This window comes from Pseudoliparis swirei, chromosome 20 (genome assembly GCF_029220125.1).
Source record: "Pseudoliparis swirei isolate HS2019 ecotype Mariana Trench chromosome 20, NWPU_hadal_v1, whole genome shotgun sequence".
Classification (NCBI taxonomy): Eukaryota; Metazoa; Chordata; class Actinopteri; order Perciformes; family Liparidae; genus Pseudoliparis; species Pseudoliparis swirei.
Genome location: NC_079407.1, coordinates 24,550,009 through 24,684,696, shown reverse-complemented (window position 1 = coordinate 24,684,696; position 134,688 = coordinate 24,550,009). Strand labels below are relative to the sequence as shown.

The window sequence follows — 134,688 nt, the reverse complement described above, 5'->3', positions numbered from 1 at the left end:
TGAAAAATAGCAAATGTCTTGTGATGTATTTTTAATGTAACACGTATTTTTATAATTATAGTTGCTGGATGCACAGATGGATCTCGACTGAATGTGATAGATGTTTAGAGAGATTATTCAAATTCTAGCATTGAGATGTTTTTTTTCTTTCTCAAGCAGTTTCTCCCTCAGTTTCCAACATGTTTCATCCGTGATGTCCAAAGTAATAGTGTTATAATCTTGAAATCCTTCCAAATCCCTAGAAATCTGATCCACAAGCGGCCCTGCACACGCACACACATGTAGAGACAGGTCACACACATGTAGAGACAGGACACACACACGGTTCGGAAATCCTCTCCGGCTCCGTGGTTGTCGGACTCGGTGCGCGCCGAGAGAGCCACCCTGCGAGCGGCGGAAAGAAAATGGCGCAAATCGAATCAAGCGGAAGACTTGCTCTTCTATCAATCTCTCCTCTCCTCCTTCTCTTCCTCTATCTCTGCAGCCAAAAGCTCGTTCTACCTGACCAAAATTCAGTCTTCCTTCTCTAACCCCAAAAAACTCTTCTCTATCTTTTCCAACCTCCTTGATCCCCCCTGTCCCCCTCCTCCTTCCACCCTTTTGCCGAGCCACTTTGTCGACTACTTTACAAACAAGATAGACGACATACGCTCCTCCTTTACAAATCCATCTTCTATCACCTCACCAACACTAACTTCTTCATCCCCCTCTCTTTCCTCTTTCACCCCCTGTCTCCCAATCAAGTTCTTAGCTTGGTGACCTCCGCCCGACCGACCACCTGCGCCCTTGACCCCGTCCCGTCTCCCATTCTCCAGACTATTGCTCCTGACCTTCTGACCTTCCTCACCCATCTTATTAACAGCTCCCTCTCAACTGGCTGTTTCCCTAACTCTCTGAAGGAGGCGAGTCAACCCTCTCCTGAAGAAACCCACGCTCGACCCGTCTGAAGTCAGCAACTACAGACCGGTCTCTCTTCTACCTTTTCTCTCCAAAACTCTGGAGCGAGCTATCTTGAGCCAAGTGTCCTCCTGTCTCCACAGTAACAGCCTTCTTGACCCTCACCAGTCTGGATTCAAGGCCGGCCACTCGACAGAGACGGCCCTCCTTGCTGTCTCTGAGCAGCTTCACACTGCTAGAGCAGCCTCTCTCTCCTCTGTCCTTATCCTTCTCGACCTTTCTGCAGCATTTGACACCGTGAACCACCAGATCCTGATCTCTTCTCTTCAGGACCTGGGGATCTCAGGCACTGCACTCGCTCTTTCTCTTCCTACCTTAAAGACCGCACCTACCGGGTAACTTGGAGAGGATCTGTGTCTGATCCTTGTCCTCTCACTACTGGGGTTCCTCAAGGCTCCGTCCTGGGTCCCCTCCTCTTCTCTCTGTACACAAATTCTCTCGGCTCTGTCATTCGTTCGCACGGCTTCTCCTACCATAGCTATGCTGATGACACCCAACTGATCTTCTCGTTTCCACCGTCCGAAACACGGGTGGCGGCACGAATCTCTGCCTGTCTGACTGACATCTCTCAGTGGATGTCTGCTCACCACCTGAAGATCAACCCTGACAAGACCGAGCTACTATTCCTTCCAGGGAAAGGCTCCCCCACCCACGACCTGACTATCACCTTCAACAGCTCTGTGTTGGCCCCTACCCTGACTGCCAGGAACCTCGGGGTGACACTCGACAGTCAACTCTCCCTGACGGCCAACATCGCTGCGACAGCGCGTTCCTGTAGGTACATGCTGCACAACATCAGGAGAATACGTCCTCTTCTTACTCAGAAGGCGGCGCAGGTTCTGATCCAGGCTCTGGTCATTTCACGCCTTGACTACTGCAACTCCCTCCTGGCTGGTCTACCTGCTAAGGCCATCCGACCCCTGCAGCTCATCCAGAATGCAGCAGCTCGACTGGTCTTCAGCCTCCCGAAATTCACCCACACCACTCCGCTCCTCCGCTCTCTCCACTGGTTACCGGTGGCTGCTCGCATCCGCTTCAAAACACTGGTCCTGGCGCACCGTGCTCTAGACGGATCGGGCCCCGTCTACATCCGGGATATGGTCACACCGTACACCCCGGCACGTTCGCTCCGCTCGGCAACAGCCAACCGACTTGTGACTCCTGCACCTCGAGCTAATCACTCTACATCCAGACTGTTTGCTGTCCTGGCTCCTGATTGGTGGAACGAGCTCCCCACTGACATCAGGACAGCAGAAAGTCTCTACATCTTCCGTCGGAGACTGAAAACACACCTTTTCCGACTATATCTGGATTAAAACACAGATTAGCACTTCAGTGGCACTTAGATAGCACTTACTTATGGTACTTTTGTAGTTCGACTATGTTGAGGAAATGTTACTTCCTGTATTCTTGTTGTTCTTAGTTTGTACTCTAGGTTGAAATGCACTTATTGTAAGTCGCTTTGGATAAAAGCGTCTGCTAAATGACATGTAATGTAATGTAGAGACAGGACACACACACGCTCACACATGTAGAGGCAGGTCACACACATGTAGAGACAGGACACACACATGTAACACAGATTGTCCTCAAACTAATTTTATTTATTTTATTTGTAGATTTCTAACACAGTAGAACAGTCCCTGACTGTTATAATCATAGTTCTAAAAATTATTGTACACATACATTTAATGAATATATATAATACATTTACAGAAGATCATACTGATCTTGATGTTTTCAGATTGATACAAATATATATATACTGTATTGATATATGTATGTGTATATATACTGTATGTATATATATGTATGCACATATATGTGTATATATATATTTGTATATGTATATATATCAGATAATGCTGACGTTCTCAAATCCTTTATTCCTATATTCTAAGTAATCCTTTCATTGCTCCAGATACATTGGCAGTGAGATTAAATACTGCAATGCTATAGAGAGATTATTGTTTCTTTCAGGTCGTCTGGGAAAAAATCTGACAGATTAATATGTTATCGTCGTAATACGTATGTAAAAAATAAAATTCGGTAATAGACCAAAAGAGATTTTCCACAGGAAATAGTTGGAAAATCAATATAATTACTTATATTTATATTGGATTTAGACCGGAAAAAAGAGCAAGATGTACCCTGTTAGGCAATTTTATTGCATCCTCATCGAATCATTCACATTTCACAAGAAACTCAAATCCCTTTAGTTTTTAGTGAGAGACATATTTTATATAATTACTTCAATCCTCTTCTGGTGCAGGTTCTGCATCAACAAGAGTTTAATGTGCTTTCACCTGAGTCAGTGATTCATTGTAACATCATTTATTACAATTAGTATTATTCACCCTTTTCTATTAAGCTTTGTTTATCCCTTTGATTGTTAAAGAACAGGAAAAGGCAACTGGTGCTTGACTGGAGGTCATGAGTCTGTACTTAAATATAGACGCGGTATCAGAGGAAAGGGCAAACCCCTTGAAGGCTCAACTCCAGAGGACAGAACATCATTTGATTGGTGGATCGGGTCGTGCACCGTATGTTATCATCTTCGTGGCAGCAGTGACTCACAGATCAACATCAGTCTCTTGATGTCTGGTCATATGATTTTCTAAACACTAAATCAGATTATGAAGCATTGCACATATAGAATGATGTTATGCCTTCATGTTTGGATACAGCACATTGTGCACTTTTTAAACCTTAAGCCACGTTGTAGACCGGAGGGTACAGTATTATATAACACCTTCAATTGACTCACTGTATCCTCTGAACACTGGTCATATTGTCGTTTTATGACATCATTGAGATGCAGTCATACAAATAAAGTTACTGAAGTCTATGAAGGGTCTCGAATGAAATGAAAGCAGCTGATGAACAACAACAGGCGTTTTACTGATGATAAAGACATGTTCTGTCTTGTTGTTTTCCTTTATCTTTAATCAGTGGCGGCTGGTGGATTTTTTTGGGGATCATCTTCAGCAAACATCCCAGTATGATTCTTTTTTTAAAGTATCAAACAGGCATTTCTACTAAATATTTAACATTTATTCCAACACTGACATTATAAGGAAATCGTATTCATACAATTCAGTATACAAAAATAAATAATAATATAGTTATATATATATAATAATATTCAGTATGATATATAAATACCATATAATATACAATGTATATATATTGTATAATATGAATCACAAAAGTAAATCAGTTATATAATATATATTTATAATAAGAATCACGAAAGCAAATCATATCTATATGTACATATTTTTATAAATATATTTTAAAGATATAATACAATATATATCCTATAATATATATATTATAGAGCTGATTTGTTTTCGGTTTCATATAATAATGTGCTGTGTTTGGTTTCTTCAGTCAAAAACATGCGTGCCTGATGAGCTCGTCAGGCCGACGCAAACAGCAGCGATATGGACGCGCACGTCGTCGTGTCGGAGGGAGCGACTCGCGCATGCGCATCGAAGCCAAATCTGCTTCGCCAAGTGACTGCTGCAAAAAAACAAAGGCAGTGAGTCGCGCGCTGGGAAATGTTCCCCGTCATCCTCATGGAGGGAAACACACTTCAAACAACCACCGGAGTTATTCTTTGAGGAGTGAAACCAAGAGACCCGCTGCCATTCATTTGTGTTGTTTTGTCTACTAAATCGGCTTTTTTTTGGGGGGGGGTGGAGGTGGAATCCACAGGTTCTTCCTCGTTTTCTTTTTTTGTGCTTCTTCTTCTTCTTTTTCTGTCTGGATCCGGACCGAGTGAAAGCAGCAGCGGGAGGACCGCGGCGTCGCTCGCTCTTCGTGGGCGTGTTTAATGTCACCGGAGTGGAGCGAATGATGAAGTTAGTGCGTTTCGGAGACAAGCGGGGGTGTCGTCGTCAATGAGCACGTAGAGATGTCACAGCCTCGTTCGTGAAACTCTTCTTCGTCGTTTTGAAATCGGTCGTGGGATTTTATTTGCTGGGAAGTTTACCTGCGCGCGCTCATCTGCCGAGGAAGAGGAGGAGCTGTCCGTGGTCCTGAAGTCATTCCAACAACTCCTGCTATCTGCTTCCTCCTGGCCTTGAACACAACTTCAGGGTTTCTGTTGGAAGCAGCAGCTGGAGGGGGACACTGTCTGCCAGCAGCTCCCAACAACAAAACAACAGAAGAGCCTAATATGGTCACTCATACCAGAGTTCATCTGCAAACGTTGGTACTTTTAATTTGTATTGGTAAGTATAATTGTACAACATGTATTTTTTTTTTACATTTGTTATTGTGAATGCTGCATGTCAAAATCTAATGTACAGCACTGGGCCATCAAAGTCTGATTTAGAATAAAATATATACAACTAGAACGGGCACTCGGTAGAGCGCATACCTTCGCATATCACAAGATTGGGCATTGAATTATGAACATTTTGGCATTAGTTGCATGCCAATTGGATAGAAATTGGATGGAAATTGGATGGTAAAAAGAAGATGTTGACCTTTTCATGACCTTGAGCTTGACCTTTGACCCGATCGATCCCAAAATCGAATCAAATGGTCCCCGGATAATAACCAATCATCCCACCAAATTTCATGCGATTCGGTTTAATACTTTTTGAGTTATGCGAGTAACACGCATACAAATAAATAAATACATACACGGCGATCAAAACATAACTTTCCGCATTTTCAATGCGAAGGTAATTAAGTTTATGAATTTAATGAATATTTATTAAATAACTATTTTTAAAGGATTTATTTAATGGATACTAATTTTAAATATATTTGTATAAACCTCACGCATCCACCGAGAGGTACCCCCCTATTTGAGAATCGGTGTCTTATTGCAACCAACTGTCGGTAACATAGATGCACAGATGAGTGACCAGGTGTTTTATGATCCTTTTCTTGTGTTTATTGACGTCTTATAAAACTCAACTGCCTGTGAACTCAAAAAACACTTTCACAGCGGCTTCATTGACGCCCTGTGGAGCGCTAACACCACTCAGGACGCATTTAGGCACAAATCAATCAATCCATTCAACAGAGGACACCCAGCTTTGAAGTTATTTCCCCATTTTTCTATCAGTCCTTCCAGCTTTTTATTTTCCTATTTCAATGCATTTGTATGAGCCCTGAGCAAAAAAGAAAAATTGGAAACGAGACTGGATGAAAATTGATGTTGTCACTGTCAGTCCTGGGAGGAACTCAAGGTTATATAAGACCCAGCACAGACATCCATGTGGCGAGCTCACTGAGAGAACACTGCCTCACTGTATTCCACAAGACATGTAGATATTCCTCTTCATTTCTTTCCCATCCACTTCCTGCCTTTGTATAATTATTCCCATTCGATGCATTTATTCATCAATCATTTTTTTTTGTCTCTTCTTCCTGGGTGCCCACAATAATATGCTGTCCTCCTACACTAATCACAGCCCCTGCATCCAACATCCAACACTCCCTCTATTTATTCCTCCTTCTGCCAGCTGGCACTAATGGGCAGACGCCGCCATTAGTGTTTACTGGCCTGGATGATCTGGGATTTTTTCTCTCTATCAGTATTGTGACTCGAGTCTCCTCCGGTGCTCACAGAGCTGTATCATTGAATTTGTGTCCTTTTTTTCTTCTTTTTGAACGCTTGTTTAGTTTTGGGAGTGCCGGAGCTGATGACCTCGATAAGAAACACATCGGCCATGAGTTTTGCATTTTTTAAAAATTTATATTATCTATTTTTTAAATCAAATGTATCGCAGTCGTTTTGCACGGTTGGATTCCCACGGTCATTAAAGGACGCCGATAACAATGTCCGCAGGCCATATCATTTATTTTTATTTTTATATTACATAGAATTTGTAGAAGACGACTTATAGCGCCACCTTGAAGCACATTTACTTTGAAAAGCCAAATCTATATAAACATATCCAACTCCGCTGGTTTGTGGAGGCAAACAACCGCAAAGTGGTAATTCTAGTCATTAAAAAAATAGTTTTTAGTACAAGATGTCTCCTACTTTAATGAAAAGTATACTCTCAGTCTTTGTTTCTACATCATATTTGCATACTGGACCAGGACACGGCTTCTAAACTAGTCGTGATCACCTTTGTACCTTTTACATCTTAAAATGTCACATTTAAGAGAAACACAAATACACTCCAGTGTTGACCTCTGCACAGAGGTCATTCTCCAATGTGAAGGTCAAACACAAAGTAACAATAATAAGCACAACTATGGATTGGATTTAAATGTAATTATTTTTACATTCTATTAAATGCATACTGGACCAGGACTCTCTTCCAAACTAGTCGTGATCACCTTTGTACCTTTTTACATCTTCAACTCACATTTAAGAAAAACACAAATACACTTTTCAGCAGATGCAAGTGAAAAGAGCCGCAGAGGTCATTCTCCAACGTGAAGGTGAAACACAAAAGTAACAATAATACTGTGGATTGGATTTTAAATTTTTTTGTTCAAGCTTTCATTCGCCTCTTCTCTCCTGACGTGTCCGTGCTCTCCTGCAGTCCACCCGAGCCGGCCGGTGTGCGTCGATGTCCCGTCGGAGACCGACGCCGTCCTGGGGAACTCCATGAAGTTGACCTGCATTTACTGCATGAAGAGGGATGAGATCAAAGCAAAGACGCGCGTGAATTGGTACTTCAAGCCAAACGAAGAAGAAGGCTTCAAGTCGAACAAAACTCACGTAGGTCCCCAGCCACACCGGCGTGTATCATGTGACATGTTGGATGCAGCGGCGGAAATACACAAACTGCTCCTAAGAAATATAATTGTGCCCCTGATGTCACGAGGAGAGGCAACAAAGGCCTCCATGATTCTGATAATTTAATAGCGTTTTGTTTTTGTTCTTTGTTTTGTCTGTATTGCCTGTACTAGGTAGGTACACACACACAAAATAATATAAATAAATATACATATGATTTTGAACTATAAAAAAAAGAAGTTATAATTGTTAATAGTTGTTTAAAAGAATTTAATAACCACAAAGAAATAAGAATACAATGTAACATGATTGTCTGATTCATGTTTGTTTTTTGTCCAAATCTATAGACTACTGCCTAATAGTCTTATTATTGCCATTTTTATGACAATTGCTCATATAGTTTAAGCCTAAATAAGTATATTTATTATTAAATGTTATTTCACAAGTATCAAAACGTGCCCCCAATTTCATTTTAAATGCCCCTGGATTTCAGTCAGTGGGGGGAAAAACTGCCCCCTAAAACATATGTAAATGTCCTACCCTGCTTGTATGTGTTCATATATATAAATATAAATAAATATATATATATATATGTTCATATATAAAAATATGTTCATATATATATGTTCATATATATATATTTATACACACCTGCTTTCTTTTTCCTCTCTCCTAGATATACAAGTATGAAATCAACAGAACGGTGGAGCTGGACGGACCGTTTAAGGGCCGTCTGGCCTGGAACGGGAGCCAGGACCTGCAAGAGGTCTCCATTCGCATCATCAACGTCACCTTCAACGACAGCGGCGTGTACGAGTGCAACGTCTCCCGCGAGTTTGAGTTCGACTTCTACAAACCGTCGGCCTTCATCGTCAAGACCATCCAGCTGAAGGTGGAAGCGAAAGGTGCGGCTAACGGTTACACGCTTTGTTCCATCTGTTCTCGTCCTGTGCTCGGCTTCGGCAGAATGCTTCGGTTGCTGTTGAAGCTGCGTTCACAACAAAAGCGTTGCGAATTGTTCGCGAGAGTAGATCCCATAAGCAAAGTCATCGTACAGATGCGAGTGGTTGCGATAGACAGCGGTTTTCCGCCGGGCGCCGCGTTTGACGCAAATTGGGCGTTGCGAATATTCGCCTCATGTTGAAATATTTCAACTTTGGCGAATATTTGCAACTCGCGGAGTTGCGAAAGCCAATCAGCGATGAGCTGCTCCGCCGTTGGTGAATCTAACTGCTGCTGCTCTCGTAGCGCTGGAAGCGACAGTCATTCAGACGTAGTCGGTAAAAGTAACAGCTGTCTGAGTCTACGGGTGATGTTATGTATAAATATATATATATATTTGTTTATATATTTATAGATATATATTTATATTTGTATATATATTTATATATATAGATATTTATATATATATATTCATATTTTTATATATAAATGATATTAATGTTATGAACCCAAAAACGAGGGCGTTAGATGTTCCTACATGTGTGGGATGTCCTCAACGAGTATGAAGCAGAACTAGTGATAAGCTCTTCCGTGGTGGATGGTGGAAAACGATAACTGTTTCCACGGAGACGAGCCACTGAGATAAGCCCCGCCCCTCGTGCGTGTGATGCAAAAAGCCACAAATGGTCAAAAGCGTGTAAACTCACCCGAGTAAAGCGCTGCGAATATTTGCAACGCTGTTGGTGTGAACGCAGCTTAAGTCCAGCTACGAAATTTTTTTTTTTTGTGGTAATATTTTCACAAATAGTTTCATAATGCAAAGAGAGCATACAGAGCACACTACGTTACAATATTATAGAACATTACACAATAAGTGTAGGAAAAAGAAGAAAATATAAAATACACCATTAGATGGATCCGGCTACACTTCTGTGTGGAGACGAATCAGTGGAGCAGAATCAATCCAGAGCGGCTCGTGTTCTCCAGCCTCGTGTGAGGCCAGAAATAGACATTGATCCCGAGAGATCAACAAAACTCAGATATGACGCTTGGAATGACTGCTAATAACTTTTAAATGGTTATAAACCATCCGTCTCCATCTGTTGTCTCTGTATGACCTTCGTAAGTAAACAAAGGTCATACAGAGACAACAGATGGAGACCAGAAGGTCGGATGTTTCTATGGAGGTATTGGTCATCTTGGTTATCGGTGCCGTTGGGTCAGATCCTCCTCTGTTGCTCTCCTGAAGGGTTCTACCTCATTTTTTCCTGTGAATTTTTTTCTCTTCTATTTTGGGGACTTTTTCCTAATCCGATGTGAGGTCAAAGGTCAGGGATGTCGTATGTGAACAGGTTGTAAACCCCGCTGAGGCAAATTCGTAATTTGTGATATTGGGCGATACAAAATAAACATAATTGAATTGCCATATGTAGCCTTAAAAAACAACAACTATGTATTACCCATATGTAGCCTTAAAAAAACCAATGTATTACCCATATGTAGCCTTAAAAAAAACTATGTATTACCCATATGTAGCCTTAAAAAAAACTATGTATTACCCATATGTAGCCTTAAAAAAACCCGATGTATTACCCATATGTACCCTTAAAAAAAACGATGTATTACCCATATGTAGCCTTAAAAAAAGCTATGTATTACCCATATGTAGCCTTTAAAAAAGCTATCTACTACCCATATGTAACCTTAAAAAAAGCTATGTATTACCCATATGTAGCCTTAAAAATAACTATCTATTACCCATATGTAGCCTTAAAAAAATTTATGTATTACCCATATGTAGCCTTAAAAAAAACTATGTATTACCCATATGTAACCTTAAAAAAAAAGATGTATTACCCATATGTAGCCTTAAAAAAAACTATGTATTACCCATATGTAGCCTTAAAAAACACTATGTATTACCCATATGTAGCCTTAAAAATAGCACACAAAAAAGCTTATATAATATGGGTAATACATATGGATAATACATCTATTTCTATTTTGGTCAAAATATCTTAAATCTCATTAATCTGGGTACAATATTTTTGTTCTGCAAGGTTTTTTTTAAATATGTGAAGAACGGATTCATGTTAACCAATGTTCTCTCAGAACTGAGAGACATTTAATCAAAAGAGTTTTTAGATGCAGGACAATCAATCAATTCTCTGGAGGAGGAGGAGGAGACAGCTGCACACAGAAAATGTTGTTGTTGTTGTTCAGCATAATTAATAATCCATCCTGGTACAAATACCAGTGGAGGACATGTTGACTCCAGAGCACTGAGTGTTCTCTTTGTGCCGCGTGCTTCTCTTCCGATGTCGTACAAAGTATTCATCCCGACTGCTCGAAGTGTTGTTGTTTTTTGCACGTTATTATTATATTCCCAACATTATCTCTCAATGTTTTCACATCAGCGTGAAGCGCACTAACAACAACACTTTCCTTCTCTCCCTCTTTTCGCTCCCACTGTACCGAGGAGGAATAATTGTGCGTCTTTGTTTTGTTTGCCTTTTTTTATTATTGTTCATCAACGCTTTCTTCTGTGGTCATTGAAGGGGTTAATTCAAAGCCACTCCCACTTTGCTCTCTATGATAAAGGGGTAATGTATTCTGCTTCCCGAATGCTTGGCTTGCTGAACGTGTCATTTTTTCCCCCACCTCGATTAAATATACAACATGTATATTTATGATTTATTTTTTATTTTCATGAATACATTTTTATTATAATAAACTGCTTGCACGTGGCGTGTATAGTTCACGGTCAGAGGCGTTTAAAGACGGTCGGTTTTTTTCTTCTGGAAAAAAATGAGAGTAGAAATCAGATTTTCAACGACCTAAAAATCACATTTTGATATTTTATTCATATTCAAACGCCTCTCCTTTTTACATCTTCATACATGTGAGACCAAATTTCATAGAAGCCACCAGCCAAGTGTACCCTGTACATACCGCTGGGAGTCATGTTACGGTCATGCTGACCACAGATTAGTATCCTGCCGTGCGTATCTATACGCTCTCATGTGAGGGATTATGTTTCTCTAATAAAGGCCTCTATTTATGGAGACTGCAGAATGAAATCAGGGAAAGCTGTTAGATATCTGGTCAGCAGGTTTTCTGGGAATTTGGTCCACACTCACGGGCACAGTGGTTCACAGTGGCTCACGGAGGACATTAAATGATACATTAAAGATTTTCACAAGTCAAGTGTACATTTTAATAATTTTTTTCGCTTGCTGGAATCACTTCTTCTTTTCATTCCAGCCATTAAAAAAAACTCCTAATGCATTTTTATTGTAAGTGATGGGGAAAATCCAGTCATTAAAACAAAAATCAATATTTACCCTAATTGAACCCTCTTCTTTTTAGTTTAAAATTCAATTTTCTGGCTCTGTGGAAACAAAAAGAGGGAAAATTAACATCATAAACTCAGACATGCTGATGCCTCATATTAAGCTTCAGATTTTCACCATCACTTACGCTGAAAGCCCAGTTTCAATGTTCATAAGAGCATCTGACAGATTTAAAAGAATGCAAACTCATCTCCTTAAAGTAAATCAAATGTACAGATATTACTAAATGAGTCATAATTGAATACGTCCTACCTTTGTATGACCGATACTAATGCCCTGAGAACCACTCTGACTTTGCACATATGTCATATTTCATATTTAAAGGTACCCTGTGGAGTCGGCAGTGTTTTAGGCCCCTTTGTGTTCCTGCCATGGAATTACATAACGTTATATACAAAATACATGCCACTTATTTCACATTACCAACAGACAGTTATGTGCTGAGCGTCATCAGAAGTTGCAACAAAAGCAGCAAATAAGAACAAAAGTTGGATGTAAACAATGCACAATTATTAATATTATCTTTATTTAAATGCGACCATGTACAGTAAAAACATAAATGTCACCATTGGAAGCTCTTTACGAGATTATAGCTATACAGCTAATCTGTAGTCCCGTGACTAAAACAATAACAAAGGACAGGATAAGACACACTAACACACTATATATGGTGACAGAAGTTACATTAAAAAAAATGGGTCTGGGAAGAAACACTGAATGTAAACTAAACTTTTAATTTGTTAAAAAAGAAAACTCCACAAGGCACCTTTAACTCCCTGCAGGCCCTCTGACCATCGTACTACAGGTGTGGCCATAATGTTCTGCATAATGTTCCTGATGCAACATCGTGTGCGTCTCAGTTTTCACGTCGTCTAACAGGACGCCTAAAGTTCAGATGCATTGTAATACAGATTATTGAGTCGGGTCTGTTACCATGGAAACATCTCTATATGGACTGAGAGTTGAATGGCAGCATAAACAAGTTGAACACGATGAAGAAAGTCTCCGCTGCTTTATATACAAGACAGAAACGATGCATAGGCAGGATGCATGATATGAATAATTCACGTTTGTCACTATTGTTTTTGTTTGTTGTTGCTCCGTAGCCACGGGGAGCGCCGCGGCGCTCTACTCTGAGGTCATGATGTATGTGCTGCTGGTGTGCCTGACCTTCTGGCTGCTGGTGGAGATGGTCTACTGCTACCGGAAGATCTCCCAGTCGGACGAGGAGACGCAGGACGCAGCGTGAGTCTCGAAGCACGGGAGACGCCCGCGTTATGCAACGCAGAGCACGGAGAAGTGGGAGGAGTCTGGGCCCGCGAAGGAAAAGAGGCAGGAAGTTGGAGAGCAGGGGCATTTCTTTAGAGACGCCGACGGCAACGGAGTGGGTTTAGTTTAGTTCACACGCAGAAGAATGAAGGTAGCATCTGGAACCGTATATGGTTCTTCGGAGTGATGCCATAGAAGAACCATTTCTGATTCCACGAAGAACCTTTCAAACCAGGGTTCTTTAAAGAACCATTTCCTTAAAGAGTTCTTCAAAGAACCTATAAAGGTGTCTCAAAGAACCTTAAAATGGTTCTTTAAGGCACCGTTTCTGGTTCCACAAAGAACCTTTCAAACTATTGTTTAAAAAAACAAACATTTCCTAAAAGAGTTCTACCCATAAAGGTGTTTTAAATAACCTTCAAAAATGGTTCTTTAACTCACCATTTCTTGTTCCAGAAAGAACCTTTCAAACCAGGGTTCTTGAAAGAACTATTTCCTTAAAGAGTTCTTCAAATAACCTATTAAGGTATTTCTAAGAACCTTAAAAAATGGTTCTTTAAGGCACAATTTCTGGTTCCACAAAGAACCTTTCAAACTATTGTTTGGGGGGGGGGCATTGGGCACGCGAGTAATAGTGAAGTTTGATTTCCACTGATATAAATGAAGAATCACCAAGACAGCGTCTGCCAAATACGGTCGTATGCCCGGTGTTTGCTTATTACATGATAATAAGCAATGATTCAGAAACGAGTCAATAGAGGCTCCACTGCATCAATCTGTCCTCTTACTGCCTGTATCGTTCGGAGCGCTGCTGACTGCTCTTTTTTTTCTTCCTGAACAGCTTTTTTTACATCAGTGGTGGAACCTATTCCGCGGTTGTCAACTTTAAAAAAAATCAATTTATGTCCCGAACAGAAGGACCTCGGAGCACAATGTGCTTATTCAATTATTGCAGGTTGGCGGGGCGATTAATCCTGATTCACAAACACAACACGACTTAATAAAGAAACATTATAAAGTTATACTATAGTGTTACTTTCTAAAGTTTCTAAATAATAAATGTGTATTTTTACAAAAAAATTTAAGGACAGGAATTTCCTTGAAAGCAAAATAATTTATTACTTTTTTTTAATTTAAACTTAATTAATTTTGAATTTAATACTAGATTTGTTACCCTAGGCTAGAGAAGTTAATTAATTGAAATTATTTAACTGGAGAAAATAAAGACTTCTACTGTAAAGTCTTTGGAAATAATTAAGGAAACTTTAAGTTGCAAACGTGTGAAGTAAAGAAACATCAACAAAATTGACAAAATTACAATGTACAAATACAATTCCATTAACAATTTCAAGGTATTAATGGTTGATCAGCCCAAATAAGATGTGATGTATGTGTATATGTATATACTTGCTCTTGGAAGTTGGGGTCAGCATTTATCAGTATTTATCTTCCATTTCATAGACAGAACAATCAATCAAAGAAAATGTAAACGTCAATTAAAACTTTTTAAAGTAGGAATCAGCATTTAAAGATTTAAGTCCATTGATCAATGATCAAATCAAACATTAATTTAAAGCATCAGGCGATCGATATGTGCGTAACTCTGTGAACCTAATCAGCTGCTGCAGTGGGAAGAGTGAATGACTTGTGGCCGTTATTGACCCGCATGACACCACAGCTCCCAGTAAGAAAATATACGCCCTCTGAGAGGCTGTTGGGGGCTCGATGGAGACGCAGGAGACGGGAATATGGTACGGTTACATTGTGATGCACGGTGGCTCAGATCATCATTACATCACATGACATGTCATATTACATGACATCACATGTCATTCAGCAGATGCTTTTATCCACAGCGACTCACAGTAAGTGAATTCAACCACGAGGACAAAGAAGAACAAGAATACAGAAAGTAACATTTCTTCAAGAAAGTCAAACTAAAAAAATACCATAAGTAATACTATGAGTAATACCATGAGTAATACTATAAGTACTACTATAAGTAATACTGTAGGTAATACTATGAGTAATAACATAAGTAATACTATAAGTAATATCATAAGTAATACTATAAGTAATATCATAAGTACTACCATAAGTAATAACATAAGTAATAACATAAGTAATACTATAAGTACTACCATAAGTAATACTATAAGTAATATCATAAGTACTACTATGAGTAATACCAAAAGTACTACCATAAGTACTACCATAAGTAATACTATAAGTAATACCATAAGTAATACTATAAGTAATACCAAAAGTACTACCAAGAGTACTACCATAACTAAGTGCCACTGAAGTGCTAATTGGCTTAAAGAGGGCTTTAACACCTGTACACACAGACATCCCTGACCTTTGACCTCACATCGGATCAGGGAGAAACCTTCAGGAGAGCAAACATGTCGACGGGGTCACACCAGTGTTCACGTGTTACCGTCCCGCTGTGTGTTCTTTCCCAGTGTGTAGACGTTCTCTTACACTCGGTCCGAGGGCGGGGCTTCTCCCCGATGACGCGGCTCATCGGCTCCCCAACGCCCACAACGGAATCGTGTCGTGTTCAAACCCTCAACCGCCACTACTTTATGGTTCATGGTAATAGAAAGTGTGTTTTTTGTTTTATACCAATCTGCCTGCAGGACAGACTACCTAGCCATTCCCTCTGAGCAGAAAGACCACGCGGCCGCTCCCGTTACCGAATAAAAGCTGGTATTTTATGTGTGACCGTCTCAACCCGATACCGATCGGTGACATCACCCCTCTCGTGTGTCCTCACTCTCTGACTCATAACTCATCAGTCCTGTCGCTGTGTGTGTGTGTGTGTGTGTTTCTCCTCTTGCTCGTTCCTTTTCGACACTTTTTTGGAAGTGTCACCTGATCACTAGTCCCCCTGTTCGTTCTCTTCTCCATTCAATGTACTAGGAGTATCATATAAAACACAATTTTGTGTACATGCAATTCAAAACAGTCCCCTCGAGGCACTGAAATGCATTTAAAATTAATACATTATAGCGATCTAATTTGTATGACTTTTGAATGTATATGAAGTTAGGTTCCCGAGCTATAATAATCCTAAAGGACACAGTTGTTTATGTGAGTTAGATTTATGTTGAGGTCGTATATTATGGAGGACTTAAAATGTCTTAAGTATAAATAAATAAATGCATGAATAAATACAGGAATAAATAAATAAATGTATAAGTAAATAAATAAATACAAGAATAAATAAATGAATGCTGAAATAAATGTATAAATAAATAAATACAGGAATAAATGTATAAATAAATACAAGAATATATAAATGTATAAATACAGAAATAAATAAATGCTTAAATAAATGTACAAATAAATAAAAGGTTATACCTAAACAGGACATCATTAAATAAATCTATTTCTACATTTCTGTATATCTTCATTTATTTCTGTCTCTTTTATGTGTCCACACATATTTCTTCATTTATTTATGCGTGACATTTATGTGTAATGTATGCAAATGTGCGGTAGGAACTTCATTGTTAAACAGGACATTTATTTATTCCTGTATTTATTCGTGCATATATTTATTTATTTATACTTAAGACATTTTAAGTTCTCCACAGCATATTGTGTGTATACACTGGTTATTTATAAAATTAATAATTCCATGTCAAGTATGATTGAACATGCTCTCTGCTCTTTTTTTAGACACTAACCAATCACGATGGACCTTCGATTGGCAGTTAAAGGCATAAAGTCCACGAGCTCGTCTTCGCTGCTATAAAGGCGTCGTCGCTTCCAGGCGGCCGCGGGAATCCAACTGACCTGGAGTGCTAATTTTTACTCCTCCTTTCCTCACATTCTTTGTTTTTTTTCTTCCTTTGTGTCATCTTTTCTTCCTTCAGGCATCTGAAATGAAGTGTTTTCTCAAATACGGCAGGTTAAAGAACAAACACCTGCACTTATTATCAGATAAATACCAGCCATGCTTCACTTGGACCTGCCAGAGTAAACATATATTTATGTGTATGTATATATATATAGATATATATATATACTGAATATTTACTTCGTTAGTGGTGTCTCTTATAACCTATAAATGAGATAAAAGATGAAATAAACTGTCCTCCTGGCTGTTGTACACAACTTAAATATCAAATATGTTGTTCTGGTTAATTTAGTTTCATTACAATTTTATAGACCATGCTTGGATTTTCAGGTCAGTCATATTTGTTCTGGCCTATGTCTTTTTAATTAGTTTTTATACTGTATGGATGTGTATTTATTCCCATTTTTTGCAGTGTGCGTCTCTGAAAACCACAATGTTATGGAACATATAGAGACCTCTATGTTGTATTAGGTCTCTCGATATGAGTCGATATATATATTCATCTCGAGGTCATTAGGTATAAATCTATAATCTGATCTAAAATATATTCTGCTGGTGTTGTGTGCGCCGCTATGTAGAAATATGTATATTATTTCTGATCCAATCATAACACGCTGCTTTTTTTCCAATTACGGATATGTATGAGTGAGCTCCTTTCTGAACTATTAAATGCAATGCATTCCATATTCTATGTTCAAAAGTTATTACTTCTGTTTGAGTGTTAAGTGTTATTGAAGTTGCACAAGGATAAAGAAAAAATAAAGAAAAAAGAATGCTTATTTCGATTTGTTTCTACGATATATTTTTCATAAGTAAGTAAAGTGTATTTATATTTTACACTTATCACAGACAAAGTATCAAAGTGCAGTACAGTAGTCAATTAAAAACAATTTTTCAATAACTGACCAGGCAAAAGAGCAAAAAGTAAAATAGACTTTAAAAGATGGTTCAATAGAATAAATATACAGAGAAGATAAAAAGCAGGCCAGAGAATATTTAAATCAACCAAATGCCAGTGTAAACACTGTTTTGAGATGGAGTTTAAATGGTACTAATGAATCATTTTCACCGTCATCATCATGGTCGCCCTCAAAGGGTTGTAACTGAAATATATAAACTCTATAAACTACTTCCAAACATTGTTAAATAACTCTTTGCATTTGATTATTGTTTATTCCAGTGTAAAAATATGGTACACGAGAAGATTTCTCTAATATTATAACATCAATCTATTTAATTTGAAACCTTCACAATAAAAGCACAATATATTTTTCTTGAAATAAGAAAAATATCATGTGCTCTTATTTTGAAGGTTGCTTCAAAATAGATACTATTTGATATTTTTCTTGAAGAAATGTAAGAAAAATATCCTGTGCTTTTACTTTGAAGGTTCCTGGAAAGGTTTCAAATGTCTTTCAAGCCGTTAGGGGCTGCACATAAAAATGACGTGGCGGGCCTTGTGTTTGACACCTGTGGTCCAACAGATGCTGAGGACATAGTTTTATATTAAATATGAGCAGAGACAACAAGGTGGATGACAGAGAAAGGGGGGGACGGGGAAGAGGGAGAAAAGAGGATAAGACTGTCACGGTCAGAGAGATGTGATGAACATTCTGCACTTTTAACTAGCCGTGACCGGCAGCGACAGATATAGCCACGGCTGTTGTTATAGCAACGGACATTGCCTGTAGCAAGGTAGATTGCCCTGACAAAGACATTACCATGCCGGTCGACACACGCACTCATTTATGCACAGTCGTACAAACAAAATGCAGAGTTGTTTATTAGCTACTATCCATCAAATAAATATAGATGCCACCCGGTTACCCAGCATGCTTTGCTAATAGAGGCTTGATGGACAGAAGGAATGCATACAAACAAACCTCAGATGTTACAGTCAGAAGTGTAAAGATGAAGGTGCCATCTGGAACCGAAAATGGTTCTTCGGAGTGATGCCATAGAAGAACCATTTCTGGTTCCACAAAGAACCTTTCAAACCAGGGTTCTCTCAAGAAGGATTTCTTAAAAGAGTTCTTCAAATAACCTATAAAGGTATCTCAAAGGTGATGCCTTTTAAAGAACCCATGAAGAACCATTTCTCTCTCTCTCTCTCTCTCTCTCTCTCTCTCTCTCTCTCTCTCTCTCTCTCTCTCTCTCTCTCTCTCTCTCTCTCTCTCTCTCTCTCTCTCTCTCTCTCTCTCTCTCTCTCTCTCTCTCTCTCTCTCTCTCTCTCTCTCTCTCTCTCTCTGCAATGGGTCCTCCCGAAGGATACAACCCAGTAATGTGGCCTATATACTATTAATATACGTTAAATTTAAAACATCTTGCCTCCCCCGTGTGCTCCGGTAACATGTCACACCAAACGTGTGTAATAGTGGTATAATAACACTTTGTTTTCTTTTGCTCACAAATGAAAATAAAGCTAATCACATAATATGCCTCGAGCGACAGTCGGATCAATATCCCACTGACAAAGCAGTCTGCACACACAGAACAACACCTTTTTATTTATTATATATATATATCTCAACCCTAACCCATATGAAACATATGTATATGGAAGACGTATATATATACATACATATATATGTATGTATGTATATAATTGTTTTCTTTTCTTTATTATTTCTCTTTATTTTATATACATTTTCTGATTTATTTGATTATAATAATTTATGATAGGAATATATAAGCATTTTTTGCTTCTACATTGATCTTTTCAGTCTTTCTGTTTTGTATATTATATAGAATATTTGTTTCTTGTATTGCAATGATTGACTGAATAAAATACACAACAACAATATGTGAACCGATGTATATAAAATCATAACCACCATTTGTGTTGCTATTTTTCTTCTCACTCTTCCATCACACATCCTGACCTTAAAGCATCAGTTATGTAACGTGCGGCGCACAGCGTGCATCGTCTCTGGAGGGTCTCTGTCTCCCCTTGGTGTAAACACATGATGTCATCACACGTTGACGCGACATCAAAAAGAAGATTCATAAATGCGAAGCGCGTCTCCGAGCGCACTCATAAAAACGTGGCAAAAACTGTGTGATGAGGAAATGCTCTTCCTCTCTGACGGCGGCTAACGACGCTCGTATCTCACACACATTCTGCTTGTTATCGAGTTATCGATCGGGTTGGTCGGAGATTATTCAGCATACCGCCATAAATCAATCAGATTGCAGTCTTCCAGAAACTCCTCATCGATTGCTGGTGATCAATAATCACATCGGAGTTCTGTTTGAAGCATGAAAGAGTTTTAGATCGATGGAATACCGAGTCACGGAGGCCGGGTCCTTCCTTCACCGAATCACGGCCTGTTTACCGAGACACCTGCAATTCTCCCTCATTGCTGCCCTCCTCCATCATCCCCCACTCTCCTCCACCCTCCTCCACCATCCTCCACTCTCCCCCATCCTACTCTTCTCTCCCCATCCTTCTCCACTCTCGTCCACCTTCCTCCACTCTCCTCCACCCTCCTCCTGAGGGGCGTTCACTTTCAGTCGAGATCTTCAGAGCGTTGGTATCCCATCAAGCTGAGAAGCTGTTTCCACAGTGATTATTCCGTCTGCTGATTTCCATTTATTTCGGTTTCTGAGACCAACCCACACGTTTCCAGTAGAGGCTCAGGAACCGAATCGTTCTGTCAGGGGAGCTTTTTCTGAGATGAGCACGAGCTGCCCACTCGTGCATTTAAATCTTCACACGTTTCATATTTCCAGACTTCTAAAGGCGGTAACTAGAACCAATTTGGTTCTTTGGCTTGTCTTCATCCAACCCATTTTGTTCTGGGTGGAACCCTTTGTAATAATTCCACCTGGAACCCATTCAGAGTGTTCCATCTAGAACCATATGTGAAAGGTTCCACTCACGAGGTTCTACAGAGAATCCTTCTATGGTTTTCCATCAATAATCTTCTCTGGAAGCTTCTAGACAGAACTTTTCCGTCTTCCAAGAGTGCCAACAAGAACCAATCCGGTTCTTTAGCTTGTTTTCATTGAACCCGTTATTGAACCCTTTGTAAAGGTTCCACCTAGAACCCATCCAGAGGGTTCTATCTAGAACCATGTGTGAAAGGTTACACTCACGAACGCCGAGAGGTTCTATGCCTTTCCATCAATACTCTTCTCTGGAGGTTCTAGACAGAACTTTTCCCTCTTCCAAGAGTGCCAACAAGAACCAATCCGGTTCTTTAGCTTGTTTTCATTGAACCGTTATTGAACCCTTTGTAAAGGTTCCACCTAGAACCCATCCAGAGGGTTCTATCTAGAACCATGTGTGAAAGGTTACACTCACGAACGCCGAGAGGTTCTATGCCGTTCCATCAATACTCTTCTCTGGAGGTTCTAGACAGAACTTTTCCCTCTTCCAAGGTTGCTAACAAGAACCCTCAGGGGGTTCTATCTATTCCTCTGCAGTCTTTATGCTAAGCTACACTAACCTGGCTGAGGTCTGAATAAACAAGCATAAGAGTGGAATTGATCTTTAGTTATTGTCAAGTCTGTGTATTTCCCCAAAATATCAAACTCTTTCTTTTAACTTACATAAACACTTTTTATAAAAAGAAGAAAATCTGAAAAATATATTAAAAAACACAACAAAAAAATATATTTAAAACTACCGGCCATGCTGGGACAATCATCTCCAGACAGCTCTCTAAGAATAATTAATTATTTTTAGTTTGGTTTTTTGAATAGAAATAAGTGGTTCTGCCCGGCGTTGATTTTCATTTCGCAACAGCCCATATTAATTTGTCTATATTTAATTAGAGATTAACCTTTCCCCTCTATACGTTCTCCAAAGTCAAAGCTTATTATGGGAAAGAGAAACCTGCTGGCACAACACATCACTCAAAGTATTTATAGGGTCGTTGTCGGCTGTTAAATTGCACCTGAACAACTTTGAAGTATCTCTGGAGAACCTTTCTAGTTCAATTTAGCATAATCTGACATAGGACGATGTGAATTATTCCTCAGTGTCTGTATAAGTATATCAACCTTGCTGTTACGGAGGTGTTGTCATCCCCCCCGAGGTGTCATTGGCATAAAAGAGAGCAAAGAGGTAGAGATGTGTTGACAAATAGAGTGCATCTCCTGGCTCCGGCGGTCTCAGGAATGTTTATTTACTGTCATGTAATCTGTCAACGCTGCTTTTTAACACAATTGTTCTGTGAGGTATTTCGGTTTCGCAGCTCCGCTTTCTGACATTTAATTTTTCATTGTGCACATATCTCACTTATTAAGTCTTCTTGCCGGTTCCACACAAGACGGGTGAAATATGCAGAGAAGATTTCTCAAACGTTTCATCTCTTTTCTAATCTGGTATTTATTGTTATCCCTGAAAGCCTCGAAGCTTCATTTTGTTAGAAGTAGGACAATTTGTACATTTTATTTTTCAGAGGGTTCTGTCTCAAAGGTTCCACTCACGAACCCTTATAGGAGAGGTTCTATAGAGGATCCTTCTATGGCGTTCCATCAATAATCTTCTCTGGAAGGTTCGAGACAGAATGTTTCCATGTTCAAAGAGTAAAAAGAACCAATCGAGTTCTTTGGTTTGTCTTCATAGAACCCGTTGTTTAACCCTTTGTAAAGGTTCCACCTGGAACCCATTCAGAGGTTTCGATTTAGATGAGGTTCTACAGAGATTCCTTCTATGGCATTCCATCAATAATCTTCTCTGGAGGTTCTAGCCAGACCTTTTCCATCTTCCAAGAGTGCTAACAAGAACCGACTCAGTTCTTTGACTTGGCTCAGAAGAACCCGTTGAACCTTTCAGAAAGGTTCCACCTGAAATTCAGATGATTCTGGCTAACTCCATGTGAAAGGTTCCCACCACTAGGTTCACTTCAGAGAACTCTTCTTCATGCCATCCCAAATCAATCTTCTGGAGGTTCTAGCCAGACATTTTCCGTCTTCCAAGAGTTCTACCAAGAACTGGATTATTGGTGTTTTCTTTGAACAGCCAGTTAGAAGTCAAAGTCAGAAGCAATTGGTTACCTCAGCCCTTCAGGAAGAACCCGTTTGGAAACCTTGTTTTTAAAGAAATAAAAGCCCAGGGCTGTTGGCTCAACATATCCTGGACCTTCTTAATGAATTGATTATAGACTTCCAGTCATTCCTGAGTGAAGAGAGATGATATGGATCGTAAACAATCTCAGGAATGTTTATTTACTGTCATGTAATCTGTCAACGCTGCTTTTCAACAGAATAGTTCTTTCTGGTATTTCAGTTTCCTCAGCTCTTGTATCTGACATTTCATTTTTATTGTGCACATACTGTATCTCACTTGAGTCTTCTTGCCGCTTCCTCACAGATGGGTGATATCTGGTGTTTCTTTTTCATCCCTAGTAGCCTCGAAGCTTGACTTGTACATTTGATTTTTCTTCAAATCCAATGCAAACAGATGCAAGCGGACCTGTGAGTGTAGAATCAACAACATCCACTGTGTGCAATATGAGAACGCAGGTGTGTGTTTATTATTCTCTATAGCTTTGGTCAAATGTTGCAGCACATATGAGAGGTTTCCTTTATCCCCGTGTGTGTGTGTTCCCAAGTACATCACTCACCAAGCCTTTGCAGTGTTTGTGTTACTGGGTTGATACCAACAACACCAAAAAAAAAGACATCCACATCCCCAGCTGTGTGAAAAAGAAAAAAACGTGGGATACATGAATTAAACAGGAACCCTTTCTCTGTATACCTTCACCTATTCTCTCTCCCATCCATATTTTGTCCCAACCATCATCCCTCCCTCCCTCCCCCTGCATTTCAAAACAAGAGGCATCTTTGATTAGCGGAGACAAAAGAGGAGTCCTTAAATAAAAAGACCATTTACAAGTCAGGCCTCGAAAGCGAGCCGGTGACTGAGGGAGCTGTGATTTTTTCTTCTTCTCTCTCTCCAATTTGCGATGAGAGGATGGAGCTGCGATGACGTCGCCGCTCCATTGTTAGTGTAATGAACACCTGGCCTCACCAGAGAAGTGTTAAATCACGGGTCTGTGTGTTTAGCCACACCTGTGGCGCATCCACACAAAACGAAACAAAAGCCAGAACATTACAACGCAGGCTGCCTCTCAATTCAACGGTAACTGTGCCTGAGGGGGGGAGCCGGTAATTAATCAATAACTCGGTCCATTAGATTAAAATATTTAGTTTTGCCTGTCGCTAACTGCAAACATGGTTTCCAGGGTGAGGAGTCGCTGATTCAGAGGGTTCCATCTAGAACCATTTGTCTAAAGGTGGTAACTAGAAGCCACGACGGTTCTTTGGCTCGTCTTCATCAAACCCATTTTTGTTTTCAAAGAGTTCTACCTAGAACCATGTGTGAAAGGTTCCACCCACGAACCCATAGGAGAGGTTCTACAGAGAATATGCCAACAATAATCTTCTCTGGAGGTTCTAGACAGAACTTGGTGTAACAGGAACCACTCAGGTGGTTCTATCTCGGACCAAATGTGAAAGGTTCTGCTCATGAACCCCTATAGGAGAGGTTCTACAGAGAATCCTTCTATGGCGTTCCATCAATAATCTTCTCTGGAGGTTCCAGAACTTTTCCGTCTTCCACAGGTGCCAACAAGAACCAATCAGGTTCTTTGGCTTGTCATAGTTTCCATGGTGACGAGTCACTGATAATGAAACATTGCCAAAACGATTGACAAGGTCTTTTAATTATTATTGTAATAATAACGATCATTGAGAGCATCTTTAAAACCTCGGTTCTTCATCTCTTTGTGAAGTTCATAAGTCTGTTCAGTACATCATTTTCCAGGAATAAATTCGTCAAACTTATTTAACTTAAATTTGGTAGAGCTTTGTCATCACCATCTTATTTTCCTCAGATAGGACATGAAAACTCAATTAATTAAACACCTCCATCAACCCCATCACCTGTGGAAATGATACTTGATGTCAATATGCTTACATCTCTGCTCATGCAGGATCCTTTTTCAACGATAAATCCAGTACCTCCTTTCGACAAAACCTTAGGTTGTGGATACTTTTGTTTATCAAGACCTTCAAGAAGCTGTTTCAGATACAGGCACTCTTGAATTGTGGCTACTAAAGCCATATACTCTGCCTCACAAGTGGACAGTGGGCTGCTTTTTGGTTTTCCAGGAAACCAGTGTGCCATGTTTTGTTAGGCTCACACAATAACCAGTGGTACTGCGTCTATCATTGTCAGCTGCCCAATCTGCGTCACTGTATGCTTGTAGACCTAAAGTATCACATTTTGTGTAACACAACCCTTTGTCCATTGTACCTTTAAGATACCGGAGAACATGTTTAACTGTAACCCATTGCTCATCAGTTGGCTCTGAAAAGTACTGTGACAGCTTGCTTACTACAAAACTTAAATCAGGTCTCGTACAAACAGACAAATAGATGAGGCTACCGACTACCTCTCTATACTTTCTGACGTCTATCATCATGTCGGCACCATCAGTGTAGTTTAGTTTTTGTTCACAAGGTGTAGACCTTGGTTTGCAATCCTGCATGTCAAATCTTTCCAGGATTTTGTCAACATACTTTGCTTGTGACATTTTCACACAGTTATCAAACTGGTTGAAATCAATACCCAGAAAATGTCAGTCTTCCCAAATCTTTCATTTGGAACCTGGATGCAAGCATCGCTTTCACAGACTTTAGCGCATTCTCATCACTTGCAGCAATGATCAAATCGTCAACCCAGATCACCATTAACACCTTGTCGTGTTCCGTTTCTCTTGTGTAAACACAATTGTCGGCTTGATTTTGCGCACAAAATGATTTTGTGAGATAATCATGCAACACTTTGTTCCACATTCTGCCCGATTGTTTTAGCCCATACAATGAGCGTTCTAGCTTACAGACCAACTTTTCATTGGTGCTAGATTTCACCTCGTGAACCTCTGGTTGTTCCATGTAGATCTCACAGTCTATCGGTGCATTTAAGTAGGCCGTTTTGACATCCATCTGGTGCAAAATCAAGTCTTCCTGTGCTGCTTTCTGCATCAACACTCTGACACTAGTCAGGTTAGCAGTAGGAGAAAATGTCTCCTTGTAGTCAACTCCCAATGTTTGACTGTAACCCTTTGCCACATACCTGGCCTTGTATCTCTCAGACCCATCACTGTTTTTGTTTAGAGCATAAACCCATCTACCCCCCACTGCTTTCTTACCCGGAGGCAAGTTGGTTAGAGTAAATGTGTTATTTGCTTTAAGAGACTGCATTTCTTCATCCATGGCACTAACCCACTCTTTTGATTTGTCTGAGCTCATGGCTCTTCAAAAGTTACAGGTATGTCGCAAATGACTTTATAACAGTAATCAATGTTACTTTGGACCTGGTCCATTTTTCCAGCAGACTGAGAAACATTGTCACGTAGGTAAAATGGCTTCCTTCTCACTCTAGAAGGGTAAGTTCTAGGCTCATGCTTAACTTCAACTGCTCTCGGTTGGCTACTCTCCTCAGTCCCAATGACTGGAACCTCTTCAGTCTCAAGGACTGGGATTGCATTCTGCCTGAATCTATCTGCTCTGTATTCTACCGTCAGATCATCATCATCAGCATCAACATTAGTCTGAGTCTGTTGCTCAACCCCAGGCTGAGAAACAAACTTGACTAATCTATTTCTCTGCACCTTCTCGCTGTCAGGAAAATAGATAAGGTATGCTGGACTGGTTTTGTCATACCCAACAAAAACACCTTCTACACCCCTTGGGTCAAGTTTTTTCTTGAACATAAGCAAAACACTGTGAGCCAAACTTTTGCATTTTGGACAGGTTGTGTTGTCTCCCAGTCAACGCCTGTACTGGTGTTTGCTTTGTTCGCTTGTTGAAACAACGGTTTCTAATCACTGCTGCTGTCTGTACAGCATACGGCCACAGACCTTTTGGTAGGCCACTATCAATTAACATGCATCTTGCCATATCAAAAAGTGTGCGCCAATTTCGCTCAGCCGTTCCATTTTGATGTGGAGAATACGAGCTGAGGTCTCGTGCCTAATAGCATTTTTAACCATTAAAGATTTGAAACTCTTAGCAGTGTACTCTGTACCATTATCTGATCGCAAACGCTTAATTTGCCATAAGGCGTTACATCGCCAGAAACCGCTCAGTGCCTTGCACTGTGTCACTCTTATTTTAAGGAAATACACAAATACAGCACTGGAAAAATCATCAGTAAACGACAGTGTATACTTAAACCCTCTCTGGACTCTGGGGATATTGGTCCTGCCAAATCTGTGTGGACCAGCCCTAGTGGCTCTGTAGCTCTAGCATCAGGCTTTCTATTTATGGTCTGCACAAATTTGCCCTGAATACATACATCACAGTGTGGAGGTTTACTGGTTGCCCTTTAATTTGCATGCCCTCGGCAACAGGTGGCAACTTCAACACATCCTCATAGTTACAGTGACCCAATACTTCATGCCACGTTTGTAAATCAAGACACCCTTTAACTTGGTCATCACATTTCACATCATTATCTACCGTGTGTAAAATAATAAAGCCTGTTGTGTACGTGTATGTGAATTTCGTACCATTTCTGTGAATCAGAATGTCCTCTCCTTTCTTGAAGATCACCGGGCCACTTGCTGTAGCCGCTTTTACAGAAAAGATGTCTTATGGATAGGAGGGGATGTACAACGTCTTTCAGCGTTGTTTTCAGCTGTCGACCTGCGCAGTCCGTCAGACAGACCACCGGTTCGCCTCGCCGCTCTGCTACGCCGCTGCACCGGGCCGCCGTCGGCCAGCTCAACACAGTGTGACTCGCCTGAACTCGCCGTTGAAACACTTGAACTTGGCGAGGCCTGTAACGATGTGCGAGGTCGCCCGCAGTCGACCATCAGGCCCCTCACGCTGACATCTTGGCTCGGCTGACATCTGCCATGTCGCTCAACCGAACGCATACTGTCTTCCTCTCTCTCTCCAATTTGCTCTGAGAGGATGGAGCTGCGATGGCGTCGCGCTCACATTGTTCAGTGTAATGAACACGATTCTCTGGTCCTCACCAGAGAAGTGTTAAATCACGGGTCTGTGTGTTTAGCCACACCTGTGGCGATCCACACAAAACGAAACAATCGGGAAGCCCTTTTAGAACCATTACAACGCAGGCTGCCTCTCAATTCAAGTCGGTAACTGTGCCTGAGGGGAGCAGTAATTAATCTGATAACTCGGCTTTCCTCTGCCTTGATTAGATTAAAATAATATTTTTTTTGCCTGTCGCTAACTGCAAACATGGTTTCCAGGGTGAGGAGTCGCTGATTCAGAGGGTTCCATCTAGAACCATTTGTCTAAAGGTGGTAACTAGAAGCCACGACGGTTCTTTGGCTCGTCTTCATCAAACCCATTTTCAACAGTTTTCAAAGAGTTCTACCTAGAACCATGTGTGAAAGGTTCCACCCACGAACCCTCAGGAGAGGTTCTACAGAGAATCCTTCGATGCCGTTCCATCAATAATCTTCTCTGGAGGTTCTAGACAGAACTTTTCCCTCTTCCAAGGGTGCTAACAAGAACCCACTCAGGTGGTTCTATCTCGGACCAAATGTGAAAGGTTCTGCTCATGAACCCCTATAGGAGAGGTTCTACAGAGAATCCTTCTATGGCGTTCCATCAATAATCTTCTCTGGAGGTTCTAGAACTTTTCCGTCTTCCAAAGGTGCCAACAAGAACCAATCCGGTTCTTTGGCTTGTCATGGTTTCCATGGTGACGAGTCACTGATAATGAAACATTGCCAAAACGATTGACAAGGTTCTTTTATTATTATTATTGTGTAATAATAACGATCATTGGGAAAAGAGAATCTTTTAAAAGCTCGGTTCTTCATCTCTTGTGCGCGGCAGCCGGGTCTGATGAATGCCGTTTCCTCCAGGAATAACACACGCCTCGATAACGGGCCCTCGTTAGGAGCGATAACTCGCGTCCCACGACCACCACGTCTTATTTTGCTATCGATGGGGGGATGAAAACTCAATTAATTAAACACCTCCATCAACCCCATCACGTCTGTGGAAGACGAGGTTCTAGATGAGCGGTGACATATAACAGCTGCTCTGCTCATGCAGGGCGGGAGAGACTTTTTTCAACGATAAATCCAAAGTTAAAACCTCCTTTCCACAATTCCTCTGGGACCAATTAATACAGAGGGCACAGGACATGTGCTTTTATCAGCTGGGGAATCCTCTGTGAAGTGGAAGATCATATTTTGTGCGAGTTAATATTATTCACGTAATTCACAGCATCGTCTTGTACTCTGATGATGTCATCGATCTGGCAGAGGAGAAGTTAAACGGATGTAATAACGAATAATTGCGAAGAGCAACATATATACACACAGAAAAATAATGGTTCGTTTAAAAGGCCTTGTGGTTCTAGGAAGAACCATCACCTACTGAAGAACCATTTTTTAGTTTGAGGCACTATTAGAACTATTTAACCGTCCTGTTACCTTCACATTTACTAACATATTTTACCCTCGGGGTCAATTTGACCCCAGCAATTAAAACCTCCAGAAAATTATTAGAATTAATATCATTTCCCAAGTTTAAGTGTGAGGTACTTTATGTTTGTTGACTACCTAAATAGCCCTTTAAATATATAAAAAAGTTGATATTTCTTATATGTTTGACACAGTGAAAAACAGCCTGGGGTCAAATTGACCCCAAGGAACACCGACATTAGACATTGAATGGGGTCAAATTGACCCTAAAGGTAACAGGAGGGTTAAGGAAATGGTTCTTTAAAGAACCCTGGTTTGAAAGTGTCACGCCTGACGTCACGGGTAGCGAGGTGCAGGAGCTCATGCGCAGAGAAACAGGCAGGACTCAACGTGAACAACAAAAGACGCTATTTAACGAGGCAAACGTTTCCAAAAAAAACAAGGTCCAAAAAGAGGCAGGCAGAGAATCAGGGTTCAGGGCAGGCAGGGTCGAAACAGGCAGAATCAGGAATAGGGACAGGACGACGGGAAAAGGACACAGAACTATAGACGACAATCCAGCAGGAGACAGAGGAAAGACTGACACAATATATAGGGGGGGAAACACAGGTGTACGACATCAGACACTAACGAGACAAGAGTGGCTGAGGGCAGGTGAAGGGAATGAACCAATCAAGGAGACAGGAGACAGAGAAGACAGAGAAGACACCGAGTAGACAGAGTAGACACCGAGTAGACACACAACAGGACCTTACAGAAAGGTTCTTTCTAAAACCTGAAATGGTGCCTCAAAGAACCATTTTGTAAAGGTTCTTCGAAACAACCTTATAGGTTCTTTAAAGAACTATTTAGGGAAATGGTTCTTTAAAGAACCCTGGTTTTAAAGGTTCTTTGTGGAACCAGAAATGGTGCCTTAAAGAACATTTTTTAAGGTTCTTTGAGACACCTTTATAGGTTCTTTGAACAATTATTTAAGGAAATGGTTCTTTAAAGAACCCTGGTTTGAAAGGTTCTTTGTGGAACCATAAATGGTGCCAACAGAACCAAAAAGTATGCGTATTTCGATTGGTTTATACTATATATTTTTAATAAGTAAGTCATTAAAAATGAAAGTTCATTTATATTTTACACTTATATTTTACACATTTCAACAGTTAAAAGAGCAACAAGTACAACCCACAGTAAAAGATGGTGCAGTAAAAATAAATAAACCAAGAAGATCATTTAAAAAAGCAGGATACAGACTATTTAAAAAAGCCAAATGCCAGTTTAAACAGGAATGATTGAGATGGAGTTTAAATGATAATGTTGAATCTAAAAACCTTTAATGGTGCAGCAGGCCAGAAAGACAACAGACGGCATCATGACTATTGTCTCTCCTCCCAACACACACATACACACACACAGACACACACGCACACACACACAAACACACACTAAAATTCTCCCCTAACAGCCCTTTGCTGCCGCACCACTCTGCAGTGGATATCACGTTCACTGTCCCTCGTGAATTTGACCTACACTGCACCATTAAAATCACGTAAGCAGGTGAATTTGATCTCGGTCGTCTTGGATCGAGTTACGCGTTGCGCAACCGTGGAAACCGCGGATGAAAAGGTGTGATTGAATACTAGAACAGACCTTGACTGAAGAAAAGCTTTTTCCCCATCATAGTAAACAAATTGCTTTTCAGCTGCTTACAACCAATGACACCACGGTTACAAGTATATGCATTTTACACGAAGACGATGATTTGAATTGATGAGATGAAAATGTATATATAGAAATATAAACACATTTACGTCTTTAGAGAAATGTGAATACCAACTCGTTATTATTACACAGCCACAGAGAGCATCAGTGGATCAGTAACTTCATATTAATTAGGACGAAGGACTTATTTAGACTTTCAGGTTTATCTCGTCAAATATGAATATGACCGGTATTGAATATTTACAGTATATCACTAAGTGATTCAGAGGGAATTCAATTTTAATAAGTGACTTGTTCTAAAAGAGCAATTAATTTCCTTAAAGGTCTAAGTATTTGTCTTTAAATAAAATGGTTTCCTGGTGAAAAAGGCTGACTTAATTGAGAGTGATGGAAACATGCATGCACGTACACGTACACACTTACACTTACACTTACACACACACACACACACACACATTTGTCCAGCGTTAAATGTATTTTCCTGAGGGGAAAATGAGTTATGTTATGAGGGAGCTTTTATTGTTTCAATCTTTATTGAAACAATAAATGCTGTAATGAATTATGCTGTGTACTTTTCTCTCCTCAATTCAAAAATAAAGAAGCAGATATGAGCGTCGCTGGACTGAACTGAATGTCTTTCGGAAAAGAAAGAAAAGAAGAAAAAAACTCACATATGCGCGTGTCAGTCATTTCTTATCGTCGTCATGGGAAGCCAATTGTTTCCCAAGTTTATTGATCTTCTGCCAGTTTGTGCACATAATGCTGAATTGAAAATAAATTAGGTTCACTTGGAAATTGTGGAAAGCTTTGACGTAAACAAAATGCTAAAAAAAGGACAGATTAAAATGTATAGACCTGAGGTTTTTAGAACTACAAACAGGCATTTGCACTAGCCCCGCCCCTAGAGATGCTGCTATAGGCTGATAGGCTGCTGGGGGACGTTTAGGATACACTGAGCACCTCTCTCCTCTTCTCTCCTTATGGATGGATTTACATCTCTTCATCGCACATTATTAACTCTTCTTCCTCCACGGAGTCTCTGTGACTTCACGTCTCAGAGGGTCCATTTGGCTGTGTCTGATGCCTCCTGCCATGCTCCCCCCCCCCCCCATTCCTCCTCTCTACCTCCATCTGTCTCATGGATCATGGAGGTCTGGATCGTGGTCCAAGCCTACTAGCAACTATTCATACACCCTGTCATACTTATTGAATGTGTTTATGTGACTCTGTAACGCTTCATTCTGGTCACATGACATCTATTGTTCCATCCATCCTGGAGAGGGATCCTCCTCTGTTGCTCTCCTGAAGGGTTCTTCACTTTTTTACCCCAGAAAGATTTTTTTTATATTTCTTTGGAGTTTTTACTAATCTAATGTGAGGTCAAAGGTCAGGGATGTCGTATGCGTACAGATTGTAAAGCCCTCTGAGAATAATTCGTAATTTGTGATATCGGGCTATACATAATAAACTTAATTGAGGTAGCGCAGGTCTTCTTCTTAATGGACTTGCTTGATTGCCAACAGCTTTGAAGAAGCGGCTGTGTGTGTTTTTGATTGATTGATTGATATATTTATTTGTCGTTTGCCAGAGTACAGGTACAAAAGCATCGAAATTACAAGAAAGGGTGGATGAAAGATTACAGCATAACATGAGGGAAGAAGGCGAGAAAAAACACCAACCCCCCGACTATGCCCCGAGAGGGGTACAGTGTGGGAGCAGGAAAAAAACACCTTAGCACATAAGCACATACATTTTAGACATGACTTGCAACGAGTAGGAAGGGGGGAGGGGAGGTAATCCAACAACTGGGTGATCTAAGCCCATCCATTGGGGGCAGAAGGTAACCAGCACCGACAAGCAGCCAGCCGGTCCGGCGCCAACACAGCAGCGCCAGCCACAGCCCCGTCCGGTCACACTGGGGGTTAAAGCAGGCGAAGGCGTGGGATGGGGGGAGGGGGGTAGTGAATGCAAATCAGTATTATTGAAAGTTCGTGTGTGCGTGTTCTGGTATGTCGTCCTCCCCCAGGCCACAACAGACAAAGTTCTCAGTCCGCAAGATGGTCGTTGCCATGGAGATAGCCTTGAAAGGTCCTGGGGAGAAAACAACCACAGGTGTCTGTGGATAGGGGGAAGGGGAGAGATTCTCACTTCAGTGATCTTCGGGGGAGTTGTTGTTCCAGTAACGGCCTTGGCCAAGGCCCGTCCTGGTAAGGGAGCCGAAAGCAGATAAGATTGGGATTGTTTGGTCTTCCAGTAGCTGCATTTCAATTTTGCGCAACCACTATTCCTCCATCTTCCTCCCGTTTGCCAATAGGATTTCAAATCGATCCACTTTCATTTGCAGAGCCGTCAGCTTCTCCACGATGTTATCATTCTGGCGGTTTAATGCCACAGTCTGAGTGCCAACAACTCTACCCAACGCGTCAATCATGTCGGGCAGCCTTAGGGGGCTTTTTACAGCTGTCACCGTTTCCTTAATTTTCCGATAAGCCAGGGCAGCGCCAAATCCAAACAGCAGAAATCCTGTAATCATAGTTCCGAATAGGTAGATGTCTTCTACGTCCTCCACGGAGAGTGGTGCTAGGCACAAGACCCGCCACTTCGCCCACGCGTCCATCGTGTATCCAGCAACATTCGTCCCAGCAGGACGTCGAGAAGATGGTGTCAATTGCGTTTAAGGACCAGTTGATTACGTCCATGGTTTTTAGTTCGAAGAGCGATGCGTAGAGAGTCTCTCCAGTATAGAGACAGACAAGACATGACGAGAGAAGCCAAGCAGGGAAGGGAAGGTCATGGGAAGGGAGGGGGAGAGAAAAAATGTGTGTGTCGGGGGGGTGTCGGTAGCCTTAATGTTGGAGAGCGAGACCGAGCAGCTGAGGAGCTGGGCACAGGTTCAACATCACTGACGCTTGAGAGGAAGCGATGGCGAGGCCGTAAGCTGTTGCATATCATCCCCCCGGTTGCCAAGTAACACTGTAATGTGCTCATGAGCAACGCATCTTACAGGAATTCAACAACTCGCTTGAAGTTGTGCCAGAAGCAGCGCCGGTATTTCACCCGACAACGCATGTTGGATCACTTCCCATTTCATCCTCATAAACATCGATTGTAGCTTCAGTTGCATTCTGGGAATTTTGGTCCCGAAACCTTCCCTTAACATTTACTAACATATTTTACCCTCGGGGTCCATTTGACCCCAGCAATTAAAACCTCCAGAAAATTATTAGAATTAATATTGTTTCCCAAGTTTAAGTGTGAGGTACTTTATGTTTGTTTGTTGACTACCTAAATAGCCCTTTAAATATATAAAAAAGTTGATATTTCTTATATGTTTGACACAGTGAAAAACAGCCTGGGGTCAAATTGACCCCAAAGAACACCGACGTTAAACATTGAATGGGGTCAAATTGACCCTAAAGGTAACAGAAGGGTTAAACGTCTTCGGTTGCCGAAGCTTAAAATCTCGGCAACCCGGCGGATTTGTCTCACGGCAACGACGTCGTCCATCATTTGTGTCGTGATTGATTTGATCTCTCTCAGATTGACACCCTCTTTCCGAGGCAGCCCGTCATTGCGCGGCCGTGCTCTATCCTCCTGTGTGTCACTTTTTACGAGACAGACGATTTGGCGGCGGCAGAGTTTGTGTGTGTGTGTGTGTGTGTGTGTGTGTGTGTGTGTGTGTGTTGACCAAAATGCACACTTGCTTGACCATGGCCCTGAATGTCGGATGGGATTGAGCCAAGTACCGGTGTGGATTTGAGTCATACTTGGTACACTTTAATACCAGAAGGGCTGCAGCATTCGAGATAAGCTGCAGAGGTCAAATGATCAACCCTGTATCACAAAAATTACGTTCCCCCAGACCTAAAATGCAATTTGCAGTTACGTTTGACTGAAACGTATTTCTCTCCAAATTACGTTTGACTGAAACGTATTTCTCTCCAGATTACGTTTGTATTTGACGTATTATAATTACAAATACGTCTCTGATCAACGTATCTTTGCCGTTTGTTATCTCTCTTTTCTACAATGCTGTTATGAATTGTAAAAAGCGTCCTCTAGTCTTATATTTATTATTATGTTATATGTTGTTTCGCCTGCGTATTATGACAGCAATAAGCGTTGTAACGGATCATATATGAATTGGCGTGAAGACTTACTGCTGGTGACTCTCCTTTATTTTCTTTCATTAGGTGACAATACATTAATTAAAACTCGTACACTATCACCACCTTAACAGAGTTAGTCCCATACGTGTCAAATCAACTATTAAACTTGTTATAAAATGCGCATCTGTCCGTAATCTATACCATAAAGTTCGCATTTTAACCTAAAAAAAAAGTGCGCTTCCTTTTAACCTTTCAAAATAAAAGTCCGATTTGTCTGTTAAGCGGAAGTAGTATAAAACGTCTATATTTATTCAAACAATACAATATAAAAGGCATACATCAAAATCAATAAGGAAAATGCCAAACAGTCAAAACAATAAACCCTTCATGGGGTTATTTACAGGCATGTTAACTTCTCATCAAACAGATGCGCATTTTATAACAAGTTTAAAAGTTGATTTGACCCGTATGGGACTAACTCTGTTAAGGTGGTGATAGTGTACGAGTTTTAATTCATGTATTGTCACCTAAAGAAAGAAAATAAAGGAGAGTCACCAGCAGTAAGTCTTCACGCCAATTCATATGATCCGTTACAACGCTTATTGCTGTCAGAATACGCAGGCGAAACAACATATAACATCATAATAAATATAAGACTAGAGGACACTTTTTACAATTCATAACAGCATTGTAGAAAAGAGAGATAACAAACGGCAAAGATACGTTGATCAGAGACGTATTTGTAATTATAATACGTCAAATACAAACGTAATCTGGAGAGAAATACGTTTCAGTCAAACGTAATTTGGAGAGAAATACGTTTCAGTCAAACGTAACTGCAAATTGCATTTTAGGTCTGGGGGAACGTAATTTTTGTGATACAGGGTTGCAAATGATACACAAAGCCAGCAGGAAGTAGTCGAGGCTGCCGCCGCCTCCTGGGTGAGGAATGGGAATCCTGCCTCCTCCTGACATTGGGTGTCAAGCAGCAAGAGACACACTTTGTATCCACTCTGTGTAACACCCTGTTAGTTCTGTGTGAGTCTCCCCAGTGATTGGCTATTCCCTTCGTCTGCCCTCAGACACTCCTCTGGCTCCCTGATTGTTCAAGCCCTACACCTGCGGTTTCACCCGCAGGTGTCGTGTATATATATATATATATATATATATATATATATACATATAAATACATATGTATATACATATATATACATATATTATTTTATTTTAATTTTTTAATACATACATATATATATATATATATATATATAATAAAAAATTGTTGAAAAAAATATATTTTCTCGATGAATTTGATTTGGACTTTTCCTCAGTGAAAGAAGCTTTTTGTCTCACGGTACCTGGACTTCGGCCGGTTTCCTCCACCCTGTGACACTCTGACCTGATGCCGATGTCTGATCCCCAGCACGACGCTGTATTTTATTTTTATTTTTGTTTATATAAAGTTACAATCTATATTAAAGCAAAGTAACCTATTTAACTTCACGTTGTTAAGAAAATAGAGCCATTCACTTTTTTAACAGGCATGACAAAGTCTTTTATAATCATTACCACTTACTTGCACAGATTTTTTTGAAATAACTTTGCAGTGGTAATACAAAAAAGAGAAAGCCACATCATTCGCATAATTAACGTTTTACTTCATATGTTTGACCTCAGCAACATATGAACTTATTCCATAATCCGCTTATCCTATTCATGGTCCCGGGGCGATGGAGAGCCGATCCCAGCTGACATTGAGGCGGACATTCACACTTACGGGACAATTTATAGTCCAATTAACCTGAGCCGGATGTCTTTGGACTGAGGGGGGTGGAGTGGACGGAGAACCGCGGAGGGAACCCACGCTGCCACATGCAAACCACACACAGAAGGACCGCCCCAGGATCAGGGGTCGAACCTCCGGGCCCCACCAGGCCCCACCAGGCAGCCCCATGAACTCATTAGCTGAGAATTTGTGCTGCACTCTGAGATTCTTTACAAAATAATGCGTTATCATTATTATTAGAATTTGTAGTCCGCAGAAGCGCATGCTAATTAGCATTCCTACATATGTACCTACATATATTTATTTATACATATATATATATTGATATATATATATAATATATATATATATATATTTATATATTGATTTTATATATGTATATACATATCGATTGTATATATATATATAATGTATATATATATATTATATATTTATATGTTTATATATATTTATATATTGATTGTATATATTTATATATGGATATATATATATTCTGCTGATTCAATGTCCTTCTTTTATTCCATATGTGAAATATGCCTGATAACACATGTTTATATATTAAATACCAGATGCGCAAACTGAGTATGTTTCCCCCTCAGATGAGATGATTGCCGAGCGGTTATTTCTTCGGCAGTATTTATCTGCTCCCTCTTGAGGTTTTCTCATATTTCTTGCATCGGAGGATGACTGCTCATATTATTTTCTTCTTTTTTCTTTCATTGGTTTATTTGATAAGGGACAGTCAGTGCACATTAATAATAAAAAAATCTGTAAATGTGCCAGTTTTTAGCCAAGAGGCTATTTTTTCATCTGTAGTCTCGAGAGGCAGAAAGTCACACACAAAAAACAACAACATAAGAATATATATATACAATGTTTGTACAATATTTACACTTTCCAATGGGTGCACAAACAATTTATAGTAAGAAATAATGAATATCCTCATTCAGGAGACTCGTAGACATTGACTCACAACAAGAAGACTCGCAACTTAAAAACACACAAAGCAAAAGAAAATGATGTTAAAATTGACCGAATAAAAAAAAACATCCATGTCCGAGACACAGAACATAAATATCTGTTGCCCTTGAAATCCAGTGGCGCGGACTCTTCCTCCATCGTGTGACATGTGATGAGCCACTACGGTAATGGCTTGTGATGGTGGGTGAAGGTCCCACTGAGTGACAGTCAATAACACGTTAAACACAGAGGACTTCTGTTCCAGCAGACGCCGATACACACACACCACACGCACTCGTAAATACACAGCGACACACACACACACGCACGCACACACACGGCAATCAAATGGCACTATCACAGATGGATGGAGAGAGCAGGCGACCGCCCCAGCTCATTTGAATATACGGACACGTAAATGTCACACATAAATAAATGAAGAAATACGTGTGGACACATAAATAGAGAAATAAATAAATGAAGAAATACAGAAATGTAGAAATTAATTTATTTAATGATGTCCTCTTGATTTATAACTTATATTTATTCATTCCTGTATTTATTTATACATTTATTTATTTATGTATACATTTATTTAAGCATTTATTTATTTATTTATACATTTATTTAAGCATTTATTTATTTATTCCTATATTTATTCATGCATTCATTTATTTATACTTAAGTCATTTTGAGTCCTCCAGATCATTCAACCTGCTGCAAGAAAAAATATTTCAAACATAAAGTTGTTGACACTCCCCGCGGAATGCCGCGGTGATTACAACTGAATAAATACTTGAATAAAAAAGCCTTCTTTTTTTCTCGCCACGTATTCCCCGGCAGCTCTGGAGTCAGCGGGGTACTTCAGATCTTTCCCCCGCGGTGTCGTTTCATATTATTCATGGCATCCCCCAGCCTCCATACTTTGTCTCTTTTTCATTCCTCCCTCGGCCTCTTTCCCAACCCATCTTCTTATCTCACCCTACCATTCTCCTCCCATCACCTTTTTCCTGTAATCCTGCAATGTCCCCACTGAGGGACTCATAAAGGATTATCTTATCTCTTCTATAAAGTGCAGTGCTATATAGAGGTGGCATGAAGATGGAAGGAAGAAGAGGATAAGGAGTGTGGTGGAAAATGTATCATTAGTCTTTTTATTCTTATTATTGCAGTGGCAGGTGTCTTTCTCTCCATCTCTATCAGGTATGCGAGGAGGAAGGAGGAAGGAGGAAGAGAGGGAGGAGGGGCAAACGCTTCATCAATAATGATGATTGTTTTAAGACTATGTCGCACTTTCTGGATGTTTTTCTGGATCAGATCTCCAAATTGTTTGTGGGGGTGGAGCTCTGGTCATTTAATTGAATTATTCCAAGTTTCTATTGAATAAATACTTGAAGAAATTAAGTGTTTTCCACATTGAATTTGTTTTTTCTCTAAAGGGAGATCGGAAAAGGTTAATTTCCATCACACGGAGGAGGAAGAGAGAGGAAGACGAGACACAAAAAGACAACTTTCTGCTCAAAGATAAGAGTGACACGTAAGGAAGTGAGAGGGGAGAAAGAGAGATCAGAAGAAAGACTAGAATGAGGCGGAGAGAGAGAGAGAGAAAGAGACGGCATGACAGTTTTTGAAGATGACAAGCTCCATGGACAAATACCAGCAGTATAGGTTCCCTGAGGATGAGTCAGAGGAGACTCCTCAAGGAGACTCCTCATGCAGACTCCTCAAGAAGACTCCTCAGGGAGACTCCTCATGCAGACTCCTCATGCAGACTCCTCAAGGGGACTCCTCATGCAGACTCCTCAAGAAGACTCCTCAGGGAGACTCCTCATGCAGACTCCTCATGCAGACTCCTCAAGGGGACTCCTCAAGGAGACTCCTCAAGAAGACTCCTCAAGGGGACTCCTCAAGGGGACTCCTCATGCAGACTCCTCAGGGAGACTCATCATGCAGACTCCTCAGGGAGACTCCTCATGCAGACTCCTCATGCGGACTCCTCAAGAAGACTCCTCAAGGGGACTCCTCAAGGGGACTCCTCAAGGGGACTCCTCAAGAAGACTCCTCAAGAAGACTCCTCAGGGAGATTCCTCAAGGAGACTCCTCAGGGAGATTCCTCAAGGAGACTCCTCATGCAGACTCCTCAAGGGGACTCCTCATGCACTCCTCAAGGGGACTCCTCAAGAAGACTCCTCAGGGAGATTCCTCAAGGAGACTCCTCAGGGAGACTCCTCAAGTAGACTCCTCATGCAGACTCCTCAAGGGGACTCCTCAAGAAGACTCCTCAAGGGGACTCCTCAAGAAGACTCCTCAGGGAGATTCCTCAGGGAGACTTCTCATGCAGACTCCTCAAGGGGACTCCTCAAGGAGACTCCTCATGCAGACTCCTCATGCAGACTCCTCAGGGAGACTCCTCATGCAGACTCCTCAAGGGGACTCCTCATGCAGACTCCTCATGCAGACTCCTCAGGGAGACTCATCATGCAGACTCCTCAAGGAGACTCTTCAAGGAGACTCCTCAGGGAGACTCATCATGCAGACTCCTCAAGGGGACTCCTCATGCAGACTCCTCAGTGAGACTCATCATGCAGACTCCTCAAGGAGACTCCTCAAGGGGACTCCTCAGGGGGACTCCTCAAGGAGACTCCTCATGCAGACTCCTTGTGTAAATACAGCTCACGGCGTAGGACATTTTATCCGGCAATGAATAATCCGAAGAAGAAATGCAGATGAGGAGAATGTTTCTTTGCACACTGCTGCGGGGCGAGGAGGCGAATGAGCCAGGGGGCCCGACCCCTGGCCGTGGAAGGAGAAAATCCACCCAGTTTGAACTCCCAAACAAAGTCCCATGAGCAACGTCAACGTACACACGTGAGTGGTTGCAATATACACACATTTTCTTTGTGCGCCGCGTTTGTCGTGAATTGGCCGTAGCAAATATTTATACATATGTATATTTATTTATATATATGTATATATATGACAATAATGTTATGAACACAAACACGAGGGCCTTAGATGTTCCGACATTTATGGGATGTCCTCAACAAGTATAAAGCAGAACTAGCGGTTAGCTTTTCTGTGGTGGATGGCGAAAATGATAACTGTTTCCATGGAGACGAGCCACTGAGATAAGCCCCGCCCCTCGCGAAATTTCCCGCCACTTTTGGTGTGAACGCGGCTTTAGAGTTAGCCAGGAGAAACAATGATGTAACTCGCTGTGATGCTTGGTTGTGTACCAGATGTTTCCTAGAAAGGGGGATTCGTGCGATAATAGAAGGAACTAGAACGGGCACTCGGTAGAGCGCATACCTTCGCATATCACAAGATTGGGCATTGAGTTATGAACATGTTGGCATTAGTTGCATGCCAATTGGATACAAATTGACTGCGCTATGATAAAAAGAAGATTTTGACCTGTTCATGACCTTGACCTTTGACCCGATCGATCCCAAAATCTAATCAAATGGTCCCCGGATAATAACCAATCATCCCACCGAATTTCATGCGATTCGGTTTAATACTTTTTGTGTTATGCGAATAACACGCATACAAATAAATAAATAAATAAATACACAGCGATCAAAACATAACCTTCCGCATTTTCAATGCGAAGGTAATAAATAAACTGCATCAAAAACTTCCCACAAGTGACTAGCGGGTTCTGAAAAAGGTCATCTTGACCCAACCAGAGTAGATTATGTGCCAGATTCTTTCGGTAAGCTCGGTCCATAGACACCCCAAGAACAAGACAACATCTTAGGGAAGCAGGAAGATCTGATTGGTGGAAGGTCTGATGGGAGGGGCTTAATTTACACTACAACTATATGCTAAATATTCTATAAAGATGGATTTGTTTAACTTGTTGAATGTTGCCTCGGGCTCATTAAACACTTCCCGCTGGGTTCGTTTCGCCAAATCAACGTCTCGCCGCTCGTCATTGAACTTAAAGAAACGTCTGAAACCGGTAATTTGCAGCCGTTACTCTTAGTCGCAGAAAAAAAAAATCCTTTGACACGTACAGCGGCGGCTTCGGTTACACTTCCTGTCATGTCGCTGCGACACGTGTCAGACGTGTTCTAGACACTCAGCTCTCCATCTTTCATGTGGTTGTTGATCAATGACACATTCATAAAATCCCTTTCTCTTTTTTTCTTCTTCTTAAAATAATGAAATAATAAAAAGTTTTGGTCACAGTGCCTGGCTTTGTTAATTGGAGTGATAAATACATAAAAAATATTATATATACTATAAAGAAGCTCTCCTGTGACCTTTGCTGAGAGATCAAATATTTAGCTGAAGCGGGGACGGATCCGCTCGTAGCTAATTAGAGAAGGCCAAGCGATAAAGGCCAAAGGATCTTATGTGTGAAAAGAATGTGCAATAAATTAAATAGAATATGTTTCGAATATGTTTCTCCGATCAGATGGTCAGTGTGAGTTACTTAAAACTCATATTAATAGCTTATTTGATAATAGTAAAAACAAAAAAGGGCATTAGCGTGGACATAGAAGGAGACATTACTGGAGGTAACAACGTTCAAATTGAGATTTCGGGAGAAATGTTTTACTGTATGTTTGCACATTTTTTCACAAAATAAATTAACTTACTAAAAAGGAAAAAGAGGACAGATATATAGAATAAGTTTAGAATGTATTTCCCTTACAATCTGTGAGGGCCGTTGAGATTCAGTATCACATGTTCAGTGTGATGTGTTTCTTAAAATTCATATAATTTTTGTATATATTTTATTCCGTCTGTATATGTAATATTGCTATTTTTAAAATTGTTCTTACTGTTTGTTTAAATTTTTTAAATTGTTATTTTACTACTGCACACTAATTTGCACCTGTTTCTGTAATCCTGCAATTTCCCCACTAAGGGACTAATAAAGGAATATCTAATGTATTAATAGCTTATTACAAGATAGTAAACTACTTATTATTCTTACTCCACAGCAGAAGTACTTAGTTACTCCGCTCGGCTCCATCAAAAGGCAACTTCAAAGCCCCTCCGATAAAACTCCTCTTCCACATTTGATTATTTCTTCCATCCATCACCAGCGACCTTGAGACTGCAAAGTATTATTTGTTCGAACAGTGGAAACTCCCGGCGGATCAAGGGGTCTCCGTCTATAATAGCCTTTTTTCAGTATCCACTACCGGGCCCCATAACTGTTCTGTCCGCACCCCGAGGCGAACCTGTAACACGCACGTTCTCAGACCGGAATGGAATGTGCCTGAACGTGCCGCGCCGCGCGCCGCATGCCAATTCCACGGGATCGATGCAACAAAAAAGCGGCGTAATGACAGATTTTAATGCAATTCTATCTCTTTTTTTGTTGGGGTGGTGGCGGTCTAAAGCTAGTACACCCCGCTCATCCGGCAAATGAAGTTGGCACAGTGTGAACGCACATCCCTTTTGATCTTTGCTTCAGGCATCCATCTCTCAAACTATATCCGTCCGCCGCCCTCGCCGAGCCTCGTTCCTCATGTCGGCCGTTTGAATCCCGGAGCAGCGGATGCCCCCCCGCAGCTCTCGGTGACTTAGATGAATTGTCGTGCTGCTCACAGTTTACCGGACGGAGCAGCAGCGATAGAGTCCGACTGTTATCTTCCTTATTCCGCCGACTCTCCATCCAGTGTTTGTTGCACTTTGGTACCTTCAGGTCTCCATCTTGACCGTACTTATCTCCTCTCTCCTCTCTCCTCTCTCTTACTCGGAGGAAAACCTCCACACATCACCGAACATACTTCTCGGGCTCTCACACTCTCCCAATTATATGTCGAGTTGGCTTCTTTAGAATAAAGATCCTCATCCTCTTGGTACTGAGGGCTCTTCAGCTCCCGCTGCCTCCTTCATCCGTGCACACTTCTTTCCTTTCTTTGCCTTGTTTGTTTTGTTTCTTCCTTTTCCTCGACGGTCCAAACTTTTTTCGGAATACCCGAAACATGTTAATCCCGACGTGGCCCTCTTCGTCAAGCGGCGCCAAGTGCAGGAGCCGACTCGCTTTTAACCTTTGTTGAACCTCAGCTGGGGTTAATTAAGTTAATTAAGCTTCTTCAATTTTTTAAATTTACTTTCACGTGACTGTGGCAGAGGGGGGGTGTTCAGGCTCGGACACAAAGGGGGTTCAGGGAACTGTGTCTAATTGGCCTCAGCTGGTGCCTGATTGTTAATGAGCACCAGCTGAGACCAATCTGTGTGTGTGTGTGTGTGTGTGTGTGTGTGTCCGTCCTGTATGCTCATCCTTTGGTGCTTGGGGGAGAACCCTACTGGTGGCAGCCATCAACCTGTTACAGTGACTAACGTTTGAGGCATTTTGGTTTTAATCATTGTCGTTGGGACCGTATGTTTATTTTTTTTTTTTATTATCTTTATTTATAAGGTACCATGTACAGTTAAAACATAAATGTCACCATGTGATGCTCTGTACCAGAGTGTAGCTATACAGCTAATTTGCATCTGTAGTCCCTTGACAAACAATTACAAATATAAAAACAATAACAAACTGTTGCAAAACACTTGCCGGCATAAGTTCCTCAGCGACTGCAGCCGTAAAAGAAAATCTAGCTTTTTTCAGGCAGAGTTTCAAAAAATCACGAGTCAATAATAGGCATTAGACGGCAGTTACAATAAGACATTACTGCAGGAAACAACTTTAAAATTGAGATTCTGGATAAATGGTTTACTGTACGTTTGCACTTCCCTAAAAAGAAGGAAAAAGATGATGACATTCAGAAACCTGCGCTATATGTTGCATTCAGATGTATCCATGTGGCGCACACCTTGAATACTAAACAAGCTTTTACTTGAAATTGGTGAAAGATGAATACATTATTAAGTGATATAACAAAGCTTCGACCTTTCTTCACTTTTTTATGCCATTTTGCTTCACACTGTGTTTCTTGATATCCGTTTCTTTTTCATCGTCACCTTCCGATTGCACAGCAGGCTCGAGTGTTGTGTGGTTACGGCTCAGGGGGAACACTCTGTGGCTCTGAGAAGAAGAACATGGGGGATGGGTTCAACACAGTCCCAGTGGAAAAGGTGAGACAATAGATGCCGTGTGGATGTGGTTCTCTACATGCGTGGGCTGCAGCAGCAGAGGCATCAGCAGCTGTAACAGTGTGACGGGTGCAAAGGTTCACGGCTAATTCTCAAGGTCAAAGAGGACACGCTTGTGGAGTGGTTTTGTGCTAAAATATTAAGTATTCTCCACAATACGGGGTTTCAAACGGTTTATTGCATGTTGAAGTGAGAGGGATGCACTCACGGGAGCCAAAGGTGGCTGAGGGAGGAAGGGATGAGAGTTGTGTGTTGAAGGGATGAAGGGTATACGAGATCGGGGTAGGGGATGAAAGGACAAGGGTCGGAGGATGAAGAGATACAGGGTAAGGGATGTTGTGTAAGGAATGAAGAGATGAGGGTCATAGGATGAAGGGATATAGGGTAAGGGATGAAGAGATGAAGAGAGTGTGGAATGATGGATGGAAGAGAGCAATGATCGGTGGAAACTGGGAGGGTGGAGACTCTTGAGCGGGGGCTCTGATTACGCAGAGTCTCCTGTTATTCCTGTAATCAAAGTGAGAGAGAGAAAGAGAGAGAAAGAGAGAGAGAGGTTGGGGGAGGGATGTTGGAGCCAAAGAGGGATCCAATGTGTCAGTTAAGCTTAAATAGTTATTAAACATAATAGCATTAGTGGCTGCATGTGTCTGCTTGAATATGCAATACAATATGATTAATACTTATTAGCTTAGAGTTAGATGTCAAGATCAATGCACACATATATATATATATATACATATATACATACACATGTATACATACACACATATATAAATATATATATCAAAATAATAATAATAATAATTCAAACTTATATTGCGCTTTTCTAAATACACAAAGACGCTATATATACATATTTTTTAAACAATACAAAAATAATACAAATAATTTAAAATAAATAATATTTAATAATTATTAATTTTATTGTGTTTATTTTTAGCATTATGCCTGGAAACAGCTGTTCTGAATGTCAATATAACAGTAACAAAATGATTGCAATAGAACATAATTTGTTTTGATAATGTCAGTCAAATTCATCGATCATTTAATTGACTGCATTTTTTTATTTTTACACCACATTATCATATGTGTATTATTAACACGATATCAATAGATCTGCAATTGCCGAGGAAGCCAATAAGCCAGCTCCTGAAATCAAGTCAAACTATCCCTTTAAGAACGCTGACACACTGCAGCTAAAATAGTCCTGCTTATTTTTAATTGAGGCACGCTGAGGAAGAGATGATGATGAAATGTATAGAAACTGTGAATGAACTCCCGTTATGAGCTATTAATAAACACGGGTGAGAGAAGGGTGGCAACTAAAAGTCCTGTGGGAAGAGGACACGGCTCCCTTCGTGGTATACGCCACCAGTGAGGCATCTGAAGGGAGACGATGCTCCATCCTGCTGCACAATACATCCCATAATGCCCCTCACACGCCTCAGCATTGTTACCCTTAACATTAATGTGGTGCACGAGATCGGAATATTTACTCTTTTTTTAGCGGTTTGAATTTAAAATGCCGTTTATCTGTAGAAAAGCCTTCTTGACTCTACCTTGACGTTCAGCTGTAATTTAACCTTCCACTCGCATCTGACGTATTTCCATTCATTTCCTCACATACAGCCGCGTATGTGTCTATCTATATATTTATACAGCCATCAGATTCCACCTATGTCCCGCCATTTAACCCTCCTGTTACATTTAGGGTCAATTTGACCCCATTCAATGTTTAACGTCGGTGTTCTTTGGGGTCAATTTGACCCCAGGCTGTTTTTCACTGTGTCAAACATATAAGAAATATCAACTTTTTTATATATTAAAAGGGCTATTTAGGTAGTCAACAAACAAACATAAAGTACCTCACACTTAAACTTGGGAAACAATATTAATTCTAATAATTTTCTGGAGGTTTTAATTGCTGGGGTGTAAAATATGTTAGTATAACAGGAGGGTTAAATACAATTAGGGGAAGGTGACACGGAATACACAAAGTGGTTTGCTTGCACAAATAAACAAGCACAATCCAGGCATTTGTGAAAAGAAAAAAAGGGGGAATTGATTTTGGAATCAATCAAACTGTAAACAGCTTATTTGGTTCCACTCGGCATCGTGTGTGTAGTCGCTCCAGACTGCAGGGAGCAAAGCGCTTTCTATGTTTGTAATCAGTTTGCAATCAGTTCCAAACAGAAGGAACCGGAGACATTAAATCATCCTGATACGCATTCACGGCCCGAAGGACACTTCTCGCTACGCAGCCGCGAGGCCGACCGGCTTGTTTTGGAGAATGCAAAGAAGACAACTCCGCCGTGTCACCCTGTCCTCCCGCTGCCGTGACCTTGAGCCTCGCAGTTCAACACACTGTGTTCTGTTCTCTCCGCCTCTGTTTTCCAATGTTCTGACAATTTGCATCCGATTCCCTTCACGGATAATACAACAACAACAAAAACGTGTGCGTCATGAAGCAGCAGAACTGGAACAGATAAGATTTTCAAAAATATATTTCTATCATCAATTATTTACCTTTCACTCAGGAACATCTCTGTTTCTCTCTTCCTCCACCTCCTCCTCCTCCTCCTCCTGCTGCTGCGTCCCTCTCTACCTCCATCTGATACGATGGAACAATAGAACTAGATGGAAAGTTCCCATGAACACTGCAATGAGCACCGTTAAGTCACACATAGCACGGGAAATAGTAGCTTATGGAATAAATTAATACATATGAGCGTATAGAAGCTGAATCAGCTTCTATTACTGCGAAGGAAAGATATAGTTATGTTTTTTTCTTCAATTTTATTGACATTTTCTTCTTTTTGGAAGGAGCTCAACGTCGACTATTTTTAGAACACGCCTTGCGGGCGTGTCACCCGGTCGCCCCATGGGCACCGCGTTGGCTACCTCTGCTGTATATCTAGACATACACAGTCATACATTTATTAAAGTGACTCTCACTATTTCTATACTTTAGTTTTAGCTCTGTCATTGTATCTTTTTCCGGGCCGAGTAGCATCTGCGATGGGAGGAAGACAGAGTGAGTTATCCAGTCACTCTCACATGGTGTTGTTGTGAAAGGATAAGTTAGCGTTGTATGTTTCTTCTTGACCACATATTCCCGTAAAAAGACCAAAACTGTAACAGTTTAGCTCCACGCCTTCCTTTTTGTAGAAGTTGTTTTCATCCTGTCTCACTAACTATCACGTCATTCCAGATCCTGCTTCCCATCTCGTCAGTCCAACTCCCCTCACCTGCCTCTGATCACCTCGTTAGTCCCTCATTCCCTTCACCTGGTCCTCACGCCCTTCTCACCTGCAGCCCATCCCCTCATTAGTCCCTCACTATTTAGCTCCCTCACTTCCACTTGTCCTCTGCCAGATTGTCTTGTGTTTTCGTGCCAAGTTCTCCAGCGTTATTAGAGTATATTTCTGACCTGCCTGTTCTGACCTCTGATTCTCTGCCCCGCCCCTTTTTGGACTTGTTTGCTTCTTGGCCTGATCTCCCGGTTTTGACCCAGCCTGTTTCCAACCAAAGACAGTATTCTTTGTTACTCCTGTCTGAGTCGTGCTTTTGGGTCCACTCTAATAGCACCGTGACAAAAACAAACAATGTGTTTGTCTGCCGACTTGACAACTTCCCTACGTGTCAATTTAAAACTCACGTGTTACGACTTAACGCGACGTAATCGTTGAAAATAGAGAAACGATTTTCCTCAGTTTTGTTTGTGTCATCGGTCAGAAATGTTAAAATCGAAGATTTGCCTTCTCACACAACACGACTGCAAATAACAATTCGATTTAATTCAGTTTATTTCATACAGCCCAATATCACAAATTATGAATGTGCCTCAGAGGGCATTACAATCTGTCCACATACGACATCCCTGACCTTTGACCTCACATCGGATCAGGAAAAACTCCCAAAAATAGGAAAAATAAACATTCACGTGCCCACCAGGCAGGAGTGACACGGTTCACGGTTGTATGTATTTCACACAATTCTGTGGACTCGTCCATTTTTAACACTCGACACAAAAATGTCCCCCCGGTGGGAACGATATTAGCCCGTTAAGACCCAATTCATCTCGTAATAGATGCTGAGATGCACCTTCTAAGCAGATGTCTGTGTTGCCCCTAATGAGCTCAGGGAGGAGCGACAGCCTCCCCGGTGCTGAGTCCACCAGACACAGGTGAGCAGCGTCCGCCGTGAATCAGTTGTTTGTACATCTAGAAGGAGCAAACAGCCAGACCGTTGCATCTTTCAGGGTTTCAGAGTCCAAATGTGATTTATTCTATCAGCTTCACCGACTTGATGACGCGACATGTCGCTTTAGTTATAGCTGTGATTCATTTCACCGTTTAACTCGAGAGATTGAGTTGTCTTTCCATGTCTCTTTCTCTTTCTTTCTCCTACAGGAACAAGGGGTGGGGGGGACTCTGCACCGCCAGAGCTTCATACACTCAGTCATACTCTGTAATGCTGTTCATTCTGGTCACATGACATCTATTGTTCTGTCCATCCTGGAGAGGGATCCTCCGCTGTTGCTCTCCTGAAGGGTTCTTCACTTTCTCTCCCTGTGAAAGTTTTTGTTCTCTATTTTTTGAGGAGTTTTTCTTGATCCGATGTGAGGTCAAAGGTCAGGGATGTCGTATGTGTACAGATTGTAAAGCCCCCTGAGGCTAATTCATAATTTCTCATATTGGGCTATACAAAATGAACTGAATTGAATGGTCACAATAGCGACCGAGGGAACGCGCCTCAGTGTCAGGCACAAGATGTCACACATGCTTATTTAGTGCTAACCAGTAAACTCTTTATGGGATGACGCAAATTTTACAGCGATGACTGCGAGTGCATAAAATATGATTCACTTTCAGGATTGCTCAATGCATTAAGTATATGTGTGTGTGTGTGTGTTGTGTGTGTGTGAGTAGAGGATGCCCTTCAGTAGTGGCCTTCTTCTCCAGACCTGGGCCTTTAGAGGAGTGTACACAGGATGTGTCGAGAGACTTCAATCCATCTCCTTCAGCCCCGTTCCACACACCAGCTCATAATGAATACCAATTCCTGAAGTAATTAATAGTAATAATAATAGTAATTAATGATAATAGTGGGAAACCAAGGTTGAAGAATAGCATGAACTTAGCACCGACTTCTGAGTTGGTGAGATTTATTCAGCTTATGGCAGTCTTCAGTTATTTCTGTGTGTGTGTGTGTGTGTGTGTGTGTGTGGGAGGAGACTGAACTGTGATTCGGTTTATTTGCTTGAAGAACAGATGGCGCGAAACAAGAACAGCGATTACTTGAGAGGGCAACTTCCCACGGGAATTTTTTTTTAAAACTCAGGATGTATAATTATGAATCGACGACATTTCATCCATCGTGAGCTTAGGTGTCGAAATGTACACATGACCCCTCGTCCTCGAGGCCTAGATGCAGCGATAAAGTCTCAGAGTCTCTGGCGCTTGGGCTCTTCTGGGGAGATTTTCTAATTAAAGGCCGACTGCCTCGATCAGCAACGAGATAAATTAAATATAAATTAAATATAAATGAATGCAAGAATAATGAACAAGATGCTTCATTTAATCCAGTTGATATTATAGTTTTCCATATGCTAATTTTCACCAGCAAATGCAAAAAAGAATCGACCATTAACCCGTGGGAGAACATTTCAAATTATTTTACTTACATTAAAAATATGAATATCACAATTTCACAGTAATTGTCATTCCAAGTAACAGTATTCACTATTTAAATGTGAATGCATGTAAGTATTATAATTAATATTTGTACCATAAGGCTGCACGGTGGTGCAAATATTTCAATGGAATCTGGAAAATAAATAATTCTGAAGTATTTGTGTAAACAGTTTTCTGACGCTGCGCTCTTCACTAAATATAATAAATCCTGCTGTTACATATTTATCTGCATGTTATCCAGCAATTACAGGCATCCTGGTGTCTGTAATTACACCTGGATTCAAATCTGTGTTTTCCTCCTTGCTGTGTCGTGGAGGAGGAAGTAAAACACGGAAATATGAAATCCTCAAATAAAGCACCGGCTTCTGTTCATATCAGCAATGTTTTCCTGACGGTGCTTATGGTTTTGTATCTTCATGTCAAATGGATGAAGTAAACAATAATGGTCTTCTAGTCTCAATGAGCTTTCTTTGTAATGAGAACAAGGTGCTCCATTGGTTGTGTTGTGTATTAGCAGGTGTGTGTGTGTGTGTGAAGCTGATTTAAAACAACAGTTTCACAAATGTTGATCACACTGGCAGGATTTTTTATTTATTTTTTTATACAAAATATTGTAAACAAAATCATGATTTACACTCTACTGGATTCCAGTGAAGACACATAACTCCAGCTCTAAAATAACGATATTTTGATTGAGGATCTTTCCGGTTACCGCGCTGCTCTCCGGGGTTCAGACACGACTATAACATCGGTTCCACGGTCAAGGTGGGTAGCGGCTTGTGTGAGGTTTTTATTTGGCAGTTGAAAAGAAATCTTCTTGTGCAATTTCTGTCACGTCGGGATTAGAGTGGACCCAAATGCACGACTCAGGAGACAGATAATGCTGATAAAGATCCTTTGCTGAAAGTATTGTCAGGAACGGAACAGACCGAATAACCAAACAAACAGTGGAACGCTCAAGGGCTCGGTCTGAGAAACACTAGACAATCTGGCAGAGGACAAGTGGAAGTGAGGGAGCTAAATAGTGAGGGACTAACGAGGGGATGGGCTGCAGGTGAGAAGGGCGTGAGGACCAGGTGAAGGGAATGAGGGACTAACGAGGTGATCAGAGGCAGGTGAGGGGAGCTGGACTGACGAGATGGGAAGCAGGATCTGGAATGACGTGATAGTTAGTGACCGGATGAAAACAACTAATACAAAAAGGAAGGCGTCGAGCTAAACTGTTACAATTTCTGACGTACTTCGTACATAAAAAATTATAAAGAGATTGTGCCATGTGTCCTTGTGTCTGTTCATTCACAACCGGGTGCTCATTTATAACCATTGTGTGTGTGTGTGCCAAAGAAATGTGGCCTGGAAGAGGCGTACGCCGCTTCCCACGGAGAAAAATATTAGAAAAACAAACAGACGGGAGAGAATGTGCGCACCTGTACGGAACTCCTGACCCACGGATGAACATTTTAAGGACAGGAGGAAATTGGTGACGCAGATATTTGAATGTTTGAATAGTGCGAAAGTCTTTGGTGATTAGACTCCATCCTGCATTTGGATCATTGTGTGAGGTAAAGATGCTGAGGTCAGAGGTCAAAAGATTGTGTCTGTTCACTCACAGCTGGGTGCTCCTTTATAACCATTGTGTGTGTGTGTGTGTGTGTGTGTGTGTGTGTGTGTGTGTGTGTGTGTGTGTGTGTGTGTGTCGAAAGATGTGGCCTGGAAGAGGCGTATGCCGCTTCCCACGGAAACATTATCTATAAAAACGGGAGAATGTGCGCACCCTGACCCACGTATGAACATTTTAGGGACATTGGTGACGCAGATAGTTTAATCAGGAGAGACTTTATCGGAATTGAACAATTATTTATGACATTTGCATGACGTTTGAATAGTCGGAAAGTCTTTGGCGATCGGTCTCCATCCTGCAGTAGGATAACTGTGCGAGGAAGTGATGCTGAGGTCAGATGACGCAGAATCATTTGACAGCAGCGATGTGATTGGCTTCAGGGAAATCTGTGCCGAATCTAATTGGTTTGTTTAAAGGGTGACGCCCACATTCAGATGATAGTTGTTTTTACTCTTTGGATGACAGATTACGAATGACAAAGGAGTGCAAAGAGAGTCTTCCTCACTGAAATGTAATGTGCTATAATGATGCATCTCACATTAAATATCGCTTCATATCTCGTGTTACTTTGCACTTATACATTCTTTGTATCACGAACAACCAAACCAGCAAAGGCATTGTGCTTGAACTAGAGCCATAATAACTATAAGATCCTATATGAAGCAACTCAAACTTCAAATCCAAAGTTCTGCTTCCTATTTGATCAGCGCTGTGTGCTAGCCTCAGAATTCAAAAGTCAAGAGTTGGTCACGAAGATAATGAAGTTACTTTCTTGAAGCTCCTGGTTGGAACTTTTCCTCATGTGCATGAGGCGGGCGGTCAGTGTAGTTGGTGTTTTAGGAAACATCTCATAATCTACCGGTTGAAATAATTGTCTCGCGTAACGAGATGAGGGACTCGAGGTCCGTTGCTCCTCAGTGATTGTCCTCAGGGTTTTTCTAATATGCTTCCACAAGTTAATTGCAGTCCAAAAACATCCCATTTCTACATTTGCTGTTGTTTACATGGTGTTTACACCCATTTCAGGCCTTCATCTTAATCTCAAATACGCACCTGTAACGTCTTCATGAAGCTCACCCGAGGTGACACGGTAAACACCCGGTGACTCACACTCACAAGGTAAAAAAAAAAGCATCGTTAAATATCTTGTGATGAGCTCCCACCAGCTGCTCCACCAAATCAAGCCAAAGGTGTAAACAAGTGGGGTTCTTAAGGCCCCTTTTCCCTAAATGTTCTGCATTCATACATCCGGCACCCTCCGTCAGACCACGCCCATCTTTGCACTCAACCTTCATGTTGTGTTGACCTTCACTAAACACGTGGAACGTTCCAAGATTGTAACTCGAGGCTATCGACTCTGCAGCTCTAACATGATTACTCAACTCTTTCAAATCTCGTCTATTCCATCATCACAGGGGTGCATTCATTCACATCCACCCACATCCGTGCCTGCCTTTTAAAAAAAATTTTTAGATGTGTTTACGTCCTATAATGTGCAAAAAAAAAGTGCAGCTGCGTGGCGCAAAGTGGAGATGTGCAATACACGGAAGGTGAATGAGAAACACAAGGCGACGAGGAGTCTCTCCTGATGGCGTTGGTGGAGAAATAAATGCCCGGGGTTTAAACAGATATATAACCCCGCCCGCCTGGATTTCCACCCCTAATTCTTTATAGTCGCCGCGTCGCTCCTGCTGCCTCCGTCACTACCGAAGGTAACTCCGCGCGTAAAGCTCCTGGACACACCGGACGGACCGCGTACAGTTACTCCCTCTGCCTCTCTTCTTCTTCAAAAAAAAAGGAACGAAACGGAATGAAAATCATTTGAGGTTTTCCCGGGGGGGGAAAAACACAACATTTAACGATTGAAAGCAGATTTTTTTTTGTATTTTTATTTTTTGTTGTACTTATGCGTATTTTTGTTGTTGTTGGCTCTCTCAATATATCGTTGTGTCCGGATGCCTCGCCTCCCGAGCCGCGCTGCAGCAACTCCGTTAAATTATAAAGAGTAAAAAAAAAAAAAATGAAAATGTGCAAAGCAAATGATACCGTAGGAGCGCACTGCCGATGCTCTTGGATTTAACAGCTGGTACCTGGACACAACAACAACGATTCAGTCAAACTTATGGCGTGAAGGTAAGGCATTATTCATATTTCTTGTGTGTGTGTGTGTGTGTGTGTGTGTGTGTGATGTAGCAAACTTGACAAATAAAACCTCTACTCTTCTATCTTTTTTGATCAGAATAGATATTAATGAATGCCATAACTGTTAAATACTTTCCAGCCAGCAGGGTTGTGATTGAGATATTAAACTTTCAAGGTGAATCTGCTGCATGTATCCAGATTTTATTTCGCTTCACCCACTCGTGTTATGTGTCTATTTTCCATAATGCACACTTTGAGTCCGTTTCTGTGAATGAGTGAGAGCGCGTGTACGCGCGTGCGCACGCTCTGTCTTACACACACACACACACACACACACGCACATCTCTGCATCAGGGATGATATATTTGTACAGTGGGTCGCTTGTTTACGGTATTGATCCAGGGTTTGGCCTTTGGGTGTAAAACAACTGAAAGCAATCATTTGCTCTGTGTCCATATAAATCCAACACATCCACCCCCCCAAAAAAAACAAAGTGCTCCGAGTGAGTGAGCTGTGCAGCCGAGTGTAATCCTAGAGATGTGGCAGCATGCCACAGTGTCAAAGCGTTTTCCTCCTCCAACCCCCACAGAGCGCTGATTTCAGATCTGTTTGGTGCTCAGTTTGTAATGAGCATGCCTTCTCCAGAGGGCGCGCGCGCCTCCTCGACACGCAGGGCAGGTGACTGACTGCTCGTGTTGGCTGCATAACCTGCATGTGTGTGTGTGTGTGTGTGTTTGCACGCGTGTGTGTGTGTGTGCTGGCCGTAAGTTGAAAACATCAGGCGATAAAAATGAGGTGAAAAAGAACAGCATCTGGCATCTCTCATGGTAAACATGTGTAGTATAGGGGTCTCTTTATGATGTATATAATTGCCTGTGTATGTAGCTGAGTCTGCACTTTTTTTTATTACACTATGTGCATGTGGCCTCTTCAAACTTCACTGTGCATTTACAGTATTTTAGTGCTTTTTTTGGATGTCATTTGTGGCAGAGAATAGTGATCAAAATGATGCTAATATCCAAAACAGAGGAATTAAATGTGATAAGCTCAATATGACCAAATCCTTACCAATAGGCTGGTTATGGTAAAGAAACAAAGAGGAACGGTTGACGTTTTATAGGAAATGCGTTGACATGTTCAGTCAGCAGCTGCTGTAAATCAGCGGTTATTGATTTTTTGGTTCATAACAGCCGGTTGCCAAATTGCAGCTGTCACTAAAAAAAGGACCCTGACAGCTTCTGGTTGATGGGGAAAGTTGTTTGCGTCGACTCCGCTGGAGCATCATTAACGACGGGGGAATGATCGAGTGAGAGCGGCTTTAGTTTGAGGACAAGATATATTTGCCGAGGCTGAAGTGATTTCACGATGTTCTGTCCATCACAGACACATGTCATCATCCGCATGTTACATCATCCCGCCTCTGATCTGTCAGAGTTGTAAAGAAACCAGCGTTCCTCAGATCTGCCTCTTGCAGCACTTGTCAAGTCCGGCTCCAGCACAGCTGAACCCGATACCATGGAGACTTCAAAACAACTAGATATGTATCTAAGAGGGGGGGGCACGTGCACTAAAAGCTCACCGAGCTAGCCCCGTGCCAACAGTCAAGGAGAAGCTCTGACAACAATACACGTCGGAGAGCGACGGTATTCTCTCCTCAGGTCGACTCCACTATATCTTCACATAGATAAAAGTTGTGTTGCTGATATATTAATGTTTATAATGTCGTTAAAATTCCTATTTTAAGGGGTTTAAAGTCGAATATTTTGATGCAGATGGTCAGTCAATAGTGACATTTAAATTCAGCGCACTGCTCCCCGAGAGATATTACAAGTATTTGACACAAAAACAACACAGTGCGGCTTCCTGCGTGCGCTTATTAAATTGGATTAAAAAATCCAAACAATGTTGTTTGTTTACAGGGTTCTAACGCCCAGATTTGATCCAATCTGTGAAATGAATCAATCTCATTTATTAGACGGACAATCTCCAGAAGAATGTCGTTCTCCAGAGAAAATATGTTTGTGATGGATTTATACTAACAACTTGATTAAGATTGAAGCATTACTTTCAGTTTAACACATTGTAAAAATGTCACAATTGGTTTTTTTCGTCTTTAATTTTCTTTTCCATAGAGGCAGTTTAGGAAAAAAGATAAAGTCTTAGATTGAAGTCAATGTGTTATAATGTCATAAAGTTCTACGTGCCTCAATGCAAGTTAAGTAGTATTGTTGTTGTTGTGTATTTTATTCAGTCAATCATTGCAATAAAATACAATATTATCCGATATAATATACAAAACATAAAGACTGAAAAGGTATAGGTAGAAGCAAAAAATGTTTATATATTCCTATCCTAAATTATTATAATCAAATAAAGCATAAAATGAATGTAAAATAAAGAAAAATAATAAAGAAAAAAAAATCCTTTATATATACATGTATATGTATATACGGATATATATATAAATGTATATATATTATATTTGTTATTTATATATATGTATGTATATATACACACGTATATATATACACTACCGTTCAAAAGTTTGGGATCACTTAGAAATGTCCTTATTTTTCAAAGAAAAGCATTGTTTTTTTCAATGAAGATAACATTAAATCAATCAGAAATACACTCTATACATTGTTAATGTGGTAAATGACTATTCTTGGTGGAAACGTCTGGTTTCTAATGAAATATCTCCATAGGTGTATAGAGGCCCATTTCCATCAACTATCACTCCAGTGTTCTAATGGTAAATTGTGTTTGCTAATCGCCTTAGAAGACTAATGGATGATTAGAAAACCCTTGAAAACCCCTGTGCAATTATGTTAGCACAGCTGAAAACTGTTTTGCTGATGAGAGAAGCTATAAAACTGGCCTTCCTTTGAGCTAGTTGTTTATCTGGAGCATCACATTTGTGGGTTCGATAAGACTCTCAAAATGGCCAGAAAAAAAGAAGTTTCATGTGAAACTCGCCAGTCTATTCTTGTTCTTAGAAATGAAGGCTATTCCATGCGAGAAATTGCAAAGAAACTGAAAATTTCCAACAGCGGTGTGTACTACTCCCTTCAGAGAACAGCACAAACGGGCTCTAACCAGAGCAGAAAGAGAAGTGGGAGGCCCCGGTGCACAACTCAGCAAGAAGACAAGTACATTAGAGTCTCTAGTTTGAGAAATAGACGCCTCACAGGTCCTCAACTGGCAGCTTCTTTAAATGGTACCCGCAAAACGCCAGTGTCAACGTCGACAGTGAAGAGGCGACTCCGGGATGCTGGCCTTCTAGGCAGAGTGGCAAAGAAAAAGCCATATCTGAGACTGGCCAATATAAAGAAAAGATTGGTATGGGCAAAAGAACACAGGCATTGGACAGAGGAAGATTGGAAAAAGGTGTTATGGACAGATGAATCCAAGTTTGAGGTGTTTGGATCACACAGAAGAACATTTGTGAGACGCAGAACAGGTGAAAAGATGCTGGAAGAGTGCCTGACACCATCTGTCAAGCATGGTGGAGGTCATGTGATGGTCTGGGGCTGCTTCGGTGCTGCTAAAGTGGGAGATTTGTACCAGGTAAAAGGGATTTTAAATAAGGAAGGCTATCACTCCATTTTGCAACGCCATGCCATACCCTGTGGGAAGCGCTTGATTGGAGCCAATGTCCTCCTCCAACAGGACAATGACCCAAAGCACACCTCCACATTGTGCAAGAACTATTGAGGGAAGAAGCAGGCAGCTGGTATGCTGTCTGTAATGGAGTGGCCAGCACAGTCACCAGATCTCAACCCCATTGAGCTGTTGTGGGAGCAGCTTGACCGTATGGTCCGCAAGAAGTGCCCATCAAGCCAATCCAACTTGTGGTGCTTCAGGAAGCGTGGGGTGAAACTTCAACAGATTACCTCAACAAATTAACAGCTAGAATGCCAAAGGTCTGCAATGCTGTAATTGCTGCAAAAGGAGCATTCTTTGACGAAAGCAAAGTTTGAAGAAAAAAATGAACACTTCAAATACAAATCATTATTTCTAACCTTGTCAATGTCTTGACTATATTTTCTATACATTTTGCAACTCATTTGATAAATAAAAGTGTGAGTTTTCATGGAAAACACGAAATTGTCTGGGTGATCCCAAACTTTTGAACGGTAGTGTATATATTTTCTTTATTATTTTTCTTTATTTTATATACATTTTCTGATTTATTTAATTATAATATATATATATATATATTTACATACATTTTCCATATACATATGTTTCAATCCCACTTAGAACCCTCAAAAATTATTTTTTAAATAATCCTTTTGAAAACCAAAAATGAGTTCACCATTCTTATATCTTATTATAAATCATGTCTGGCATGCATTGAACATGAAAGTCTGCGATGCTTTTTTAGAAAAGTTAAACTCCATATGTGTCGAGGTGAAGCATGAAAACGCGTCTCTTACAGATGAGATGCGACGCGTTGTTTGGACCAGAATAAACAAGAATAAACAAACAGAAAACTAGGGAATGCACAGGAGAGCTTCAGTGACCTTTGTGTGTGCTCCTCTCTGAGTGAACGACCATGCAGTGTGCAGATGTACCTTGTTCAGCAGAACATGACTGACTGGAATCTCTAAATGGCCTCAAAATCACAGTAAACATCCTCTAACGTCTAATTATCTCAGAAATATTGTATAAGGCTCATGCAGCTCCTCCTGCAGGCTTCATGAGCTTCACCATGTTAAGTCTGTGGAGACTCTCCAGCTCCATTGTGTTCTCACCATGTGAATCATTTACTGGATTAAATGACATTCTCTCTCCCCCTCTCTCTCCCACCCTCCCTCGCCCTCTCTCTCTCCCTCTCTCTCCCACCCGCCCTCTCTCTCCCACCCTCCCTCTCCCTCTCACCCTCTCTCTCGCCCTCCCTCTCTCTCCCTCTCTCTCTCGCCCTCTCTCCCCCTCTCTCTCTCTCGCCCTCCCTCTCTCTCCCTCTCTCTCTCTCCCACCCTCCCTCGCCCTCTCTCTCCCACCCTCTCTCGCCCTCCCTCCCTCGCTCTCTCTCTCCCACTCTCCCTCTCTCTCTCCCACTCTCCCTCGCCCTCTCTCCCCCTCTCTCTCGCCCTCCCTCTCCCTCTCTCTCTCCCACTCTCCCTTGCCCTCTCCCACTCTCCACATTCACCAGCATCTCAAACATATCGACGTCACGGGGATAAGCATCATCCCAGAAAGGATGCTGCGTCAGCCAATCAGAGCCGAGAGCAGCTCCATCTGGTTCTGCTGAACACGGTGATACGCTGAGAAAGATGCGTCGGCAGAATCGCCAGTTGTAGAATAATGGTGTGTCCGTGAAATATATTGATGGATTGGTGTACACAAATAGTATAATTGCATTATGTCTGAGTAATATATCAGGGATGCGTCTTTATATTTAAACTATACGCACATGTAAACACACAAAGTTGCTAAAGTCGAAGCGGCCTCGCTGTTACACAAAGAGCGGAACACAAATAACACTTTAAAATGCTGCCGACGCTCCAGACACACACACACACACACACACACCGCCCGCTCGACGGGGAACGCATAACACACTTCTTTTTTTCTTTCTTTCTTTTGTTGAAAAAAGACCGCTTTGGTCTCGGTCTTTTGAGGCGTGATGAGCAGCAGGCGGTCGAGAAGAAGAAGATGAAACGTGAACCTTTTCATGATTCTCTTTCTCACCGGGGATATACACACACACACACACACACGATCTTTTCCCAGAGAGGTGTGAAAGTGCTTTCGCTACAGTGAGCCTGATTGATAGCAGCCACCCTCTCGCACAGCGACACGCTTTATGGTTGGACGGATGCGTGTGCGCGTCTCGTCCTGATTGGTCGAGGCCGCTCTAGAGCTTTACACAACAAATACCAGCTTTAAAGGGTTTAAAGATTTCTCGGCCCAGGGGGAGGAGATCATTTGAATGTTCCAGTGAATAATCTGGACCAGTGCAGTGATTGGCAGGGGAGAATATTATTAGAGAGGGCGAGCAATGAGGCTTAAAAAAGCAAAAGTTTGAAAGAAAGATCTGACTTCTCCCTGGAGGAAGTGAAGACTTCTTCCCAATTATCTTGATGTCTCGTGGTCTTGGTTGGATAAGCCCTGAAATGGGAAATGTAGCGGACTTTAAATACGTAGCAACGCGTTCCAGATTATTCCCACAACAGCACAAAGAACCTCAAGGTTTGTTTGTGTATTTTATTCAGTCAATCAAATCAAATACAATACAATATTATCCTATATAATATACAAAAGAGAAAGACTGAAAAGGTAGAAGCAAAAAATGCTTATAAATTCCTATCCTAAATTGAAATCAAAATAAATCAGAAAATTACTATAAAATAAAGAAAATAAAACAAAACAATAAACAAAACAAAAAACAAAATATATTTATATATACTACCACATAAATCTTTCATATTAATACGTTTTTAATTACATTTATAACTCTCAAGAATTGTTTTATAAATAATTCCCTTGAAAACCAAAAAGGAGTTCACCAGTCTTACATCCATTTCAACATTATTCCATAATTGGACTCCGACAACAGAAATACATCTTCTTTTAATCCCTTTTTTAGCCTTTTGTACCGTGAACTTACAAACATCTCTCAAATCATATTTACACAGGTGTGTGTCCAATTATAATTTTTTACACTACTCACACACTAGCTGTTTTTTTGTTTGGGGATCTCAACCTTCGAGCTTTAAAAGGCCCAAAAAGTGTAAAAGTTGAAGTGAAGTGGCACGTCACATTTAAACTTGGTATGACATTCATTATTTTGATATAGCCCAATATCACAAATTACACATTTGCCTCAGAGGGCTTTACAGTCTGTGCACGTTGGACATCCCTGACCTTTGACCTCACATCGGATCAGAGAAAACTCCGAAGAAATAGAAGAAAAAAAACGGTCACGGGGGATAAAAGGGAACGCTTGATCCACCTTTGGGGCTTACGCATTGGCAACATTGTGTCAGGTTGAGGAATGACGCTGTGTGTGGATGTCTGCATCCGTTACTATGTGTGTGTGTGTGTGTGTGTCTGCGCTCCTTGGCTTTTAATGGAAAAGCAGCCAGGAGCGCTCACGTGTGTGTGTGTGTGTGTGTGTGTGTGTGTGGACTCACAAGAGACGCCACTGGTCGTTAGGTTGGAGCTTCCCCATACGACCTAATGAGGCCGATGGAGGCTTGTTACCAACCTCCATCTGCCTTTCTTCCAGTGGGTGGACGTTCTACCGTTTCTTTTTTTTACCCTTATGGCTTGATTTGAGGAGGTAATGGCTGGAATCGCCACTACAATAACCTTTACGTCTCACTGTATCAATAACATTAATGCATAAGTGGATTTCTGATATACCTCGAGGGCTTTTTTTGTCTTTCTGGGTGATGCATCGGGGCTTTTTTATTTTTTTTGGCCCTTTATTTCCATCGTCCTATCAACGGGTCTCGTCTTCAGGCGTACTGGACGCTCTCCAGTAGCTCCACTTCCTGCTGACAGCGTCTCCGAAGTGAAACGTCCCCGTGACGCCGTAAAGTACACTGTAAAAAAAGAACGTAGATTTTACAGTGAAAAACTGTTAAATCACAACAGTAAGAGACCGTTAATTCAAAAAAAGTTATATTCCGTTTCTATCACATTGCAACACCGTATATGTATATATCAGCCCAAACAGTAATTTATGCATGTATTTCTTGTAAAAAATACATTTTGTCACCGTTAATTGTACTAAACATTGTACTGATAACGGAAATACACCGTATTATGAACAATAATCAATACCATAATTTTTACATTAATAACTTTTAAAAAATACAATCTGTCACTGTTAAATGTATGGACTACTGTGCTGACAACTGAGCTATAACGTTTTATGAAAGTAACAGCCAGCCTTGTATTTATTTATTGTTTGTACAAAATACAGTTTATAACTTTTAATTGCACTAAACATTGTACTGATAACGGAAATATACTGTAATATGAACAATTAATACCGTAGTTTTTGCATGTATTACTTTAAAAATACATTTTGTTACTGTTAAATGTACGGACTTTTGTGCTGCAAATGGAAATATAACGTATTAGGAATTTAACAGCCAGACCTGTATTGTTTGCATTTATTATTTGTAAAAGATACAGTTTGTCACTGTTAATTGCACTAAACATCGTACTGATAACGGTAATACACCGTAATATGAAAAACAATCAATACTGTCATTTTTACATCCAGAACTTTTAGAAAATACAATCTGTCACTGTTAAATGTACGTATTAATGTGCTGACAACCGAAATGTAACGTATCATGACTGTAACAGCCAGCTCTGTAATTTTCACATTTATTGATTGCACTAAACATTGTACAGATTACAGAAATACACCATAATATATCTAGGAAGGCTTGACCGATCTTAACCAGAGTGGTGTCTCGCTATTGAACTTCTGTGCTCGCCACGGCTTGTCCATAACGAACACCATTTTCGAATATAAGGTGGATCATAAGTGTACCTGGTACCAGAACACCTTAGGCCAGAGATCAATGATCGACTTTCTAATTGTATCTGATCTGTGGCCATATGTCTTGGACACTCGGGTGACCTGTTAGTGAGGGTGAATAGGAATGTCTGGCGGACGATCCTGTCCGGCAGGTCTTCAACTCCCACCTTTGGAAGAACTTCTCACACTTCCCGAGGGAGGATGGGGACATTGAATCCGAGTAGACCATGTTCAAAGCCTCTTTTGTGAACCCAGCCGCTAGGAGCTTTGGCCAGAAGGTCATAGGTGCCTGTTTTGGCGGCAACCTGAGAACCTGGTGGTGGACACCAGGGGTGAGGGAAGCCGTCAAGCTGAAGGAGGCTTTTCGGGCCTGGTTGGCCCAGGGGTCTCCTGAAACACAGCTCTGTAAAGTACCAGCAGGCCGGAAGGGCTACAGCTGTGGTGGTCGCAGATGCTAAAACACAGACATGGAAGGAGTTCGAGGAGGGCATGGAGAAGGACTTTCGGTTGGCCCCAAGGAGGCCATATCCCTGGCAGAGGTGGCAAGACGCCTGGGGTGGATGAGATCCACCCTGAGATGCTGAAGGCACTGGACATTGTTGGGCTGTCTTGGCTGAGATGCCGTTTCTACTGAGTATTTTTTTATTTTGTAAACATTGTTTTGTAAAAAAATACTGCTTTCAAGGCATTTCTGAACATACCAATGACAACGTTAGTCACACGTTAGTAAAGTTAGATACACGTTTGTAACGTGAGACACGCGGTAGCTAGCAAGAAAGAAAAGATTGACAAAACGTATCTAAAGGGAGCTAGCGCACCAACACACACATGGCGACAGCGTAAGCACTCCAATAATTTTTTCATTTGCACTAAACTATTGATCACTGATGCCGTTATCAACTAAATGAAGCTAAATGGTTTAATATTACAATTTAAAGGCAATATTAGTAACATTAACGCTCGCTTACTAGTGCAGAAAAGTGTCTCCCTACTTCTCTCTGAAAGTCATGTATACAGCTAACAGTAACTTTCCTTGAGAAGACGACTGCTTCTGGGCCCCAGAATTCGTCTTGCTCACTCTCCCAAGTCCTCGTACTCCCATGAACCGATACCAGAGCTACAGATGCACTACAGATACTAACTGCACAGCCTGGCCTTACAAGAGCATATACGTCCATTTTACATGTTTATAATACAATTCAAACATAAATATTAACATAAACCATAAATAAGACGAGAGGACTCGAAAATGACTTGAGAGAGCTCCCCAAGTTATGTAAATATGATTGTTTATAACCCTAGCTTGATGCTCCACATGATTGGCGCACTTTTTTGGAAAGCTTACAACCTACGGAATCCGCCAATTCCGCCAAAACCACTGTCAGCCAAAGCCTCAGCAAGATATCAACCACATTCCAGTGTGAAAAAACTGAAATGTGACTTAATTATGGATTAAACAATACTTGCTTGGTATGTATTGGTGCATCTGCTTGAGCAGAGCCCCTCTGTTGTGGAACCACAGGCTTCCAAAGTCCAGGAAGAAAGTTAGGGCATTTTGGCTCTCAGCGGACCAAAACCTACGGTTCACGAAATGTGCACTAAACGAATTACAAAAAGAATTTAACTTCACTTAATCAAAGTCAAACTTTGCGGAGATACATGTAGCAAGATCCATGCCGCTACCCGTGGGTTTCCCCCTCCAGCACCAAGGACCAGCCAGGCACAGAGAGGTTTCGCTCAATGACATATTTATTCTGTCAAAACTCACACCGAGCAGACCGCCAAACATGCGCCTCTGCTCACTTCTCCCCTCCCTCCAGCTCTGCTGCCCTTTTATACAAGCAGCATCGGCTGCTGACTGATTGCCACTCAGTCAGAGCAGCTGACTGATTGCCAACCAGCCAGCAGCCGAGGCCAGATTGGGGACAGCTGCCACAATACACTTAACACACAATGCTATTTTATAGGAGGGAAAAAAAGCGATGAGATGCATAGTTAAAAAGAGGAAATACATCCTGAAGTTTTTCTCTTTTCGGAAGTTCAGCTCTGAGAGAAGCAAGTGTCCATTGATATATGAACATATGGTCTGTGTCTGCGTCATAGGAAAAACTAACAATTCTATTGGAAATAATGCAAGATAATTCAATCTGATTCATGTTTATACTGGTGAAAGAAATGACTGTATTGTGATTGACTTGACTTTATTTGATATGGACATCACCATTGCATTAGAATTGAAACTGTGATGCACTGTGTTGAAAACTGTGGCAGATATTGCTATAAAAACTGCATTTTCAATTCTGTAGAGACAGTTCCATAGTTTTTCTCCTTGAACAGAGAAGACTGTTGTCCAAATGAGGTCTTGCACATAGAAATACGACAGTTCCCGTTTCCTGAGGCCCGTGTGTTCACTCTGCTGGTGTCTTGTAACAAATTATTTAAGAAGGGAAGGAGCATGACCATGTAGGCCTTTCAAAAATAAGCTTTAATCTTGAATCTCTTAAAAAGCTTTCAAAGTTGAACATAATATGTTTTTGCAAGATCTGACAATGGTGCCACCTCATTGTTTTTTGTCCATAATTTTGATGGGTTGTATAGTTGTTTGTGAGGCTTGTGACCAGGTGATGCAGTATGATAGGTGTGAGAATATCATGGCATGCATGTAAAGCTGGGCTGTACTGAATGGCAGATACTTTCTGATGAATCTGAAGCAGTTGAAATATGTTGTAACTTTTTTGCTGATGTTACGTACTTGTATACACAGTAATATAACTGTGAAAACTAGAGAAACGTGTTCCAGTGCAACACTTTGATTTTTGAAAGACATTTCATCACTGTTTCAACATTCAACATGAACTAAGATTAACCAACAAACTAAATAATAAGTTCTAGTTGCCATTTAGTCTGCCCATTCAAAGCAGTGGAGAGTAACCTTGTACCCCTTGCTTAAGTTCTCCTTGTTTTGACGAACTTTTTTGCAGAGCCTAAATGCATCTCACCCCATCCCCCACCCATGCTTGCAGGTGCAGATCTCAGGAGAGAACGGGGGAAAGGGGAGACTGGTGGAGAGATAGAGAGAAACACATAGAAAGAGGGAGAGACAGAGAGAAAGAGGGGAGGGAGAGAGAAAAGAGAGATAAGTGACTGTTAAAAAAAAGAAGAAAACACGACGTAGCCTACATGACGTTTGGAGATTGAACTTTTCAAGTCATTTTAGCGCCATTTCTACGCGCTCTGCATAGCTGGAACAACGGCCTGACTCCAAGCTACATTTCTTCTTGAAGTAAGTAACATGCCTACATAATTATCTAAGCTATATTTTAATTTGAGGCTTTGTTTTCTAAAATGTTGCGTCGCCCTTGCAAAAACGTTGATGTAATGTAGGTTATGGGTTTCTGCATTGAACATTAGCTAGCTAACGTTAGTTTACCAAAGGTTGGCTAAGAAAATGTTGAATTGTAATTTCTGTGGCAGGTCGGTTAAAACACAGAGGGGTTATGTGCTTCATTGCAAACTTCATAGAAATGAACCACGTTGTTTGTTTTAGTGCTTTGAAGCTGGTTGAAAACAGACCTTTGTACAAACGTGTTTTGCAGGCTGTCACAAAGCTGAAAATTCTTAGAGGACAGTTGGAGGGCTGCTCAGAAGACGTGAAAAACATGGTGCACCTTCTTCTCTCCTATTTTGATGAAAAGGAGGAGAACCTCTTCCACTATGTCGAAGAATCATGTCTGGCAGACGAAGTAGTCGTGGAAAGCTTGCCTGTCACACCATGCATCATTGTATGTGGTAAGTTGAGATTCAGTTTAACTGAAGAAACCTCTAATATAAGGAAATATTGCATGACATACATAGTCTTGTTATGAAGTGCGATTGTGTTTCTTCCCCATCCAGTGGTATTGTCTTCTACATAAGAGTGTAATAGATCCTTTAAGTTCGACCTGTCAGCTTCTTTCCTGAAGCTTTACACTGACTCTTCTGCTCCAAAATAAATGAAATGGACCAGCAATCTTGAGCTGAAAAAAGTTTAGAAGAATACAGATTTGTTCATTCGGTTATTGTTATTTATTTTTCAAAGCCTTTTACCAGCCCAGAATGGTGTTGTTGGCTAGTCAAGATCCACCTCATCAATTTTGGAGCAGAACAGTCCCAAACTTGGAGGATCTATTACACTTGTATGGAGGAGAAAATACCACTGGATGGGGAAGAACCACTTTTTATGACCGATTTTGGAATGGTAATGGCTGGTTTACTGTTAAATATTTTCTACCTGTATCTTTGTAGGAACCTCCTGCTATGCCTCAAGGCAGTTCATGCTAAGTGTAGACGGCAAGGTTGTGAATGACCAAATCCCAAACTTTGTTTCTGCCATCTGTTTGATGTTTGGAAGCTATTACTGCTTCAATATCCACTATCCTGTGGTTCTGGGCTCCACACTTGAGTTCCTTCAGAGGTAAAGTAATATATATATTTTTTATTATTATTTCCTCATTCAGAGCTAATCACTGTATATATTGTTTGATTATGAATTATTGTGTTCACAAAGGTGTTTCTTCCTGATCAATCCAGAGAAGGGCACAAAAGTTGAAACCAAGAAAAACAAACTTGTTATATCTTGCCAGAACAAACTTTTCAGATAAGCAAGGTAGGTAAGCTACTAGGAGGGACTTTGCAGAGCTTGTTGACTAGCCATGCATTTGATTTAATAAAGCTGTCCCTAAGGAAAATTCAAGCCTTTGTTTCAGTGCTTTTGTTGTTTTGTGGCATTTCTAAGAAGAATCTCCTTTTAAGGTAAGTAAATTGCACATATATGTAAATATTTAAATTAGTAGAAGAGCAGTTTGAACAGGTAATTAAGACAATGTACTCTTATCTTGTAACATTTAATGAATTTGCCCTTGCCACCTTTCAGACATTGCATTCAAACTTGAGGTGCTGGTTTTCATGACACGCAGGAAAACGGTAAGATTCTAATCCATTTAAATGCCAAAAAGCAGGTTTATCTTTTTTATTTTTACTTAAAACATTTTTTTGTTGTCATTTGTGTTTTATTGGACAACAGAAGTAGAGAGAGAGAGAGAGAGACAGGAAACATAGTGGATTGAGAGGGAATGATCTGCAGCAAAGAGCCCACGAGGAATCAAACCTTTGTAACGATATACAGGCTTAACCAGGTAAGGCATTGTTTTTGTTTTTGAGTGTGAATTTAGCCATTTCATTTTAATTTACAAAGTCAAAGTTGATGCTTTGTTTTTTTGTCCTCCGCTCATTCTTTATCTCCTCGTTCTTTATCTCCTTGGTTGTGTCTCCTTACGACGACACAACCACTTAACAGGTATCAGGATCCGGACTCAGGCAATCAAGACTATCATCACGTGAAACAGTCGAGGCATCTGTGTAGGCTGCAAGATGACAGAAATTAAACACATGTTGATGCCTTTGTACTAAAATGTGTCCTTTTTTAACATTCAACCTGACTCTTATTAATTTTGATTAACTATAAAAGTGTTCAGAGTGCTGGTTTCTTCTAGGTCATTGAAGCTCAGTTTAACACCAGAAGGCAGTGAATGTTTCTCTGCTCGAGGACTGCATCAATCTAACTTTGCCTTTGTTTCTGTTTTGAGGCTGCAGAGAGGATCCTCCCAATCCACAGTGAAGATGGTCAACATCAGTCCTCAAGCAGAACTTCCTGAACAGCTCAGCTTCCTGAACTGTGTGTCCGTGTGAGACCCGATGACTCGTTATGATCAAGTGGCTAATCTTTTCATGTTTATTCATGATATACCTTCATGTCCACATGCTGTTTCTTCAAGATCTCAACAATGCCTTGTGAGTATACGGTTAAGTTATTGGATCAGTGCAACCTGTTTCTCACAGAGAATGTTAGTTTCTTAAGGTTTATCAACGATGGTCTGTATCTTGATTTACAATAGGCGTTATTTGATATTTCCATTGTAATTTACAATACGTGAATGTTGACTGTAAAATCTATGCCAACCAATTGTAATACGTTGTACCATATTTTTTGCAATGGAATTTGGGCAACTGCTGGCCATTTACTTTGAACTTGGTAATAAAATACCGTAACTCATACAGTTGTACTGTGTTTATCTCTGAGAAAGACTGTAATTAGGTTTACAGTATAACTGCTGTTTTTTCAAAACATACCGTAATGTATTATACGTTGTCACTTAACTTTTTACGGTGAATTTCTGGCAACCATAGCTGCCGGTAATTCACCGTTAAGTTGAACTTTTCAATAAAGTACCGTAATATATTATACAGTTGTACTGTGTTTTTCACTGAGAGACTGAATTAGCTTTACAGTATAACTGCTGTTTTTACAAGAATTTACTGTAAACACGTTTATAACATAGCTGTTTTTTCTAAAGCAAATAACCGCAAATGGATTTATGATATATCCGTTTTTTTAATAGTAATTTACCGTAAACAAAAGCAGTTCTCAACTGTGAATTTTACGGTTTCAAAAACGTATACCGTAATGTCTTATACGTTCTCACTTTATTTTTTACGGTGAAGTTCTGGCAACCACAGCTGCCAGTAATTTACCGTATATTTCACAGATTTCTTTTTACGGTGAATTATTTTTTTAAAATAGTAATTTACCGTAAACAAAAAGCAGTTCTCAACTGTGAATTTTACGGTTTCAAAAACGTATACCGTAATGTCTTATACGTTCTCACTTTATTTTTTACGGTGAAGTTCTGGCAACCACAGCTGCCAGTAATTTACCGTATATTTCACAGATTTTTTTTTTACGGTGATTTGTTTTTTTAATAGTAATTTACCGTAAACAAAAGCAGTTCTCAACTGTGAATTTTACGGTTTCAAAAACGTATACCGTAATGTCTTATACGGTCTCACTTTATTTTTTACGGTGAAGTTCTGGCAACCACAGCTGCTAGTAATTTACCGTATATTTCACAGATTTTTTTTTACAGTGTAGTTCTGAAACTGGGCACTTCGCAGATGATGGAAAACAGGCTTCCGGACGCGCGTGAATTAAGTTATCAACATTTAATGGCAGGAAGTGTAAAACAAACATTCAAGGCCTCACGATCGTGATCTTCATCGGCTCCTCCGCCCTCCTTCCGGCGTCGAGAATACCTGTGGAAGAGACCCGATTTCTCTAATCCACGGAGTTTTATACTCAATGTCCCTGGCCCCGGTCAAAACGTCACTTCCGGTCAAGTCGCTAAACAAGTATTTTCACAATAAGAGTCCCGTCTTGTTATTGTCCGCATTAGTCACTTTCACAATAAAAGTCCCTTGTTATTGTAAGTCACTTCACGGAATTCAACCGGCCTCGTCAATCTATCATACTAACATACAGTCACTCTCATGCAACATACATTAATTCTTGCCATTTACATTTGCATAGAGTAAACATTACCCCTATGCTTCATAATACATTAATAACTAGAATGGGCACTCGGTAGAGCGCATACTGTGAGGATTTGCAGTGCTCTCTCCTTCTGTTCCCCTTTGTTTTGTGTTTGTTATTGTCTATCTGTCTTCCGGGCTGGGCGTGGCTGACCCACTTTTGATTCCCACCAACTCTCCTCCTCAGCTGCTGCTCATCCTCCTGATTACTACTCACCTCCACCTGCATATATACCCGGTTCCTTCATCCAGTATTTACCAGTTCGTCGTTTCACCACGCTGGTAAATCGACTCGGTAAAACGTAGTTAGCAGTACCTTGTACTCTCAGTATCTCTGTCCAGTACCCCCCTGCCTGCTCCTCTGCCTGCCACGTCCAGCCACCATTCTTCCGTCTGGGTTCCTCCGTGCTTCCACGCACACCTGCCCCAGCCTACCAGCTCACGTCAGCTCTGGAACCCCGGCATCGGACCTCCGCTCCTCCTCTCCTCCGTGCTTCCACGCACACCTGTCTTAGCCTGCTAGCTCTAGTCAGCTCTGGATCCCTGGCTTCAGTCCTCCACTTCCACCTCGGAGGAGACTCGCTGCTGGTCCGGGACTTTGTGGATTATCAGTTCCCCTGTCGTCAGCGTGACCGGTTTTTGGAGGAATAAACCTGTTTCCCTTCATAAGTTCTGTCTCCTCGCGATAGTGTTCAGTATTGTGGGTTCACTCCTGGAGCTCTCGGAGAGCGTAACACATACCTTCGCATATCACAAGATTGGGCATTGAATTATGAACATTTTGGCATTAGTTGCATGCCAATTGGATAAAAATTGACCGCTATGGTAAAAAGAAGATGTTGACCTTTGACCCGATTGATCCCAAAATCTAATCAAATGGTCCCCGGATAATAACAAATCATCCCACCAAATTTCACGAGATTCAAGAGGATGTTGACCTTTTCATGACCTTGACCTTTGACCCGATCGATCCCAAAATCTAATCAAATGGTCCCCGGATAATAACCAATCATCCCACCAAATTTCATGCGATTCAAGAGGATGTTGACCTTTTCATGACCTTGACCTTTGACCCGATCGATCCCAAAATCTAATCAAATGGTCCCCAGATAATAACCAATCATCCCACCAAATTTCATGCGATTCGGTTTAAAACTTATTTTGTTAGGCGAATAACACGCATACAAATAAATAAATACACGGCGATCAAAACATAACCTTCCGCATTTTCAATGCGAAGGTAACAATATCAATATTTTCGATTATAATATCTTTCTATATGTATTAATTTAAAACATAAGACCTCTGCAGATGTTATCAAAATAAACTATTTCAACCTAACAATGCCGTTAGAAGTTGTACTCTGAATGCCATTTCCCATGAAACTGGATATTTGCACACGTCAGTCAAATAAATGACAGAGTGGCGCCTCCCCTACTTTGGATTTAAGCATCCTGATACGACACAAATGTTTTTTCTCTTCCTTATTTTTCATAAGTATGCCATCTGAAAAGATATTTGATTCATAACCATCATTTCAAAAAAGCTTTCTTTCAAACTGCAACACTTCAAATAAAACTTGCTGCTGAATGAACATCTCAGTTTACTAAGAGCTCAGCAGATTGTGGCTTTTAAAAGTTATTTTTTTTTAAACGTTTCATATCCTAATAATTAATAAAAGGAACAGCAACCAACAGTATATTTCTTATAAATCCTTCATCAATTCCAAATTTTTTTATGTTAATTTTTACTGCACTCTTAAACCTTTACGGAAGAATAAAGTTAGTTTGCATGGTAAGTACGGAGAGAGAAAAGGGACATAATTGCAACGCCATGATAATGACACTGTAATTACTACTCAGGTTTATTTCCAGCTCAGTCAAAGTCATCGCAGCTTCCACCTACACAGCCGGTCGGCAGAAAGCAGCTTCAAAATTATGACAAATAGTCTCATCGCTCATATAGAAACAAAAAAAAGGGGGGACGCTATTCCTCCAGAAGGAAAGGAGATAGTCATCGACTTTGCCACCTTCAATGATTTTGACCTGATTCTAATAGGGGCCTGTGGCAGATAGAAAACTCATTCGGATGAAGGCTATCTCGGGTTATAATCAAACACTTTGACAGTATTGACCGAGTGGTATCAGCTTTGAGGTTCTGCTTCCTCTTTGCATCGGGTGATACCGAGAATTAAGAAAAGATTGGGTGTCGCAAGAGCTGGAGAGGGTTAGCAAACTAAATAAATACCCTATCTGTAGCATTAGAACTGCGTGTGATTATTATTTTCTATTCCTATTATTATTATTTCTTTGTCGGAAAACAATCGAGTGTGCGTGGACGATGGATTCACATTTTATCGACAGACATTTTGATTTATGAATCCGCTGTTATTCGACTTTTTCAGTTAGTTTAAGTTACTCTTTGAAACGGTTTTCTGAAATGTGAGGTTTTCACAATAATTAATCATTATTATCTTTATTTAAAAGGTACCATCGACAGTTAAAACACAAATGTCACCATTTGATGCTCTGTACCAGATTGTAGCTACACAGCTAATTTGCATCGGTCGTCCCTTGACAGACCATAATAAACATAAAACAATAACAAACAGTACAGGATAAGACACACTACTACAGTATATGTGGTGAGAAGAACACAAAATACACACAATGTGCAGCTTCAGTACAGCACATTAAAAGTAAGTAATACATACTATTAAGAGGAAGTAATAAAAAACATTAAAAGTAAGTAATACATACTATTAAAAGAAAGTCATAAAAAACATTAAAAGTAAGTAATACAAAACATTAAAAGTAAGTAATTCATACTATTAAAAGTACGTAATAAATACATTAAAAGTAAGCGATAAAAAACATTAAAAGTAAGCAATACGTACTATTAAGAGTAAGTAATAAAAAACTTTAAAAGTAAGTAATTCATAATATTAAAAGTACGTAATAAATACATTAAAAGGAAGCTTTAAAAAATATTAAAAGTAAGTAATAAAAAAACATTAAAGGGATGTAATACAATGAAAACACATTTTCAATTTTTATCAGAGCATTTAAAACTATGCCCAAGAACATACAGGGAACATGGAGTATGGAGGGGAAAACAACCCTAATTGGATGCGCGGTGTATGTAGCATGGTGATGGAGGTACAGTCGGAAAAAGGTGTGTATCTATTCCGGTGCATGCAAATATGGTTTGTGTTATGTGTGTATGGAACCAAGTCTGTGTATGAGTGTGTATGACAATCAAAATGTCAGCGCTCGATAATAGCTTTAATTCGGTACAACTTGATTGTTGATTAAATGGGGCTTATTGTAGGATTAATAAGAAACTGATGACTGCATCGCTGCTGCGTGATTGGATGAGATTATCCACAGCAACAAGGTTGCTTCAAATAACCTATGAAATTGTCTTAAAGAACCTTAAAAAAACGGTTCTTTAAGGCACCATTTCTGGTTCCACAAAGAACCTTTCAAACCAGGGTTCTTTGGAGAACCATTTCCTTAAAGAGTTCTTCAAAGAACCTATAAAGGTAACTCAAAGAACCTTCAAAAATGGTTCTTTAAAGCACCATTTCTGGTTCCACAAAGAACCTTTCAAACTAGGGTTCTTTAAAGAACCATTTCTTTATAGAATCCTTCAATGAACCGTTAAAAATGGTTTTTTAAGGCACCGTTTCTGGTTCCACAAAGAACCTGTCAAACTAGGGTTCTTTAAAGAACCATTTCTTTATAGAGTCCTTCAATGAACCTTTAAAAATGGTTCTTTAAGGCACCGTTTCTGGTTCCACAAAGAACCTTTCAAACTAGGGTTCTTTAAAGAACCATTTCTTTATAGAGTCCTTCAATGAACCTTTAAAAATGGTTCTTTAAGGCACCGTTTCTGGTTCCACAAAGAACCTGTCAAACTAGGGTTCTTTAAAGAACCATTTCTTTATAGAGTCCTTCAATGAACCTTTAAAAATGGTTCTTTAAGGCACCGTTTCTGGTTCCACAAAGAACCTTTCAAACTAGGGTTCTTTAAAGAACCATTTCCTTAAATAGTTCTTCAAAGAACCTATAATGGGGCCTCAAATGAAAAAAAAGGTTATTCATTAGGTGATGCTTCTTCCTAGAACCACAACGACTTTTAAAGACCCATTGAAGAACCGTTATTACCTTCGCATTGAAAATGCCGGAAGGTTATGTTTTGATCGCCGTGTATTTATTTATTTGTATGCGTGTTATTCGCAAAACTCAAAAAGTATTGAACTGAATCGCATGCAATATGGTGGGATGATTGTTTATTATCCGGGGACCAGTTGATTAGATTTTGGGATCGATCGGGTCAAAGGTCAAGGTCAAAGGTCATGAACAGGTCAAAATCTTTCGCAGAACTCAAAAAGTATTGAACCGAATCGCATGAAATTTGGTGGGATGATTGTTTATTATCCGGGACCAGTTGATTAGATTTTGGGATCGATCGGGTCAAAGGTCAAGGTCAAAGGTCATGAACAGGTCAAAATCTTTCGCAGAACTCAAAGTATTGAACCGAATCGCATGAAATTTGGTGGGATGATTGTTTATTATCCGGGGACCAGTTGATTAGATTTTGGGATCGATCGGGTCAAAGGTCAAGGTCATGAACAGGTCAAATCTTCTTGAATCACATGGAATTTGGTGGGATGATTGGTTATTATCCGGGGACCATTTGATTAGATTTTGGGATCAATCGGGTCAAAGGTCAACGTCAAGGAAAGGTCAAAATCTTTTTTTTACCATAGCACGATACATTTTTGTCCAATTGGCATGCAACTAATGCCAAAATGTTCATAATTCAATGCCCAATCTTGTGATATGCGAAGGTATGCGCTCTACCGAGTGCCCGTTCTAGTTGTTCTGTGTGCTGGTACAAGACGATCACCCTCACTTGCGCCTCTTATCTGGTTTCTCTCTGGGCCGTCGGGGGTCCACAGAGAAAAGCTTCGTCAGTCAATACTGTGGGAATCCAGGATGGACGGATGATACCTCCTTCATCGATCAGAGCCGGGGTCACCTGGGAATAAGAGGAAGGCGGTTGGGTTTGTGATTGCAGGTGGATCGGGAGATCCGGCTATTTAAGGATTACATCCACGACGGGTCAACTAGTCACCATTAATAGATCTCCTAGCTTAGCGACAGCGCTAAATAACCGGTTTAATGATGCGATGTATAGCTGCTGCTCCTAATCCATCTGGTTAATAATGTAAAACCAGAGAGACCCCCTTTTAAATATATCATGAGCACATCTCAACACGTCTTTTTATTCTGGGGAATGCGACTGTGAGAAAAGGGGCAATTTTTATAGTTATAAAGCATCCAGTGTCCACACATCTATTAAACTCACTCCAAGTCATTGTCTCTTTAATAGGGGTGTGAATTCATTATTGCATAGTGATCCATCACTTTGAGAACCGGCTGTGTCCAGTTACTGCACGCAGACTCTCAAAGATCTCGTGGTATGACGTCGCTTTTTATTCGTAACAACCATCACTAGTTTTACATCATTTGTATGTATTCCTGCATATTTTGCCTCCCTGCCACTCTCTTCACACACACATGTTTCCAATCAGTGTTATCCTTTACCTATCGAGACGTTACTCCTATCATCCCAGATCTGGCCCCGCCCATCTGCCCTGCAACCAATCGCCTCATCCCTCTCACCTGAGCTTCCCCGCCCATCCCCCAATCTCCCAAACCCACCCACTTGCGTTTCATTTCCTCATTAGCTCCGCCTCTTCAGATAGGGTCAGTTTTTTACAATGTCTTTTTACGTCTTTGTACCTGCAAACTTGTCGCCTTTCTGCGAAATTCGCCGTTTTGAAATCAAAATAGATCATCCACGTGAATAGTCTAGATCCGAAGAGTTTTGTTGTTTTGGGGGTTGGGGGCGGTCAACTGGCCCGCTGCCGTTGAGATTGCAGTGAGACGCGGAGAATATGTGATGTGGTGATCTTCACAATAAAACATCTTTGATGGGACGTTGTCGAGTCTTGGCCAATCAGCGTTAAGATGTCAACAGCGGTTTGGGTTTGCCTTCTTCTTCTCAAAAACTAGCTCAAGCTTCTTCTTCCCAGCTCACTTGATCCCGACTTTATTCCTCAGTTCTCGTCTTTCCATCCCTCGTTTTGTTTGCCTGTTGACTGACTTCCTGTTTTTGACCTTTTCGCAATTTGTGCCATTCAATTGCCTCGAGTCGTCTCCATTGACCATTGGAAACGATGTAGTTCATGGTGGGTTTTGTTTGTGTACGAGCTGTGTTGATGGAGCTTGTTTTCCTCGTGTGATTTGATCGGCTCGTAAGCCTTTTGTTTTTTGGGCACTTTCTCGGTAATTCCAGCTTTGTGCATCTGGAAGTTGGACAGTTTGTAAAGACGGATCGTCGTGACGATCCGTCTGTCTGCAGAACCTTGTGCTCGGCACTCGTGATGAGCTCCATGTGCAATCTGCAAAATCATCATTTTGATGTCGTATCATTTTGATGCAGTTGGATCGTTTTTCCTGCCGACTATAAGTCTCCCCTTTCTGCTTTCAGCAAAAAAGGATTTGCATCTTTAGGTCGGTTCTTTTTTACACTTTTAGTTGCACATGTATTCATGAGCAGTGACTTTTTGTTTCCCGATTCATCAGCTTCTTCATTGCTCCACTGGATCCGAGGCTGCTGGGTGGGAGATTAGATCTGCTGGACTGGAGGGTGTTTGGAGCTGTAGGTCACCTTTCATATTGTTGTTCTTGTGTATTTTATTCAGTCAATCATTGCAATATAATATTAATCTATATAATATTTAAAAAATGAAAGACTGAAAAGGTATAGGTAGAAGCAAAAAATGCTTTTATATTCCTATCCTAAATTATTATAATCAAATAAATCAGAAAATGTATATAAAATAAAGAAAAATAATAAAGAAAAAAACAATATATATATACATACGTCTTCCAATCAATTATTAAAATCAAACAAATCAGAAAATTAATATAAAATAAATAAAATATATATATATGTGTATATATATATACACATATATATATACATACATACACACACACACATATATTTAAATACATCTTCCATATACATATGTTTCAATCACACTTCTAACCCTCAAAAATTGTTTTATAAATAATCCAATGGGAGTATATTTTGCATTTGCCTTGGTTTACTTTTTTTAAAAGGGCTAACATTGGAAGTGACATTTTTTTAAATTTATTACAATCTCATTGTATGGTTTGACTTTTGCTTTGTGTCCCAGATGTCGAGGTGGAACCTTGCTACACCCCACAGGCCCCATATATGGGTCCAATGGGATTCAGGGAAAACCAGGAAGATAATGCCAAAATAATACAATAATGTTTACTATCAAATTTAACAGTACAACCTAAGCTACGATAATCAGTAAGCCATTTTAAAATGCTCACAATAGTAAAAATAAGAACACAAGCATCATATTAATAATGAGCTTTAAACGAGGTAGCGAGGGAGGGTCGTGGTCACTCTGTCTCTTCACCCTATGACTGCCATTCACTCTGCATCGTTTTTGCACCTGCACCTTAACCATACATCGCTTTATTTCTGATCTGCCAACTCCATTATTCATAAGACTTTACCTTTTAGATCAATAAAATGTTTAAGTGTAACCTTACACTTTCTCGTTAGCCTCCCTGAGACAGTTTTTGAGTAATGCGATGTTGTTTTACGGTCTGGTTCAGCTTTCTGTGGTGTAAATAAGTGTTCCTTTACCTTGTGAGAGATCAAAAGTAGTTTAAGCATGGTTGACCCATAACACTTTATTATAGTAACAAGTTTACAAGTCATCACCCAAACGCTAAACAACAAACAAGTCATGAAAACATTCAGCTGAATGGAGCAGAATCCCTGAGCCTTCTCTCGAAGCCGTCAGAGATAACTGCTGCCTACTCAGTGCAAGACTGCAACCTTTATACATCTCAGAGACAATCCACATTCCAAAGTCCATCTGTTTCCTATCAGAGGAAGTTGAGACCCCCGAAGGTTTGTTTATTCTGCTAGGTTCAAGCTCAGTTCAAGACCCCTTGGTGGTGACCTTTACCCATGACCCTCATGAATGATTTAGCTTACTTCCCCATCGACCTTTGGGAGAGATAATTGTTAACACATTTTCTCCTCCAACAATCCTCTCTTTTGTCATTTTTGACAATTTAACAACTGAAAAATAGTAACACAATGTTAAACATTCTTAGAGCAAACATCCGTGGTGTAGATTCACAAAGATTTCAAGACATTACATCAATAACCTCTGAGTGCAAGTATGGTTTTTGTCTACTAATACCCACTATGTACTGATCTTGTTTAGTTTCACACTATTCTCAAATTAGTTATCCTAACACGTAGAAATTAACATGACAGCTGACATTAGTCAAAGAATGGATCAGAATGGACGGTTTGGGTTTGGTGAATCTTCACCTCTAGGTCTGGTCTTAGTTAAGGATTTAGTACAATTATGCTTTAGTCCAAGATGAATGCTTGACTTTGAATTTATTTACTCAAGGTATGCTCTGTATACCTATTTTCTAATCGAATAGATACTGTGTTGGGCTTAAAAGTACATGTTTCCAATAGGTGCTGGTTTTGGCTGTGCTTTACTGACCTGCTGGTAGGCCACTTAACACCACTCACATACTATTTGATGAAGTTGCTCGTCTATATTAACATATCAATCAATCTATTGAGGAGAGGGAACACATCGTCCTGTTGGGCAATTCCTGCCACTTCTTCGTGAGATGAAACGGGCTGGTATCTTTGCCGTTTACGTCTTGTGATTGTAATTCCAAGATCAGGAACAGTATCCTTGCTGTCGTGGTCAGAGAGAGCAGTGAGTGCATGCTTTTGCTCTGGCTGCACCCGTGCTCCTCAAAGGAGTGTCCTGATGCTGGAGATCTTTCTTCCATCACTGTTCCTTGGGTGGCGTCACCTTTTCACATGAGTTCACCTCCTACCACACTGATTTCTGTATGACAGCTTTGCAGTTTGAGAAACTCGGGTTGCTCCCCTCCTCTCTCTCCCCAGCCACACAAAATAAGTGAGGTGTTTGGTTACTTCACTGCTAAGGGTGCGCTTGTTGGTAGCTTGGCATGCGACTTGATGGAGGGAGGCGCTCGCTTTCTCACCCTTCAACCTCTTAGTCTGGACCAGTCGCAGCTGCTCCTTCTCCTTCTGGATCTGGGATGTGTTTGCAGTGGCTGGCGTAGACCTACGTTATTCTCCTTCCACTCTCACCACCGTCTCCGTTGTCGGGGTACTTGGAAGGGAACCCGTGTAGTGTGTCTGCTTCCCGTGCTTCCTCCTGTGATCCTTGATGAGCACCCAGTCTCCTGGTTTCAGGTGATGCTGGACCGCAGTGACTGGTGAGGGAAGTGTGGCTTTCACCTGTGTGTGAAGTGCTGAGAGCGAGGATGATAGGTTGGCACAATATCTTAGCATGCTGTCTTCATTATGATCAGTTGTCAAAGCATGTCTTACTGGACCCAGCCCAGTGCAAGAGGAGTTTCCCGAGCACTATCTCAAACGGGCTGAGGCCATGTTTGTTTCTGATTCGCATGCGCATGTGAAAAAGCACTCGCGGAAAGTGCCTTCACCGAAGATAGGCCTGTCTCTTCACAACATTTCGCTAGTTTAGATTTAATAGTACCATTTTCTCGTTCAACTCAATCAGCTGATTGAGGATGATAAGAACAATGATGCCTGATGTTAAAACCTAAAAACGTTGAGATTTAAAATACATTACTAACTGTTCAAAAAGTGTATCTGCAGGGCGGTGACCCTGCTGTTGTTATTTATTGCAAATGTTGAAAATGCTCTGGTGTATGAACTTGCATTTAGAGCATTACCCATTCCCCCTTTGCCCACGTGGTCTCCACCATGAGAAAATCTAGAAGTATGGAAGAGAGCACATGGCAAACAAGGCTTGCCGTCTGGGCTGTCAAACCCTCGACTCAAAGAGTGGCACCAGAGCGTTCCATAGGGAGCGCTCCTGGGCATTGGCAAAAGAATGAATTGTGGAAAAATCTGCCTAAGGACTGGAATCAGTCTATGTGGGGAAAAGGGGTGCCCGATAAGGCTGCCGCCTTTGCCACCAAATCTGCCACTATGTTTACTATTGACCCAGGGTCAAAAGAAGAGATGTGAGCTTCACATTTAACGACTGGAAACAGCTGAAACCCACAGTGTGGTGTGCATAGGTTTGCCACTGTTGTTAGAAATCCTCTGTGTCTTCCACAGAGGCCCAAGGTCATGTAAGCTCCAGATACATGAAGTGAACCTGTGTAATTGTTAGTTTGACCTTCTTAGCTACCTTACATTCCCCTGTGAGTGCAATCAGCTCTGCTGCTTGTTCTGATCGGTGTGCAGTAAGCCTGACACCAGCAAGTGTGTGATGTGATGTAACATACAACCTGACTGCTGCCCCGTTATGGGTGAGCTGGATAGCTACAGATAGCTTGAATCTGCATTGGAAGGAGGTGTGTCCAACAGATCAGGTCTCGGGATGCATGTCTGTTGCAATACCTGGACACTATCATGAGGCTCTCCAACATCTGCAGTCGGAAGAAGTGTAGTTGAGTTAAGTTCATCGCAGCGTTTTACCGTAATGTCACGCTATTCCAACATGATATCTGAACCATCTCTGAGCAGAGAGGTGAGAAGTCTTCTGGCATGGAAGATGTGGGAAACTGCATGCGGGACTATAAGTGTGACATCAGAATAGCCCACAATGTCCCATGATGTTAATCCATGGCTTCTCCAGCTGCTACAACAGAGAGGAAGACCTGTGACAACAAAGTCATGTCGAGGAGAAGTCGGACACAGGCCTAAGTTTTCCTCCATGAAGCTGACACAACTGGAGTTCATGTAACAGTGATTTCGGTCTATGTATAAAATACATATCAAGTTTGGTCTCGGCAGGCCCCGGTCGGGCCTGTAGTAAGGAAGTCTTTAAGTCCTCTACTGTCTTTTGCTTTTATAGTCTAAGTCAGTCAGTCATGTTCACTGAGGCCTTTACCATGGACGAGAGGTGTGCCTCTCTTTCTAAGTCATTTGGGATCCACTGTCTGTAGTATGACGTCGTTCCCTAAAAAAAACAAAAAAACAACAACATAATTTGTTTCTTCTTAATTAGTTTTGGTCGTGATTGAACTACCACAATACGATTTGGGAGAGAGGAAATTGCCCTCTCCTGTGATCACATGTCCCAGATGAATTACTTGTTTTTGTGCACATTGATATTTCCTTTTTCTTTTTGTAGACTAGTTTTATGTCCATTATCTGCCAAATGTTTAGATATTGTTATTGTGTCAATTTTACAAGCCTCCTTTGATGGCTGTAATTCATCATATAATACAATACATACATATAATATTATATAAACTAATACATCGTCTATAGAATTCCAAAGTTTTCACTAAGCACTCTATGGGACATGCCTGGTCTTTCATGATAACCCTTTAGACATTCTGGTCCCCGTGTATTACGTTTCTTCTTCTTTTCTATTTTTTTTCTTCCCTTTTTTCCTTCTTTCTTTGTTTTTTATTCGTGTACACTTACTGTGATGGTCAATGTAGTTTAAAACATTACCAATAGCGCTAATCCCTGTTTCTCGGCACCCGGTCGTTGTTTCTTTTGAAAGGCCGAGACGCATTGCACAACATGGACCCAGATCCTCGCCCTTCCCAGTGCGATAGTCTGTCAGTGATATATGCAGGGCAGCTCCAAGGCACATTTCCTGAGATGGAGGGAGACATACAGACAGACCCAACAGCAGCCCTCTCTCACCAATACTTCCTATGCTTACATGACAACGTAATAATGGCATGTAACCTTCTGCTGCAGTACTGTATGCAATGTGAAAAGATCATGAGCAACTGAAGCTCCATGGTCTAATATTAGTTTTTTCCACTCTTTTCGCTACAGAGTGGTTTTGAGCTATCTCTTATAGCCTACAATAATGGGAATTCAAATTTTACAAATGAGATTTTTACTCCTGAGTCAAAACATATTTAAGGATGGTTAGAAAATCAATGTTAAAGTTAGCTTCTTTTGTTTTTCTTTTGTGTAGTGTGCCTTACTTGTTTGTCCTGGAGAGGGTTGTCCGTCTCTGGGGTCCGCCCCTCCTTCGCCTCCCTCCGCTCAGACGTGTTGTAGCACACACTTGAATCATATCTTTCCAAGGTCAGATCCATTCTGCCTCTGCCTCGACCTCTTGTCCTCCCAAGTTGCCATGGAGGAATATTCCGTATTTGCCTTGCAAGCGTGTTGATCATTGCAAGCATCTCTTTTCTGTGCAACTCCGCCTTAGCATGTTCAGCGTGCTTTAGGACATCTGTTAGTGGAACATATGATTTTCTCACCATCTGCCGGAGTTTTGGTCTCGTCCCGCTCACGAAACGCTCTTCCAGATGGTCTTTGCATTGTTCCAGAGTCTGTGTCCCTCTTGGACTGTGTCCGGTGAAGCTGCATTGAGTGTCAAGGGCTGTCGTCAGGCGTGACAGACAGAAACTGCATGTCTCTTGTGGCCCTTGTGACAAAGAGGTGATATCGGAAAGGTTTAGTTTCAAAGAGAACGTTTCTTTTACGGTTGCAATGAGGACATCAACAGCATTTCGAAAATCCACATTTTCGGGATCCTCGTAGAGTGGCTCACTCAGGTGGAAAGTCATTCTTGCAATGTTGAAAACATTCCGAATTTTGTGATAATCATGTTTCAGCACCTTGCCCATCAACCGCCGTAATTGTAACATGGTGGGACGATATTGTCTGACAAATTGCCTAAGATCAGTATCCCATTTAGTGAGATCGTTTTTTGGATTGCAGACATGAATCATTGCTTCATTTATATCTGCATCTGACTCGGGTCCTAAAACCTGCATCAGGCCTTCTGCCCCCACCACTTCTTTCATCGGCATGAGAGCTGTAGCCCCCCTCTCTTCCTGCAACATGACCCTCCTTTGTTGAGACTGTAGGCGGGTCACGGCCGGTGAGGAGGTCGTCTCGTTGGTGATTGAGTCTGGCTGCTGTCCACTTCTCATGTTTGCTGAAGCGTGTGCTGCATTTGACTGAGGAGGAAAGGGGGGGGGCGGAATCCAGGTCTGGAGCCACCGATTCTCTCAGTACCTCAGAAAGACAAGAATACACAGTATTTGGGTGAATTAAATGACACTTGTTAACATTCTTTGTAGGCTTTTTGGAATTTAGCGAATTAAATGCTTTCAATCTCTGTCTCTCCCTTTTTTTTTGGACTCAAATTCCCACATTCCAAAGGCTTCCCAGTCTGCCTTAAATATCACATTCTTCTGCTTTTCCTTTGATAAGGCTGCATGCTGAGCCGTCGCGCTCATCTCCATCTCCCTCAGTTGCACCTCCAACTGTTTTAATTGATTCTCGCCCAAACTTCCGTTTGAAGGAAAACCAACTTCTATCCATTTTTGCATCTAATCTAAACTGCCCGGATAATGTTCCGACATAAATTCACACAGGGTCGGAAGGATCGGGACGACATGGTTCCAACTAGTCTCCCCTCTTCTCTGAGCACTACCCATCTCTAGTCATGTGTGTATTACGTCGACGTGTGCGTCAATAAATTTTCAGGATTCACCAGACGCATGCACTCTAAACAATACACATGAATGACCAAGGCAAGTCAGTGACCGCTGCTATCTCTAAAAACTGCTAACTGTTTTCCCTGAGAAGTGTGCGCCAAAACTGGTGCATACGAACCACTAGAGAACCCAACAGTTTTCAAAACACGTCTGTTAACAACACCTGATTGTGAGATTTTTCTATTTTCCCTGTTTCATGACTTTTTGTTTTAAAATAAATTGGATCTCTCACCGCGTGTTGTCCATAGTTTTTCAACTAGATTGGATCGGCCGTCCGGTCTCCGTCTGAACGGCAGCTTCTCACCCTCGGGGGAGGATTCATCTATATTATGGCCATCTGCCGTTCAGCCGGAGTCCCCGTCAAGCGCGTCCATCGCATCCTCGTCGCCAATTTGTGGTGGAAATAAGTGTTCCTTTATCTTGTGAGAGATCAAAAGTAGTTTAAGCATGGTTGACCCATAACACTTTATTATAGTAACAAGTTTACAAGTCATCACCCAAACGCTAAATAACAAACAAGTCATGAAAACATTCAGCTGAATGGAGCAGAATCCCCGAGCCTTCTCTCGAAGCCGTCAGAGATAACTGCTGCCTACTGAGTGCAAGACTGCAACCTTTATACATCTCAGAGACAATCCACATTCCAAAGTCCATCTGTTTCCTATCAGAGGAAGTTGAGACCCCCGAAGGTTTGTTTATTCTGCTAGGTTCAAGCTCAGTTCAAGACCCCTTGGTGGTGACCTTTACCCATGACCCTCATGAATGATTTAGCTTACTTCCCCATCGACCTTTGGGAGAGATAATTGTTAACACATTTTCTCCTCCAACACTTTCCCATGTCACTAATGGGGCACTAATGTCTCTGTCCAAGTCCCAAACTTGTTCCAACTTCACCTATGACTCTGCAGTGTGCTGATAATAAGCTCTTTGCAGTGATTCGTGGTCATTACTGGAGAGAAACTTGTTATCTGGACTTTGCTAATATTTGCCGCTTCCATGCAGAAACTCTGCTTCACTAATTTTCCAAGTAGTAGGACCCAATGGCAAACACACAGACCAGAAAGTATGCACTTTATGGGGGGTTATATTTCTGGGAGGACTCAACGGGAAACTGTCATGGAGCAGCGAGGAATCCGAGGGCGAGGGTGGAAACCAGGCACCGTTATATTACAAGTCAAATAACCGATGCAATCATTTTCACAATTTCAGCTAGAATATAGTCTCTTTGATACATTTTTAGCATTGGTTGCCAGGTTTGTTAAACATGGTGGAACACCCACTGGGCTACTTCCCTGTCCGTGATTGTAAACTCCACTTTGAAGTTAAAGCTACCCAACTGCATCCTGGTCATTTTATTCCCCCTTACTGGAGGCTGCTGCCATTTACACTCCCACGATGGCACGGCTTTTGAGCCGAGAAGACGTCGAGGCATCGCAGCTTCCCTGACAGGTGTCTGGCGGTGCTTTCTGTGGCCTCAAATAGCCACAACTAAAACAAAAAACACACATTTAAGAGTCACATTTTCACAAAAAGTCGTGAGAGTGATGGCTAATTACTGGGGAGCTTTAAAGAAGAATATACCAAAATTGAGTCCAACATGTTCTGTGGCACAGTTAGCTTGTTTTTTGTCCCATTTTCTTCATTCAAGCATCACATTTGTATGGAAGCCCATTTCCGCCACAAAAAAATAAAAATAATTATGAGATCAAAAGTCATTAATATGAGATAGAAAAGTCGAAATAATGAGATACGTTATGCGCTTCAGTCACGTTGCCCTCACAGGCTTTGTACCCCAATAAGGTATAACTATTACTGGTGACTTTTGTAAATGTAAGATGTTATACATCACAATAAAGAATTTAAACAGTTCACTGTTGCAGCTAAATACATTTCAAGATCGAAGTTAATGTCTCTTTGACGACAATCTATTTTCACCGTCGATGAACGTGAACGAGTTCCCCTGTAGGAACGTAACTTAACGAACGTTTCCTCCTTTAAGAGTGATTTTCATTTTTGTGTTTTAATAAACTTTGATTTCGAACTTTGGCTCTAGAGTCGTGCATGTGGGTTCAGGTCCATTGTTTGGTCGAGACAATAACATTTTTAAGAGCCACAAAAGGCCACGTGTAAGACAGTCATTGCCTATATTCTGTGTAGATAATTGTGACTCATAATTTCAACTTTCTATCCCTTACTTTTTTTTTTGTGGCGGAAATGGGCTTCTATACATTTGTGCATATTTTTGTTTCAAAGCGGGGAACACGGAGTTAAAGATGTGCTCTGGAAGCAGGAAGTTGCATCTCCGAGGAAACTAATTATAGAGAAACGGGTATTGATCAGCAACACATAAACCTTTGCAGATATGGAAAGGTCGATTTGCAGCGTGAAAGTAAATCCATCAACAAGATGAATATAAAATGTTTCCACATACTGTAAAGTTAAATATGTATCCCTTTATTTGGAAAAGGCATTAAATAGCCTCAGTTCATCTTCAAGACCTGACTTTACCACCTCTGTAATTGCATGAGGTAGTTTGTTGCTCCGTTGCACTGGTGGACACAGAAAATGACTCTTCTTGGTCTTATTGGGTTCTTATTTGCTTCACTAGTTCTGCCGTTGCACAGTACCTGAACTTTCACTCTTAAATTAGCTGTAAAGAAGGATTTTCCTAAAAACTGTAGACGTCTTATATTCTCTCAAATGCGACCGATTGAAGCTGTGAGCCCTAGTTCCCTCATCAGTTTGGTTTGTGCTCTTTTAAGTTCCTGCTTCGTGCCTCGTTGGCCCAGAAACACGAGAGAATCACTCAGACGAAGCAACACCAGACTTGGCAGAAGGCCAGTTGCTCAGACATCCCCGGGTTTAAGAATTTTGCTTCCTTGGCCAAATATCTATTTGGGTGTTTTCCTAGGTTAAACATCTTGACAGTTGCTTGGCTTTGAAGTCATCAGAGGATATAACACTTGAGTATTAATGTCCATACATGGTCCAGTTTTAGTCTGTGGTCATTGTTGAAGACGTTGTGGTATAGGAATCCATCTCCACATCACTGTGCATGGCAGATAACAATACATATAGACAGTTTATTGTTGGGATGTCGTAGCCAGAGAGAGATTTGACCCAAATGCCAACGTTTCCACAGAACATTTATTCCTTTACAGAAACCAGGTCAGACATGAACTAAACTGTAGAAACCCTCACTGGGGAATGAGACAAACATGGTTTAAATACATAGGGAAGGTGCAGGTGATTGGACACTGGGGAACGAGACACAGGTGGACACAATGAGGGCGGGGCTAGCAATCACACAGGAAACAATCAGGAACAGGGCAGCCAATCACAAGGACAGGAAATGCAGGGAAACAGAGGACACGAGAGACAGGGACTTCAAAATAAGACACAAGACAAGACACAAAAACTCCCAATCATTAGATATATATATAGGGTGATTGTCGGTCAGTGGTTAGCGGGTCCATCTTTCAATCATGGGGTTGGCGGTTCAATCCCCGCCCGAGTTAATGTTACCTTGACCAAGACACTTAACCCTGAATTGTTACCGGTCTACGGTGTATGAATGTAACATGATTGTAAATCGCTTTGGATAAAAGAGTCAACTAAATGACATGTAATGTGTTGTTTTCGTTAAAGCGGTGATGTTCTGCAGGGATCCGTCTTCTCCTAAAGCGAGCCCTTCTGCACCTCATTGCTCCGTACCTGCACCTGAAGCTCAGCAGGTTGAGGTGGTGATGGAGTAAATGAGTTACGTCCTGTTCTATTCAGGTGGAAATGTGTGCGATGGCCTTGTTGTTTAGCTCGGCGAGGTTCAGTGTTTGGAGAACAATTATCCCGGGCTGGTTACGGATAACACGTTGAAGAAACAGATGGAACGGAACATTCAAATTGGCTGAATAATGATCTGAGGCAACAAGGTGGAGATGGGAAGAAACAGAGTCCTCCGAACTCACGGATGCCAGATAGGAGTCTATGCCGACTCCTTTTTTGGATGGAAGTTGAGTCTATTGTCACGTGACACTGTTACACCCGGCCTGGGGGAGCCAGAGCGTGACATTAAATACGAGTCTCCCCACCTCCCAAATTAGGACCAATGCGGCAGCTTATCGTCTACAAAAGGTTTTTATTTGTGAACTCAAGTGTCATCCACTCTTCAGGGTGAGGCCTGGCCCAAAATAACAAGCAAACCAATCTGTACAAGTCACCTAACTTCCCTAGACAACAAAAGGACTAAAGAAAGTACAGATGTCTTCCCTACCTCCCTAGCAGAAAACAGGAGGAAACAGGGTAAAAAAAAAAAAAAAGGCTCCTCGCCCCTACTCGTCTCGGGTGGGTGGGGGGTGGGGGGGGTGCTGAGCGATTAAACATCTGGTAGTAGTTCATAGCATGACGCACAAATAACAATGTAACTAGTGGAGGCGGCAAGGTGCTCAGTGTTGCCAGATTGGAAATGGTGAAGTATCGTACCAAAGGCTCAAAATGGTCGTATTTGGAGGATAATTATCGTGTATCTGGCAACCCTGAGATCGGTCGACCAATGACTGTTCTCTATACCGTCAGAGCTCACGTAAGAAGGTGGAACGTAAGGGAGATACCATTTCCAAAACTTGTAAGGGGTAAATACTAGTTTGTGAAAGACCCAGAGAAACACAAATATCCGACGAAGCAAAATCCCGTTTTTGGAATCCCTGCCGGACGCATTTTTTATGTCTCAAAAAGAAGACATGTCCAGGAAAAAGAGGACGTCTGGTCAGGCTAGCTAAATAATCCCACCACCCACGAAACTGTGCTGCGCCGCATGGCCCGGTTGGGAGCTGGAGAGGAAGGGCCGGCAACACAGGTTCCCTCCTAAAAAAGCCGTCCGATTACCTGAAAAAAAGAAAACGCACAACACATACCCCACAGCACCCCCCTCAGGCAGGGAGGTGAACAGCACGACTAATCCCCTCGACACTCCGGGTCATAACAGACACTCCGAGGTTTGAAACTCTCAATCATTTCAAATGTTTGCTGATCGACGAAGATGGGATGCAGATGTGAGGAAGGATTAATTATTGCTGACATTGGTGAAGACAATTGGTGGCGGTGTGCAACCTTGGCGTGAAGAGTGGCGCGGGAACGGGTGTTATCATCTGAGTCTTTGGGGTAACCAGTGATGGTTGACAGACTGGTGCAACAAAAGAAGAAGGTGTGTCTCCAGGAAAGGTCACACAACACTGTGTCACAGTCACATAACTTTCCGCCTGTTCCTCAGGGAAATATGAACCACATCAGACGGGAAGCGGCGTAGAGATGGCGTGTAGCCTTCGGTCGGCGTTAAAAGGAGAACCCTCACTCAGAGGTGTCTGAGGAGTCCAGGTGTTGGACGAGGAATTGCAGCAGGCGGGCCTCAGCATCCCCTGGTCCCTTTTGTTCTGAGTAAAGGTGTATACGCCTCCTTGAGCTCTTTAGAGCAGATTGAATTTCTCGCCAAGGAGCATTTTTGTCAGAAAGACCTGCAAGTGACATAGCAACGGCCTTGACAATGACACGATGACCAAATAGCGTTGACTTCAAGCATTGTTTTTTTCCATTTTTTGTCATATTGGGTTGTATTTTCTTTGAGCTAGTTCTTGTTAACTTCGCATTGAAAATGCGGAAGGTTATGTTTTGATCGACGTGTATTTATTTATTTATTTGTATGCGTGTTTTTCGCATAAGTAAAAAAGTATTAAACCGAATCGCATGAAATTTGGTGGGATGATTGGTTATTATCCGGGGATCATTTGATTAGATTTTGGGATCGATCGGGTCACAGGTCAAGGTCATGAAAAAGGTCAAACTCTTCTTGAATCGCATGAAATTTGGTGGGATGATTGGTTATTATCCGGGGACCATTTGATTAGATTTTGGGATCGATCGGGTCAAAGGTCAAGGTCATGAAAAGGTCAACATATTCTTTTTACCATAGCGCGGTCAATTTATATCCAATTGGCATGCAACTAATGCCAAAATGTTCATAATTAAATGCCCAATCTTGTGATATGCGAAGGTATGTGCTCTACCGAGTGCCCATTCTAGTTAATTGTGTAATTGTAGCCGTTACCCGAAGGTTGGATTGAGATGTATACATTTCAAAAGTGTTCTATAATTGCACATACAGTTATTCATGAGGGTGCCCAGTTTACAAGAGGATTTAATCACTTGACACTGTGTTCATTCCTTCACTCGTAGCCTCTGGCTTGACCAGGTTGCCTCAACTATTACAACTGACACTGGTTTTTTGTTGTTGCCTGGAGGGCAATCAGGTAATTAGCATCAGCGGATCCTGCTGGACCGCACGTGCCTGCGTAAAGGTGGTAGGGATCTGGGTGAGTGTTATTCTCTGAGCACACGTATAAATATGCTCAAATATGAGGTTGCGTTTAAATAGCAGGGGCACTAGTTCATGCTTTCGTAATTGGAAGGTATCCACTTGGTTGAAGCGTTGTCTCCGACCCCTGAGTTAGAACATGATTATAATCATAATGGGGTAGAGAGGGGTCATTTAAATAATGTAATATATTGAAGAGAGCAGGTGAAAGAGCAGATATTTCTGTTTTTATAAGCAGCTTCATAAGTAAGGATGAAGACCAGGTAAATAAATAAGATTAGACAGGGCCATCTGGAGGGTACTCGCACAGATCGCTACTACCCCTGAACAATGCTTACACGTGGTAACATGAGCCCTCCTCCCTCGCCCACTTCCTCTCTTTATACCCTCTCGCCTGATTCTGTCTAAATATTTCATCCACCGAGGTCACCGAGGCGACATGAAACAAGTTCAGGTCTTAACGTTCACAGTCGAGCCGAGAACAAACGGGCGAACCCTTTTTTTTTTTTTAAAGTGCGGTGACATTGACACGTGTCGTAGGTTAGATTCTAGCTGAATCTATTGAAAAGTTCACAAGATAATCTGTTCTTAGCAAGTGAAACATGCTCTGAAAATCCTCGAGGTGCATCAAAATCCTCTGAATATAGCACTGTGTGCTCATATGAGGCCGTAAAGAGCACGAGAAGATCTCTAAATAATGCGACCTTCAAAGGTCAACAGTTAACCAAGTGAATGTTACAAATGGAAGAAGAAAAAGTCGTAAAGTCTGCAACACTCCGATATTAAACTCAAAGCGGGGAGCTGTAGGGCGTGTTTTCAGACATCTATCGGGCTAACCTGGCTTCACGGGTCAAAATTGGCTAAAGAATAACCTGGATGTACGTATTACGCTCCTTAGTGCCTGAAGACAAAAGACATGTATCTGCTCAGCTGCCTGGTTTTTTATTTTATATTGCAACTCGGGTTATTTTTTATTATTTTTTTGGGCGCTTTGATTCTTCCCCCTTCAGGGCTGTGGAAAGATTTAACCAAATAATGAGGATCTCTTCCTTAATGGCTACCCTTGTAGTACAACATGTCCTTTGTTTTTCAAAGATCTTAGGAATAAAAACACATACACACCCACATATTCCACTGAAGCTGAGTCTTTGGAAGATAAACTCTTGATCTGTCTGATTCAGTCTGCTGAACACAAGGTAATGTGTTTCTTCACAGAACGAGGACCGGGTTTTTGTCTTTAACATTGGAATTCCATTGTGAGGCGATCTCTTCACTCGCTCCTCCAAATGGAGAGGAAGAATGCCCGAAAGCTTTTTGAATGTCCATACCGGACAGGCATCCCAAAGCATAATCCAGAGAGCATCTTGGACTTCCTCTGTAATACTTGAGGATCAATATTTGTTTCTTTTTTAAAGGTAAAATAGTTTGTCTTTTGAAAGTCAAACATCCTGAAGATGACTCCAAACCCGGCCCAGTGGTATCATCTGGACGTAGCCTAGTGGAGAGAGACTGACATTACATGATACACTGAAAGTGTTCAACTCAAAGCAAGACTTCTATGCAAGATTATGTGTGCCAAGAGCAGTTAATTCACTCCTAAATGTGTTCAGATTCAATTATAAGTGATATTATGCGCTTTCCTACAATTTCTATTTTAGGTATATTCTTTGTTCCAGATTAAATTAAATTCAAGTCAATTCAGTTTATTTTGTATAGCCTGATATCAAATTACGAATTTTCCTCAGAGGTCTTCACAATCTGGACACATACGACATCCCTGACCTTTGACCTCACATCGGATCAGGAAAAACTCCCAAGAAATAGAAAAAAATAAACCTTTCACGAGGAAAAAAGAAGTGAAGAACCCTTCAGGGGAGCAACAGAGGAGGATCCCTCTCCAGGATGGACGGAACAATAGATGTCATGTGACCAGAATGAAGCGTTACAGAGTCACATAAACACATTCAATGAATACGACAGAGTGGTGCGCATCAGCGGGGCCGTGACAGGAGGCATCCGACACAGCCAGGTCCAATGGACCCTCTGAGACGTGAAGTCACAGAGACTCCGGGGAGGAAGAAGAGTTAATAATGTGTAATGGAGAGATGTAAATTCATCCATAAGGAGAGAGAGGGAAGAGGTGATGTGTGGAGTAATTCCCTCGGCAAGAGGCAGGTGGTAACGGCGACAGATTAAAGGTATAACCCGGCAAGAACAACAAGCCACACTCACGTTCTCCAGGAACAATCACAAAGGGAAAGAAAATGATTGGTCGGTTGCGCGAGTATAATTAGGTGCAGTGATAAAAGAGAGTTAGACGAAGACGCGAAGCAGATGCTCGTCAGCAAAAGGGTGGAGAACCGATTATGTGATGACGTAAACAATAACCCAGACGGTAAAATAGGATGCGTTTGTTTATGTTTGATGTTGTTCTGAAAAGACGAGGCGTATAAGAAACAGTCAAGGTGGTAAATCAGAGAGCAGGATGATGCAGCGTCAAATATTATGAGTGGCGTCGAGAATTACGTCGCAATAACTTTTGTGTATCGTGTTCCACCGTTGGACCGACTGTCCCAAGGTCCTTTAAAGGATTTACAGTCACAATGCATCGTGGTGCTGTATCTTGTGACACGTTTGAAAGATACAAAAGTTATGTCCCACAATGCACCACTATGCATACCATGATCATTTAATATTTACTGCAGTTTCAAAGTGATGTAAATCATAATGAGGGTATCATGTAATGAGGGTATCCTGATGTCTGTCGACACAATCGGGTTGCATGGAAGAAGGCTCCATTAATTTTGCTTTCAAAAAAAAAGTTTATTACCTTCGCATTGAAAATGCGGAAGGTTATGTTTTTATCGCCGTGTATTTATTTATTTATTTATTTGTATGCGTGTTCCTCGCATAACTCAAAAAGTATAAAACCGAATTGCATGAAATTTGGTGGGATGATTGGTTATTATCCGGGGACCATTTGATTAGATTTTGGGATCAATCGGGTCAAAGGTCAAGGTCAAGGTCATGGAAAGGTCAAAATCTTCTTTTTACCATAGCACGGTCAATTTTGATCCAATTGGCATGCAACTAGGGGCGGCTGTAGCTCAGTGGGGTAAGAGGGCCGTCCTGCAACCCCAAGGTTGTAGGTTCGATCCCCGCTCTCCCCATTAGTTGCAAGTCGAAGTGTCCTTGAGCAAGGCACTGAACCCCCAGTTGCCTCCTGGGCACATCACTGCAGCCCACTGCTCCTTAATAACTAAGGATGGGTTAAATGCAGAGAACCAATTTCCCCTTGGGGATTAATAAAAGTGTATATTTATATTTATTTTTATATTTTATAACAAATGCCAACATGTTCATAATTCAATGCCCAATCTTGTGATATGCGAAGGTATGCACTCTATCGAGTGCCCATTCTAGTTTTTACATGTTTTTAAATGAGATCTGGCACATTGGAAGCACTAATTGCTGTTTTTAAATATGAACATGTCTGCAATGCTATGATGTGATTATGTCCACGAGTAGCATCCTGTATTTGAATGAGCATGTCCATGTTGTGTATTTTAACATATGATGACTGTATATTACCGTATGCATCACATTTATAGAGAGACATTGAGTTTCTACTCTCTTTTGACGACAAGGATTTCTCACTAAGCTGACTGTATTGTAGATGAGTTATATGCTTCCACCATTATGTCATGTTTAATCTCATTCTATTATCCTCTTTTTATGTGTTTAAGAGTTAAATAAACATCCTACAATTCAAATATTTTTTAATATTAATTACAAAAAATATTTACAGCATGTCCACTGTAGTGGACCACAGGACCATTTTCATGTGAAAAGACAGAAGAATATAGAAGATAAACTAAGAAATTATGGCTGTAGAGTGATATTAAACCAATAATACATTAAACTTGATTATGAATTAAAATCATTCATCATTCTGGATTGTTTTGTTTGTTGGTTAAAGGATGGTAGAACATTTTTTTAATTAAAACTGAAGCCTTTGTCGTCTTATGTCTAGCTAAATATATCATTCCTGACACGTTAATAAACAATACATTATATGAATATCATAGTAAAAAAGACAATAGTTAAGCAATATTTGAAAGAAATGTTTAGAATTCGCTAAAATAAAATGAAATAAATAAAATAAATAAAATAAAATGAATAAATAAATAAAATAAATAAAATAAATAAATAAATAAAATAAATTAAATAAATTAAAGAAATAAAATAAATGTGAAGCACTTAATTTAACCCTCTTTAACACCCTCCTGGGAAACTGTGAGTGGCTCACAGTGTTGCCTAAAGGGGAAACCCTCGTTTCATAGCCGTCAGAGTCTCGGTACGCCAAAACACGACCAAACCCGACTGTCTGCCATCGTGCCAGAGAGTTGGCTTTCAGTTAGGATGTAAATCAACTTCCTGAGGAATGATTTATTTGTTTATTTCTGTTCTTAAGTGCCGAGTGTTGATGTCCGGTTGCCCATCCAGACCTCGATCGATGTAGCTCGCATCTTCTTTTTTTTGTGTCTGCAGAAGAGTGCTGTTAACATAATCTGATGTGAGCAGACGCACATCACACGCTGATGTTACAAGAGGTTGTTTTTAGGAGTTGTAAAAGAGAGCATTCGGCACGTGTGTGTGTGTGTGTGGGGGGGGGGGGGGGGGGGTACATGGCGTTAATACCTAAATATGTTTTAGTTAATGCACTTGTCAGACTTTTGAGTAGTTTGTATGGACACTTGCTAGCAGCTGAACTGGATTCCTGTAAATTCAATTCAGGAACTTTATTAAAAGTCTTGATTTTTCACATGTGGTTCATTCAAGGATATATATTTTTAATGGCTATCATTTAATTAGAGGGTACATTTTTTAACGCCTTCTACATCATGTAATCCAGTCGTTCTCAACCTTTCTTCAGTGATGCACCTCGTGTGAAATATGTCTTCAGCCAAATACCCTCTAACTAGCCTTTTTTGGGTTAAATACACGGCGCTGTGCCATCAGTGTCTGATTTAATATAGAATATATACAATTATGTTCATGAATTTACACTTATATTCTATTTTGAAATAATTTGTTTAATGGATGCTCATTTTAAATATATTTTACAAATCTCATGTACCCAAGGGGTACACTTACCCCCATTCGAGAACCACGTTTGGAATACCCACTATAATTAAGAATAAAGATGCGCTACTAAATAGACAAATGGCCTCTGCCTATTTAGTTACTTCATGAATACTGATTATTTTATGACTAAACGCTGTGTTCTATCTCTCTGTGTCTGCAGGGCCCGTTCTTGGCCTTCGTCACTCACAGCTCATGGATGTCTTTACCCAGTATGCCTACAATGACAGTTTCAATGACAATGACACGTGGGGCTTCAACGCCACGGATCAGGAGCAGAAGCACCCGTACAACTACTACGCCATGCTGCTCACTCTGCTCATCTTCGTCATCGTCTTCGGCAACGTGCTGGTGTGCATCGCCGTGTCCAGAGAGAAGGCGCTGCAGACCACCACCAACTACCTGATAGTCAGCCTGGCCGTGGCCGACCTCCTGGTGGCCACGCTGGTTATGCCCTGGGTCGTCTACTTAGAGGTAGGATATCTTTTTTAATTATTTTTAAACCTTTATTTAATCAGGTGAAACCCATTGAGAACAAAAATCTCTTTTTCTTCGAGGGTGACCATGGATGAAGACGCGCAGCAACATATACAGTGGGTACAAAAAGTATTCAGACCCCCTTTAAAATGTTCACTCTTTGTTTCATCGCAGCCATTTGCTAAAATCAAAAAAGTTCATTTCATTTCTGACTAATGTACACTCAGCAACCCATCTTGACAGAAAAAATAGAAATGTAGACATTTTTGCACATTTATTAAAAAAGAAAAACTGAAATATCACATGGTCATAAGTATTCAGACCCTCATATTGAACTCACTGTCTCATTGAGATGGGTCAACTCCTTCACTGGAGTCCAGCTGTGTTTAATTAAACTGATTGGACTTGATTAGGTGAGGCACACACCTGTCTGTATACGACCTTACAGATTACTTTTTGTGATTTTAACAAATGGCTGCAATGAAACAAAGAGTGAAAACTTTATAGGGGTCTGAATACTTTCCGTACCCACTGTAAAACACAGTTACAAACCATAAAAACACAGAACAAGACGAGTTAAAAGAAACTAAAAGTTAAAGAGACGGTGACATAACAGAGTTTATTTACAAAACATTTACATTTTTGGGAAGCTGCCTCCATTTCTTTCTTTTTATATTTAAAAGTGCTCTAAGTGCTATAAGTACACATGATACATTTTAAACACATGTACTGTGGATACTATTTGCACATAAATGATACAAATGACAGAATAGCTTCTTTGTTTTTTCCTCCCTGCTATCTTTTGTGATTGAAAACAAAATAAAGTGATGAAGTGATTCAGACCGGCGGTGAAATATATGAAAAATATTCATTTTTTTCTATTTTTATCGCATCCCCATTATAATGAATGTTCATACCAACGACAACAACACATCAGAGAGTATAGGCTGCGAAAGCAAAGAAACACAAAATGCTCGACGTTGGAGAAAATAGGAAAGTATATTATGCAAACAACCGCCATTTATATTAAATATAGAGCCAGTGACTTCCTGGGGAGAAGGTTTTTTTTCTTCTTTTTTTCTGCCAAGCAAGACTGCAGTTATCAGCATGTCAAAGGTTTAAGGTGACACGAGGGTGACGGCGTGTATGTTCACATCAGCGTTGTAAATATCAACGTCGGGAATGTAGCAACACTGACAACATCAGAATGTCAGCCTGGTGGATCCAGTCAGAGGTCAGGCGTCGATGAATATTTAACTCTAGTTCAAGGATACATTTTGCATTCACCGCTGTGTTGGGATCATGCAGCGCTGCTGGTTTTTTAAATATTTATATATATATATATATATTAGTGCTGTGAAAAATAACGCGTTAACTCAGTTAATTCAATTACAGGTTTAACTAGTTTTTTTTTAACGCATTTAACGCATGCGCAGAATGTTGTTGGTCGTCGGGCCGAAAAAAAAGTCACTTGCAAAATGAGCTCCCAATACACCACTTCAATCTGAACTCTGTCCGCTCTCATGCAGACGGTCTGTTCATCGGTAATGATCCTTCCGCAGGTTCACCTACGGAAACCTTGTTACGACTTTTACTTCCTGTAGATCAGGGTCTCAACAAGTCGATCGCGACCTGCCAGTCGATCGCGGCGTAGTGTCGGTAGATCGCATGACATTAAAGAGATTGGCCCGCCCCCTGACATGTTCTCTATAGCACGTCTTTGTTCTTTTATTAAACTAAACGTCTGTTGTTGAACGTATCTCCACAGCAGCATGTCATTTCTGTCTCTTCGCGTTGCGTTAACACTTATCGATCTCTGTCTCGCGCGCCACAGAGCTCCGTGCGCGCGCATCGGGACCGAACAAAAAAAAAGTCACTTGTCAATCTGTCCACCTTTAGATTGTATCATGGTGGAGTTAATGGTTGACAAACAAGAGAAAAATGTTCTGTTTAACCCTCGTGTTACCTTTACATTTACGAACATATTTTACCCTCGGGGTCAATTTGACCCCAGCAATTAAAACCTCCAGATAATTATTAGAATTAATATTGCTTCCCAAGTTTAGTGTGAGGTACTTTATGTTTGTTTGTTGACTACCTAAATAGCCCTTTAAATAAATAAGAAAGTTGATATTTCTGATATGTTTGACACAGTGAAAACAGCCTGGGGTCAAATTGACCCCAAAGAACACCGACATTAAACATTGAATGGGGTCAAATTGACCCGAAAGGTAACAGGAGGGTTAAACATTCTGTTTAGGATGAAGATGTATTAATGTTCCATATGGAAGAAAACTGCTAAATAACTGCTGAGTTGCAGCACCATTGTATAGAAGAATGTATAAATGTATATATCCGTCTTTTGTCATAAATCTCTATGTTCTCACAAAATATACCGAGAATATCGGTAATATGTGATTAATCATGATTAATCCACAAAAACCTGTGATTAACCCGATTAAAATTTGTAATCGTTTCACAGCCCTAATATATATATATAAATATATATATATTCTTTAAAAGCATCTATGACATCAATGCCTGCTAACCAGTAGAACTGAAAACAGAACAGAGACTCAGGTCCGCATAAAATAAATCTCTAATCAACTGAATCAATGGAAAGCAGGACTCTCTCTCTCTCTCTCTCCCTCTCTCCCTCTCTCCCACCCTCCTTCGCCCTCCCTCCCCCCCTCTCTCTCTCTCTCTTTCCCCCTCTCCTTCTCTACCGCTCTCTCTCCCTCTATCTCTCTCTCTCTCCCACCCTCCCTCTCTCTCTCTCTCTCTCTCTCTTCCTCCCTCTCTCCCCCTCTCTCTCTCATTCGTTATCATTTCTTCTGTCTATCTTTTCATTCCTTATTACAGTATTATTATTGTGTTATTTCTCTGTAAGATGTAGAGAAAAAGAAAACTAAGCCTACAGGGACTCATGTTTGTGTTTGTGTGTGTATGTGAAAGTGTGTGCGTGTTTGTGTCTGTGTGTACATATATCACAGTGGTGGACGAGCGATGTATCAAAGTCATCTGACAGGGATGGGAATACTTGTTTTAGTGTAGTGATATAAATGACCATTCAAATGAACAAATATATGTGTTTTTCTGATCAGAAGCTTGTTAGTCCATAAAGTATTCAACCTGCCCACTGAGTTGTTTTTTATCAGATTGATTTACTCGTGGGCGTCTGGGTCCACGCGGAGGGGAGCCGACATGAAAGACATTTTTTTTAGATACGAGATAAATTAGAAATCGCATAACGCATCAAAAGCAAATGTAATTTTTTTGCATTACGCATTCTCAAAGAAATATTAGTGTTGAGGTCAGAGCCGATCCCCTGGTGGTGTCAGCCTGAAGGGGTGTGTGTGTGTGTGTGTGTGTGTGTGTGTGTGTGTGTGTGTGTGTGTGTGTGTGTGTGTGTGTGTGTGTGTGTGTGTGTGTGTGTGTGTGTGTGTGTGTGTGTGTGTGTGTGTGTGTGTGTGTGTGAGATGGCCGGAGACGTTTTCGAAGCTTTTAATGAAATATACAAGCGTGCATAAATTGTTACGCCTCCGCGATAACGAGAACATAATTATGACATCGACGACGTATTCAATTGTCTTCACCGGCGGAGGAGTCGGACTCCTAATGAGCGAGCTGTCAGTCACGGGTCAAATCTGCCTCGTGGCCCTTGAACAGAAAAAAAACACGATTTTAAATGCTCGCGGACACGGTGGGGGCGGAGCTACGGCGCCGTTGCTATTTTTTTCGCGCTTATTTGTTGAATGGGCTGAATGTAGACGCATTTATGTTACACGTTATTTATTTGAGCCACAGGGAATCCATCTCCAGATCAGAGAGTCATGATTATTAATTAATTTATGCTAACCGTATAATTGATTGTAGCTCCATGCTGTTGTCCTGGATACGGTTGAGGTAAGGCAGGGGGGGGGGGGGGGATGGTTTCCTGCCAGATGATTGTGTGATAATATCATAACACAGAGAACATCACCTGTTTCAGTTCACTTCATTTTAACCTCCTCAGATTAATATGCTGAGGACTAAATTACTGGCGTCTTCTATTACAATGGATTATGCAGCAAGGAGAGGAACGCTCAACCGCCGTCCTCTATTCTCCTCGTCTGGAGTGCATCCTGTCTATTGTTGTCTGTATGACTCTATTGTTGTCTGTATGACTCTATTGTCTGTATGAATCTATTGTTGTCTGTATGACTCTATTGTTGTCTGTATGAGTCTATTGTTGTCTGTATGACTCTATTGTTGTCGGTATGACTCTATTGTTGTCTGTATGACTATCGTTGTCTGTATGACTCTATTGTTGTCTGTATGAGTCTATTGTTGTCTGTATGAGTCTATTGTTGTTGGTATGACTCTAATGTTGTCTGCATGACTCTATTGTTGTCTGTATGACTCTATTGTTGTCTGTATGAGTCTATTGTTGTTGGTATGACTCTAATGTTGTCTGCATGACTCTATTGTTGTCTGTATGACTCTATTGTTGTCTTTATGACTATCGTTGTCTGTATGACTCTATTGTTGTCTGTATGACTCTATTGTTGTCTGTATGACTATTGTTGTCTTTATGACTATTGTTGTCTGTATGACTCTATTGTTGTCTGTATGACTCTATTGTTGTCTTTATGACTATCGTTGTCTGTATGACTCTATTGTTGTCTTTATGACTATCGTTGTCTGTATAACTCTATTGTTGTCTGTAAGACTCTATTGGTGTCTGTATGACTCTATTGTTGTCTGTATGACTCTATTGTTGTCTGCATGACTCTATTGTTGTCTGTAAGACTCTATTGGTGTCTGTATGACTCTATTGTTGTCTGTATGACTATTGTTGTCTGTATGACTATTGTTGTCTGTATGACTCTATTGTTGTCTGTATGACTCTATTGTTGTCTGCATGACTCTATTGTTGTCTGTAAGACTCTATTGGTGTCTGTATGACTCTATTGTTGTCTGTATGACTCTATTGTTGTCTGCATGACTCTATTGTTGTCTGTAAGACTCTATTGGTGTCTGTATGACTCTATTGTTGTCTGTATGACTATTGTTGTCTGTATGACTCTATTGTTGTCTGTATGACTATTGTTGTCTTTATGACTATTGTTGTCTGTATGACTCTATTGTTGTCTGTATGACTCTATTGTTGTCTTTATGACTATTGTTGTCTTTATGACTATCGTTGTCTGTATGACTCTATCGTTGTCTGTATAACTCTATTGTTGTCTGTAAGACTCTATTGGTGTCTGTATGACTCTATTGTTGTCTGTATGACTCTATTGTTGTCTGCATGACTCTATTGTTGTCTGTAAGACTCTATTGGTGTCTGTATGACTCTATTGTTGTCTGTATGACTCTATTGTTGTCTTTATGACTATCGTTGTCTGTATGACTCTATTGTTGTCTGTAAGACTCTATTGGTGAATGTATGACTCTATTGTTGTCTGTATGAGTCTATTGTTGTTGGTATGACTCTAATGTTGTCTGCATGACTCTATTGTTGTCTGTATGAGTCTATTGTTGTTGGTATGACTCTATTGTTGTCTGTATGACTATTGTTGTCTGTATGACTCTATTGTTATCTGTATGACTATTGTTATCTGTATGACTATTGTTGTCTGTATGACTCTATGTTGTCTTTGACTCTATTGTTGTCTGTATGACTCTATTGTTGTCTGTATGACTCTATTATCTGTATGACTCTATTGTTGTCTGTATGACTATTGTTGTCTGTATGACTCTATTGTTGTCTGTATGACTATTGTTGTCTGTATGACTCTATTGTTGTCTGTATGACTCTATTGTTATCTGTATGACTATTGTTGTCTGTATGACTCTTGTTGTCTTTGACTCTATTGTTGTCTGTATGACTCTATTGTTATCTGTATGACTCTATTGTTATCTGTATGACTATTGTTGTCTGTATGACTCTATTGTTGTCTGTATGACTATTGTCTGTATGACTCTATTGTTATCTGTATGACTATTGTTGTCTGTATGACTCTATTGTTGTCTGTATGACTCTATTGTTGTCTGTATGAGTTGTTGGTGGACATTTTGTACTTCAGGCCTCCAGCTGATGTGAAGTAGCATAAAGAGACTTTAAAACCTCGGTGAAAGTGGAATATTTGATAGAAGTGGGAATGTTGGTAATCTTTAAACGCCGCTGTGTCACATGACTCGTGAGATGGAAGGTGAACACATATCTGCTCCAAACAGCTTGCAGCTACTTTGTCTGGGAGGTTTTTATTAATTAATGTCATGCATGTCAGGACAAGTCTGTCCCATCAGAGACACGGCCACAAGATAAAGACAACAAACACTTTCACTTTTTACTTTGTCTCTTCTTTGCTCCACACAACGACCTCCAAACCCACTGAACACGCTCCTTTTTCTTCTTTATTTCGACTTTTAAAATATGTTTTAATCTAGTGTCAACGACCGTGGCCTTTATTAAGTTTCTCGTGTTAATAATAAATCAGTGTGATCTTTACTGAGCGCTTCGTCACAGAGTGTGGGCAAGGCATTGTACTTGCCCTTTATTTCTTAAATGCTGAATTAGCAATAATTGCCTCAGTTTCCTCTCTGTCAAGTGTGACTGATTCCAGGTCTCATGGAGGAAATTGCATGGCGTCAGAGCTCGATCAAAATCAAAGGGAAAGAAAATGTAAAACATTTCATTTGTGGAGTTCCTTCAGAACTGTTTTTTTCCAATGTATTCCACTCATACAGTAATTTGAGCATATTTAAGGTAGTTTCAATGCGATAAAGAATAAACATTTACATTTAAACAACGATAAAAACTGCCTACAAGTAAAACACAAGTGGACTATAAAACACACTAAAAACATCCAGGGTTCTTACACATTGTGACCAATGGATTTCCATGACTTTTCCATGACTTTTAACCAACTTTCCATGATCAAACTAAAATCTCGGTATAAACATGAACATTTTAGAAAATGTTGCGTATTGAGAGCGTACGCCGGCTTATATTTTGAGCGTCTTTCTTTAAAAAAAATATTAAGTGTTTCAAACTCGGCGTAAATGAACATGTGATTATAACAAATTTCCATGACTTTTCCAAAACTTTTATGATTTAAGTTTTTTCCATGACTTTTCCAGGCCTGGAAATGACCATTTTAAAATTCCATGACCTTTCCAGGTTTTCCATGACCGTACGAACCCTGAACATCTATAAGGGAAATACACACAACAAAACATAATTAAGATCAGTTTAGAGTTCATTCTCTTAAAAAGTTGCATTATATGTGAATTAAAGATTACTGTGTATCCATTGATGAATGTCATAATATGACTATTCCATCCAACATTGTGATACAGAGATAAATAATGAGTAGTATTTGTTTATTTATTATGTTCTTTCTTAACTCCTGAACATTTCTGCCATGGCCTTATATTTCTAAAGTTTCTTGTTTATTATTATTATGACAGACAGCTTATTTTAGATGAAAAGAGCAGAGAGCGCCGGTTTCCTTTCACCCTGATTTTAAGTGGCATCTCAAATTGCATTTTTTTTCTTCCTTTAGCCACCTTCTCAGTTCCCCCGTCTCCGTTATTGCCTTTTCAATTTGCCGAAACACATTTCCTTTGCAAATTAAATCCGAATGCTGATACATTCAAAATCATCATAGCGGTGCAGAGTGTGAAGTTAAGAAGGAAGTTCGAAAAGTCCCGCAGTCAACATTTCATCATAATTATGCTCTCTTAGCATATGTTTTTTTTATTTTATTGCCTCGGACAAGCATATTATATATATTATGTTACCCTCTGTGTTGCAGCCACAAGGGCCCGTCGTGGTCTTCAGGTTGTGTGAGGCTCTTTAATTTGTTACGGGGCCCCTGTGACACGGTTGAGTCGGTGTAGCCGGTGAGAGGAGAGCTACTTGTGGATCGTCGTGTACCTGCGAAGATCGAGAACAAGGAAATGAAGTGATGGCAGAGAGCGAGAGAAACGGAAGAAGGTGTGGAGATGAAGACATGAAGAGGTTGGAAAAATGCCAAGAAGAAGAGAGGAGAGGTTGTGACAGCGAGGAGGACGGACGCTCATTAGGCTGTCAGATGATTCACAATCACCACGAGTGTCATGGTCCCTAGCAACGACATTAAGCTGTCGCTTATTGTATGCAGACATGTCCTAGGGGCATAGATTAATTTCCCACGGAGAGGTAGGAGGTGCTCCTAGTACATCTCTCATATCTCGTTCCCTTCTCAGAGCCGTGGGAGGGAGCAGGGAGAGAAGGTGGGTGGCATCGGACAGCTCAGCATCAGCGGTGATGAGCGTGGTTTCATCGTCGGGGGTTGACTATGAATAAGACCAGTGATTCTCAACTGATGGGTTGCGTCCCCCCAATTTTTATTTTTTATTTTTAAATCCTGTGATTTTATTTTGAAGGGGATTTTTTTTATGCAGCTCAGCATCATCAATGATGATCGTGGTTTTATATTCGGGAATGACTATGAATTGGAGCAGTGATTCTCAACTGGTGGGTCACGACCCCCCCCCCCCCCCCAAAGAAAAATGATATATATAAAAAAAGCAAAAAATCCTGTGGTTTTATTTTGAAGGGGATTATTTTTTTTGCAGCTCAGCATCGTCGATGATGATCGTCGTTTCATCTTCGGGGGTTGATTATGAATTAGAGCAGTGATTCTCCACTGGTCCGTTTTAGTCGTTCGTGGGCCCCTTTTTTTCTAAAATTAAAAAAAATACTCATAATAATCCTATGCTTTTATTTTGAAGGGGATTTTATTTATGCAGCAGTGTCGTCTTTTCACACTTTTTTTCAAGGCGGCAGTGATTGACAGGTGACAGGGTCAAACCATCCTGATATAAGGGAGCTTTTTTTAGGATAATGAAATTGAATAGCCTACTGAATATAAAATGCAGCTTATGAACTTACACTTATATCATATAGAACATTTATAAAATAAATATTTTTGAAGGATTTTTAAAATCGATGCAGTATTTTTTGATCGTCACTTACCCCCGCCATTTTACAGCATAGAAGAATACCGTGACCCGTAAAATTAATTTTATAATAAAAAAATGGAGAAACATGAGCTTTTTGTTTCCAAAACTTGGTTGCTCTCTAATTATTAGAGAGCAACCACGTTTTAAATATATATATATATTTATATAACCCGTTTTATGTGAAAATATATTATGAAGTCACTGAATTATCTGTGCACTAGAATAAATCCTAGAAATGTTTTGCTTTCTGTTTCCTTTGTCACTTTTTAAAGTTAGTCTTTGTTGGCTTAGATGCTTGATTTAGATTGTTACATGCACTGATGTTAAGATGTTGAACTGTAACATGTCATGTGAATAAGTACTGAGACTATGAATGTCCATCGAGGGGGTGGTGTTAGAAATATAGTATGTTAGTCACAGCTTTGTTATTCTGTACTTGACCCTCTAAACAAAGCAAATACAAATACCATCAGATAATTGTTCCACCATGTCAGGTCTAACATTATTTTGAGAAAAATAATAGACTATTTGAATTCTGTATATTCTGTGTATCCTGTAAAATGCATTATGCGAGCTTTTCGGGCCAGTTTAACCCTATTCCTATCAGACACCGTGCTTTTTAATTTTACACTCATTCATTCTTTCACACTTTAATTTCATAAAAATGTTTCTATCCCATGTGGAAATCAAATTAAAACAAAAAGATTCGACGCCGCTTTACAGTCGCTTTTACACTTTTTTGTCGAAGAATTAATACGCATCTTTTCTGCCAATGTGCCGCGTTTAATGATTTTACTTGTATTTTTATGTTGCCTGTTGCTGTAACTCAATGCTGTTGGTGTTCTTCTCTTCCAGGTAGTGGGAGAGTGGCGCTTTAGCAAGATCCACTGTGACATCTTCGTCACTTTGGATGTGATGATGTGTACAGCCAGCATCCTCAATCTCTGTGCAATCAGCATCGATCGGTGAGTTTACCGCCGCCTGTCATGCCTTTTTCATGGATTTACAAAGAGGAAACTTCAAGAGCGTTCACAACACCTTCCTTTCATTCATATCTACAGTACATGGAAGTGAGAGCACTCATCTTTAAGTACTTACTGCGACGTGTTCCAGCATTAGAACTGTGAATATCTCGAATTGCTGCAATTTCTATAAAAGTGTGTATAATGAGACTGGTGAATTAAATATAATGCCAAAGTGGTCCTCCCCTGCACACTGACAGCACAAAGAAACAATGTTTTGTGGAACACAAATATTAAGGAAGTAGGATTCTGGATGCGGACTTTAAGCACCTATCACAGAAGTGGGAAAATCAAAAGGGGAATGAGGAAAAGATGCTATAAAATATATTCTTTAACAAAAATATTAAAAGGTGCAGAACAGGGGATGTTGTATTCAGTTAATGTATCTTACAATATAAGAAAATATACAATCTTATAGTCCACTAATATTCAAATTAAATTGAAAAGCCCCTATGTGTGTATACAGCTATTGTCACGGCGCTATTAGAGTGGACCCAAAAGCACGACTCAGACAGGAGTAACAAAGATGAATGTCTTTGGTTGAAAACAGGCTGGGTCAGAACCAGGAGATCAGTCCAAGAAGCAAACAAGTCCAAAAAGGGGCGGGGCAGAGAATCAGAGGTCAGGGCAGGCAGGTCAGGAATATACTCTAATAACGCTGGAGAACTTGGCACGAAAACACAAGACAATCTGGCAGAGGACAAGTGGAAGTGAGGGAGCTAAATAGTGAGGGACTAATGAGGGGATGGGCTGCAGGTGAGACGGGCGTGAGGACCAGGTGAAGGGAATGAGGGACTAACGAGGTGATCAGAGGCAGGTGAGGGGAGTTCGACTGACGAGATGGTGTGACAGGATGAAAACAACGATTACAAAAAGGAAGGCGTGGAGCTAAACTGTTACAGCTATACGTGTTTTAAATATCTATAAATACAATGTATCACCGTGAATTCTCCGCGTCGCTCTGGTCTGTATTTGACAGACTTGATGCCCTGACATGTCATTTATCTTGTCAAAAATATGGAAAAGTGGAACAACGGGAGCCAATTTTGCTGTTTTCAAAGTGTTCACCAGCCATCCAATTACATTCTTTCATTCGCCGTCTTGAAGAGATTGATATAGCAATATTTGTTGAACATTTCGAAAAATTATTTGGTATCCATCATGATGCCGAAGTTCTGTGCCGTAAAAACGCAAATTATATCGGCACATCTAAAGGGAATGCAATGTTAGCGTTATAGTGGAATATGAATGTGCATTTAAACATAGTCTCTGTTGGGTGTAGTTGGCACACCTCTGATCACACCTTCAGTCAGAGAGGTGAAAGCGTATTCATGGGTTGGAAGCCGGGTGGTGTATCTTAATAACGGTCAAACAACTTCTTCATTTACGAGGATTTATTCTTTATTCTAAGGCAAAGTATCGGCGCTGCGGTCGCAGGAGCAGGTGAGAGGTCTGTTCAACTCGCAGGTTGAAGTGTGAAAATAAACTCGATTCGGATTTTTTATCATCATGCGTCTAAAGGACTGCAGGCTGAAGGTGATGAGAGCTCTTGCAAATGGAAGTATACAAATAAAGAATATCAGAACACGTACAAATAGAATTTCATCACATGTCATTCAGCAGACGCTTTTATCCAAAGCGACTGTATGAATTCAACCACGAGGACAAACTCAGAGCAACAAGAATCAAGAAAGTCAAACTACAAAAATACCATGAGTAATACTATAAGTAATACCATAAGTAATACCATGAGTAATACTATTAGTAATACCATAAGATTATCGCGGTGATGGATACAAAGTTTTAGACGGATTTCTATTTCAAAGAAGCGTCTCCTCACCCTGTTTTAAGTCCAAAAATACAGTACGACTGTTTCCAGGATGACTCACTGAGTGACAGACAATTAAGTGGATCGCGAATTTGCCGAAAGGGAGCGGAGAACCGCTTTTAATAAACCTCTGGGGAAAGTAATCATGTAATGTCGGCAACCCAAATATGTATTCAAAGCATGGGAGCTATGTCCTTGTTAGCAAGTATATAGAATTCCTCAAATATTACTTTTACTGAATGTAAAAAAAAAAAAAAGGTTAATATGCTGATTTTCTGCTTGCCTGCATTTTTCATTTTAAATCCACATGCAAAAAATATATATACACACATACATACACAATTAGAGGTGTGACTAAAGTGAATAAATGACTGTAAAATGTAAATGTCCCGTATCTGGAGACAAGCTATTTTGAATAATCTCATGGCAATGTTACGAGCAGAGAGGAATAGCCTCTACATTAACATTTAGATATTATTTATCTGAATTGTACATGTTCGCTGTACTTTTTGAATACTTATCGGTGGAAAGATTAATACAAAATGTTATCAATTCAACAGCTCTAGGCAATAACGATGTGTATGCATCAAAGTATTGTGAACTTTTGTTCGTATTCACCATTGTTAACATTTCAACCTCTTTTTGGAAATTTGTGAAAAACCGGCCAGAAAAAAATCTTTTGTTCGTTATTCTTTAAAAGCAGATGATTTGAGTCATAAGGCAACACTTTTGTGTTGGAGGTGATATGAATATACACTTGCCAAATGTGATTTAACAGAACTTCAATCACGTTGCCAAGAGGAAAACTGTTTATTAAAACTGAACCAAAAGACCGAAGTATCTTAACGCTCTCAGTTAGTCAAAATGTGCACTTTAAATATAAAAAATGAGGAGTTAGCCTTCCACTTTAGTGACACAAAGTAAGGCGAAAATATTCATCTGTGCATTTTTTATACAATGTGTTTACAAAACAGTGCCCTACAAATTCCATGAAAAGAAGCTGAGCATTTTAAACTTTACTGGTATCCCTGAAATAAATGTCATGAGAGATTCTCCAATGATTTGAGCTCCCTGACCCGTGAATCTCATTTGGTGTGCAGAAAAACTCATTTTGCCTGAGCTATAGCGTGTCACACCATTTAATATGAGAGACATGTCATTGTTATGATTGTAATAACTACAGATATATTTACTCGATGTGATTGGCAACCCTTCAATGAATTTGGATGAAAAGCATATTTCTGCACTTATCTTTCATTCAGAACTGTAATGGACGTATCATTCTCTGGTTATGGTAACTGTGATTCAACCATAAGAGGCCAAAGGCCTTTTTTTAACATTATTGTTTCCAATTAATTCATAATTAATTAAACCCAGTGCAGATTCTCCCTTTAATTACAATGCAATCTATGTGAAGTATTCTCATTTGAATTACAGTAAAACCTTTGGGCCTATTGATGAGGTTTTTTCCATACCCAAGGCTTCTTTTTGGTACAGTGTGTTGCACGTTGACAACCAACATTATACATATACCTTTACATGTATTCTTATTCACCGTGTGTGTTTCCATAAAGATACCCAAACCAAAACAGTCTCTGAAAAGCTTCGGCTCAAGTCTTTTAAAACCAAATTGTGCAGAAATCCATGTAAAAAGTGTGTTTCCTGCATCGAGCTCACTAATGAGGTCACCTTGCACGAGGTTAAATGATGAGGTCTTTCCCCACCGCCTTACCCTTCCTCCTCTCCGTGTAAACTGCAGCTCGCAGCACATAGCTGTTTCTAAAGCTGCCGACATCAAACACGTCCTGATCAAAGATGACAGGCCAGATCTCTTGGTTCTACCACTTGCAGGCTTCGTGTTCTCGCCCCTCTTTTAAGCTCAATTCCATTGATGAAGAAAGAGAAGTAGTAAGAGAAAGGGAATGCATTAAATAAATCAAACATGAATAAATGTAAAGGTTTTAAGACTCTCCCTGTTGTCTTGTAAAAAAGGTGTTTTCTTTTTAAAGCTATTTTCCTTTTTTATTCTTTTTTTCTTTTTTATTATAAGACAAAAGAAAATAGATAGACATGACACCTAGAGGACGACAAAACAGTGGACAAAACATAAAGTCAGAGTATTGAAAAATGATGTGTGTGCGTGTGCACGTGCGTGTGTGTGTGAGCTTTTTCTTTAATTTAACCCTCCTGTTACCTTCACATTTACTAACATATTTTACCCTCTGGGTCAATTTGACCCCAGCAATTAAAACCTCCAGAGAATTATTAGAATTAATATTGTTTCCCAAGTTTAAGTGTGAGGTGCTTTATGTTTATTTGTTGACTACCTAAATAGCCCTTTAAATATATAAAAAAGTTGATATTTCTTATATGTTTGACACAGTGAAAAACAGCCTGGGGTCAAATTGACCCCAAAGAACACCGACGTTAAACATTGAATGGGGTCAAATTGACCCGAAAGGTAACAGGAGGGTTAAAGAAACAAATTAAATAGATGAGGGCAGATGTATATGTATGAGCGTATGCATGTATGTGGAATTGAATTGGTTTTCAGGCAAGGGAAAATAAAAATAAAAAGAATTAAGATTAATTGACAAATCAATAAGATGAGTGGTGTAATGTTTGTAAAAACGTAGTGAATGATGACTAGATGTAGTGTGTTGTGTTGGAAATGATAGATGAGGTTAGTTTTTCCATTGAAATACATTACATTTTTCCAGTGTGTGATATTCCTTGATTTCCAATTCATGAGTATTGTTTTCTTGGCGATAGTTTGGGCCACCAGCAGTATTCTGCAGTTCGTTAATTGATGAAATGTCTCCTAGTAAACACAGTGATGGAGATAACGGGACGAGGCAGCCCTTTAGCGCTATTTTCTAACATTGAAATGTTTCTTCTTCTTCTTCTTCTTCTTCCCCCTTCACAGTTACACAGCAGTTGCGATGCCGATGCTGTACAATACCCGCTACAGTTCCAGGAGACGGGTCACAGTCATGATCTCTGTGGTGTGGGTGCTATCTTTCGCCATATCATGCCCCTTATTGTTTGGCCTAAATAACACAGGTAAGAAACTCTGGTCATTCGATTACATTATTCAAATATTTGATATTTAACCCTTGTGTTGCCTTCGGGTCAATTTGACCCGATTCAATGTTTCACCCTCCTGTCGCCTTCGGGTCAATATGACCCGATTCAATGTTTAACCCTCCTGTTACCTTTATATTTACTAACATATTTTACCCTTGAGGTCAATATGACCCCAGCTATTAAAATCTCCAGAAAATTATTAGAATTAATATTGTTTTCCAAGTTTAAGTGTGAGGTACTTTATGTTTGTTTGTTGACTCCCGAAAGAACACCGACATTAAACATTGAATCGGGTCAAATTGACCCGAAGGCGACAGGAGGGTTAAATATTGAATCGGGTCAAAATGACCCGAAGGCAACACAAGGGTTAAGTGTTTCAACATTGAACTTGTTTTCTCCAAGGGAGATTAAAAAAAGGTTCATTACCTTCGCATTGAAAATGCGGAAGGTTATGTTTTGATCGCCGTGTATTTATTTATTTATTTGTATGCGTGTTATTCGCAAAACTCAAAAAGTATTGAACCGAATCACATGAAATTTGGTGGGATGATTGGTTATTATCCGGGGACCATTTGATTAGATTTTGGGATCAATCGGGTCAAAGGTCAAGGTCATGGAAAGGTCAACATCTTTTTTTTTACCATAGCACGATACATTTTTGTCCAATTGGCATGCAACTAATGCCAACATGTTCATAATTCAATGCCCAATCTTGTGATATGCGAAGGTATGCGCTCTACCGAGTGCCCATTCCAGTTTCTAATGGTTTTTTTATGGCGCGTGACAAAATTGGTGGAGAGCAATAGCAGTGCTATACTGTATTATTCATGGGTGCATCCCCACCACGGTGTAGTACAGCATGATCATCGTAGACACATTGTAAAGATGGCTGATGAATTGCCCATGTTTGCATTACCATTGCATGAAGGAATGTCAGCAGGCAGTGCCCATTCACAGCAGAGCAGCAATGTCTTTATATCAGTGAATATAAATTACCCATATCAGCAAGTAATTACATCATGTAACTAGAATGGGCACTCGGTAGAGCGCATACCTTCGCATATCACAAGATCGGGCATTGAATTATGAACATGTTGGCATTAGTTGCATGCCAATTGGATAAAAATGGACCGCGCTATGGTAAAAAGAAGATTTTGACCTTTTTATGACCTTGACCTTTGACCCGATCGATCCCAACATCTAATCAAATGGTCCCCGGATAATAACCAATCATCCCACCAAATTTCATGCGATTCGGTTTAATACTTTTTGACTTATGCGAATAACACGCACGCACACAAATACACGGCGATCAAAACATTACCTTCCGCATTTTCAATGCGAAGGTAACAAGCGACCCATCGCCCCTTTAGGTTGCTTATTACACAAGAGGGCTTTTTACAGAGGATTAGAGTTTCAAGCAGATGAAGGGCTTCTCAGACTTGTTGATGATCGGCTCCTGTGGCTCGGTTCCGGTTTCTTTGAAGCTCCACTCAGACCTTCGAGTGCTTTGATGTCACGTTGATTTTGCCGGAAACTCAGACATTTGGATTCGTGAGCCACAAACCCGCTTTTATGTGAAGAGTGAGCGGACAGAAAACCTGAAAGCAGAGGACCTTGACCAGCAGGAAACGGCTAAAACTGAAGCAGAATTTGTTCATGTGCTTTATAAACACATGTTAAAAGCATGTTAAACTGTGGCAGGATCGCACCTTTATCAGAAGTCGCCACTTTATGACAATTGCCGTTCACAAAACTGAACCTCTACATTTAACCATTAGCATATAGGAGCAGTGGGGTTTTCTAATGCAGTGTCCAGACATTATTGACCTTGTGGTTATGGGACAACCCTCTACCTACTGAGCCACAGCCGCATTATGACTTCCTATTTGTGTAAACAGACTGCATTTCACGCAAAGGTCTTTACAATGTGCCTTCTGTGACTGTGTGTGCGAGGGTGAAGAAAGTGTGTGTGTGCTTGGCTGTAAGCATGTGCAAGGGTGTTTACATTTAGAGGGTGAATTTAAAGGGATTTTTTTTAAAGGGGTATTTGAGCCATTTAGTATGTAACCTTCAAGCGCTAAAAACACTTGATCCTACTTTTCCCATCATGCCTACCACCTGTGTAACACATTTTTTTATTATTATACGGAAATCAAATGTTTATCGTTCAGACTTAGAATATATAATGTTGTCACAGGATGAATATGAGTCTTACTGACGAGTAAATATAATTTAATGTGTAAAATCTGGCTTCCCCTTTAATGGACAACCCGCTATGTCCCATGAGCCACAGAAATCCTGAAGTGTGAAGATAGCAAGTTGTGAACATGAACTGCACAATTACTGTGACATCTACAGTATCCATGACAACTCAGTTGTTAACTAAGTCCGTGTGTTGGCTAATCGGGAGCTGCCCTTTAGGGAGTGAAGTCTACTGGATCTATTTTGGCAAAGAGAGGTGCAGCTCTGCCCTTTTCTGGTGCACCACCATGGGACCTTATTTTCTGAAACAAATATATTTATGGTGGTCAAAAAACAGCAAAATACCTTCTTTTTTTGTTTCATCCCGTTTGAATTGTGCCATAATTTCCCATCTGATATTTGTCAATTTGAACTATAATTGTGCACATCATGAAAGCTGCTTTAGTTGTAAAACTAATAATGTATAAGACTGAGGTGGGGTGAGGTTTGTGATGTGTAGGGAGTTAAAAAGTCATTGCTCAGGGCAAATTTGTCTGGTTTTAAAAATATATCTGCAAAAAAAAGTAACCAGTGCTGCTAGTTTAAAATTGGGGTGATGTTGTTTACCTATACATTTGGCACCAGAAAGAATCGCTGATGTTTTGAGTCAGGGAGGTTGGAAGAAAAAGGATCTTAATGGTGGAAGTGAGTATTTTCAGGAGATTGAAACCAAAGACCAACCATTGATTCTTAGCTGCAAGTTCAGACCAAACAGAGTTCCCCATTTTATTTTTGAATTTTTCCAAGGTAACAGTGACAAAACATTGTAAAACAAAAAAACGTTGGGTTTTGAGGAGTCTTCATTCACCCTTTGCTTATCTCCACAGCTACTCGTGACGAGTCTCTCTGTGTGATCGCCAATCCGGCCTTCGTGGTGTACTCTTCCATAGTGTCCTTCTATGTTCCCTTCATCATCACTCTGCTGGTTTATGTGCAAATTTATGTGGTCCTGAGGAAGCGCAGGAAACGTGTCAACACCAAACCGAAGCAACGCGTCTGTCAGGCTGCCCCGACTGATGTGGCCACTTCGCTGAAGGTGAGCTTGCTGTACGGCTGCTTTTTATCACAATTTAAAAATGAACTAAGATTAATTTAGTTTATTGTACAAGTATATCGATATAGATCTCTACTTTGCATTTTTAGAGACATTTCTTTTCCGACATGTGTGGGGAAAAAAACAGTGTTCTGTTTACAGTTTTGTAAAGAAACAAATGACCTCAATCAACAATCTTCAGCAAACCAACTGGTAGACTATGGTAGGGCGATGTTCACTTCTTAGTCTATAGTATGGGTGGTTGGGTAAACGCATGCTCATGATTGTAGGAGAGCCGTCGCCATCTTGGCTTTTTGCAACCAGTGAACGTAAGTGACCACATTTGGACTGGGGAGTTGTGACAGAGCAGTGGTCCCCAAACTACCGGGCCGCGGACGGTACCGGTTCGTCGTCTTTTGTGCCAGGCCACACAAAAAGAATGAATTAACTTTTTATTATTTTTTTATTATCACGGCCTGAAAGATGTTTTATTTTGAAAAATGACCAGATACATCCATCAGCGCATCTGTGCCTCTCGACACATGTCAAGACACTCGTCTTGGTCATGTGATTAGTTAGCCCAAAAATGAAGCCCACAAGCGAGTCAAAATTTGTAAAAAACGAATGTCTTTGGAGAGCTTTGGCAAGGGGAAAAGGCCCAAATGACGAGACAGAAGAAGAGCTATCAACTTCCAAGAAGGAGAAAGCTGCATTTAAAAGACAATAACAAACCTCTCTACATAGGCACAGCTGCGTCTTATTCCACTTGAACATCTCGAGCCGACATCAGTATTCTGGTCATCTTCGTCCCAGCTGTCAGTCCATTTTTCTCCTTGTGAGTTTCCGGCTCTAGCTACCCCGTTTACTTTCTACTTTCCTGCCATCCAGTGTCAATCCTCGGGTCCCACCTGTGCGAAGAGCTCTTCCCATTCATTCCACGGGGATCAGCAGGGAAGTATGACGACCCTGTGTTGAGCCTGGAGTGTCACACAGCCGATCCAGCTTGACAGCCTGCCAGCTGGGAACCCCGCAGAGACACTTTCCGGCTTGGATCCAGGCGGAGCTCGTGCCTCCGCTTGACGGAACTGTTTTGCCGCTGGCTTCGTTTTCCGCTTCGAGGGATAGAGGATGTAGGATCAGAAGGATGGTGCAAGGATTCCACAATCCAGACCTTCCTCCCAATAACAAATGACGGGGACAGCGCAACCAATCTGTGAGTCGTTTGTCCCGTCACCTTTCCACAGAGGCATGAGGGGATGTAGAGGTTTCCTACTACAGCCAACGTTTGTGTTCAATCAACAGCGTGTGCATCCGACAGTTCTAAGATTGCCTATCTGACCAGGTTGTTACATGGCCGTGTTTTCGATTGGGTCAAGGCCTAGTGTTTTAGAGTTTTCGACCATTCCTCGATTCTCAGGACGCTGTTCAACATCTTCTCCGCCTCCGTCAAGGCTCTGCTAGCCCGACTGATCATTCAATTGACTTTCGGATCCTGGCCGCAGAGTCCAGTTGGGAGGAGAGGGCGCCGATGGAGGTCTACCCCAGCAGCCTTTTGGAGACATTAAAAGACGAGCTTGCCGTTCTGGAGGAGGCCAAGACACTGGAGGACCTGATCGCTCTCACCATCCGACTGGATAATCGACTGTGGGAACGTCGGAGAGAGCAGAGTTACAGGTTCTCTGCACCGTTTCATCAGCCCTTGATCACTTCCGGTCGCCGGTCTCTAGTTCCTCCTCGCCGCAGTCCATGCCACAAGCACACGTCCCTTCAATTCAATTCAATTCAGTATTTGTATAGCCCAATTTCACAAATTACTAATTTGTCTTGGAGTGCTTTACAATCTGTACACATAGACATCCCTGCCCCAAAACCTCACATCGGATCAGGAAAAACTCCCAAATAACCCTTCAGGGGGAAAAAAAGACAAGAGCCGCCAGTTTGTGTTTGTGGTGGACGCCTCCGACACCGGAGCAGGAGCAGTGTTATCACAACGCTCAACCACTGACTCTAGGCTGCACCCGTGCACCATTTTCTTTCTTTCTTTGCCTTTCCCCGGCCGAGCAGTACTATGATGTGGGCAACCGGGAGTTACTGGCCGTCATGCTGGCTCTGGAGGAGTGGAGACATTGGTTTGAGGGGTCAAGCCCATTGGGCTCTGTTTTTTGCCCGTTTCAACTTCACTATCATCTACCACCCAGGAATTAAGAACATCAAGTCCGACGCCCTCTCATCGGTTTTCCCCGGACGAGGTAGACCCAACTCTAGACAAGAATGTTTTAGGATTGATCACCTGTGAGATAAAGTCTGCAGTACCTCAGCAGACCCAGCCGGATCCAGGAGGTGGTCCTCCAAGGCGCCTGTTTGTTCCCCTTTCCGTCCTACAATGGGCCCATGACTCCTGATTCTCCGGCCACCCTGGGATAAGACAACCTATTAAGTGGCTCCGGCGATCCTTCTGGTGGCCATCTCTGGACACTGACACCCGAGCTTACCACCTAGCCTGTACCTCCTGTGTGCATCACAAGGCCTCGCACAGACACCTTGTTGGACTTTTACGTCCTTTGCCTGTCCCACACAGACCGTAGTCACATATAGCCCTGGACTTTATCACTGGATTTCCTCCCTCCGAGAACAATACGATCATCCTGACCTTCGTGGACCATTTTACCAAGGCGGCTCATGGGCATCAAGGAGGTGAATCTATCTTCCCAGAAGAAGATGGATTCACTGATTAAGAGATCAAAGACCTGTCACAGAAAAGGGCAACGTCCGTCTTCCCTATTCACGTTGACTGGTTCCCAAGAGGACAGGGAATCTCAGGCCCGTGTTGGATCTTTGCAACCTACATTTAATCTCCTGATCTTCTGCGCCTTTAGAGGTGGTTTGTCAGCCTTTGTTTGGAGACAAGGAAGCCAAGCTCGATTGGTTGGTTGGTTGGTTACCATTGGCCCCTGGCTAACGGGTTGGGGAGGGAACTGCCTTAGAAGAGTGATCATTCTGGGAGCTCCAAGCTGCTGAATGATACACAGAAGTGATGCCAATGATGGCGGCTCAGCCCTGGACCTTCCCTCAGTTCTGAGAGGGTCAGGAGGCAGGGTAAATAGGCATGCTGCCCACATCCTCTCCAGGCTTGGCTCCTGATAAGAACAGGCTGAAGAGGACTGATCTGTCTGCTCAAATTTTGCACACCATCCAAGTGGTTAGAGCGAGATGCATCATTACCTGTTACAATGCAAAGTGGTCGGCACTGGTTCGATTAAAGGAGGCTACATCCCCTGTTCTGTGTAGTGGGGTCTCTTCTCTATTTTTCACATTGTGTGGTCGAAAGAGAGTTGTCTTAGGCCGCTGTTATGTGTAACATATGTATTGCAAGTGTACGCAATAGACATTCAGGTGTACGCAATAGACACGCTCAAGGCAGAGGGTTTAGCAGAGGAGGAGGTGATGCTTGCCTTCTCCACGCAGGGTAACTGCTATTGTTGCTTGAGGCCTCGGTGAATTCATGGTCCCTTTTGCTCCTCTCTGCAAGCGTAATTTAAAGACCGATCCAAGAAATGCCTGGGTCAAGAAAAGATGTGGAGAATTCATGAGTTGGGAAAAGAAAACTGATGAAGGAATACAAAAAGCACAACTAAAACATGACCCCAAGAAAAGTATTATTCTTATGCATGGCGATATAAAATGATTCTTTTATGAGAGGCTGCTTCACCCGTGGTGTTCAAAGGAGAGAAACCGGAGTTCCTTCCTTCATGTCACACTTAACGATCAACACTGCTTCAGTAGAAACTTAAAATGCACTCATGTACAACATCAATGAAACTGTCCAACAGCAATATTTAATTTGTGCAATAAAATTGATTAAACGATTTGGTTCTATTTAGTTTTTGAACAGTTTAATAATCTATCATTGGCCTGACTGAGGCTTTTCGTTATTGAGAATGATAATTACTTCATTGATATTAGTTCATTACTGTGCAAATAAGGTACCACCAGTCTGTCCTCCCTGCTGCTGTCAGGCTGCACAACCAGCTGAGCTCCAAATAGAACACAAAAAACCCTTTAAAAAAATATATATACATATTTGTTCTTACTGTGTATATATATATATATATATATATGTTTACTATATATTTCTCCTTTTTTTCTATTACTGTTTTACTGTTTACATTATATTTCTTACGAGGCTTCTTGTGTTGCTGTAATCCTGTAAATGTCCCCACTCCGGGACAGGATTCTCTTATCTTATCTTAAGAAAAGAAAGCATCGAAGCACGTGCTTTGCATTTATTGAATTCAAACAGCTCTTATCATGGTGGCCACTTGGATTTGTTCAGGAACCTTCCGGGGCTAAAATGACTTTTTGACCGCACTCTTTGTAGCTCCAGTTTTATATGCACAGGAGAGAGCCGTACACCAAGGGGCCCCTTGCAGTTTTTACAGCCATCGCTGACGAGAGTGTAGGTCAGCAGAGGGTGTAGGTCAGCAGAGGTTAGACACGCTGTAATGGGAAAGCTACGCTGGTTGAACCCATTGAGTCCAGTGGAGGACTGTGTTCATAGAAATAGGGTTCCATCCAGGAGACTTTTATTAATCTCAATGGTACATTTATTGGCAGGTTTTCAATGTTGAAAGCCGTCAAACATCTTGAATCATGGACCTCTAATGACCTGCATTTCTGATTATTGATTTTACTGACAAAGTGCAGCTCAATTTGCTGTGCACAGGAAGTCAAGTCATAATTTTCATGCAGTGCACAGCAATACTCATGTCCATGCAAGGCATCACACTGTGTGTGTGTGTGTGTTTGTTAAAAAAGAGGACAGGGAGAGATTTAATCACGGACATGGGAGTTTAAAGGGAATATAGAATACACATTATTTTCCAAATGTAATCCGTGAAGAGGGTTGTATGGCAGCATATTGATTGATCGTGTTCAGAATATTTATGGAGATAGAGAAGAGAATTTAAATCAAGTTTCACTTGTACTTTCAGTTGAAGCTGCAGATCAGATTCTTGCTTACGACCACCTTTCTTGACAGAACTCGATACAGCCTCATATGAGCCAGTCGGCCTCTGGACCTGTGCTTGGACAGCCCTTTGGTCCGTTGTGCTTTAACATGGCAAAGTCTCCTCACCTGACACAGCTGTTTTTCTTTTCAGGATAAGTGCACTCATCCAGAGGATGTGAGGTTATGCACCATGATTGTTAAATCGAATGGGAGTCTTCCTGTCAACAAGAAGAAAGTGGTGTGTGCCTTTATCCTTTTCATTACTGCTTTTTTTTTTCCCTAAGAAATTTGAATTGTTGGAAACAATTTTGTTCTTACAGAAACAGATTTATTACGGTGTCCCTTTGAAGTTGTACTCAAGAGAAAGTGTGTGGGAACATAGTGAAATAATAATTCAAATTGGTGAAGGTTAATACCATTGGCAGATTTAAATAACAATGTCATTTTGCTAGGTAATTAATGTCAAGATGGCGGTGTCAAACGTCATACTTCTGATCAAACACGGGAAGTTCCTTCAGAATAAAACTTCATATTTTGCCTTCAGAATAAAAGCCACATCTCGGGTTTCACCCGCAGCCATTCTAACTATCATCTCTCAACAACAAAATCTCATTCATTCTCATGCATCATACAAATTATTTGCTCCTCCTATGCTTTACAATACATTCCTCCAGGATATTCCTCATAATATCCCAATCATCACATCTTTCTTTATGTATGAATTTAAAAAATAGACTTTCTTATTTACATGTGCAAGTATATATAACATCCACTACAACTCTATAACAGCAAACCAAAATTAAAGACTAAAAGCGTGATCTTTTGTTATATGTTCATTAACTGTCATTTTAAACGCCGCCCGTTACCTGAATTATAAATGACCCTATGAATCCTTGTTTTTTTCTGCTCCTCCACTTTGTTGCCTAGATATTCATTAAAGATGACGTTCACGAGGGAGAAGATCTGGAGCTGGATGAGCTGAACAACAGTGGAAGCAGCCCGAAGCAACAGAAGCAGCAGCCACAGTGTGCTCTCGAAGACACTCGGGCCTCCAGCCACCAGCAACTCACACCCAACAAGACCAACGCGAGCCCCACCTCCACACCTCCCACGCCCCACGAGGAAGTCCAGAAAGCAGAAAGGAATGGAGATCCGACCAAGGAGGCCCTGGTGGATCCAGCGCCCGTTGTTGCCAAAGCCTTCCAGACGCAGGCCTTACCCAATGGCAAGACTCAGACCTCTGTGAAAACCATGAGCAAGAGAAAGATCTCCCAGCAGAAGGAGAAGAAGGCCACTCAGATGTTAGCCATCGTCCTCGGTAAGTAGATTCACTTGTCACTGAATGTTGTATTAATAATGCACAATCAGGGATATTAGAGTCAAAATGAAATGTGGTTTGTGTGAATATTCACCTCAAAGTGGAACTGACAACATCATCAAATAATTCATGTGTTTTTGTTTTTATCTTTGCACATGCAAAAATAACATCACGACATTAAATTGAGGGACTCTCCAAATGCATTAATGAAACTAGAACGGGCACTCGGTAGAGCGCATACCTTCGCATATCACAAGATTGGGCATTGAATTATGAACATGTTGGCATTAGTTGCATGCCAATTGGATATAAATTGACCGCGCTATGGTAAAAAGAAGATGTTGACCTTTTCATGACCTTGACCATGACCTTTGACCCGCACAATCCCAAAATCTAATCAAATGGTCCCCGGATAATAACCAATCATCCCACCAAATTTCATGCGATTCGGTTTAATACTTTTTTACTTATGCGAATAACACGCATACAAATAAAGAAATAAATAAATACACGGCGATCAAAACATTACCTCACGCATTTTCAATGCGAAGGTAAATATATTGTTTTCTCTTCTAATTTATCACAAATTAATCCTGCAATATGCCTTCTTTGATCTGAACTGCTTCTGTGTTTTCGATATTCATCTCAATTTAGCTTAATTAGACATAAAGCGAAGCTTTAAAACAAGGGCAGCGATGCAACCAAAATAAATTGTTCTTATACGTGTTCACTCGGCACTGCCACGACGTATATTGGCGTCCAGTCTTAAGAGCCTGCTTCTTCTCCACTTTTCTGAGTTCTCTCTTTCATATATTTCCTTTTTGTTCTTGTATTTCCTCAGGAGTATTCATCATATGCTGGCTGCCGTTTTTCATTACGCATATCTTGAACACCCACTGCACAACTTGCAAGGTTCCCGCCGAATTGTATAATGCTTTCACTTGGCTGGGCTACGTGAATAGTGCCATAAACCCCATCATTTACACCACCTTTAACGTCGAGTTCAGGAAGGCATTCATTAAGATCTTGCACTGCTAAACTGCAACTTTGCTTTGTCAGATCAGACTGAGGGGAAGAGCGTTAAATAAAGAGGTCTGGAAAATACCTCATCCTGTTCAGGAAAACTCACCACAGGGGGGAAAACTACGTTAATTGCTTTTTAAGAAGTGATGGAGCTGAGTGACTGGGAAAAAACTGACAGTGTCTTTTATTCAAAGGCATGTTGGCTCTCTATGTGAATTGTTTGTGGAGTCCCGTTCTCCAAAAATCACTGAATGTAAAACAAAAAATGTCTGTAACAAATGATCTGTTTCATAGAGAAAAATAAAAGATGTAAAAATCATTGTATTTGTCACATAAGGATCCATCTGTGTATACCACACACATACAAGTTGCAAACTGCTATTTAATGTGTGTATGTACTTTACATTATGATGATGGGAATTTTTTTCTGCAAATCTTATAGATATCAAGTCAGTGTTCATTGCAGTGTTAAAACTGATTCGTGAGCTCTTATTCTGAAAACCACTGATAGGAATGTGTGTTAAAGACAAGAGGCGATGTACTTGCTGTATAATGTGGCTATATTAATATCCACACATTGTGCAATTTTATGAATTAAAAAATTGCATTATTATTATTATTATTTGCTGTATACATCATTTTTATTGAAACATTAACTGTGATTATATGCCTGCGATGGGAGAGTGATGCATGCTACACTGCTCCTCTACTTGACTTCTCATGAAATGTATGTTTAACATAAAGTTACAAAAGATGTCCAATAAATGAAGTTATGAGACACTGTAAAGTGCCACATGGATATCAGTGTGTTGCTGTGTGTGTATACAGATACACCTGTACACGACTTGACATTGGTCTGCGGCCTCTTTTCTTATTCCCAGGAGTGGTTTGCAGTTTGAGTAATGGTGTTTACTCCGAGTAACTCTGAGTTTTTCCGAGTCAAACTAATGACCTGTACTGTATGTGGACTTTGCAGCTTCCAGATATAATCATGTGGATGTGTGCAACCCCTGAAGCAGCTCCTGGGGGCATTTTGCTGGGTAAGAATGAGGTGAAACTGAACTGAAATAGCACATTTACGGCATTACATCTTTGTGTTGTTTTTGGGGGTGACAAGTCCTGTATTCTATTTAATTTCAACGGCAAAGAGATTAGGCCAGGAGTGTCTTTAGGCCTATTTAAGCTGGGCTTCAAAACGTGATTATCTGTAGTTCTTAACGATTGTTACCCGCTTACATTTAGGTTTGCTCGATGAAAGGGAAGAACTCTCCAGTGAGCGAGAGTATGAACGAGCAAATTCTAAATACAAGAAATAACTATCGACATCTCTCTATTCTTTGCATTAATAGATATTATTATTAGATATTCCATTGTATGGTATATTTGACACTGCACTAGTTCATGTTTATCTCAGTGGTAATTCTATTCGGTTTATTTTATTTTGGTAATGTTCAAATGAGCATCAAATATCAGTATGAGCCTGAAATGCTGTCTCTTGTGTTATCATACACCGAATGCAGCAACACTACAGAGCAGCATCACTTTCTGAACCAATCTATGAACTGGAAACAATGGATATCCGCCAAAAAAATGCACCATACCCAGGGGCGCCGCTCCCCTTGGGGCTTAGCCCCCCCTTTTCTTTGAATCCTACAAACGCCCCTGCATTAAGCCTCATTCACCAATATCTTCCTACGTTTTGTTCTGAAGAAAGATCCGCAGTAAAAGTCCACGTATGATCCACTGTTTTGTTAAAACGGCAGAATTATTTGTAACGATGAATCCCGTTGTCTTTGTAAAATGAAGGCATGAGCCAGATCGTTCTAACTACCTATCGGTAAACACCCTGCCAAATCATGACACTGAAAGGCTGTTTGTGTTACACACTGAAGGAGGGCAATCTCCATTGATTTGATTGTTCTCTGTAAACACACCAAGACAGTCTCACATTAATAGCTGCGTCACATATTGACTCTCTGTGTTATGCTAGGCTAACTGGCTTGTTTTCGACAACAATTACATTCATTGTGAACAGACCACCTACAACTATACATCCTCACACACTACTGTTTATATCTGTCACGGGACACGACATGTAACTATATAATCCTACGTGGAACAAGGTAATTATCAAGCCAGGTTACTGACGCTACAATGGCGCTAAAACGCTAGCACGCGATTAGCATCCTTTAGCTAACGGCGTTAGCCGTCAGAAAATAAGGACGGTGTGGGCAAGGTACTAACACAATATAATACTATAACAATTCTGACAACAATATTGTCCCATGTCCAGGGCGCCACATATGCACACACAGACATTGTGATTTATTCTTTCCAAAGACACTACAATACAGAATGATTCCCTTAAAAAAATTATACAAATGGTAAACATTAACTTTATAACATAAAGAAAAGGTAAAACATGTCAAGTCCAAATGGTTCAAGCAGCTGAATCAGGTGGATGTCTTGGAAGTTCCTCCAATTGGGAGCTAAATATACAATTTTAATTGACACATTTTGGTATAAATTGGTTGAATTGATCATCTGTGACTTTTTCCCCTGTAATTGTGCTTTTAGTGATATTCTTCTATAAAACATTTTTTTATTATATAACTTTTTTGTGTACTGTTCACTTTTTTGGAAGTTCCTTATGTAAACACATATTGAAAAGATATTTTGAAACACATTTAAGGATAATTCTTTAAATTAAATGTGTAATTCAGCTTTAAGAGTCAGAGTCAGAGCACACTGTCAGTGGATGGACGCCTTGGCCAAAGTAGTGGCTGTGAATTGCATTCGTTCACAAGTGGTTTACATCACTGACACATAGTCACTCAAGCATAACATTGCATTGCATCATTTTTGTATCTAAATACTTAATACAGCGGGGCAAGAGCAAGCAACAACACCATGCTATTGAAGGTTATGTGATGCTCTTAACCAGTGGTCCCCAAACTACGGCCCGCGGGCCGGATTCGACCTATCGATCGGCGTATTGAGCACCCCTGCATTCAAGCATTAAATAGCCGAGAGTTTTTTTCAGCGTGAGAAATACGATGTGTGGCGGGAGTGCGTGAGTTAAGACCGAAATGCGTGAGTCTCACGCTCAATGTGTGAGACTTGAGAGCCCTGCTGCACGGTGTTTCGATACTAACAAAGTACCCGTACGTTAAAAACGATGTGATTTCGCATATTTTTAGTATCGATACTTCATTAAAAGAGCGCACGATCAGAGCTCACGCGCTGCTCCGCTCCGTTAAATGCTGTCTGCACGAGCAGCGCTCACAGCGAGTGGCGCGCGCATCGCTCAGCCGTGATGCGCGCACACAGGTGAGCACACTCTCACCTCTCACTAGCACCCCCCGGCTGGCCCTCCAGCAGACAAGGGAAACGTTATGTGGCACTCTCAGGAAAAAGTTTGGGGACCCCTGCTCTTAACAATCACAGAGTCCAACCCCAGTGACGAAAATGACAATGAAAAGTTCTCACTTTTATTGAAGCGATGTCACTCGTCCTGCTGCTGCAGAGAAGATTCTCAGGAAAAGCAGACTTGATTGTGGTGTTGTGTATGAATAGAAATAAATGTGTTCACATTGACGAATTGAGGTCAGAAGACGTAACAGTGTTTCTCCAATCGGACAGCAGCAAATGACTACGGAGCCAAACCAGTCTCACTTCCAAACCGTCATTTTAATGCTTATGTTGATGTTGGAGGAACACACCACCTGGATGGCTCTGACTGAAAGAAACAGCGGTAGACTTCTACTTTACATCAATAAGCGTTTTATTCAGAAATCAGGATACAAGTAGACATCATGCATGGACCCCCCTCCGCCTGGTACCTATTGTATTCAGACCAGAGAGAGGCGCCTTAGCAGAGGGCGCGACGGTTTAAATAGTCATCAAGAATAGTTCTGATTGGTCCAGCGAAGAGAGGGCGGTATCTTCTCATTGGTTCTTCGTCTCTCTGCTTCCGCCGTTGTCGCTCATTCATTGATTCTTCGTGGCCTGCCAATGAATGCATATGTTTGTGAAAAAGTGTGGGAAGAGAAAGATGGAATTCACTTGTAGCTTCCTTTGAAGCTTTTTCAACTGAGCTCGGGAGTTTTCTAGGATAGTCTTATCTCTTCCGAAGTGGGATGCACTGCTAGAAGGTCGTTTATCAAAAGGCCTCTTCACGTGTGTGCGTGTGTTGGGTCAGAGAAAGGGCATGTGTGTGTGTCTGTGAATCCGGATAATAATTGCCCTAGCTTGGACCGTTCCTTATCTTATCTGCGCTCAATAAATGTCTATGTTGCCTTCTCCTGCTCTGAGAGTATATAGAGCTTCTTTGTTCCAGTCATCTTCCAGGATGAGCGTGGTGCATAAAGTTTCTTTCGTGTGTCACTGTTATCTTCTTTGATCAGGTCAGGCGCCGGAATGCCCTGCTGAAGTTTCTAACTTTCCTCCAGTGTTTTTCCACTTTACACATAACATTTATGCACAATACACTAGGCTATGCTAAGCTATAATATATATTCTTTACACTTAGTCAGCATAAAATATGTCATTATTAGTCCGTGCAACTGGCGCTGTGCAAAGAGTAACGTCGTCCACGATCCACCTGAAAGGGTTTTTTCTATTTCTGGTGGTGCGAAGGTCATCAGGAGGTCGCTGTTCATTACCTATGAGAAACTAAAAGTACAGGTTGTTAGTCACGAGACTCGAAGAAAAATAAACTCCTTAATCAGAATGCCCCATTTCAGAATAATGTACACATAATGTACTATATTATGTGTACATTATATAGTCCAATTGGACTATAAACTTCAGTTTTCTACCGAGGAGCTGGTGAATTTGATATTTTTTATCTAATTAATCTCAATCTAAAGCGTAACATAAATGATCAAATACATGTAGTGAAATAAAAAATAAGCTGACAAATTAAATATACCACAAGAACAAATCTGTACAAAAACTAAAGTGTAAAAAGATTAGGTAGATAGATAGATAGATAGATGGATAGCTGAATAGATGTATGGATGGATAGATAGATGGATGGATAGATGAATGGATAGATGGATGGAAAGATAGATGGATAGCCGAATAGATGTATGGATGAATAGATAGATGGATGGATGGAAAGATAGATAGATAGACAGACAGACAGACAGATAGATTTATGGATAGCCGAATAGATATATGGATGGATAGATAGATGGATGGATGGATAGATGAGTATTTCCCCATTTTTTGAATATGTGTGTCTTTTCCATACCTAATGTGTGTCTCTCTCGTAGTTACTTAGGACTAAGCTCATTCATGTGCGAACCCCTCCTCTGTTATCCTTCCCACCCGCTTCTACTCACACCCAGCACCTGTCACAGGAGGCCTCCTGAACTGTCAGTCAGCCAACCGCAAGGCCGACTTCATCTCTGGCTTTGCCTTGGAGCAGTCGCTTGACTTCCTGGCTCTCACTGAGACCTGGATCACAGCAGACAACACGCCTACCCCGGCTGCTCTCCTCTGCCTTCTCCTTTAGCCACACACCCAGACCCTCTGGTTTACGGTGGAGGTACAGGTTTACTCATCTCACCCAAATGGTGTTTCTGTCCCTACCCGCTTCCACTCTTTATCCCACTGACTTTTGAGTTTCATGGGTGACCGTTACTCATCCGGTTCAACTTCACATTGTTGTTCTTTACCGCCCCCTGGTTCTTTGGGAGATTTCTTGGGAGCTAGAGTCCCTCCCCTCTCGAACTTCTGAAAAACGCCCCCCGCTTGCTAGATCGCCCTCCCATCGAACTCTCATGAACACGGCCCCGCTCATCCTTCTGGGTGACTTTAACATCCAGACAGAGAAGTCATGTGATCTCATACTCTTACTGTCTTCCTTTAACCTCTCACTCAGTCCCTCCCCTCCTACTCACAAAGCCGGCAACCACCTTGACTACATTTTCACCAGAAACTGCTCTACCTCTAACCTCACTGTGACTCCTCTCCATGTCTCTGACCACTTCTTCATCTCTTACTCTCTCTCGCTCTGGTACTGACAACCCACCCATATCTACAGACTCTGCACCTGTACGCCGCACATTCGCACCCTCTGCCCCTCCTCTCTGGCCTCCTCTGTCCTATCTGCTCTCCCTCAACTGACTGCTTCTCACTCATGCATCCTAACTCTGCTGCCGCACCTCCTCTCTTCCCTGTCTTCATCTCTTGATTCTCTTTGTCCTTTAAGACACACGACGTTCGGAAATCCTCTCCGCCCGTGGTTGTCGGACCTGGCGCCGAGAGAGCCACCGCTGCGAGCGGGCGGAAAGAAAATGGCTAAATCGAATCAAGCGGAGACTGCTCTTCTATCAATCTCTCCTCTCCTCCTTCTCTTCCTCTATCTCTACAGCCAAAAGCTCGTTCTACCTGACCAAAATTCAGTCTTCCTTCTCTAACCCCAAAACTCTTCTCTATCTTTTCCAACCTCCTTGATCCCCTGTCCCCTCCTCCTTCCACCTTTTTGCCGAGCCACTTTGTCGACTACTTTACAAACAAGATAGACATAGACCTCCTCCTTTACAAATCCATCTTCTATCACCTCACCAACACTAACTTCTTCATCCCCTCTTTCCCCCTTGTCTCCCAATCAAGTTCTTAGCTTGACCTCCGCCTGGACCGACACCCTGCCGCTGACCCCCCCCCCTGCCTCCCATTCTCCAGGCTATTGCTCCTGACCTTCTGACCTTCCTCACCCATCTTATTAACAGCTCCTCTCAACTGGCTGTTTCCTAACTCTCTGAAGGAGGCGAGAGTCAACCCTCTCCTGAAGACCCATCGCCGACCCGGCCTGAAGTCAGCAACTACAGACCGGTCTCTCTTCTTCCTTTTCTCTCCAAAACTCTGGAGCGAGCTATCTTGAGCCAAGTGTCCTCCTATCTCCACAGTAACAACCTTCTTGACCTCACCAGTCTGGATTCAAGGTCGGCCCTCGACAGAGACTGCCCTCCTTGCTGTCTCTGAGCAGCTTCACACTGCTAGAGCAGCCTCTCTCCTCTGTCCTTATCCTTCTCGACCTTTCTGCAGCATTTGACACCGTGAACCACCAGATCCTGATCTCTTCTCTTCAGGACCTGGGATCATAGGCACTGCACTCTTTCTTTTCTTCTCACCTTAAAGACCGCACTCACCGGGTAACTTGGAGAGGATCTGTGTCTGATCCTTGTCCTCTCACTACTGGGGTTCCTCAAGGCCTGGGTCCCTCCTCTTCTCTCTGTACACAAATTCTCCGGGCTCTGTCATTCGCTCGCATGGCTTCTCCTACCATAGCTATGCTGATGACACCCAACTGATCTTCCTTCTTCCGTCGTCCGAACACGGGTGGCACGAATCTCTGCCCTGTCTGACTGACATCTCTCAGTGGATGTCTGCTCACCACCTGAAGATCAACCCTGACAAGACTGAGCTACTATTCCTTCCAGGGGCACCTGAAAGGCTCCACACACGACCTGACTATCACCTTCAACAGCTCTGTTCTGTGGCCCCGCCCCCCGGGACTGCAACGAACCTCTCGACAGTCAACCTCCCTCTCCTGACGCCCGCCATCATCGCGACGGCGCTCCTGTAGGTACATGCTGCACAACATCAGGAGAATACGTCCCTTCTTACTCAGAAGGCGGCGCAGGTTCTGATCCAGGCTCTGGTCATTTCACGCCTTGACTACTGCAACTCCTCTGGCTGGTCTACCTGCTAAGGGCCATCCGACCCTGCAGCTCATCCAGAATGCAGCAGCTCGACTGGTCTTCAGCCTCCCAAATCACCCACCCCACACTCCTCCGCTCCCACCTCCACTGGTTACCGTGGGTTGGCTGCCGCTCCCACTGGCGCTGCACTGCATCCTGGTTGCTTCTAGATCGGGCCCGCCCGCGGCCACATCCGATATGGGGTCACACCGCACACCCCCACACGCCGCGCCGCCTCCGCAACAGCCAGCTTGTGCCTCCACCCTGCCTCTCCCCTCGAAAAAATCACCGAAATGCTGTCTTGTCCTGTCCAGTGTCCTCAGTGGTCCCCCACTGACTGACAGACAGCAGAAAAGTCTTCATCTTCCCGTCGGAGACTGAAAACACACCTTTTCCGACTATATCTGGATTAAAACACAGATTAGATTTCAGGCAGCACTTAGATTAGACTTACTTATGGTACTTTTGTAGTTCGACTATGTTGAGGAAATGTTACTTCCTGTATTCTTGTTGTTCTTAGTTTGTACTCTAGGTTGAAATGCACTTATTGTAAGTCGCTTTGGATAAAAGCGTCTGCTAAATGACATGTAATGTAATGTAATGAATGGATAGATAGATAGATAGATGGATAGCCGAATAGATGGATGGATGGATAGATAGATGGATGGATAGATGAATGGAAAGATAGATAGATGAATAGCCGAATAGATGTATGGATGGATAGATAGATGGATGGATAGCCGAATCGATAGATGTATGGATGTATGGATGGAAAGATAGATAGATCGATAGATAGATAGATGCTTTATTCATCCCCAGGGGGACATTTGTTTGTCGCAGCAGCAAACAAGGTTACAATATAAACACCACAATAAAATAGCAGAGCAGGACATTAGAGAAACTACAAGCGTACCCGGAGTATATAAGGGAGTATAAAGTGAAAGCGGCGCGAGGGTTATTGATATTGATTCAATTTGAGGAGTTATCTGGCCAGAGGGGATTTATTATAAAGTCTTATTGCAGTCGGCAGGAATGCTCTCCTCCACTCGTCCTTGTGACGGCGGAGTCAAAACATCCAGGGAATACAAACTGTTGTAAATTCCTGATTGTCTTTCAAAAGGATCTTATCTCCTTTAATTTCTCTACAGAATTGTGGAGGGTGTTTTGTCAGCGGCGGACTGGTGACACAGCTTAATGGACTCGCGCTATCTCTGAGGACATTCGGATGGTGTTTGCCTCCCCGGCAAACACCATCAGAGCAGAAGTGGTTAGAGGAGAGCCTGGGCACAGGTTTGAGGATGACAGCCAAAACCATAAAATATATTTACCAAGCCAATAAAATGCGCTGTGCCTTATATTTCATAACGGGCTCACACTCGAACACCGGGAGGTTTAGCTGCAACCCGTCTGACATACTGATGTGTAGAAGGCATTTCCTAAAGCAATCTCATCGCATGGTTTATGTGTCTACTTTCCTGGCGTAGATCCATACATGATCCATATGTATTCTGTATGCTATATGGATCTCCCATAGCCCTGTGTGACATGTGTATATTATGGTATTCCCATAATAAAATCCGAAGTGTGAATTTTCACACACCAACGAGCTCTTTCTGGCACATTCTGTGTGCCGACATTGTTCCCGCCTTCATAATTGCTGCTGAAGCATTTTAATTAGCGGCTGTACTGGTTAACAATGTGCACACTATATTATTTAAAGATATATTGTCCTGTCAATCAAACCGGCATGCATTAAAACTATAGTATATATATATATATACGTATACATACATATATAAACATATATATGTCTACATATATAGACATATATACGTAAACATATATATGTATACATACATATATATACATACATATACATATATACATCTATATATATATGTAGTATAAGAGCTCCTAAATGTTAATTTTTGTTATGCTTTATATTTTTTTGCAATGTATATCTTTTGAAATGTGAACATGTGTATTTCCTGGATATGTAAATTATTAACACACAACATGTCATTGATGGGTCTAAATTTAGTAACGGAGATTTACACCAGAATTGCATTTGAATTCATGAATAGTTTAGTGTGAGTAAAATAAGTGCGATCACAGTGATTGCAATAACCACATAGACGTATTCACACTGACAAACAGAGGCGAGGAAACAAAGTCACGTGACCTCACACGTATACCGCAGCAACATGTGACACGGTTGTTCCTCGCAAAGAGCGAGTTGTAATGGAATCTCTGTGTTCTCATTCTTTTTTTGTCAGTCTAAAAAAAACACGCTGGTGGTTTTGATCCCGATTGTCTCGGCGTTGCTGCAGGCCAGCTCCACCTTCTATGATTATATTTCTGATTACATCTCTAGAATGTCACTCCTTCTTTTACCCGAAGCCGTCAGTCTGTCTTTTATCACCTTGTCCGACACGACACGCGCTCCATTCATCACTGATTTATAATGTTACACGCCATCTCAGTGATTCCGTTGTATGGAATATCAAAAGGTGTCAGTGTCAAAAATCCCTGAGCAGTCAGCTGTGCACCAAGGGAGACGATACAAGCAGGAAACAGAGGGTCTCGGAGGAGGGACTTTCTCATGGCTGCTCCTTCTCCAGCCTCCAGTGGGTGTTTTCTAAAAATAGTACCCAGACGTTGGAGAAGGAGAGTTCAAATAGAGGTGGGGCACACTGCTATTAAAGCAATGGCTTTCCTGATTTTATAAAAATATTCCCATAACTAAGGATCTCTTTTCTTAAGTCTGATACAAAGTGGCACACTCTGGTGGTATAAAGATGTTATAATAATTATAATATATTAGATTTATATAGCGCTTTATAGTATTCTCAAAGACGCTTATAAAGCTCGTATATAAAGAGCAGTTTAACTCAAAAGTCAGAGCGTGTGAGCTAGTCACATCACGTGCATGTTTGCTTATAGTTGTAGAGTTGTTATTGTTTATCACTTTAGTTCCTACGTTTTAAAATACCATTTTGGACTTATGGTTTTGTAAACAAAAAAAGCAATGCACTTTTTCACTTGCTTTAGCTTTGGGCAGCAGTGGTATGAATATGTTATGAATCTGATCGTGGTTTCTCTGAGATTATCTGTTGCCAATAGCATTTTAATGGGAATATGTTAAATTGCAGATACACTTTCTGAATATGAAATAGTAAGTTTGGCTCAGAGTTGGGCTTTTGAAGTATTTCCAAACATGACTTTTCTGGACCTTGTGTTCTAAATAAAGCTGTTAAGACCAACTTCTTGACTCCCAAGTTAACGTCTGTATTGATTTATTTTGATTATTGATTATCAGCAAGTAAGAAAAGCACGAAAACTATGAATATTTAGTATGTTTTTTTATGTGGTTATGCTAAAAAAGGAAGTTGTGTTTTCCTTATTTTCCTCTTAAAGCATAACCACCAAGTGTCCGGTGCATCATAAAAGCTGTAAAAGGCATATAAATGCCTCTTGCTGGAGCACACAGATCAAATACGGGAAAACTGTCAGACTTTAATGATTTCTGGAGGAGAATTACAGTTGTTGACCTTCACTGTTGGGTTCACCTATGATGAAAAACGACCCGTATGCTGCGTTAGAAGCCAAACGCATCATAAGACGACAAAATATCTTGATTGGTAGACAGACTGCGTTGTAGGCTAATAATGTTTAATTTTCCTTTTTTGTTGTTGCAACACTTCACCGCCTATGAGCTTTTGACATTGCACCCAAGTCAAAGACCATCACCGCGACATCAATGAGCGCCACTATGAGCAGTTAGGAGTGTCCATTAGTGTTGGAGGGAGAACTGAAGCTACATGACTCATTGGGTGCACCCCACTAGGAAGTATAATCGACTAACATTATATTTGGAGCATCATTTTATTCATGTTTTTAACAAAAGAAGTGAAATATATGTTTTTTTTACATGCGAAAATTCAAATCCAAAATTTGCCAAAATGGCCATTTGGAGACCTCTTCTGAATTCTCTGTACTAAAACCTCTAACTTTGTTCTGCTTCACTTTTTCAAAGTCAAACTTTGCAGGGAGAATGTTAACATATTTTAATATGATTTGTGAGTTTTAAACCTTTCAACTGCCTCATTCCAAACATATAATCATCCTGGAAGTTCTTTTTTTCAATTCAGACATGACATTTCTTTTTCTTTTTCTGTGTCATCTTCATTTACTCTTACCCAGTAACATATAGACTGATATGTGTCACAGTTTAGCTCCACACCTTCCTTTTATTATTAGTTGTTTTCATCATGTCTCACGAACTATCATGTCATTCCAGATCCGCTTCCCTTCACCTGCCTCTGATCACTCCCTCGTTAGTCCCTCATTACCTTCACCTGGTCTTCATGCCCGTCTCACCTGTTGCCCATTCCCTCATTAGTCCCTGTCTACTTTGGTTCCCTCACTTGTCCTCTGGCAGATTGTCTTGTGTTTTCATGCCAAGTTCTCCAGCGTTATGAGAGTATATTCCTGACCTGCCTGTTCTGACCCTGCCTGCCCTGACCTCTGAATCTCTGCCCCGCCCCTTTTTGGACTTATTTGCTTCTTGGACTGATCTCCCGGTTCTGACCCAGCCTGTTTTCAACCAAAGACAGTTATCTTTGTTCCTGTCTGAGTTGTGCTTTTGGGTCCACTCTTATAGCACCGTGACAGATATGTATACATCTGAACAAAACGAAAAGGTTAAAAAAGGTAGTGATGGTGAGCTGAAGCCTCATGAGGCATCGAACCACTTCAGCCAATTGGTTCGAGAAAGGGTTCATTTCTCGAAGCTTCATGTGCTCACGAAACCACCTACTGGCCAAGTGTATAATCACAGGCAGCTGTATCTGAACCACATCATGTGATGCATTGAATGTGTGTGTCTGTTGTGGCTGTTGGGAATGAATATGAATTACAAAAATGTATGACCAAATAATTTCTGTACATAAATTATCACAAATGTGCATAATAAGATTTTTTGAATGTATTCTGTGTGTATAAATAATGTTATTATGTCACTTTAGGAAAATGGCATGGGCTTAAGCAGGCAGAGGACAGTGAACGTGTGTGTGTGTAACTAGGAAGAGGGGACTGAATATGCGTGTGTAACTTGGACAGTGATGTACAGGACGGGACATTTTATTCATTTTTATTCAGAAATAACAGTTTCTCAACAGTTCCATCTTATCACCTATCCTTCTCTCCTCACTCTCCTAACTCTCCAAACTATCT

At 41.0% G+C, this 134,688-nt stretch overlaps 2 protein-coding genes across 4 annotated transcripts; both read left to right on the top strand.

The window, feature by feature from the left end:
- The first annotated feature begins 4,503 nt into the window (after nucleotides 1–4,503).
- scn3b (sodium channel, voltage-gated, type III, beta) lies at nucleotides 4,504–17,886 on the top strand. Of its 3 annotated transcripts, none has more exons than XR_008834901.1 (6): nucleotides 4,504–5,195; nucleotides 7,479–7,657; nucleotides 8,352–8,580; nucleotides 13,077–13,215; nucleotides 15,705–15,837; nucleotides 16,927–17,886. XR_008834901.1 is itself a non-coding variant. In XM_056441595.1 (6 exons), the coding sequence occupies exons 1-5, from the start codon at nucleotides 5,141–5,143 to the stop codon at nucleotides 15,943–15,945; spliced, it is 666 nt and encodes a 221-aa protein (XP_056297570.1). In that variant the 5' UTR covers nucleotides 4,506–5,140; the 3' UTR covers nucleotides 15,946–15,951; nucleotides 16,927–17,886. The 3 variants fall into 3 exon arrangements, 2 of the variants coding, with proteins under 2 accessions (XP_056297570.1, XP_056297571.1); XM_056441595.1 differs by lacking the exon at nucleotides 15,705–15,837 and adding an exon at nucleotides 15,882–15,951 and having other exon boundaries at nucleotides 4,506–5,195; XM_056441596.1 differs by lacking the exon at nucleotides 15,705–15,837 and having other exon boundaries at nucleotides 4,506–5,195.
- Nucleotides 17,887–54,255: 36,369 nt separating this feature from the next.
- On the top strand, nucleotides 54,256–122,540 carry drd2a (dopamine receptor D2a). Its single transcript, XM_056441576.1, has 8 exons — nucleotides 54,256–54,618; nucleotides 95,868–96,178; nucleotides 106,034–106,143; nucleotides 110,955–111,091; nucleotides 114,187–114,395; nucleotides 119,552–119,638; nucleotides 120,328–120,718; nucleotides 121,560–122,540. The coding sequence occupies exons 2-8, from the start codon at nucleotides 95,900–95,902 to the stop codon at nucleotides 121,754–121,756; spliced, it is 1,410 nt and encodes a 469-aa protein (XP_056297551.1). The 5' UTR covers nucleotides 54,256–54,618; nucleotides 95,868–95,899; the 3' UTR covers nucleotides 121,757–122,540.
- Nucleotides 122,541–134,688: the final 12,148 nt, after the last annotated feature.

Bases quoted from the DNA above. Each gene is read 5' to 3' on its own strand.
- scn3b (XM_056441595.1), top strand. From the start codon at position 5,141: ATGGTCACTCATACCAGAGTTCATCTGCAAACGTTGGTACTTTTAATT. The intron at 5,196-7,478 runs GTAAGTATAATT...GCTCTCCTGCAG, and splicing joins GGTACTTTTAATTTGTATTG to TCCACCCGAGCCGGCCGGTG. The intron at 8,581-13,076 runs GTGCGGCTAACG...GTTGCTCCGTAG, and splicing joins GCTGAAGGTGGAAGCGAAAG to CCACGGGGAGCGCCGCGGCG.
- drd2a (XM_056441576.1), top strand. From the start codon at position 95,900: ATGGATGTCTTTACCCAGTATGCCTACAATGACAGTTTCAATGACAAT. The intron at 111,092-114,186 runs GTAAGAAACTCT...TTATCTCCACAG, and splicing joins GTTTGGCCTAAATAACACAG to CTACTCGTGACGAGTCTCTC. The intron at 120,719-121,559 runs GTAAGTAGATTC...GTATTTCCTCAG, and splicing joins GATGTTAGCCATCGTCCTCG to GAGTATTCATCATATGCTGG.